Source organism: Mytilus edulis, chromosome 8, assembly GCF_963676685.1.
Source record: "Mytilus edulis chromosome 8, xbMytEdul2.2, whole genome shotgun sequence".
Classification (NCBI taxonomy): domain Eukaryota; kingdom Metazoa; phylum Mollusca; class Bivalvia; order Mytilida; family Mytilidae; genus Mytilus; species Mytilus edulis.
The window spans coordinates 32,285,009-32,407,671 of record NC_092351.1 but is presented as its reverse complement, the minus strand read 5'-3'; the positions used below and the strand labels follow the sequence as shown (position 1 = coordinate 32,407,671).

The following is a 122,663-nucleotide window of genomic DNA, read 5'->3' as shown; positions in this document are numbered from 1 at the left end:
CAATACAGTTTTATTGGCTTTGAATTAGCTTTCAGTAAAAAGTAAAATCACAAGAACTTCGAGGAAAGTACAAATGGAAAGTCCGAAATCAAATGGCAAAATCAAAAGCTCAAACACATGAAACGAATGGACAACAACTGTTATATTCCTGACTTGTTACAGAAAAAACCTGCTTTTATAGTTAGCTAAACCTCTCACTTGTATGACAGTCGCATAAAATTCCATTTCCAGTCATTGCAATTATAGTTTTACTCTAACTTAGATCGATACATTGAGTCTTTTTGAGTGGTTTGTGCCGATCAACTAACTAAAGTAACTTCCAATTGAGTTTAACATGTTGTTCATATGTTGTGCCTTAGTGTATTCTATATTTGCCTAAATTTACTTCTTTTAGGATTCTGTTGTTAATTGTTTATTACATCTTATATATATTTATTAAAAGATGTGGTATGAATGCAAATCAGACAACTCTCAATTTATGTCAAAATTTCTAAAAGTATAGGTCAAAGTACGGTCTTCAACACGGTGCCTTGGCTCACACCGAACAGCAAACTATAGAGAGCCCTCAAAATAACTAGTGTAAAACCATTCAAACGGGAAAACCAACAGTTTAAACTACATTAAAAAAACGAGAAACGAGAAACACTTATTGACTATTTTGATATGAGCGTCAATGATTGGTCTTATGTAGATGAAACGCGCGTCTAGCGTATTATAGATGATAATGCCGACGTCACCTATTGGCGTATAGTATGTCGAAATGCAAAGGTAAACGTTGGCGAACGCTATTACTCCAGGAAATTTTTATGCAGCATAAACATTTTCATCTAGCTCAAGCGTTTGCCAAGCGTATACCTGTACGCCACACACACGTTTTATACTCTTCAAGCTCGTTTGACTTTAACTAAAACGTATGCGGTTGTGTTTCTAACAAACACAATATAATTAAACCTCCCACACACGCCGAAAGCACGGATTATCGTCCCAGATACGCCCGGGACGCGTCTCGAATACTATCAAGAGACTTTTTTTCCTTCGTAGCGTGCATTCCGTCTACGTTAGACAAACGCCAGACCTACACCAACATACTTTATTTGAACGCCCGATAAACGCTAAAGTACGCTTCTCGTACGCCTTGTTCACGCTTTAAGCTCGTTGTGCAAACGACACAGATATGATTGACAGGTTGAATGCATCCACAATTATTAGCGTATTGAAAGAGTACATGATTTTTTATCACGCCCGGCGTACGTCAGAGCTATACGGTGATGTGTGACGCCGGTTTAAGCCTGGTACCTTTATAACTATATCAACCACATCAACAAATAACAACTACTGAACATCAGATTCCGGACAATTGCAGCGATTTTACACGTGTTAATGGTACATAGATTTATCATATCATCGTGTTATTTTAGACTTGTGTGGTTTAAGTTTTGATCTCCAAATCTATGTATGCCTCAATAAATCTATAAATAATAATAACCATTTACCCGATTCGGACTTTTTTAAAATGAATTTTACTGTGCGTATTGATGTGGGTTTCTGTATTCTACATTGGCAAAAGGTATAGGGGAGGTTGGAGATCTAACAAAACATTCTCAACTTCGCTTTATGCTTATGCCTGTCTGAAGTCAGAAGCCTCTGGCATTTGGGTTTTTTTTAAATTTAAGTTCATATGTTTTAGAGTTAAGTATGACGTCCATTTTCACTGAACTAATACAGACTTTTATTCTGGGTACGACTGAGACAATCTCCATGTGCCGGATTTCCTCACTGCGTTGAAGACTCATTGGTTGTCTTCGGCTAGTGTCTGCTCTTTGATCGGGTTGTTGTCTCTTTGGTGTATTCCAAATTTTTATTCCCAATTTTAATATTAATGTTGTACATATTACAATCCTCCAAATGGCTTTCACTGTATTTATCATATACTAAGCATTGATACGATAGCTTTTGCATATGTGTAATGAGCGGAAGTACACAAGCCATAATTTCCCACCCGAGCTGATAACCAATATCAGGGGCATCTCGTGCACAAAACCCATTATTGAGCCTCTCGTGCAAGTTACTTCCGGTATTTCCGGTATCGGTTGTTTACTTTTCCATTGTGACGTCAGTCATTTTTTATGACGACGTCAAAATTTACGGGAACTTTTGGGGGATAGTGTAGCACTTGCTGACAAATGCCATTGACAATTATGAATCATTTTATAGTACAACAAACATGGAGTAATAATGATCATCAAACTCTTCTAATTTTTCAATGTTTCAAAATGCCTCTATAGGAAATAGAAACATAAAATAAATATGGAAGAGATGCTATTTTTGGGCAATTATAGTGTATTTTGTGGATTCATAATTTAACTTTTGTATAAAGATTTTTACTGTTTAAGTTATTTTATTTGTTAATTTGCCATACATAAAACAATTGTCGGAAGTATATGATAAAGAGATTAATACATGGCCTTTTTGATATCGGACCGGATACCATCCCTCGACCCATATCAGCACCTCGACTACGTCTCGGACTGATATGGGGGTCTCAGGATGATACCCGGGCCGATATGGACCAGGCCATGCATTAATCTCTATGTAACTTACACCTGTATACATTTCTACATTGTTCATCATATGAGTTGACCTAGAAACCAGTCAGTATTGGTCGACAATTTAATTAATTCAGCTGCAAATTCAACACTATTCAATAATTTTTGATATGGGTATAGTAAAAGAGAAAGATACCAGAGAGACAGTCAAACTGATAGATGTATACTAAACTGACAACGCCATGGCTAACAATAAAAAGATAAACAGACAAATAAAAGTACACAAGACACAACATAGAAAACTGAAGACTTAGCAACACGAACCCCACCAAAAACTGGGGGGGGGGGGGGTGATATCAGGTGCTCCGGAAGGGTAAGCAAGTTCTGCTCCACATGTGGCACCCGTCGTGTTGCCTATGTTATTGCAAATCCGGTAGGTCACATTCGTGAAAAGAGAAGGGTATTGTAGTTATGACATAAGGAACATATCCGAGATCATCTGTGAAACGGTTTTTCCATAGCGGTGAACCTACTCATGATGGCGTCCGTAAAATTTACGAAGGGATGATTACCACTTCCACATTTGGAACTCTTGGTTTAATAGCTTCCATATGAGCATCAATTCTCTATCAAGGAAATCATGATATGAAATATCAATTGACTTGACAGATATAAACTACGTATGCAGGCGCTGCTGGAATGTTGCTACAAAGAAATAAAGTATTTTAAAGGAAAGAGAAGAAATCTTTTTAATCGCACTTTCTTTGATTACAAGGAATTAACAGCGATCCATGCTATTTTTGTTTTAAAACCCTTCAAGATCCTCTGGTTTCGGTTATAATACTACGGTTAAAATCTTGAAAACAAGAATGTCATTACCTTGAAAAACAATTGACTGAACAGAAAGTAAAACAGTTGTAAGATCCTGGTGTTAGCGAGGCGTGGATACCGGAATTGTATTTTGATTTATTTAACGTTTCTAAGAATGAAAATATCTCATTTACAAATAAAAATGAGAAAAATGCTAGGAATTGTGGACAGGGGAGAAAGCATCGCATGTAAATTGTAAATTAGGTTTTAACATACGACAGTCTGATTTTTATAAAGTAAACGCCAGAAGACAAATGAACATAAAAGCATTACTATATGTGGTCTTGTGTTTAGAATATAAAGCAGGGTAATTCTTCAGAACTGGACGAAAAGTGAACCTCTTTTTTTTTAACTTAAAACTACCCGCACATAAACAAAAAATGTAAATCTCGAATCCTTCGCCAAAACCGTCATGTTGTACCATATTCAAAGATGTGACCGCAAAGACGTGGTTTACTATTCGATGTAACAACTTCAATGGTAACTAAGTTGGAACAGTAGTACCGATGTTGAAATGTAATAAATGCAATAGTTATATACTACTCAAGGTTAAAATAAAATAAAAAAGGCATGAGAAGATAAATTGAAAACTATAACCCCTATATTAACCTATATAGCTACTTGCAAACAGATGAACAGATAAACAGACAGAAAAGTACGGACAAGAAAACATAATGTCTACTACTATTGTAGTTGCGCATAACAACCCAAAGACAGGCTAAATTTACCAATATAAGGAATGTTCGTAAAACCAAACTATTAAGGTAAGTATTAAATGGAAAAAAAGAATACAGGGGTTTCTAAACATACGCAATAAGAATATGAATACAAAAAGACGAGAAAAAACAAATGTACACGAACGAAATTTTACTCAAATCATCACTCTCATCTACATATATCGGTACCAGTTCCATTATACAAAATGTAATGAGCAAATATTATACGAAAGCATGTTTCATTTTAATGACGACAATATAAAGAGATATTTCATATAGGGACTGCTAAATCCGTTTGTCTCTATAAATTCAAGTTGATTGACATTTAGGCAGAAGAAATAAAACCGTTCTTATTATAAAATCGATTTTAATTCCTTTGTTTACGTAAACGCTCAGTCAAGACATTTTACGATTGTACATAAAACAGAAACGCAGAAGTGATGAAAATTACATGTCTGTTAGTAAAACTAATTACAAAATGATAAAATGTTCTAGTTAAATCACAAAGGCCAACTCCATTGGAAACTTTGTTTTATTAGGAAAAATTCTCCTGATATGTAACTTGTTATCTGTGTATATGCATCATTTAGTACGCAACCTTAGTCTTTTGATTAATAAAAATATCGATGAATTAAAGGATTAACACATAATCTGTAATATAGATATATAAAGTAAATATTAATTGACTTGAACACATGATAGTTGTCTCAAGTATTTAGCATATCCTTTTAAAAAAACTACTTATAACTATTTCCTTTTGCGTCTCTTAAAAGTATTATATTTACATTGACAATTTAATATATGAATATGCCCTCTGTTAAAATGAAATTATGCATACACTTTGCATTTCAAAAAGAACTATTGTATGTACAATTTCAGCTATAAGTGTTATTTATATATTTTATACGATTGAAAAGAAAAAAATAACAACTATGCAAACAACATGCAACTGTTGTTTGACGTTGATATACGAAAACACTTTAAACAAATCTTCCGTCCTGCAAAATAATCATAATTCAAGAAAATAATGCTTCATCCCCTTCAGATCTGTACGTTGCTCCATCGCCGAACGTCTTTAAATGATCATAATCAGGTGGTCCTTGGGCATACTGAAATAAAAATTAAACCCATCCTGTCTGATTAAACATATCTACGCTAATTTTCTGTGACACTTCTGTTCCTACGCAAGATCACATCGCACGAACAATCAATAAATGATGACTTAAAAACTGGTTTTTTTCAGATTCATATTTTATGATTTATTCGAATAATTATTAATAAATCGAATAGGAAATATAATGTTGAAACTGCAAACCTTGTATGTTGTGTAAATTATAATATGTGTGAATGTGTACCAATAGAAGTGCTCCAAATACACACAAACAGAGTTTTATTTTTTAAGAGGATTGACCTCTATTATTTTTACATTCTATATATCTACCAATTAATAATATTACCGCATGCTTTTGGTGATGCTTTTGCAAAACTCGAGAATTTCAGGACTGAACGTCAACATCTTTAAGAGACAAATTAAAAAGCCTGATAGGATCAAGGCCAAAATTTATTCACTGTCAAATCAGCCCAACATGTTCAATTTTACAATACCTTAACCTGAGATCGCCCCCAGTTTTTGCTTGAGTTTTTGTTGATTATTCTTTAGTTTTCTATGTTGTATACTATTATTGTCTGTTTATATTTTAGCCTTGGCGTTTTCAGTTTATTTTCGATCTATGAGTTTGACTGTACATAACTGATTAATGAAAGTACCCGGCTTTGATGTTAAAAAATTCAAAACAACATACAAACATTGAAGATCAAATATATATCAAAGGACCAAAAGTAGTGCCATGATGGAGAAGAGTAAAATCAAGAAATCAAACAAAGGATAAGGGTTGCCAGCAGGGGCGGTACTTGTCTAGTCGACAGGACAATCGTCTTTTTTTATGCGGATAATACATTCTGTTAAACAAGTAGTAACGGGGCTCTAATATTCACGTCCTCAATGGGTTACAAGTACAAGCTTACGACAAAATCACTTTAAATTAAGAAATAAAATTGAGAATGGAAATGGGGAATGTGTCAAAGAGACAACAACCCGACCATAGAAAAAACAACAGCAGAAGGTCACTAACAGGTCTTCAATGTAGCGAGACATTCCCGCACCTGGAGGCGTCCTTCAGCTGGCCCCTAAACAAATATATACTAGTTCAGTGATAATGAACGCCATACTAATTTCCGAATTGTACACAAGAAACTAAAATTAAAAAAATACAAGACTAACAAAGGCCAGAGGCTCCTAACTAGGGAAAGGCGCAAAAATGCATTTTTATCATGCATAGAACGGATTCCTTGTTCTTGTTTCGATTTACGCTTGGTCCTTATGTGTTTATCAGCATTACTAGATTTTGAAATTTCAAATATTTTGGCCTTAAGGTGGTATGGGTGTCTTCCCCCATCTTGGATTGTAAAAAACAGAGAACCAAAGGTCCATATTTTCTATCAAGTTAGCAAAATGTTATGCAGGAATGCAGATATTTAATGTGAATTTTCATTTTAAAGAACCAATTTATAAGAATATAACTTACAAATATTAATATTTTTGCAAATGTTGATTAGTTTTGGTTGCTTTTATTTTTTTTTAAATTGGCATTTCAAGGGGAGGTTACTCTAAAACAGTGCATTTTCTGAAGGATTCTACATGAAATTATCCTATTTTGTACATTAGCCGGAAAAAACGAACGGTGACCCTATCTTTTCTTTTGATATTCTCAAAGCATTGTCTGAAATCTATCTTTTCCTTAAGTATCTAACAATTCTATCATTTTGTTTAGGTTCTAATCACAAAATGGTGTTTTTTCCTGTATAATCCATACAAAATATGTCATATTGTCACGTCCTGTAGCTTGAGAAAATGCGCGGTGACCTTTTATTTTTATTATATTTTTTCAACATAAATCAATAGATACTACGTTTTGGCGAAGTATGAACAAATTCTATCATTTTTATTTTAGAATCCCATACCACCTTAAACAACTGAAAATATTTCAACTGCCTAAATGCGCTGCTTTAGCACTAAAATTGCTATTGTGCATGTTTTAGGAAGACGTTTTTGTACTACCTGTGCAATTGTAATCACCATTCATTGGTGTCAAGTCGAAAACACCACATAGGTTAACAACGTTAATTGTATGGGCAACATATACACAAGGTATTTCTCTATCTGTAGTCACTACAAGTCAACAGAGCATCACTGCATGTGCCATTATTTGTTTTATATAAAAAAGAAGATGTGGTATGATTGCCAATGAGACAACTATCCACAAAAGACCAAAATGACACAGACATTTAGTTTTGTCTTTTGATTACGATGGTGTTTAGCTTCTTTTGATTAATTGATCGCCGACTTTGTTTCTTCAAAACCTTTTTACACAATCATTTTGTAAATTTTAATCAATGAATGAATTTAGTTTTTTATTCATTTGAACTTACCCCTGAATTATCAATTTCTGAGTACCCTGCAGCCTTTAAAACTTCCAGTGGATTTTTCTTCTCTATTTTAACTGTCGATTTTACTGTAGATTTGTATCTCTAAAAAAATATCTAAACACATGAAACAGTTATGATATCATTTGAAAATTAAAAAAAAAAATTAAGCATGCATGTACATTGTAATTAGAATGTTTGTTCTAAATACATGCATATTAAACAAAATATACAGAATTTAAAAGTAATGTACATGAAAACTATTCGAAGTTGCTATGGCTATTATGTAAAAGTAAATGCTGTAGAGTTCATCTGTACAAACAGAAGAGAAAAGTCGTGAAATTGTATTTATCAATTGCAACTGCATTGCATGTTAATATAAGAAGCCCACATTCTAGAAGACGGAAATTGTTGACGTATAGATGAGGTAAACTCGTTAAATAATTCAAATAAATGTATTTTCACAATCTAATGTATAAGGTTTTTCAAACAGTCATTATAAAACTTTAATCATACTATTGTGTATTAAAATATGTCAAGAACTCACTTGTTTATGTTTCTTTCTAATGCTGTGAATAATAAACTCAAATAGAGCAACACACATTGATATTACTAATCCACCGATTAGGATATGGAATATACCAGACACATTACTCAAAGTCAATGCGCTTTTCGTCGTATCCTAAAATATATAGGTTTATATACTTCATCAGTTTAAACAGTATTTCTACGCCAAAAAATTCAATTAGATTTGGCAACAAGCGAAACCTATGTTAGCCCTCTCCTTAAAACAAGGCACAAACTACTACAATCAAACAAACAATACATACACAAACAAAATGACAACACAAATTTATTTTTCAAAACTACCTCATAACTGACTGGAGGATGCCTCAAATAGTTAACTCATTATTGATATTCTAAGAATGTTTCAAATAGTTAACTCAGACATTTTTCATTTATAATCTAAGTAATAAACTCCAATATTGATAAAGAGGCCTAACGTTAAATTAATCTGTCTCCAGTTAGCTGTTCAATTTTGTTACTATTTTAACTTCCTTTTTTCAAATTGTATTTTGTGATTGATATCATGCACATGACTGTGTACTTATTTTACTGATTTATTGCGTATGAAGAATAACGACAGTGAGTAAATAAACATATTGATACAATACAGAATCATAAATAATATAAAAAAAGAATTTAGAAGGTAAATAAAATATTTAATAAAAAATCAAAAATAGACAAAGAATATACAAAAGATGATTTGAATGATATAGAAAATAGAAGTGCATTAATATTTTTTTTAGTTTAATAATATCAATTATTGTCATTTTAAAAACAAAAATTGTTTAACTATTTTTCAGCCGTTTTGGGTCTTAAAACTTGGACATGGAATATAATACAGACATGCAAAGTAAAAGTGTATTGACAGTTGTTATCCATTCGTTTGATTTGTTTGAGCTTTGGATTTTGTCATATGATTAGGGACTTTCAGTTTGAATTTCACTCAAAGTTCGGTACTTTTGTGATTTTAATTTTTTCTATACATTGGGAATTTCTCAATTCCGTTACCTCAAAAAGTAAACATCATCATTAATTAAATGCCGTCTTAGTACCGGTAATTCTGAAATGATTCGTTATTCCCCAATATCATAAAGTAAATTGTAATTATCTCCCTTACACATGATTTCATAAATAAATGCAAATCATTACAGCATATTTGGTTATGGAATAATACAAATGGTGACTCGGTCTTACAATTATGGTTGGAAATATTCATTACAAAATTTGAGAAAAGACAGTCTTACAATATCTATTAATGTATTTGTTATGTAGCTCAACTGATACACACAAAAATACAGTCTGATTAGTAGGCCTACAAACGCAAGTGGAAAATAGGGCTGATTTAAATCAGACTGACAAACGGATACACAGTTGTTTAGCAATACGACAAATGGCTGCATATAACCCTATTTTTAAAGATATAAGTACGTTGACCTGAAATTAAACTTCCACTTCTGACATACCTTTGTGTCTGAGCCACATTCACCTTTGTCATACCACCAACGTTGTTCCAATCTGTACATCACGCCTTCTTGATTCAACTTCAATATGACCAAAGTCAGATTCTTTCTGAAGTTAATAATGTGAAGATAATGATATGATGTTTAGTCTTACAACAGTGTGTTTAAATTGCTCGATCTCGATCTCAAACGAGAGAGCGAGAAAAAAAACTTAGATAACCTAACAAAAATAACCTAACAAAATAATTGTATGTTTTTATATAAAACTTATTTTAAATTTCAATAATATGTCTCACTAAAAACAATATTATATAAATACGTGCTTTGGAAGTGCCTATCTGGTTTGATCATAATAGTAACATAAATGACAACAAAGAAATTATAAAAACCTGAGTTCGGAAAGCTCAAATTGTGTAGATATCCCATATCCTTTGTTGACCAAGTTTTCTCCAACCTTCATTGTATTGCACGGTTTCTTCTGGTTTTCATACTGATTTCTTGGTGATTCTAACAGATAGGCATAGTCGTGTTTTGAATCTCTTACTTTTTGAACACCTACTTCATCCTTGTCTACCATTACACTGTCGTAGTTAGCAAGCATGTATTTCCACATATTAGAAAAAGTTGTAACTTTTGATTGCTGAAAAAAATACATAATCACAAATTCGTTTCCATGTATGTTGCATTGTCTGTTGTTTTTTTTTTTGCACTTCAATGTTTCTGTTATTTACCTATTATAGTTGATGTGTTACCCCAGTTTTAGTTTGTGACCCAGTTGTGTTTTCTCTAAATCGATTTATGACTTTTGAACAGCGGTCTACTACTATTGTCCTTATTTTTTATAGTTATCAATTTCAATGAAATTCAGATAAACGAGATTTTTACTTTCACATCTAATACAAGGAGAACATTCGTTCCAACAGAAAATAAACAAGATATTAAACAGATAATAATACAGTGGAAAAAGTCAAAAGATAATAATACAAATTTTTTTTTACCAAAAAATGTAATAAAAGGCAACATTATTAAAGGAACAATCAATATTCACAAGTCGGAGAGCACCAAACAATGTCATGGCAAAATTATGACGAAAAGACCAACAAAGGGCTTCTAATCCATCGACTAATGACCAATGACTAAGCATTACGAAACTTCTACACAAAAAAGATAAGCTGCCTAAGGATGACTCTAACTGGATACTATAAATCTAAGCCCTGGATTATCAAACCAAATGGGACTATATATATAAAGTAAAAATTAACATGGGAAAGCTGAAATCATCTTATTTATCGGAAGGCTCTATTCTAAACCTAATAGAACTGGTAACTTCTAGATGTTAGTCAAAATTTGAGGCCGACTTAACCGTGTATGTAGTAGCTATTATTTGAAAGTCGATGCGATAAATACGTTTAACAAGGTTAGTACAACATGTTATTGATTTAAAACCGATGAAACGTGAACACAAATCCCTTCTTTCGAATATCTATACCATAAGCCTGTACAATTTAAGACAAAACAAAAGTAATATAACTTGGTACAGACACACTATGGTTTATGTAAGCACATACCCTGACCACTTTCCAACAGTTGCCCTCTATACATAAATTATTAACATTATTCATTTTGATATATGCCAAGAAAAATCATAGTTAAAGATTCATACCTCAAAGAATTTCTCAGTAGCACCACCTTTGTATGCACCATACTTTATTTTAGTCTGACCTACTAAATCATCAGCACCTCGAATAGGTGTCAGTAATCGTTCAATAGTTAGAAAAGCTGCTAAATTAGCAGTGTATGAAGATATAAGAATAAGCGTAAAAAACCACCATGCACTTCCAACTACTCGACCGGAAATGGACCTGCAACACAGAAATAGAAAAAGATTAGGCATTTACATACATGTAAAAATTTTCCCTCATAGTACAATGATATAAGTTAAGTTAAAGATGCAAGAATATTCGAAAGAAACTAAAGTCCTTCGGAAATACTTAGTCTATTGAAAAGCATGTATAGTACTTAAAACTAAACCATATCTTTACATTAAACATACATGGTTCAAATGAGGGTACGGATGGGGTTAACAGAATAGAACATAATGGACCAAGAGATAGGAAATAATTATGAAAGAACAGAGTAAAATAGACCAAAAACAAAGAATAAAGAATACAGTGGTACTAAATTATGAAACAATAGAGTATTATGGGCACACAAAAATGAAGAGGAAAAAGGACAGAAATAAATATATAAATGAAGATCATCCCGTGAACCTTTTTACAAACTGTTAAAATAATACTTACCATGTTATTGTGTCGTTTAAACACAAACAGAAATAAGTGTTTGCATTATTCGTTATGATATGCATCCAGACTTTGATATTTGCCCAAGGTTGGTTTTATTTGGCAAAGGCAAGATCCATATCTTAGATACAGTTTTAAAAGGTTCTGGGTGTGTAGTGCTTCCGGGTAATGTATAGCATCACTGATGAGACATTTATTGTAGAAACCCGTTATGAGCAAAATGATCTCATTCAAAATGAGGAAAAAATGTAAATTAGGTTGGTAACAAGAATGATACGTATTTGCTACTTTTCTTTACAATTAGTTTATCTTTAAAGAAAATTTAATAATCATGGATAGGATAAGTTCTCCAAAAAATATTGTTCAAAGTATCTTTGTTGAGTATAATCTCATTTGTTTTTTTAAAACCGAAAGTCAAGATTTCTATTTTAGAAGGGTTTTTAATTTCTTCGTTTTATGCAAACATCACACGTAGAATTGCTTCTTTTAATTAGCTAATAAAATATTTTGCAAAATATGCATTTTGATAAATAAAAAAATCATCACACAGATTCATATTTTATCAGGGAATTTATTATTCTCTTCAAGAATTCGAAGAAGACTTCAAAGGCTTCAAATCTTGGATATCAGATTTTTCATATGAACTTATATTACATGCGTTTTTTGCATAGTTATTGTGTTTGATTAATGGGTCTGTTTGTATACAAATACAATGTCAGTATATTTCTTGAGTTAGTATATTTAGTCATATTTAGTTATTAGTGTTATCCGATTAAAAATGCACTAGGGATAGCATTGGCTTACATGGAAGAAGAGGGGTTAATTGGTGAAAAGAGAGGTACAACCCTGCCTTTTTTGCCTTTAATTATACATCCATGTTGTCTATTAGGATGAGATTGCGGTGTGATTGTTGGGAATTATAAAACTTGATAAACAGTGTATGTGATTAACAGTTAAAATGTGCAATAAAAAGTGCATGGAAATTGTTGGAGGTGATGTAAAAATTTAGAGGTCTACAAAAGATGATTAAATACCACTTGCGCATCTTACCTTATTCTGGAAAATAAAATGTGAAATCAATAACCATTCCTTTTACTGTGTGTAGTAAAAACCAGATTCATACACATGCAACATATGCATACATAATTTAATTAGAAGTAAAGAATTGCAAAACTTTAAATGTAACATGAACATATGTCTGGCACTATATTTCAAATGTATGTACAGTGAGTGTTTTTTTTAATCAAGCTTTAAATATCAAAATGACAAATACATGCAATTTTGGTAAAACGTACGAGATTTAAAAGTGCTTCATTGAACAGCTTATTTAACAAAAATAATTTATACTGAATTCGAAGTGATTTATGCTACATATTACTAAAAACACCTGTAGAAAAATAGTTAAATAACATTATTCAAAAAGTTATTCTTCATCAAGAGCATCAATACATGCATATAAAACGACAATAATCTCAAATATAAAAGATAATGAAATTCATGTCATGCTTTGTTACAACAACAGTATTAAGAGTGATATGTTAAAAAGGGAAGACATATATAAACATATTCATATTTATATGCATCTATTTTATATATACAGACAATATGGAGCTGATTATGTTTATACGCATGTATAACCATCTGATATATCGAGACCAACCTTGGGAATATATCAGATCCCTGCTGCATTAATGCCCCCAAAGCAAACCATAAAGTGTTAGAAAAAGTAAATGCATTTGATTGATCTCTTGAATTTAGGATTTCTCTCCATTCATATGGGCTCCATCGTCCGACAAAGAATAAAACAAGACTGACTGCAAGGAAGCCGACCATTACACATATCCATACTTTAACATCTAATGGATCCATGAAAGAGAAAACGCCTGGCTTTTGTTTATCTGGTTTCTTAATCATTATACTAATGCCCATTTGCATAAAAGGAGTTGTAAAATCAACAACTCTTTGTCTGTCTTCTGTGATTGTGAGTGATGACAATGCTAAGTCTGTTTCCTGAAATGAAAAGAGTTCGTTTTCACTTATGACTCTAGGTTAATGATAACAGGATGTAAACGCTACCTACCTGTAATGTTTGTCAAATGACATTGAAATTAAAAGAAGTGGAAAACAAATCCAAAACTCTTTATTATTGAAAGACAAATTGATTGAACGAAAAATCTGAAAATTTTAATGATGATAATTTTTTACAATGATAAAATTTAACCGCTAATTAAAGACAAGCTGTCTTCAAGAAAGATGTATAAGGGTCACATGCATGTTTAATGTTTTTACATTTTCGTCTTATCTTGATTTACTGGAATGTTATGAACTATTTACTAAATTTAAGGTGTTTGTTAAGTGTTTGATTTTGTTGTCTCTGTCTTGTATTGTGAAGTCTATTGCCACACAGTGACATTGCTACTCTGATATCTAACATAATAAACTGGTTTAAATTGTTTAGATTCGAGATCAACTGATCAGTACTATGATATGAAGACAAAACGATTCTTTAAAACAAATTGTAAGGCTGGTATATTTGATGAGTTGTTTATTGTGTCGATGCCGATGTTTGAAAATTAAAAAAAAAAAAATAGTCATTTTGTTCTATTTTGCATTCTTTTTTGCACTTCAATTACAAAAATATTCCTTAATATATGACAGACTGAATATCATTGAAATACGTTAACATATTGTAAACGTGCACATATTCCAATTGTATTTATCCTACGCTTACTTACATTTCGAATCAATTCACCGACCATACCATTCCATGTAAAATCTTTCTGGCATTTCCCAAATTCGTTGTCTTTCACAAAATGAAACTTAAAGTTAAAGTCCGTTTTGTGTTCTATTAGGTATCGTTCCTTTACTTGTTGTATTAGTTCTATGCAATATCCCTCGTATAATTTACCATCAATCTCTATGACGCCATCTGTACGTTTGTCAGTATGCGGCGAGGTCACATCTTGGACAAATGGTTTTGACTGAAAGAGGATATTTTTTTTTATATTCAGTATTTATATTCTGATAAGAAGACTGGAGTTTGATAGGAAAATTCAAAATGAAAAAAATAAAACAAAATTAATCAATGTTGTCAATATTGTTTTAATTTGATCGTGAAATATAATTTGGGATCTCAAGTATACATGTCACTATGGCGTCAAAAGCGTTCCATATTTTACAAATCTTTTTCTTAAACCAATTTTCTCTTATTCAATATATGTTAACCAAGTATTGTCTTTTCTCTAGACCCCAACCTGACCCTTATATAACTGCAGCAACCAAGCTGTAATCTACTTACATGTAATACATTAGGCATTATATAATTAATTGTACGTACTATCTTGGTTGCAATTCTCCATGTCCTATTTGCATTATTCAAAGATCTGTCCATTGGCATTCGGGAAGGAATATTTGTCTCAAATCTTTTCCCCAAAGGTCTATTAGGTGACCAATCACCAATCTTTAATAAAAATGTGTAAATTGATAAATATGTCTTTCTCACTGCCTTCCGTTTATCAATTTAATTATTTAACATGCAATTATGTATGCAGTAGTTGTTTCTTAACTCGTACAATGTATATGAAATAAACTTTTTTAAAGTACAGTAAATTGAAGACTGATTAATGGTTTTTTTTATTTTAATACTAAATGTTTCATGAGTTTTTTGTTGTTGTAATTTTGTGTCTTATCTTTTTTCTTTACCTTCTACCACCATTTGATGGATTTTTGTAAGACTAGGAAACTTGAGATAATTATTCATTTCGAAATTACTACGCTACTTTCCTTCTCATTTATACACAAATGAAGAGAAATGTCTGCACCTTCGTCAATTTAGACTTGTATCCCATTTGATGAACTTCTAAAGTGTAATCTTTCCGCAGCCCATTTGAATCAAACGCAACTTTCCCCGTTAGGCCTGCCGGTAGTTCAACCTAGAAAATAGTATTAACAGCTGATTGAGTAAAAAAGTAAAATTACAAAAATACTGCTCTCTCAGGAAAATTCAAAAAGGAAAGTCCCTTATCAAGTGGCAAAATCAAAAGCTCAAACACATCAAACGAATGGATATGTAATTTATCTCCTAACTTTAATACAAAAATTAAGTATGATTAACCTATCGAAAATAAACAGACAAGTAACAATTATCTTAAAGGTTAATTATGATATATACAATATTTCGTAAAAAGTACTAAATACTTTGTTCCAGAATTTTGATAAACTCTAATTAATGAATATAACATGCACTTTATAAAATTCGTGCGTATGAAGCGTTTTTTTTCTCTGGATTTCTTCAACAGGAGTGCTCAATCGCAAACATTTAAAAACCATGGATCTTTCTGTGTTGTAATTTTACTGTCACAGGCTAGGATGAAGGTTCGCGCCTGTTAAAACGTTTAAACCGTTGCATATGTATGCATTTGTCCTAGGTCAGGAGCGTGTTGTTCTATAGTTGCCGTTTGTTGGTGTGGTTCATAGGTGTTTCTCGTTTATCCTATTTTAAATAGTACATCAGAAGGTTAGTTTTTCTGTTTTAATTGTTTGTACTAGTCATTTTGGGGCCCTTTATAGCTTCTTGTTCGGTATTAGCCAAAGCTCCGTGTTGAAGGCCGTACTTAGACTTTGATTTTTTATATACCTTATGACTTAGACGCAGATTGTCTCGTTATTCCTCATAACACATCTTCTTATCTATAAGAACTCGTTACGCGAAAAGCTATATGTCCTATATGCCCAAACGGGACCTTCATTGAAACTCATGTAAGGTCAACTTTTACTGACGGAGTTAGAATCTTAGTTTCATAGTATTTTTTTTAATCTATCATTGAAGAATTTAAAAACAGTTTGTTATTGAAGACCTGTTGGTGACCCTCTGCTGTTGTTTTTTATTTGGTCGGGTTGTGGTCTCTTTGACCCATTCCCCATTTCCATTCTTAATTTTATATGTCATTGTCATAATGTCAGTACCCAAGCACTAACATCTGATTTAAATATACCCTCGTGTTTAGTTGTATTGCATCAATTCAAACGTGTATGCACTATAAAACAAATGATTATTACTTGTACATACCTGTTTCATTGATTCGGCAATAAGACTTCCACGAGTAGGTGTATCTTTTAAATCTTTTTTGTAACCTTTATTACACGTCGCTCCTTTAAATGAATGTGACAAAGAATCAGCCAAGTACTTATCTATTCCTTTGCCAATAAATCTCACAGCATCTATCATCATGGCTTTATCAATCTGAATCAAAAATCATTATTCTAAATACATAAGGATTATCAAAATGTTCAGACTAAACAAATGGTAAGTCAAGATAGAGAGAAAGAGTACACAAATTTCTGAAAAAAGATATGCACCAAATTAATTGCACGTAAAAAGCTTTTCTGGACTACCTTAACCGTTCGCCTTATGTTTTTGAATTGATAAGAATAATTTTGTAAATCCATCAAATCTATCGCAAGCAAATAAATAGATAAAAAAAAAACTAAATCAAATGTTTCATACATCTAAAAAGTCCATTTCAGCTAATGAATAGACACATTCAAATGCATGATTCTATTCCAGCAACTACTTTGTATAAGTTCACAAATAAACCATCGTTTTAAATATATCAAATTTGTACTTGTGATCTTAAATGTCAAAGTAAGCAATACATGTATTTTTTTGTCTTTTCTGGTTTAAAAGTTTACAACACATTGTGTAATGATATTCATCCTCAATGTCAGCTAAGTAACAAAGCTGACACAAACTGTCATTTCATGCCATTTTTGTCATCTTTAATTTGGTTGCAACTGGCATTTATTAACGCTTCTATTTTTCTAGTAAGACTTATAATGGTTTACTATAATTATAAATTGTGACTTGGATGGAGAGTTGTCTCATAGGCACTCAAATCACACCTTCCTATATTTATTTAGTATGTGATTGTCTATGTTTTCTTCTCATTCCTTTCTTTATTTAATATTCACTGACTATACACTTACCGTCAGTGGATTAAGGTTTTGGTAAACTTTTCTATTCATGTCTGAATCTATTTCTTTAAAAGTTGCTGAGTGAGCGTTTAGCATCGAAAAGCCAGTGATGTTGACGCCACCATATGCAAAAGCACTAAGGTCAAGTTCTTGTATTCCCTGGGAATATTTAAAATAAAACACATATTATTATATACTTATCTAAGAAAAAGTAAAAACAGAAATATGTTTAATCCCGTCACTTTCCTATTCCAAGGTCTGGAGCCTGTAATGCAGTGTGTCGTTGGTTCATGTCTACCATACTTGTTTTAATTGTATTGTATTAATAAGGCAGTTACTTTACTCGTTAGAATTGTTGCATTTTTTTCATCATGGCGGGGCCTTTTATAGCTGACTGTACTGTATGGGTTTTATTCATTGTAAATGACAGCACGGTGACAAATATAATTGGTTTTTTTTCCACATTTGAACAGTGATAGTATAAACATTGCAATTTATTTTAAAAACAATTGTGTTTCAGAACGTCCAATTCAGTTTAATTGAAAGTAAAAAAAAACATGTAAATATTGATGCTTTTTCATTAAGGAATTCGCTGGGGAGTTTCAATATAGTGGTAACATTTGACATCGGCTATTCGCTGCTTAGTTTATAAAGCAAAAAATTCCAAATTATTCAATAGACCTTGAAGACATTTGCTGAATAATTTTAGCAATAGAATGTCCATAAAATTAATTAAAATATTCTTGATTATTTTTTATGATATTACTTTTTTTTTAATTTGGAAAATAACATTGTTCTCTTCATTTTTAACTACACGTGTATTTGCATGCTTTTCACCTTCACAATATTTTCCAGGAATGTATTTTGTTATATATGGGAAGAAATTTAAAAAAATGTGGCAAAATTTTGTGGTTAGTTTGAAAAAGATGAGGAGGTCAAATACTAAAAGCAAGAGGAACCGTCATGTTGAACTTGTCAGAATAATTACTTGTATAAAGCAACAGATTTGTTATTGACAGAAAAGCTATTTCTTATTAAGATGATGATAATGTTTTGGTATATACTAAACGTCAAGTGACAAATATTACAAGCAGATGAGGACGAGGGCATGTTATCCTTATAAGAAAATTAACCCTACTTTGTATTAATCCTACACACTGAGCCGACATTTGATATCCCAGCACACACGGTTAGGTCCACAGGAGTATAAGACAGGCTCCCCAGACACACTATTACGATACAGAGCAACAGATAAAGGACTTCTTTTGAAAGATTGGGATAACTAAAACAAAGTATATTAGTACAAAACAACAAAACAACAAAACAATTAAACTTACTAGTCCTCCCAGAATGTAGTGATATTCATCTCTGTTCATACCAACATTGATTATCTAGATAAAAAGTAAAATAGAAATGATTGAAATTATGATCTCTGACTGAAATATAACTAGACCGTCTAATTTGTAGAGTGATATTGCGAATAGAAACCGTAAACTTACATACAATCGATGTTAACTCGTTTATCTTTTGAATAAACTTATTTTTGAAGATATCAATTTAGCAAGGTAGTAAAATATTTAAGTATCGTTTTGTCGGTACTAACATTGATTCTCTATTTAAACAAGAATGTGTCCATACTACACGGATGCCCCATCCCCACTATCATTTTCTATGTTCAATGGACCGTGAAAATGGGTGGAAATCTCTATTTTGGCATTGAAATTAGAAAACTTATATCATAGGGAGCATGTGTACTAAGTTTCAAGTTGATTGGACTTCAACTTCATCAAAAACTACCATAACCAAAAACTTTAACATGAAGCGGGACAGATAGACGGACGAACGAACGGACGGACGAACGAACGAACAAACGAACGAACGCACAGACCAGAAAAACAAAATACCCATAAATGGGGCATAAAAATAAGTATGCTATATATGTTTAGTTATGAGTACTCATGATAACACATCCTGTTGATACTGTTTACTTATATTTTGGAATTGTACAAAAAAAACCGTTGTTAAACTGGTAAAGTAACAGCCCTAGAGCAAACCTTAAATTACAGGAATCAGATCTATCATATGCATGAGAAACATACATTCCTAGATTTTCAAAATTTTACAACAGCATTTATCGGTATTTTCTTTCCATAATAGAAGTTCTGGCTACTGGTCTTAGTGATACCATCGGGGACTAACAGGTATCGACCCAGTGATAGTTAAATAATGAAAAGCTCGATTTTAAATGAGTTGAGTCACCTGTTCTAATGTAAGATTGAAAGCTTCCTTAGTAGACAGGTCTAGAATTATTCTCATATTACAGGAAAACTGCATATCGCTGTCACAGTATCTATGTTTGTCAACCGAACGTAAAACTGCATAGGAATCACTGATGTTGACAATCCGTTTAGGTCTGAGGGAAAATGATCTTGTTCCTAAACTTTTCTGTGCTCGGTAGATTTCTTGAATTCTATGTAGACCTACAAGTAAAAAAATGCATTTATATCTTGCTGTTTATTAGCAAACGTAATGAGTTTATTAAAAACTGAATAATTTAGATTCACACTTCAAAGGAACGTTGGCGTACATTCGGACATGTGACCAAATTATATAATGTAATGCCTAATAGTGGCCCAAAACTGCAATGTTGACAGACAAGATTTGGCAAATATCAAGCACTTATTCAATAATTACAAGAGGAGTTGGCCTTTCCTCTTTCAGAGGGACAGAAAACGAATACAAATATAACATAACTCGTAAAGTGAAATGAAAATAGCACTTAGTAAAATATTATTTGATTGTCCCGAACCACTATTGTTAGATTAACATTCATTAAGAATGCTCAAATTAAAAAGAAAATTAAAACTGAAAACTGAAAACTAACTAAAGGATGTATTATATAGATATATATCGATATAAGAAAATTTTGAATGAGTGCCAATGAGACAACTCTCCAACCAAGTCATAATTTGTAAATTGATTACGTTAGAAACTATACAATCAAATCCTTCCCAAAAGGAAAGGTCTAAGCATTACACGAATTGTGTGGAAATTTAAGTATTGGCGAGAGACTGTACGAAGACTTTTAACATTTACATTTTATATGTTTTGTTTTATTTCCTTTCCTTACTCTACTTCTACTGTCTGTGTTTTTTTGTAATTTTAAACACTAGAATTTAATCGGTATATCTTTGCCTGATCTTAGTAAATTCGGCATAAAAAACTGTAAAGTCATCTGCATATAGTTTAAAACTTAACTGCTTAGTTTGTTCAACAGTTTTTATTACTCACTTTCTTCAGAGTCGTAGACATAATACACAACTTTCCAACCAAAATACTGTATATAATCGATAATAGCCCCAATAAATGAAGGCGTCATATCAAAAACATATTCCGAGGTGTGATTGTACCCGGGTCCTCTTGGTAAGACTATCGGAATTTCCAGGTTACTCGACATCGACTCGTAGACTTCCATAGATTGCTGCGATGAATCCGCAATAAACAGTATGATATTCTTTGGTAGTAAATGACATACTGAAAGATATAAGACTGAGTATGAGATAAACTTAAATATCGAAATTATCTCCAACTTATATTTCTTTAAACTGAAGATAGTAATAGTAATACATTGGTTGTAGGGTTTGCACAGACAAAAACAAAGTTGATTAAAGGAAATAGAAAAATAAATGACACATTAGGGATTTTTATCAAAAGTCTCATTTATTTGTGTTCAATTAAAGAAAATGAGCATTTTTCTTCTTACACCAATTTAATTTTGTTTGCACTAAATCATACATGAAGTATAAGAGTATACAATTTTTTTTTTTATTAGTGCCAAATAATTTTTACATGTACATAACATTGTTATATTTATTTAGCAATTTACCTTTCTATATATCTTAGAAACATGTTTTTTCAACTATTCTTTGTGATAGTTGATCTGTGAAGCGCAAGGACGAAAAGCAAAAAGTAAAAAAATGACTGTGTATTTTATATAAGCACACAGAAAGAGAAAGAAGTCATCAAAAAGATGCAGTTCATGATATACATGAACTAACAGGCAAGAGTATACAATTCCAGCTGGTATACATTTATATATTGAATGCATCTTTATATACATAACTTATATTTTTAATAAAAATAAGAACGTCTATCATTACTTTGCCTTGTTAGCTGGTAGCTGTCGTCTATGTCGGTGACATTGTGTCCTTTACTCTTTAAGATCACACTATTGATATCCTGTCTCAAGCTTTGGTCATAGTTGAAGGTTTTAATTGCGTACTTGAAGGCATCGTCCATTCCTAGACGGTCAAGGTAGTGCAGACTGGAATCTTGTATAAGTCCTATGTCTAATGTATAAAAAAGGGCATACATTAATACTATTGTGTACGATCATGAATTGTCTTATGTGTATTTTTTTTTATTGTACATTATTCATTGTATGGGCTGTTAGACGCATGTGTAAGTACCCTGCCTGTAATTGTTCCCGTTGTATAAAGGAGTATTTTTTAATAAATATAAATAGTATTATATTTGTAATAAAGATAACTTAGCCTTTATACACATGAAAGTCAGTTAATATTTGATAGAATTGTCGTTTTTATACATGGAAATTACTGGTAAAGATATTTTGTTTTATTGAAAGCTTTCAGACTACTTTTGATGGATCATTAACTTCAAACTCCGCAACGACCAAATAAAATACAGATACACCAAGTAATTAGGCCACTTAAGCAATAACAAAGCATATATGTGTGAGATAGCATAACCATAGTCCATACAGTCAATCGATTTATAAACACGTTATTAACATACATTTGTATCCCACACCCAGTTTCAACATGTACAATAGTAAGAAAGTAAAGAACATCCGAGAATGCTTACACACGAATAGAAAAAAGAAAAAACTATATATTGTACATTTAAAGACTTCTTTTAACTATTCGTATAGACAAGAGTTTCGAATAAAAAGATATATTACATGTAATAACGAATTAAAGAATTTTTCTGCAATTTAAGTTGTATCGAATAACAAGCAATACTGTTGAACTTTACGAATTTAGCAAGAATATGTTTATATAAAGAGATCCGTGTTCCTAATCGTTTATTTGCTACCTTAATGTATGATACATGTTTTTAAAAATAAAAACAAAAGATTCAAAGCAGATCGAAAATTGGTTTAACTGTCGTTTTGTATATTGGTATGCTGCATGCGGGATTGGTCTATTTTATCGGAATGTCTCAGCAAACAGGAAGGTTTACTGCAGCATTCTATAAAGATGGAGACGTTAAAGGAAATTAAAAAGCAAGTTCTTTTGAATGAAAACGTCGAAACAGAAAGAAACATGTTAAAGTTATTAGAGTAAATGGAATCGTGGCATTAACACTAACAGAGTCGTGGCGACCTTTTTAAATGTAACTAAATTGTACACACCAACGATTTTTTCCAATTTGGTGAATTTACGTGTATTCCATATAGCGTGATTGTAGATTTTTCAAATTCTTTTATAATAAAAAGGTTGATTTGTTTTGAAGGAATTGTGTAACATTGCGTAATGTGAACGCAACATGCCAGTCGATTTGGTCGAAACTGGTAACGCTAGCGCCGATAGATAATAATAAATTCCAAAGAACATTTTATTTTCATTAGCTGACTGTTTACAAATGACAAGAATCAATCAATAGGGGATATAGTTCGAGTGCAAAATAACATTTTACGTAATATATTTCTATCTTTTTAAAAAATCAGTTTCAGATTTCTATAAAAAAAAAGACAAAATTCAATTAGAACATTTCAAAGTAATTTCAAATGATCAATAGCCTAACAAAATCTGATAAATTTGAATTAAATAAATCCATTAGGTATTTGATTTCGAAAATGAAGTACTGAAACAATATAAACGGATAGATTCCATTAAGATTATGCTACACCGAAAATAAAATATGGAGACATTTATTTCCTATATCGAATAAGTTTGAAAAATGGATCTTTTAAAGTAATAAATTTTTTGTAATAAACAATATAGTTTACAACATTTATTACAAAATTTGTACATAAAAATTCTAATACATATGAACTGAACATATGCAAAAGAGTTTAATTAAGCCAAATTCCATTCAATTTTTGTAAAATGCAGATGGAGCATTTTCACTTTAAATTATGAACAGAATTTGTATTTATCATTTCATCATGTTTACGTTTTAACGTTTAAAAGCGGCAATTTTTAAACATTTTGGCAAAAAATGAGATTTTATAAGAGACATTATCTGACCGTAACCATGATATATTTTTTAATCGTATTAAATCTCTTGTAGCAAAAAAGGGGGCTCATACCATTTGGTTATGGACATTCTTCGATGCTTATTTTTTCTAAAACATGTTCTCTTTACAAAAGTGTGTCAAAACACGTATACAGCAACTGTAATATTTATCACTGACTAACAATTTGATTATGTGAACACAGCTTTGCTAGTATACCATTGCTAAATAATGTTCAAATATATCAATTATATAAAGACACTTTAGCTGAAACATTTCAATTCCATCAACCTTCTGATTTTATTCAACAGGACAACATTGTCATAGAACAGAGAATGGAAACGGGGAATGTACCAACGAGACAACTCGACAAAAGGGCAGAACCCGTCAAAGGCCACCAATGAATCTTCCACGCATCGAAAAAATCTAGCACACGGAGACAGATTATGGTGACCCTTTATAGTAATCAAAGATTTGAAAACCTCTCTATACAAATTGCTTCCTTTTGCACTATTATTTTGAAGAAAAAACTTAATCATAAGTGTATTCATATGGATTATTAACTACGATATATTGATTTTATACTGAGTCTTTAACAAAACTTTCTTCTTTAGAAACTTTCCGTTCACAATAAAGATTTTTAATCTGAATGTCTTACAAATAATGCCTAAATGAAGTACAAGTTTAGAGAATTCAATAAAAAATCTTAAAGAATTGTAAATAAAGGCAGAATATCATTACATTTTATTTTGAATAGTCGTTTTTGCTAATAGTGAATAATGATTTTAGGATTATAATGTTATATGTTACATTTGTACAAACAAAGATTTATTGGAAATGAGAAGAAACAACAACAATACTATACAAATAATTAGTCAGAGATTAAGGGTTGAATCACAGGTTTCCAATTTAGAGATTTAATGTACGAAAGGATGAGAAAAAAATAACGATTAGAAATGTTTAATACTTAAAAAAAGAAATACAAAATAATTGGAGGGATTTATTGTTATTTCAAATTAATACAAACAATCTCAAATATAAAACAAATTCTTGCAAATGCAACTTGATTCAAATAATATAAAAAAAGAAGATGTGGTATGATTGCAAATGAGACAACTCTCCACAAGAGACCAAAATAACACAGAAATTAACAACTATAGGTCACCATACGACCTTCAACACTGAGCACAGCCCATACTGCATAGTCAGCGATAAAAGGCCCCGAAATGAAAAGGTAAAACAATGCAAACGAGAAAACTAACGACCTAATTTAGTCTGTAAAATTTGAACAAAAACAATAAGTTGATTGGCATTAAATAACAACATGTATTACGACATTTCTCCACTCGAGACAGTTGAATCTTAATATTTAAAGCGCGAGTCTTGCCGAGCTTTTTAAATAATTTAAATTTAACTGTTGAGAGTGGAGAAACTATTTCTCACATACGACTATCTACAATGAGCAAAACCTTTACTGAATAGTCAGCTTTAGAATACTATTACATAATATAAAGCCGTCGGGAAAATCAACGATTTATTAAAGAAATCATTGGCAAAAAAATAAAATTGTGGTAGTTCAACATATTTGTAAGCGCTCAACCCTTCCCTAACCTGGGACTTTGAGGGTAACAGTCGAATATAAGAACAAACTGAGAGCAAAAATACGAGTAAGAAATTGCTTGTCTCATCAGTTCTTTAAGAAAAATTAACAACAACTAAAATATAGACAACAGGCACATTTAACTGATCCAAGACTACTCGAAGTAACTAAACAAATTTCAGAGCCAACTACAACTGATAAATAAATCATGTTCTCCCAGACTAAAAATATCTTAATAATACAAACTTACTTAATAAGAAACCTTATCACTCACTACCGGTATATTACGTTTAAAATATTTATTATTGTTTCCATGGACAACGGTTTCATACAAATTCTTGAAATTTCAAGTGAATTTTAACTACCAACATAACTTAGGCACATCCGATGTCTCCTTTAATCAAATTATTAAGACATTGTCAACAAAAAAGAAGAAGAGCAGACAACAGCCGAAGTCCACCGATGGATTTTCGACGCACCCAGGTGCCTCAGCTAGCCCCTTAATAAAAACGTGTACAGTTTAGTTCAGTGAATATGGATTTCATACTAAGTTCCAAAACATATAAATGAACTAAAATTTAAAAAAAAACATACACGACTAACAAATACCAGGCTCTTTACTTGGGACAGGCGCAAAAATGCGGCGGGGTTAACCATGTTTAAGTTTAACATAAATGTCGGTCTAGCATCATAAACTATTTGTCGGTCTAGCATCATAAACTATTTGTCGGTCTAGCATCATAATCTATTTGTCGGTCAACATCATAAACTATTTGTCGGTCTAGTTAACACCATGTGTACGTTACCAGACACATGCATGCTGCTTCATATACGAGTTAAATTAAGAAATAAAAAAAAATCTATAAATTCTAGACAATTTTGACATATGCTTGATCTGTGATCGATCACATTAACGACTGATGTTAATGTAAGTTGTCCTGGTGTCCATACTGACCGTCATCATTATAATCTTCATCATCATAACCAGCTTCATCGACGTCGTCATCAAAAGTTACACCCAAATGATGATAATAATAATAACGATAATAATAATAATAATAATAATAATAATAATAATAATAATAATAATAATAAAAATAATAATAATAATAATAATAATAATAATAATAATAATAATAATAATAATAATAATAATAATAATAATAATAATAATAATAATAATAATAATAATAATAATGATAATAATACAAATTGTAATAATAATAATAACAAGTTTAATTATAACAATAATTATACACAGACACAATACTCTAATGTTGCAAGTTGAAAGTGTTGATACCGTTTTCTCTTGTTGGAGCATTGTACTTACTAATGAATTAAAGATTGAAGTCTACCAGTTGTGTCAAAAAAATATGTTTTTGGGTACCATATGGAAGTATTGTTGCTGTTGTATCCGGTATTCTAAGTACAATGAAATTTTCATTTACACAAAGATGTAAGGATTATCGAGTCACAGAAACAATCTTACTGGTCTTCATCAAAATATAAGTTATGTCCCAAGAGTAATGTATAACGATGTACACAAACCATCGGGTATATGCACCAGCATGCTTCCAGGGAAAATGATCAAGGATAACAACAAAATCATCCCCTTCCCCACTTATCCTCCCTCCAAAGCATACCAATAAGATACATGTATATATTAAATGACGAAAGGGACAAATAATTCATCTTATTTTTCAGCCTTTTAACATTTTTCAGCATAAACGTAAAACTTAAATAATGTGTATTTTAGCATAAAATAATCACAAATCTAGAAACATACATACATCAATTTTAATGTTTTATCAATTTAGATTATTGAAATTCTATCATTCATTTATAAAATATTGCAATGTATTTAATAAGTTAAGAGCAGAATCAATGTTAATTACTGGTCAAATTGCCATTAAGACTTGCACAATTATTATATAAAGCGCAAATCGTTGATGTGAAGAATCTATTTCCAAGTACAAGATAATCGATAAGAGAACTTGGAAAAGTATAGTGTAACATAGGATAAGACGTAAATCTCCTCAGGCAGAATAGTCAATAGAAGATTCTGGGAAATGTATCATTTATTTAATAACAGGGGAGTAAGGTTGATACCAGACACCATAATAAAATGATACCTCACATCAGTTAATCATAGCTTGCTGAAAGGATGAAAACAAACATTGAAGTCAATAATTGGGAAAATAGTATCATATGTAAAACACAAGTCATAATTATTTTTGTTGAGTAAAGCTGATCAAATGTTTTCATGTATAACAATGTAGCTTAGTTGAACATTTTATTTCCAGCAAACAGTTAAAGATCAATTCAATTTAAATGTCAAATCCCCAAAAAATAACCAATCAATGGCGATTTCTTTAAAACGCTCAACTAATGATGTTAAGATTTTTAAAATTCATTCTTGTTAACGTTATGTTTAAACGTTCTGAATTTGCATGAATTATTTGGCCACTGGACGTTAGGCAAATTAGAAATAATCTCATTTATTTGGAATAAAAGCGAGTAGATTAATCAGACTATGACACCCGAACTAAACTTGTTCTAGTTTAGGTATTCTATTTGAGCTGTACATCAGCACTGTTAGTATGTAGGCGAATAAAAAATGTGGATAATGATACAGAACCCACCATATATTTTACAAATGGTATCAATAGATCAATATAAAATGTAAGGCATTTAACAATAGATAAGAACATATGTCATATATCAAGTATAGATACAGGAAGATGTTGGGCACACGCCAATGAGACATAAAACTAAAAACACCACGTATACAACATTCTACAGACCAACAGTCTGTGTTCAACAATAGCCGGATGACTATTCGTTATGTTATAAGTTTAACATAGTTCGAGTATAAAAAAGTTGTGCAGTCATATCTTAATGTGGTATTTCTTTTCTTGTTGTTTCTTGTTTAATTTGTTGTTAAAAACATATTTATGGAAGGTTAACTTCTCCACAAAAATAAACAGAAGCGGTATCAATGATTATGCCAATGAGACAGCGATAAATGGTAAACTATTAAAAAATTCAGACGAGAAAAAACTAACGACCTGGTTTATACTTCAACAGTAAACGAAAATAACTTTAACGGACAGCGACCATCGTCAAACACTGCCTTATACAGACTCCTTGCTTGGGACAGTCACAAACATATGACGAATTTAATAATGACTTTTGTGTTTGTGATCAAGCAACTCTCTGGTACAGTGGTGTAATCGTTCAAAATAACAATACACGTAAAGTCGGTTGGAAAGGGCATTAGATCGCTACCAAGAGTACTCGCAGTGTCTTGAAATTATTCCAAAGCCTAATTTCAACAAATAAATAAGCCCTGTTCTCCCAGACAAGAGACCAAAGAGTCAACCAGTATAGTCACAACGGATTAATTGTAAAGATGTATCATAGAATTAATTGATTGATATAATTTTATAGGTACACTTTCAAAAAGGTTTTACGTACATGTATACGTTCTATTGTATTCCCTTATCTAGATCTCACTTGATCTCAATATCCGATTGATAAAATACGTTTTTTGCAACGTAAATGCAAAAGGTACTTCCATATAGACATACGCTATTTGATCTGTTAAGTTTTACCATGCATTTTGCCAATATTTATGTGTGTATTGGAATATTCATTCAAAGAACTGAAAGCTCAATTAAACGTTGATTTTAAATACTTAAAATCATATTTATCTATCTGCTTGTTCAATTACATAACTGACATGAAAAAATAGCCTTCAAATTGGTAACTGTAGAAGCGACCAGATATTAATGATTTCCTAATAGGGAAACAATGTAATGTCAAAGTTTATTATCAAACTAATCTATTCTAAAAGAAATGCAACTATAAAATGAAACATAATTTATCTGTAGAATGGTTAGTGAGACAGGAAAATCGATAATGTTTATTTAACTTTGTATCAAAGGGCATGTGAAATCATATACTGCTCTAAAGCACTACAGACAAAAGATTGACAAGTTTATCAAATAACTGGAGTAATCATCGTTTTCCTTTAAAGTATCTCTAGGAACATAAAACGACATGTTGTTCTTTTTCCGACAATGTAAATGGCGTACAAAATGTATAAGCACACATGCATATAGATAGATTTTAAACTTGTGATTGAAAAGATTTAAAAACAATTTAAAAAAAGCAAATGATTGAATAAAACTGTACAAAGTGAAAGTTCAATTATCACACGAACATGCAACCAAACAGCACCTTTCAATCCATACAAAAACAGGTTAAACCAGACATTTCGGTAATTTGTTATACTATTAACTTGTCCAATATTGTCACAATGTGTATTCTGTTTCATATATCTTGACATCTCGAGGAAAAGTTTACCTCGGTCATTTTTAATGACATGGGCAGCTGTTTTGAAAAATTCGAATCCCTCATGAATTATAACCTAAATTGCGTCACATTAAGTAGATTTTCTTGCACCGAGCAATTGTTTTATTAATCTTAGTGCAAGTAATGCACCTTGCCGTATTACTTATTGTATATAATTATTAATGTAATTTGTTTCTTGAACCGCTGTATGTGATGTATAATTGTTTAAATAGAAATAATACAATTAATGAACTTCCATTATGATCTTTATTATTACTTCCTTCACCAGAGGCCCACAAAAGTAACTACGGGTGTATATCCTGACAAGAAAACCCCGGAACGTTACAATACTTAGAAAACAGTTGATAAACCCTAACTATAGTATCAAGATGGTATATCTAAGTCATATAAGTATGAACCAATTCAATAGTTTAAGCAGAAACTTAAAAGCCTAGCATCCATCATTGTTGGGTTACTTCTTAAAAACATTACTCACGGAATCGAACCTTAAGATTATTATTATATTTTTTTTTTATCTAGAATAGACATATTTAGACAAAAGGTAACAGTTAAGTCTATTTCTAGCCTAATATCTGAATCCTTTCTTCGGATCTCCGTCCGAACTCGGATTTAATATATATGTAATTGAATGAATGTTTTTTTTATTTCTTTGTTTATTGTTGTTCGCTTAACGTCGGCGGCAAGTATCTCATGAATGAGAACAAATAAACAATGAATACAACAGGTAGGCTTACAGATAGAGTTGTACATTGACGACTTACAGATAGAACTGTAAAACGACGACTTATAGATAGAACTGTAAAACGACGACTTATAGATCTAGCTGTTTAGTGATGACTATCAAATCGAGTTGTACAATGATGACTTACAGATTGAGCTGTACAGTGATGACTTACAAATAAAGTCTTACAATGATAACTTACAGATCGAGTTGTACAGTGATGACTGATGACTTACAGATATAGTTGTACAGTGATGACTTACAAATCGAGTTGCACAATGATAACTTGCAGATCAAATTGTACAATGATGATTTACAAATCCAGTTGTACAATAATAACTTTCAGATCAAGTTGTACAATGATGTTTTACAGATCGAGTTGAACAATGATAACTTACAGATCTAGTTGTAAAATGCTAACTTACAGATCGAGTTTGACAATGCTAACTTACGGATCGAGTTGTACAGTGATGACTTACAAATAAAGTTGTACAATGATAACTTACAGATCGAGTTGTACAGTGATGACTGATGACTTACAGATATAGTTGTACAGTGATGACTTACAAATCGAGTTGTACAATGATAACTTTCAGATCAAATTGTACAATGATGATTTACAAATCCAGTTGTACAATAATAACTTGCAGATCAAGTTGTACAATGATGTTTTACAGATCGAGTTGAACAATGATAACTTACAGATCTAGTTGTACAATGATAACTTATAAATCTAGTTGTAAAATGATAACTTACAGATCGAGTTCGACAATGATAACTTTAAGATCGAGTTGTACAGTGATGACTACTAAATCAAGTTGTACAATGATAACTTACAGATCAAGTTGTACAATGATAACTTACAGATCAAGTTGTACAGTGATAACTAACAGATCCAGTTGTATAGTGATAACTAACAAATCAAGTTGTACAATAATGACTTACAGAAAGAGTTGTACAGTGATGACTTACAAATCGAGTTGTATAATGATAACTTGCAGATCAAGTTGTACAATGATGATTTACAAAACGAGTTGTACAATAATTACTTGCAGATCAAGTTGTACAATGATGATTTATAGATCGAGTTATACAATGATAATTTAAAGATTAAGTTGTAAAATAATAACATACAGATCGATTTGGACAATGATAACTTACAGATCCAGTTGCACAGTGATGACTCAAAAATCAAGTTATACAATTGTGATTTACAGACTGAGTTGTACAATTATAACTTACAGATCTAGTTGTACAGTGATAATTAACAAATCGAGTTTTACAATGATAACTTACAGATTGAGTTTTAAAATGATGACTTACATATCGGTTGTACAATAATGACTGACAGATTGAGATGTACAATAATTACTTGCAGATCAATTTGTACAATGATGATTTACAAATCCAGTATTACAATGATAGCTTAGAGATCTAGTTTTAAAATAATAACTTACAGATCGATTTGGACAATGATAACTTTCAGATCGAGTTGTACAGTGATGACTAACAAATAAAGTTGTACAATGATGACTTACAGATAGAGTTGTACAGTGATGACTTACAAATCGATTTATACAATGCTAACTTGCAGATCAAGTTATACAATGATGATTTACAAATCCAGTTGTACAATAATAACTTGCAGATCAAGTTGAACAATGATGTTTTCAGATCGAGTTATACAATGATAACTTACAGATCCAGTTGTACAATGATGACTTACAGACAGAGTTGTACAGTTATGACTTACAAATCGAGATGTACAATGATAACTTGCAGATCAAGTTGTACAATGATGATTTACAAATCCAGTTGTACAATAATTACTTGCAGATCAAGTTGGACAATGATAACTTACAGATCCAGTTGTACAGTGATGACTAATAAATCGAGTTGTACAATTGTGATTTACAGATTGAGTTGTACAATTATAACTTACAAACTAGTTGTACACTGATAATTAACAAATCGAGTTGTACAATGATGACTTACAGATAGAGTTGAACAGTGATAATTAACAAATCGAGTTGTACAATGATAACTTACAGATCCAGTTGTACAGTGGTAAATAGCAAATTGATTTGTACAATAATGACTGACAGATTGAGTTGTACAATAATTACTTGCAAATCAATTTGTACAATGATGATTTACAAATCGAGTTATACAATGATAACTTAGAGATCTAGTTTTAAAATTATAATTTACAGATCGATTTGGACAATGATAACTTACAGATCGAGTAATACCATGATGACTAAAAAATCGAGCTGTACAATGCTAAATTTCAGATGGAGTTGTACAGTGATGACTTACAAATAAAGTTGTACAATGATGACTTACAGATAGAGTTGTACAGTGATGACTTACAAATCGATTTACACAATGATATCTTGCAGATCAAGTTATACAATGATGATTTACAAATCCAGTTGTACAATAATAACTTGCAGATCAAGTTGTACAATGATGTTTTTCAGATCGACTTGTACAATGATAACTTACAGATCCAGTTGTACAATGATGACTTACAGATAGAGTTGTACAGTGATGACTTACAAATCGAGTTGTACAATGATTACTTGCAGATCAAGTTGTTCAATGATGATTTACAAATCCAGTTGTACAATAATTACTTGCAGATCAAGTTGGACAATGATAACTTACATATCCAGTTGTACAGTGATGACTTATAAATCAAGTTGTACAATTGTGATTTACAGATTGAGTTGTACAATTATAACTTACAGATCTAGTTGTACAGTGATAATCAACAAATCGAGTTATACAATGATGACTTACAGATAGAGTTGTACAGGGATAATTAACAAATCGAGTTGTACAATGATAACTTACAGATCCAGTTGTACAGTCGTAACTAACAAATTGAGTTGTACAATGATGACTTACAGATCGAGTTGTACCATGATGACTTTCAAATCGATTGTACAATAATGACTGACAGATTGAGTTGAACAATGATAACTTACAGATCGAGTTGTACAATGATAACTTACAGATCCAGTTGTACTATGATAAACTACAGATCTAGTTGTACAATGATGACTAACAAATTGAGTTGTTTAATAATGACTTGCAGATTGGGTTGGTAAATGCTGAATTACAGATCAAGCTGTACAATGATGACTTACACATTGAGTTGTACAATGATGACTTTCAGATAGAGTTGTACAGTGATCACTTTCAGATTGAGTTGTACAAATATGACTGACGTATTGGGTTACCTACAGATTGAGTTCCACAATGATGACTTACAGATTAAGTTGTACAATGATGACTTACAGATTCGGTTGTACAAGGACGACCTACAGATTGGGTTGTACAATGACTATTTACAGATTGGGTTGTACAATGATGAATTACAGAATGAGTTGATCAATGATAAATTACAGATTGAGTTGTACAATTATGACTTACAGATTCGGTTGTACAATGACGACCTACAGATTGGGTTGTACAATGACTATCTACAGATTGGGTTGAACAATGATGAATTACAGATTGAGTTGTTCAATGGTGCATTACAGATTTAGTTGTACAATTATGACTTTGAATTATGGTGGTATAACATTGACTTGCAGATGGGTGACGTCTTGTATTTGGCGAACGAAACAAGCAAATTCCATTGGTATTTTATAGTGTGTCTTTCTTTGTTGCGATGTTATAGTTCTGTTTCATGTTAGGTTGAACGATGGCGCCTGTTAAAACATTTTAACCCCCAGCATTTGTTTGCACTTGTCCTAGTCTGGAACCTTATGTTCAGTGGTTGTAGTTTGTTAATGCTGTTCATAAGTGTTTCTAATTTTTGTTTTTTACATAGATTAGACAGTTGGTTTTCCTCTTTGAATTGTTTTATAGTTGTTATTTTGGGGCCCGTTCCAGCTTGCTGTTCGGTGTGAGCCAAGGTTCCGTGTTGAAGGCCGTAGCTTTGATTTGTAATGGTTAACTTTTTACAAATTGAGACTTGGATGGAGAATTGTCTCATTGGCACTCATGCTGCATCATCTTATATCTATTTGACAAATCTTTGCATAAATAAACCTACACATGTATATAGTTTTCCAGGATCGTAGACTGCATTATATTATGTAATTGTACAGATACTAAAGTGTTTTGTTATTGTTCATTGAAATATAATATTTTGTATATTTCTTTAAACTAAAAGTTATTATCTATATGCCCAATTTAGTCAACATATAAGCATAAACAGTATCAAAAACGTTTTTGATTAATTAGAAAATTTGAGATCATGAAAAGTTACTACTAGTGAACTCTATATTAACAAATTTATGGTAATTGTTAGTCATTTCTTTATTCAATAATCCTATAAATATTTACATTCTGCATGAAACACGTCGCAAAAGGTACATTTTGTATGAATTAAATATCAACGAGTTTAGAGTCCGCCATCTTGGGCTGTGGGTAACTTAAAGCCGTTTAAGCACAGTGATTATAGGTATGTGCATTTTCTAACATGTATGACTTATTACAATACGCATTTTCTACATAACATATTACATTGTACGCAAAAGAAACAATCAACATTGAAACAAACAAGATCAAACAACACCATGGACAGCAGAGACAAAATGCGTACACATCTAATGGTGTACAAACCAACATTTTTGAACCAAACATATAAAATGAAGCAATGCAGAGCCCACCTAAACTGGGTGATTGCAGATAGAACTTTTTCTTGTTTAAATTATCCAGTCTATGTCATGTAGGTTCGTGATGATTAATCGTTACCCTCCCCCCACACCTTAATCCCCCTAAAGAAAAAATGACTGCACTTGTAATTTGGAAATTCAAGTACAATGTAACTCTTACAAAACTGTGGATTTAAAAAAAAGTCATCCCGTTTGAACGTTAAATAGTCTGAGATTTCAATATAAAGAGTGATGTTTTGTTTACCATGCTATGACGGAAAACATTTTATATCAGGTATTTGATAGACAAGACAAAACTTAAATAATTAAAGTACTTACCCCCATAGATATCTATGCCGTCCGAAGTTCTGCTAAGTACCGAAATAACGAGGAACCAAATCAGCATGGTACCACCCATATTAAAAACTAAACCAGTTCTACGCACCACGAAAACACTATTGTTGTTTTTCTTTAAAATACTCTTCATTGACTTGTTTAAAGATCATATTGTTTTATGCTTCATGCTTAGCATTTTCAACACTTTTGCAAAGCTCTTATAGAAACCCATCATTAAACACTTAAATCACGGTTTCAAATTTCTTGTTCAATACAATCAAAATGTCATTTATTTCACCCAGATTGGGTCTGCTTTTTACAGTGTCTCCGTAATAGATTTACAATCCAATAATTCAGATAAATGAAATTAGTGAAAATAACATGGTACGAACCGGACAAATCGACCAATAAACATGATAAATAAAATTGACATTAACCAATTACACACATTTACCCTTTGCATCCACGACAAAGAGGCTTAGAACTTCACACAGCATCTTTTAGTTAATGTTTTAAATCTATAAGTGTGCTGTCATCATCCCTAGAGAAAGTAATTAGATTGCATACAACGAGCTTACACCATCAATAAAGAAGCAAGGGTGGTATTGACATCAATTTAAACTCCATCTTGAAGAGCCCTCAGTTATAGATAGCCGAAGCTGACATGCGCATACAAATTACTGCGTTATAGAGGAAAAATGAAGCATCTTTTGCCTAATGGAGATTTTTAGTAAAAACTACACAATGAAACAACAAGTGAAGATGAAGATATATCTATTAGTATCTTTTTATTATGTTTTTACAACGATAGATGCGCAAGATTCAAGTAAAAGACGTAAAATTGGTAAGTTAATTTTTTTTAAATAAAATTATATTAGCCTGCATGATCGTTTATATTTAATTGAAATGTACCATTAATATCTTAATCTATTATTACAATTGATTTTTGATCTAAGATTGCCGTCATTTATAAATTTCTAGTCGTTTATCGGAATGAAATGTAGATATGTTTATTCTTAAGTGACTTTGTGTATGTATTTGCGTCATACTCTTTTATTTCAATCATTTCTTAAGAAACAAGATATCGACCATGTAAACTGTATAACTTGTGTACCCCTGGGGAGTTATAAGTGATTATTGGACTGACCAGTATCTCATTCGTTTTATTTAATTATGTCCTTAGACAGAGGATATTCTATTTATGTAATTAACTTTTTGGTTATCACAGCACCTCCTATGGGATAACTTCATCAAATTACTGAATATGATAGCCAATTATTGGAAATCTGAATCTTTCAGATATATTATTTCGACTGCAAAATTTGTTAACAGTTTTGGGGAATCAATTAGTGATTATAAAATATTTTGGTGTATTTCTAAGTTTTATACATCTTGGAATATATATATATAACAGTATATAAGTTTCTATTGATACATGTATCTAATTGGTTGACTAATTTAAAAATATCCTCAATACACTATTAATTAGCATAACAACAACTACAATGTATGCATCTATGTTGTTATCATTTTTAATGTAACATAGATTGAAAAAAAAGCAGTTATGTGTAAAAATTAACAACGATTTAATAGAATGATCTTTGTGAAAAGAAAACACAGTCGTTCAGTTAGCATATCTATTAGACTTTTTCACTAAAATTTACGTACGTGTATGCACCATAGGAATAACACAAATGACTGCAGAGCCTTTTTGTGCGGGATTTTTAACGAAAAGGGAGAGCTAGAATGTTCTCTAAATGATTCTATGTTTTATGTATATTAAATCCAAAAATTTTGAAGGTTATCTCGATACACATTACCAACTGTAGTCAGTGTACAACTTTGGTAGGAAGTGTAAAGGAATATTACAGAATAAGAGAATTGCATACATTATGAAAAAATCTATTGCTAATAAATTAGATTGAAGATTGTATTTTTTTTTTTTTTATCATAACCAAACATTAAAACTGTAGTACAATAGTTTGGTCGGTTGATTCCTATAATAGTGGAACGGTAGACAGCTAGTGTATATCTCCAGAGCCATGTGAATAATAATAGCATGATTAAGGTTTTCACCTCTTTCTAACACTGACCAGAACCTTCATACAAAGTTAACTAAAGTATTCTTCATTATAATAATCAGAAATAAATTTGAATATATATGATAACCGTTTACTTTTTCTTCTATCTTTATACATGTACATCAAAGGTTACGAGTTATTTGATGCCTTTTATCATGCAATGTATAACGTGACACTTTAAAAACAAATCTTCATGCATGCAAAATCATTTTATATTTTCCTTCTCCTTATTTATCCCTCAGCTTGAGAAACTATACTCAGATGATGCTGTACTTTTGGTCCAATCACAGTCTTCCGATCCATTGACCTTATTAGGTTACACAAACAGTGGCCTCGTTCTAGGAAAGTAAATATTACAATTACACGTGCACCTTACTGTGGCTGTAAAAATCAGTGTTGGGGTTTGAAATTAGTTTTCTACTTAATCGTTTTTTTTTTCCATTTCAGGCTATTCAAAAAATAATTTATGCATTTATAGCATTTACTTTAATGTAAATAAAAGAAGTGCAAACGTCAAATTAAAGATATGTCATGTCACTGAACTTGCAACTTCTGTCAATGAGGTACACCATAATATGAAAGAATAATTTACTTGAAGACATGCAGAGTCAGTAAATTAGTCACAAAAGCAAATAATGATTGAATTGTGCAGGGATTAGAATTATATGAAATCGCTCCATTAATAATAATAGAAATACTCCGAATATTATAGGTTTAAAAAACAAATATTTTAACGTTGAGATCCGTTTGTTTTGTTGATTGAAACATTGCACAAAAGTAAACTTGTGGGAGACAATATTAATTGAATTATCAAATGGGATTTATGTTAATTGTAATAGATAATACAATTATTCTGTATGATTTAATCTATTACACTTATCTGAGAAATGTAATATATGAGGGTAGTAATGCCCTTTAACGTCAGGCGTCAAACAGTCATTTTCGGCGTCAAGTTGGTTGAAATTTTACCGTGATTCGTCAAAATATCCTTATCGTGATTCGTCAGAGGTCCCAAATAATTATAGTTACCGTCATTTTTTGCAAATATAAAATAACGTGGTTCGTCAAAATCAGTCGATGTTTTATTGTCTAAAAGAAAGTTTATGTTTTATCGTCATACAACAAAAATTACCGTTATTTGGCAAGAATTTTTACCGTTATTCCCCATTACGACCCTCATGCATGTATCCATAATTTTGATCTAAAACCTGTTTGTCTTAGGAATGCTGATGTTACAATAACGACATTGGACTTTGACCCTGTGTGTCGTAGGACTATTGATGCAATAAACTGGACCCCTGTTGTGTTCACTTATCGCTACACTGACAACAGGTATGGCCTAAATCCCGTGGTCAGAATTCTGACCACGGGATTTGATAATTCGACGAGACTAGTGCATTATGTGCTTTGTTTATTATGTGTTATACTGATAGGAAATCAAACAAGAAATTAGCACATTTATAACCCTACTGAGTTCTTAAGGGAATAAAAGATACCGGCTCAGTTTGTCAAGAACATGTTAACACGCTCGTTGGTCATTTATCTGCGCTACCACCATGGGGTTAATTAACAAATACTTATTTATTTTGCGGCATCACAGTATTAACATTTGTGGTCAATTTCCTATCACTATAATAGGTCAAATTTATTAGCGAATCGTTGAATTTGTAAAAATCGTCCAATTAATGCCAATGTGACAATGGCACCAACCCGTTCCTTCGGTGCGAAGCTATAGATAGAACGGCGGACCAGTTTATTGATGCAACATCAGTGAAATTGGACTGGTTTGCTGTTTGTCGTCTGCACGAATGCGCCTGTTCCAAGTCAGGAGCCTCTGGCCTTTGTTAGTCTTGTATGATTTTTAATTTTAGTTTCTTGTGTATGATTCTGAGTTTAGTATGGCGTCCATTATAACTGAACTAGTATATATATTTGTTTATGGGCCAGTCGAAGGACGCCTCCGGGTGCGGGAGTTTCTCGCTACATGAAAAGACCCAATTGGTGGCCTTCGGCTGTTGTCTGCTCTATGGTTGGGTTGTTGACACATTCCACATTTCCATTCTCAATTTTATCTTGCATTCACTATGCTTTTTTTGCAGGTGCCATATTTGATCGTAAATCAGAACATTTAGCCAAGACATTTGAGTTTGAAGTTCGGAGGTTGTCGAATTCAGACAAGGATATACATTTGGAGCAAACACACGAGATTGTCGAATGTCAAGATAGTTTTCATGTTAGTAATGCAAGTAAGTACAATGCATTCATTACAAAAATGCAATTATAAGATCAATTATACATTAACATGTGCAATGAAGATGTATTTTACCATGGAAGTAAAATATAATACTTTCATGGTTTTACTTACTACATTGTATGTGGGTTTTAACTTATTTCTCAATTTCGTCAGTGTCAGTAGGGATAATAATCTGAATTTCAGGTAAAACCGTTATTAACAAAGTATGATAAGAACTACCAAACTGTTTAGATTACTTAAGGTTGTACTTCTGTAAATAAAGACAATGCAATTTCCCATAGAAACTCCATTTACGGCCAACTGTTTGCCACTTTTTAAAAACAGTTTTGTAAAAAAAATATATCATAGAATGGAAAGTTGTTATGCACTTCAATTTTATTCAAAGGTCGAAAGAAAGGGCTGTGTGGCATATTCCAAAACTTATATGCCCATCACTCCTAAGAGTCTAAACTTATACTTAAAGTATAAACTACCCCTTTTTTAACTTTGGGTCCTCCTCAGATTCAAGTTCTCCTCTATCCATGTGTACTTATAAGGGTCAAACTCCAGTCCAAAGTAATGTCCCTATGAGATGAAACATAGACGTAATATCTGGGAACCAGTATGTAAGAAAAACAAAATATTTATGAATATTATATATCTCACCAAAATAGGCGTGTTTTGTGAAACAGCAGTATTTACAAAGTGCAACCTCTACACACAACCTATTAACGTTTTATTTAGAAATATAATTCGTTAAAAATGCACAAGCATCTCAATACTAAAAGTCTAAATACCGTCTTCCCCCCTCCCCCCCCCCCCCCCCAAACAAAAAAAGAAAAAGAAATGAAAAAGAAAAGACGGCAGTGCTCATTATAGATTTGTTCACGTTGTTTGTATTTTATGTTTCATCTTTCTATTATTGTTCTGTACCATTAACCAGAATATGCAATATTTTAAACTGACAATATCGAACGCCATATTGATTGTACTCGAGAAAAGACAACCATTAGCTGCATTTATCTGTACCATTCACTATTTCCAAAGCTTTATAGTCAAATGTTTTGAGGCATAACAGTTTTTCTCACAGGTTTCAAAGTTAAGGAACTATGATAATAGGAAAATTATTTTACGCAGTATTTTTAAGTAATACGTCACTTTCAAATTAAATTTTTTTGACCTAATTAAACCATAACTGTAATTAAATTGAATATAATTTATTGAAATGAAAAAAAGAAGAAAACTCAGTTTTTCAATTTTTAAGATGTGAATGAGTAATTTTAGTAAATTTTTGTTACGTGAGTTTCGAAAAGCAGCACATTCAAGGAACATAGCCAGATTATACGCTTGGCAGGTCAATATATGATATATAACAAAAAGCTCTTACTATGTGACAAACTCTAATCCGCCATTCATCTTGGCTAGATATGAAGGAGTATATATAACTTTTAGTTGATACGATATTCCAGAGTGTTTCCTATATTGATTTCCTTAATAAAGGGTTTCTGTCTACGTGAAAAATGTTGAACCAACTGAAGGATTCACAAAAGTGAAGTTTTTCTGTTCGTCGTTTGTCGTGTTTTTGCCATCATTTTGTCAGTCTTTTAAATAATAAGCTTTGATTTTCCCTTCGGTATACTCCACGTCTTTTAAATGACAGGCAGACGACGAAAAGTTAAGGTAAACCTGTGATTACAAGACTAGTGATTTACAGTTGCATCAAAATAGATTTTAAAGCATACATGTAGAAGCCAACTTTTCATTTATACACACAAACAAAGTGTCAAAACTTAACGATACCCGTTGATATTTAAAATTGTAAAGTAAAAAAAATATATATATTGTGAAACACATGTATTAAATCACTTCTCAACCTGTTCAGATGATTGAAAAATCTCTAAATGCTATTATATTCCAGCGACTACAAGCATATTTCAGACGAATTGTGCACATCCTGTCTAACTATCGTAAAATTTTATGGCGGACATTAAACAAAAAAAAAGACTATTATTTAGAAAGGGTGATTGGACTGTGTTTTAACGTATGGCTGCTATCCTTATATTGTGAGGAACCTTTTTTTTGTGCTTCTCACGCATACAATTTATAGGAAAAGGTCTTTAAAACACCTACTTCGGGTAATGTCCAATATGGCGGACATAGAAATATAATTTTTTTATTTTGATATTTATGTTTTTTTCAAAATGTAAAATCAAATAAAGTTCCTGCGCAATATACTGATAGTAGCAATACCTTAAAACACATTTCAATTACCCTTCCAAAAAAATACGCTTGTTTAAGTACAATGTTCGCCATGTTGGATTTAACCGGAAGTAGGGTTTTTAAAGTTATATAATCTATAAAATATCAAAAAGTAGCACATAACAAAGGTTTGTGCCGAATATAATGATAGTAGCATGGTTATAACACCTTTTCAAATATCAGCCTTCGATATTGGGCTGATTTAAGTATAATATCCGCCATATTGAATTTTACCGAAAGTGGTGCATTTTTTCAAATGCCTCCCTATCTGAAATCAAAGAGTAATACTAGACGAAGCTTTGTGCCAAATTTCATGCTTGTAGCAGGATGTCTACATTTTTCCCCCGAAGCCGCCGTACACTTTTACACTTTACTCAAAAATTTAACAAAAATACCAAGCTTCAAATTGTCAATATAATACTTCATGAGCTGACACACATGTTCAAAGTTTTGAAGATAGGACACCAAGGGACCAAATTACGCACATGCGTTCAACAATGCCTCTAGCTGTTATTGCAATAGAAGCTAGATAGATGTCGTTATATATTGTTTTTTGTTAACTAATCTACTGTATTTGATTATGATGCCCCCATAAGTATTAAACAGATGCCTTAGAGGGCAAATAATAAAGTAAATTCTCGGGCATGTCAATACCACGATCTGTAAGGTAAGTTTGAAATTACTCAAAATGTTAATACACGAGTACTATCGTATTGCTAGATGATAAACACTTTATCTGATAAATATTTTATACCTATGTTATTTTATCTTCACACATAACTACGTGTACATGTATCAGAAGTAAACGAACGCATCTCGATGTATCTTGATCTGTATGATAGAACCTTATTTAATGCGTAGAGATGACTTTCCCAGCCTGAATTGATTTGTTCTTTTCATGTACATCGAACAATATTTTGACAAAGGGAAATTATCATATAAATTTTTGTACTATAGTATAGGAAACAAAACTATTATCAATCTTAAAATGTCTTGTATTTACATTGCAGCCATATTTTTTTTTTAACTCTTAAGGCCTTTGAAATGTTCTTTGAATATATTAATATTGACATTTCAGCTCTTCTGATTTCTGTTTGTTCTCCGAAAAATGCTTTTTCTCATACAAAATGATCTTTCACGGACAATATTAAAGTATAAACATCACATGTTAAAGGCAAAAATTCTTTAGGACATTATACAACGGACTTTTAATATCAAATGTAAGTTTTCTTGAAATTTCCCATTTGAAGTTAACTTTGACAGACAGTATATGATTGCTTTATTAATAACATCAAATATTTCTTGCACTTTTCCTAATGTTTTACCATTTATCTCGGGATATAAACCTACCGGAGAAAGATTTTCTCTTTGTAACTGATCCGACTATCCATTTTATATCACTGGTAACACACGACATTTTCACTAGGATATAATGGCTTCAGTATAGAATGAGACATGCATATATTTGCATTACTACATGTATAGTTTATAATGGTCAGCTTAAGTCCGCCCCCTGGTGCGAGATTTTTTCGCTGTGTTGAAGAACCATCCCCCTTGGTGGCCTTTGTTTTCTGCCCTTTGATCAGGTTGGTTTCTCTTTGAAACTTTTCCTGTTTCCGTTTTCAATTTCATATAATAGATATTATGTTTCATAAACTGTTCTTATTCCGTTTATACTGTAAATATGGAAATTTTGGAGGGTTGTTCTTTTGCAATTTCAATATACATAAACTCATGCATCTCATATACATCCGTTCTACATATCACTGGGGCTTCTGCCAACACTATTTTTTGCGTGTGGGTAAGTTAGAGCAAATACGGGGTTGTGAACTAATTTAATTAAAGAACTTCTACATGAAAAATTTCCATGTGTATGATTTTTTTTTGTAACATGATTTTTTGTGATATTTTAACGTTTTAACTATTTTAAATTCATATTAAAGGATGATCCATTTTTTTAACAATTATATAGGAAGTGAAATAAAAATGTCGGTGTGGATAAAAAAAGCATATATGACTATACAAAGACAAGGAGGTGAGGAATTATGATTGATAATGAGAAAACTGTCCACCAAAGTTGAAATGCAGTGGATGTTACCAAATATAATAGTCAACCGTACGGCCTTCAACAATGATACGTTATATCATAAATACTGATTCCCTGTAGTTAAATGATATTTACAGGAATCAAAAACAACTTTCTTTCAGTTTATAAATGTTTATTCCTATAACTTATTTGTTACCAAGTAGATACGCATATATAGCTCAATCTATTAATGGTATGGTCAATAACTGACCCCATACATGTATGTCGTCTGTGCCACGGTAAATAGGGTGATCACAACTACTACAGCTGTGAAAAACAATTACAATTACTTGGCGTTTTAACAAATTTTTTGTTATTTATATTGCTCACATAATATAAATATTTCTTCTTTCTTATGATGACTTCTTGTTCCAATCCAACAAGTTAATTAGACTTCAAAAATTATTATCTCATATCTTCTAGTATAATTTTGTAATGAATTAAATGAGACATTTTGTCTGAAAATATTGGTTCATAAAATTATAGATTAACTCGTATCTCCTAGTGTAGGTTTTTTGGTATGAATCAAATTAGACACGTTGTCTGAAATGATCAGGATCATCATGTATTTCTGTTTTTGCTGAGATATTACGCACGTCGCAATACTTCTATAACATTTGTTGAGCAAGACTTCTACACATGAAGCTGTAATAATACCTTGATGTACACCAAACCTTTTTAACGTTCAAGAATATTTAACTTTTTTTTTTAAATATAAAGAGCTCAATACGAAGGAACACTAAAATATGAAAATCTACAAAGGAAAAATTAGAGCATCAAAACATAAGAATATATCCCAATACCTGTTCCACAAGTGGTCACGTCGTGTTATTGATAACATGGAAAATGGTAAATTAACTATCTTTGGTTATCAATTACATGACAATTTTACTATTTACTTTTAAAATGATGATTTATTAATTTTGTTTTGATTTTCGTTAAATAGAAAAAGGACGTAAATGGGGTATGCATATATCAGTACATGCACAACAGAAGCAAATTTCTCTATTTTCATGCAAAATTTAAAAACAAAAGTTAAAGTTGTTTGTTTCCTCTGTCATATACCTATTCTCTTTTCTACGTGTATTCATATCTATTATTGTAAAAAAACAACCCCTATACTGGGATACTGAGTGAAATCATACACATACCTGTGATTGATTACATCCCCTTCATTTGAACTTTTAAATTAGTCTGTTTGTGGATAGTTGGTTCAATGGCAATCATACCACATCTCCTTATTTTAGTATATAATTTCTTGAATACAACAAATATTAAATAAATCAGAGTAATACATTTGAGATGTCATCTTTGAACTAAATATTTCTGGAAGAATCTAATGTCATAAATTGTTTAAATTTTTATTAAAATCCGTACATGCAGCTTCTAAACTTTAAGTAACATTATATTGTAAAATAAATAAATTTGGTGTATTTACTGTCTTTTTATTGGTTAAAATATTAGTTTTATTTTCAATGTTGTCATTTTTTATGGCGACACGCCCACTCTAGATAACGTTGTGTATTCATACGCCAACATGTGTGTACGTACGTTGTTATTGTTAATATAAATAACATAAAAAGTTCTTTGAGCTTTATTTTTGATAGAAATTTATTTATAATGAATGGCAATAATTTATTTTGAATTTATTGACTCATAAAATTAATTTTTGACTCTTCACATTTTAAAGCGGATTATTCAATGTGAAGAGTCAAAAATTCATTTTAATATGGCTTCGCGGATTATTCAATGTGAAGAGTCAAAAATTTATTTTATTGTTCAATAGATTCAAAATATATAATTGCGGATTATGTAAAATGTGAAGAGTCAAAAATTAATTTTATGGGTCAATAAATTCAAAATAAATTATTGCCATGCATTGAATGTATCTACTGGAAATTATTTTTACTCTTCGTGTTGTCTGACTACTTTATTGTCTTGTATTTTCATTCTTCTATTTTGAATACTAACTGCATGCATTAAATGACATATATTCTCAGTCTCCAACATTATTATATCAGATGTTGTTATATCTGTAAATTTATTTGCTGTCAATTCCTTTTCCTCCCGGGATATTTTGACCGGATGTTGATTTGCAGAACGGATAAATGCATGCATAGCAGGAGAAACTTCGACTGTTGACGTACACTGTCACAGGAAGGTCAGCGACTTTCTATAATAATTTGTTAGTAAAGAAAGTCCATGGGAAGGTGTCATGCTAAAATGGAGAATGGAAATGGAGAATGTGTCAAAAAGATAACAACTATACTAAAGGTTAAAAAATAGCCATGTTATCATTGATGTGCTATATATATTACTACTATATAAGTATTCTACCCCCACTGACATTTATAAACAGTAGTTGTGGATTAATCTTGTTGCCATAAAAAAAAAAATGACAGAATGAATTAAAAAAAATTATTAACATTTGAAACTGGAACTATTACCAAATTGCAATTTGTTTTTGTATCATATAACAACTTTTAATTGGCATAACATGGTCAATTATACAACGAATTCCTAACAATTCCAAACTTAACCGCGTTATTTTCCCACTAATTGGGAGAAGTCGATATTTTGATAAATATTTAAGAGAAACCGGTGAATTTGAAGACGCACGACAGAGGATTTACACTTTGCGTGTCAAATCAATTTTGCACATTTCTACTCCTTTTCATTTTAGTTACTATGGAAACGAATTATTTAATTCCCTGAGCGAAAGATTTATTTTGTTTCAGAGGATAATGGATTTGTACAAGTTTGGTGGAAGTCATTTGTCGAATGATGCTTTCAGAAAGTGTTTGTATGTAGTGATATCGACTATATAACAGATATCATATAGATGTATATTTCGTTTTGACAAGTCTAGTTCATATGTCGTAATTGCTTTATGATATTATGGCTTTCCTGATCTTGTTTTGATAGGAGAATCTTTTAAAAGGGAAGAGAGTCTTGCTCCCGTATCAAGTTTTTTTTCGCGCTCATCTATATAAAAAAAATAAAACCTACAAGAAAACATTTAATTTAGTGTTTAAATACCAGTCTGCCTAAGATTCAGACATGAATTTATATCAAAATTATATAATAGTGCACGGATATAACGAATGCGAATGTTACATTAATTCACCATTATACAATTTGAACATAAATTAATGTCAACCTGAGTGGGTTTTTGTTTGTCATGTTTTCACCACTGCCTGAATCTTAGACAGATTGGTAATTATACACTAATGCATCCTTGTAGTTTATATTTTATAATAAAGAATTGAATGCTTCTTTTTGTAACTTCATTGGTGTGTAAAAGCGTTGGCCATAGTCCATTTTGTATAAAGCGCGGAAGCGGAAGCGCTTCATTCTAAAAATGAGCGCACAGTCAACGCTTTAAAAACCTTATGAAGTTACGAAAAGAAGCATTCAATACTTATAATTACATTTTTTAGCTAGGATCATGAAAACACGAATTTTTTCACTCTTCTTTATTCAATTCACCTGTGCACTTTATTGTGGGACTCGTGTTATCATGAATGATATTAAGTGTTATTGTGTTATGCAATTGCTTAAGGAATTTTAACGCATGATGTGCAGTTAGCCAATCAGAAGAACGTAATTCTATTATAATGAAACATACATCTAATGTAATTATATTAATATAATATTGGTGTCCTTTCTAGTTGTTATAATTGGTTGATATGCAATAGAAATAAATAATTTGCTATCATTTTAACCAAAAGTTATCTAGAGATTTCTCGAATTACCAGACACACAGAAACGAAAGACCTAAAATTTTTAACTCATGACGAAGGTGACACCAGAAAAAGATGGTTAGATTAGTGTTTTGTTTGTGTTTTTTAGATGTTTTGGCATTCATAGTCTGATACCTTTTTAGCGTCATCTTTTTGCGTTTTTCGTCCATTGATATTTACTCAAACATAGATAACCAAGTTTATACATATTTCTGTATACATTAAGGTATGAATTTGGTATTAAAATAAACTAATTGAGAAGGGAACAAAGGATGCTTCGATGGTCGTTAAGTTTCATCATAACCCTAATTTTGGATTACATCGCAAAATCTATCCACAAAAAATCAGCGACCTTCCTTCTTCCTGTTTGTTTCAGAGAAAGCTGAAAGAAATCATTTAATTCCTTGTACAAACATGTTTCATTTGGATTATTATGGCAATGCAAATTTCATTTTAATGAACTTAATTCAAAACTGTACACTTAAAGCATAAAACCGTATAACAGTTTTCAAAATTCATGTTTAAATCATCGCAAAAAGTATTGTGTGTTTATACAAAACGGAAAGCAGATAACACTATCTGCTTTGTTTGACCGAGTAACATATCAAAACATTAGGGCCATTTATTTTATAACATCGTTCGATTCTTTATTCTTCTTCTACTGATCGTAGATGCTTGTTTTTTCAAAAGCTACTAAACTAAATGTTGATACCGAACATAAAAAAAAAACACAGTATGTGGTGTTTGGCCTTGTTGTTTTCACAAGGTAATTATCTGAGTTATTTTGATATAGTACTTACAAATATATATATAATAAATATCAAATAAATTTTCGACAGCAAATATGTTTGTTCTTAGGCTGTATAAAAAAATGCTGAAACAAAATGTTAGTAATACCTTTAGTTCTTAAAAGGTGTCACATAACCAATGTACACATTAATATTATTAGAACCTATCCAAACTCTAACAAAGGAGGGAAAAAAATACCAGAGGGAGAGTCAAACTCATAGATAGAAAATAAACTGACAACGCCATGGTTAAAAATAAAAATTATTTATTTTGAGTTTTCACTTCGAAAAAAAAAGAAATCAAGCTCAAAGATTTATAAACAAAAATGTAGTCTAGAGTCTAAATTCTTCAGCAAATAATAATCTATTTGTGTTAAAAGTTAAGTACATATTATTGGAATTGATTTATAATTTATAACAATTAAGAAAACTTGCTGCAATGTATTAACTTCATTTGCTGTTCTCCCTAACAACAAGATTTCGTGCAAAAATGCTTTTTATCATAATTATCTTTAAGCATCGGTTATTTCTTTAGACGGTCATTCTTAATATCTTTCGCAATGCGCCATGTGAAACGAGGTAAAGAAAATTATTAAATTCTCATTTCTCTAGGGACAAATATAACTTAGAAATCGATCTCGTTTCCACCATGCTTTTCGACAATAAAACAGAAATTTGATTATGGAAGAACTACCGTTCATCTTTACCCTACTGTGTACGTTCTAATCGATTGCGGTCGCTGATACTTTTGCTTTCAAATATCTGAAATAAAAACAACGTCAAGTTAGGTTATCAATTATATCAACTTTACTTCTAAAGTACGATTTATTCTGTGGTATCAGTGTTTCCATTCAATGCATTTCGTCGCACAAGTTAAAAGCGATTAGTTTGAATGTTTTTATGGGTATTATTTTCTATAAATCATTATTCCCCAGACGATCTGATAGGTTTGTTATGGGGACATTTCGGTTCTTGAAATCGCGATTTGCAGACTGAAGAGCTTTAACATAAACACATTTCTCGTTATAATATTTGTTTACCCTTTTATCACACTTGAATGATACAATAGTGCTTGCTATGGTTAGTAAATGGTGTTATATTTTCTATGGAGTATTGAAATAAAACTATTGAGATGGTCTATAAACCTGTCTTTCTTACAAGTTATTGTTTGCTTGGTAACTCTTCATTTGAGTCTTATAGTGTTTTAAAAATGTCCATTTTTTATAAAAATGGAGATTCATTTCAATTCTATTCAACTCAAAGTTTTATTTAAAGTCGATATTCAAAAAACTACATAAACACAAGCTCTAATGAGTTGTTCAAATTGACAGAATAACAAAATATTTACATAAATATAAAAAATCATGAAAACAACTCAACATACAGTGCAAAGAAGGATACAATAGATGACATGCAAAATTTAAAAGCAAAGTATGAAAAAAAATATATCGATCAGCGGTATACTACTGTTTGCTCTATTTAAAACATAACACAAGTTAATAATTATAGTCTATTAAGTTCGTATCATTATTTTTAACTGTTTTAATTGTTCATTAATATCAAACTTCCATAATACAATTGTAATGCAAAAGAGCAGAAATATACCAATTGGATAGTAACATTTAAACTCATAAAGAAAACCAAAAGAATAAATAACAGTCAACAAATACAACATAGAAAATTAATGACTTTGCAACACGAACCCCTCCTAAAATACAAATGTAGTGGTGATATCGCGCCCTCCTTTGTCGTGCATTAAATCCTGCATATCTGATATAGGTGATGACGAAAATAAATGTTGTAGGGGAACAATAACAATGCCGAAATCTAATAATGTGTTTAAAAAGAAATTTTGTATAGTTACACAAACAAGGAGGAAAATTAATAACGTTTTTCGTTTTGTCTTGTAGTTTGTAATTTATTGGAACACAATGTCTATGGAATCCTTGGAGCATTTCAGTCATGTGCCTTATCAACAATCCAGTCGTATACGGACACATTTAAAGTTCCGTTTATTTCTCTTAGTATGCCACAGCAGTCATCGTCTCCAGACCCGTACCAGCTTTATATAAGACCTGCCTATATAAAAGGACTACTTGATGTGGTACAGTTAAAAGAGTGGAACAAAATATTTTACATTTATGAAACAGACGATGGTATGTATTTTATGAATTTTGTACTTGGCGCGTTAATATATATATATCTAAAACAACTTTTATGTGAAATTACAATTTGATTTGAAATATCCAACCTAAAAAATCTTAATAACGAATACAATCAAAATTACGATGGTGTAGATTCTATTTACGTTTGCTTCAGTGTAAATTGTTCGCTATTATTTAAGTTACAAATTTTGAATATGATCAACCAATTCAAAACCCGACTTGAAAAGCATTTTAAATAAGTGTTCTAAATTCATTTTGAAGAAGAAATGGTCAGTACCAAATCTTGTATTCCACATATCTCATCTTGACCTCAACTAAAAGAATGCATGATATCACAACAATGTGTATTTATTTTCAGGATTAGTAAGACTACAACAACTATACCAAGACATCAATTTTAGGGAATTAGACTTAGATATAATTGTAAAGCGTATAGTGTCGGTACAAAGCTGCCACCAGATGTTACGGGATATTTATAATGAGATTACAAAAGAACCGTTGAGAGTATTTCTAGACCTTACTTCTGACCAATCACAGGAAGTTATAACAGCCATTGTAGGTATCAAAGATATTTTGTATCGTTTATTCAAATTTCACCTTCAATGTTTCTGAACATTTGTTTAAATCCCATGATGTCTTTCATCATCTAGATTATCTTAATTGCCCCCTTGATGTCTTCTTATACTTTAGTTTAAAATATATGATTTTCCCTGTGCAACAGAAAATAACACATTGACACTTGTTTTGCAGTTAGACATAGCTTATAAAATTAAGTATACCATTGACAGCTTCCTTGTGATTAACGGATATACGTAACATGAAGTATAAAATTAAATACGAAATTTACATCTTTATTGTAGTCAAATTTATTTTTGTATTTTCTTTTTATACTTAAGCAATATATCAACATGAATATCTAAAAAAGTTCCCACGACTATTCTTTTAATTTATATTTTGCTTGCGCGGAATCAATATTAGTTTATAAAATGATAATAAATTAAAAAAAATCGTGTTTTAAATAATGTTAATACTGATGCACCGACTGCTGAGCTGATGGTACCATCGGTGACTAAATTTAACAGGCGGATTTACATGTAAAATGTAGCTACCAAGTATTAGAAAATAATAATACAACTTAATACATTTGTAACATTCAAAGCACTTTTCTGGCTTTAGTCTCTCCGAAAGTTTCCCTATATTTTAGACAGTGCAACTTTTGGTTCTCATGTTTGAACACTTGTTTAATGATTTATAGATTATCGGTGATCATCTCAACGAGATTGCTTTTCTCGCTTGAGCCGGGAAAGGTAATCGAGTTGAGATGAACAATGATAATCTTTTTATCGCTATTTTACCTATGACGACGTCAATTTCGATAGCAACGCCACGTGCATGCTTAGTTTGTAGCGATAGTTTTCCATCTCAAGCGAGTAGAATGATATGAAAATTATCACAAAAAAAGATCAAAGGAAAAAAGCACAAAAAAGCGATAATCCGATTTATTACGATTTAATTCACATCGTCTTGAATTTATATTCCACTGATAATAATTTATCATAGGATCTGTTAAAAAAATTTTGGTTGTAGGCTACACAGGTTTTTCTGTTGATGTGATAATTTGTCTATGTGGGTAACATTGTATTGATTAAATAAAAAAAAAACTGAACAGAGCTGAATTTGTTTTTCAGATCAGATTCAACAACAAATGGTTTCATTTCTGTTATTATGTATTGAAATTATCAATTTTGTTTTTTGCGTTTAATGACTGTTTTAAGATGGTGGGTTTGTGTTATTATGCAACAACATAAAAAAAAAAAAAAAAAAAAAAAAAAACAACATAAAAACAAATACAGGTAGCGTGCAATATAAAATCTTCAATACTAGACGTGTAATATGAATACACAAAAGAGAACTAATGATAAAAAAAAAATGGTTAAAATTAGGACAACAGTAGTTTTCTGTTGTTCAAATATAATAAATCAATAAAGATGAACAATTACAGATAACAAACAAAAACTGAGACAACTGCATCAACTCCAAAACGAACAAGGTAGACCTGTGTGTTGACAGAATTATCTTACCCTGCTATGTGTGCATCATCCATGAGCCATGCGCGATTTTGGTATCTGAGACTACAAAACATGTCGCTAATGAGTTGAGACACATACCATTCGTAATGGTTGTAATGGTTACCGTAACACTTGTGTATTGTCGATTTTATTAGTCCTTACTCACATCTCTGCTGCTTCTGTGCAAAGAGCCAACATCTGTAAATGAAGTCCGTATAATGTTATATGCACAAGCGTAATGTATCAATTAAGATATGTTATCTTCATACGATTGAAACAAATGGGAATTTTACAGCTGAAAAATATTGATGGTTGACAAAAGAAACGTTGAAATCTTAGATTCTAGTCAGTATAAAACACGAGAAAAAGATCAATATAAATCAGACATTCTAGCTTCGATAGTATCCCTCGCCTTTGCCATTTTGCAATAAGTTATAAAGATGGACGTGGTGTATTGTGAAAAGTAATATTGATAAAGAATTTAACAAATGTTTTACTGCGAAAGGTAAAAAAATTCGAGCAGGATCAATTAAAAAAAACAATTCTTGTTATAATGAAGTATTGCAAAAAAAACAAAACCAAAAGGACATCAATAGTGAACTGACATCGAGAAAAATTGGCAATGTTGAACCATTATGAACCGATGTTTTTAAAGACAAATGTAAGCAAGCATGTTTTTGTTTGAATTGTTTACGATGGTGTAAACATGTATCTTCGGAAAGTTTCCAGTTTACGCCAACTGGTATGTGACGTCATGAAAAGTTTGATTTCATAACTCTTCCGGATTGGGATAAAACCAGATACATTCTATTGCAAATGATGTAATTTTGAAGCTATTTAGATCGATCCTTTATGTTTTCATTCTGTTTTCTTTTGACAAACTACTGTTTTAGGCATCAAGAAACTTATGCTTGTAAGCAGCGTATACTATTTGTCCGGAAAAGTGTGTTTCTCGTTGATTTATTAGGTGTTTGCCTAATTGTGTCGTCTGGGTTGGATAGATAACCGACTTAATCGACCGAAATGTTAACATTTAGTATCAGATGTTATGATAATATACAAAGAAACGAGGCACTTGAACCATAGTCAAGGTATTGAAATAAGATATCAGGATTGGACTAATTTGTTTAATAACAACTACTTAGATAAAATTAAAAGTTAACTGCGTGTGTGAAGTAATTACAACTAGGGTTCTTGTCTGATTAAATTTCTGCACTGTAGTGTAAGTATGTTATTGCAATTGAATTTACTATTGTCTTTATTTTTCCAGAAGCATGACCCAGACATAAGCAACAACAGATTTCATTTTCTTCTTGTTGACTTGGTTAGTATTATCAAATATTAACTCTCTATATGTTTATAACAATGGTATCGACGATTAATTATTTGTTGTATTGTAAGGTTTCAAAGTCAAATATACAAATCTTCGATTGTTATATAATATGTCATATATTACATATTTGACTCGTAGCGTATTCGTTCTGGAAGGTTTACTTATCAATATCATTAACCGTACTCGAAAAAGTGTTCTTAATATGTTATGTATAGCCTCGTTCAGACTTACAATTAATGAATCATAGGATTGGTTATGACAGCAAGATATATATTTTTCAGTCCGCATTTAGAATTCTAAGTAAAATATACGACAGTGCACATGATTGGAAGTTATTAAACAGTTTACTTGAATAAGCTCAACGGCCTAGTGTAAATCTACACATTCTTCTGTCAACATACTAGTATTCAGATTGTTATATTTATTTTTACAAATAGACAGTCTCGTCAATATTTTTTAACCTTTTCTAATATATAGAATTTGAAACTAGCTTCCATAGATAAACCTTATATTTCAAACAGGATGAACGCTGTACTATAGAAAAAATATGGAACTATAGATTAACGGTTATGAGGAGTATGATAGGTGACAAATTAGTGTAAACTAGAAGAAAATATAGTGGAAATAAGAAACATTTTGTCAGAAGTGTTTTATTTGTATTGAGTTTTACAAAAAATGGAAGATATAAATTCAGGGTTTCCTGGAAAATTTAAATGCAAAAATGAAGGCAAATGAACCATTAAAAAATATCAGCCTTGTTTTCTGATTGTTTTTAAAAACGAAAATCGTTACAGCATCGACACTGATAAACGGTTTCTCTTTTTCTTAGGACGATGTTAGGTTATGTACAAATGCGTTGAAAATGCACGTAAAACTGCTATAAATTTCACTGGTTTTGAATGTGACTTTTGATAACACGTTTGCTGGTTATTATATTTATGATGTGTCATTCTTAAATATAGTGTGTTTGCTTAACATCATGAATTTGTATTACTCTTTATGTGTGTACATGTGCAATTTCAAGTAAGCATTACTGTAATAATACATAACAAAACTTAAACCAGGAAAATCATTGACGCCACTTACCAATACTTTTTAATGTATTTCAATACACAGAAAAATGAAAATTGTTGAATTTAAGAAATTTTACAAATGATGTTTTAGGGAATCAACGACATGAATGCTACAGTGTTATCTGCTGGGATGAACGTTTCTGGATTCAGTTTAAAAGTCCCTGAAGCAGAACCATGGAATACACAATCACGCAAAAAGAGAACAGTAAGTGCATACAAAATAGCGATTTAACATCGTAAATAAAATTGAGAATATGCTTTAATTTTTACGCTGCAAATATGCTTATTTAAATGAAATACATTACAACATGAACTTTAAAGACATTTATCATCGTTACCCCGAAACTATCGCACACTTACATCAGAAAAAAAGAAAAAGAACACAATTGCATTTTCGGTAGTTAAAGTAAACTGTTTGTATAAATTGGATTTAATTTTTCTTAAACTAACGGAGTTGTCAGTTTTTGTTCATTTCATAATTTGTTCTTGTCTCGCTAATATTCTTTGATTTGTTCACAAATATACTGTAGAAAATCGGTCACGTCATCTAAATCAGATATCTGCCAGTATTTCTATTGTCATATACTCCAAAGTTAATCCGAAATGGGAGTTCACAAAATCTCACAAAATGAAAGGTTATGAACGATCAAATGACATGAACAATAGTAACCCAACTACATGAAAACAATGAACACGTCATTGAATTATTATTTTTTAAATGACGATTCAGAAACGTCATTGGATGTTCTTATCAGTTGATTTCGACAATTAAATTTATTTTTTAGTAAGATTGCATTAAAATTATTATTTAAATTGACAAGTTAATTGTATTTCTTCCAATTGTGAGAAACATTACCGTTGAATAACATGGTAAAAAGTAAAATAACAAAAATACTGAACTCCGAAGAAAATTCAAACGGAAAGTCCTTAATCAAATGGCAAAATCAAATGATAAAACACATCAAACGAATGAACAACATTTGCCATATTCCTGACTTGGTACATGCATTGAATATGATCATATAAATATGTAGAAATTGACGTTATGATTTTAGTATGGGGACGTACTTGTTGAAGATGCAGTCATGGTTTTCCATAGAGCTTTGAAGAAACTAACGGATCCAGTCACCCAGATCCGTAATCCTGACGAAATGATCAAGTGTAGGGACAACGAACGCAGTATTTCATTTAGGCCAGGAAAACGAGTTTTGAATGCTATAAGAGAGGTACAAACCCATTATTTTATCTCCTTTAGTCACCCAGATCCGTAATCCTGACGAAATGATCAAGTGTAGGGACAATGAACGCAGTATTGCATTTAGGCCAGGAAAACGAGTTTTGAATGCTATAAAGAGAGGTACAAACCCATTATTTTATCTCCTTTAGTCACCCAGATCCGTAATCCTGACGAAATGATCAAGTGTAGGGACAATGAACGCAGTATTGCATTTAGGCCAGGAAAACGAGTTTTGAATGCTATAAGAGAGGTACAAACCTATTATTTTATCTCCTTAAAATCGATTTTTTTTTCCAGAATCGTTCATGGTGTTATTTATTTGAATACGTGGTTTTTTTTATGAAATTAGCTTCATTTGTTTCTCTTTCTTGAAGTAGACTATTCTTGTTGCAAGTAACTCATATAACTATGAGTACTGGAATAATTCAAAAACGCGTTTTTGAATGTTGTTATATAGAAACTCCTTTACAAATAAAAGGGAATGAAGAAAAAGTAAATGCACAGCAAACAAACACAGAAAAACGAAATCAAGAGAGGACACCAAACAGTCCCAAAACAATAGACAGATGATTCTTGTAGACTCTTAACTATTCAAAGTGTATCAAAGTTACGAGTAGATTTATTTCTGAACGTACGCATCATGTTAACATACTAACAACTTCAGTCGTAATTTTCATAGTAGAGTTGACATTTCAATAAATAAGTCTTATGGCTTTCGTTAAAAAGTATCTAAATGAGATATGTACTTGACCTCTTAAGTATTACTAGTGATCATAAGAGGTCTTGCTGTCGTCGATTAATGCGCAACACACTGTGCGTACTACTAAAGATTGAATGCATTCTTTTAACATTTTCATGTCTAATAGAATAACATCGCACATTGTGCTGAGTAATACATAAAACAGACGATTTGATTATTTTGTGATCTGTTTCTAGGGAGAGTATGATGGAAAGAGTGATAGTGAAAATCCTATAAAGTTTCAAGAAAATGGCTGGCGAAAGGAGTTCAAACTTCCACTTTTTGAAACTAGAATGAATATGCAAATAGCTAAGGTATGTCAATTTATTGTTACTATTCTCCTCTTTGGTGATTTTGTTCCTATGGGTTCTGCTTTAGCTATGACGTCTCATATTTTAATTACTGTAATACATTTATATGAAACACATTTAAAACAAGAAAAAAAAACCAACATTATACAGTGGTTGAAAATTTGACACAAACTCTGATGAACATCTTTGGAATACGTTTGGATAGTATGATTCGACTTTACAAAGTCAAGTACAATATTATTCCGAATAGTTTTTCAAATCTAAAATGCTAAGAAAGCATTATTTTAAAATCATTCAAGAATTTGCCTTTAAATCTTGTTTTGTTTGTTATAAGGAGATCTAAATTAAGTATGATTGTAATGAGACAACTGTCTGCCAGAGACGAAAATATGTTGATGTAAGCAACTTTATGTCACAAAACATCCTCCAACAATGAGAAGCATACACACTGTTTAAAGACCTACAAACTGCCCCCACATGACAAAATGTCGAACAGCAATATCAACGATTTATACATATTTATAATCATAATGTTGGTATCAAATGACAATTCTACATCCCGTTTGCTATTGATAGTAGTAAGCTGAATTATTAAAGTTTGAATCACAACGTAATATTTGTTCAAATGTTTGTAAGTATTGACAATTTGTAAAAATTCATTTGCATAAGAACGTACGTAATTTAACGTATTAAGACATTGCGCTTAGAAATAAACTCTGTGAATACATATATAAATTTGTCTACAATTTAGAAATACTTTTTTAACAGTTAAGTGGCAAAATGAGCATCTTGATATCGCTACCTGATTCTTCTCCAAATCAATCCTCTCCTTTATTTGCTTTTGGGTTCATTTGTGATTCTTGAAAATTGTGTATGCTTATATTATCTTGGACCGATATTTTGCAGCAGTTTCAAACTCGTTTCATTATCTCTTGAATATATAATATATTTGAGACGACCATGTGTAATCATGTTTTCTTTTTTGAAGGTTGGAGTTTTTAACCCACCAGCACAGCTACAGTTACACGAACCAGAGATACAAACACCTCCCAGATCAAATATAACAAATATACAAATAGTTCGACGGATAACCACAGTCAAGGTGACAATTTATGCGTTTTAACAATAACAATACTATTATATACTCATGCAATCGAACAAGAATAGTCTTTCACTTTTTCGTTCATTCAAAAACTGTTACCGATGCGTCTTGCATTTGTAACTTGTAACAATTTAATAATTTTACTTTTGTGGGTATTTTCAATAGTTGTTGCTTCGTTACCTTCAAAACGTGTAAAAATATACAGGTTTCATTGCAAAGTTAATAATTGAAGTATGCACAATGGATTATGAGAACTATGTATTAACTGTATCTACTTCATTGTGAATTAACTAAATAAATTCCTAAAACAATATATTGTTAATTTCATTCTCCAGTTTGCCAATGTATAAGATGAACGGAAAATGATCAAGATACCGCTTAGTGAAAGTCTTTTTGTGGATTCTTTATAATTTTTAATGGAAATACTTTTAAACCAATTTACATCAAAACGACACATAAAATTTATCAGCATCAACAAGAAATTATGTTTTATATGTTTCAAACGTAAAAACCAAACAATAAGTGCAAAAATAGGAAGACTAAAGACGGATAACAAAATGTCCGACAGACAAAGACAAGCAATACAAACACCATATAGATAGGTTTAGGTTAAGTGTAACAAAAAGTCATGTAAGCATGAATGTCGAAGTTCAAATCAGTTGAAATCATTGCTTGATTCCCGCTTAGAAAGACAAAACAGGAGCTTATTGAAACGCCGGATATTTGTCAATTCCCGTATCATAAACCTTACAATATAAACAGAAATAGCCTGCTTAACCAAACAATTTTCAAATTTTCAGCTTGTTATTTTTATCGAGATACAAAACATAAATTAAATTGGTTGATTGATTGATTGATTGTTCTTAAACGCCACGTTTACCACTCTAAACTGTGAGGTATGTAGAAAAAGTTAACTTACTAGGTAAAAAATATCTCCATGTCCAATAGAAGGTGAAACTCGATTTACGATTAAAGATCAATGGAGTTATTATCTTACGATATTAAAGTTGACACTTAAACAAAAATCAAACAGAAAAGTGGAATTTTCCTTTCAAAAATAAACACTTTTTACAGGAAGATCCTTATGTGATGTGGACAGAGCGAGGAGAACAAATAGGAGCTACATGTGGAAGAGAAAACTTCCAAGGTTATATAATAGATCTGATAGATAAAGTATCTGATTATCTTAAATTTAATTATACACTATGTATCGCTGGGGATGGAACATATGGCAAAAAACTGGAAAATGGCACATGGAATGGTGTGATCGGAGAATTAACCAGAGGGGTGAGTACGAGTCATACATGACTAAAAAAGAAACGCACACATATTCGACATAATGCAATAGCAAGGGAAACAACAAATACATTAAAAAAAATATTAGCAAATCACAGTGTCCATATTAGGGCAAAATGATTGCAGTTTAATTATTGCTACATGATAACATACACAACTTAAAACATGATCTGCATGATTAAGGTGGGTGTAATCATTGCAAACATTTAACAAAACTACATTAATTAAAGAAAACGGCACAAAATATATGAAATGGTTGATAAAAACCAGCACTACGGATTCCTCTAGAAATATAAAAAAATATATACAATACCATTTCTTTCCTTGGACAGTTGTTTTAAACGTGTATGAATTATATAAATTATGTATGGGTCGTCATTAGTTTAAAGCCAGATTACTTTTTTTCATCAGATAGTTAACTAAAATTATTGTTGTTATTATTTAATTGATCAAATAATAGTAGGCGTTCTGTTGTACGGAAATTTAATTGAAAAAAGAAGGTTTTTATCTTCAACAGAAGTTATACCTCAATTACTTTTTCTTTTAATTATATCCAAGTTACACTTCTGAAGGTTGAAGATATGCATGTGAGCTTTCTCTGAATTTTGTTAACAATCTTTTTCATTTTCTTACCACCTCTTTTTTATTTTTTTTCTAATGTGAGAATGTTTTAAAATTCAAGAGATATTTCTCACTTGTTCCCAACTTTGAATATAATGTATTATCTTCAAATAGCCTTTTCAACCAAAATCTGGGAAAACATAGTTGTAGAGAAGTTTTTACTTTTTATTTAAATAAAATTAGATGAACTAGGCATATGGAATAAAAAAATCAGGTTTCAGATTAGACAAAATATTTCTTATCAAGGGTTCCTTATGTTTCAGTATAACTTTTATATTATAAGAGTCTTAAAAATTTGATATATTATACTATTTTTGTCTAAAATATTATATATAGAAAATGATAGTACGGATGGGGCATCCGTGTAATTGAACTACATTTGTGTTGGTTATCATATAAATGAACCGCGAACATATTAACAGAGACATTTATTGTTAAAATGAGAATATGGTACATTGAAGTTGGTATCATTAATGTTTGTAAACTTTATAAACAGTAAATGCTTATCTTTATCTTAATAAAGATTGATCAGCTTTGTCTCTCTTTGAAAGCTAACAGTACACATAACTGTGAAAATTATTCATTATAAATCTTTTAGGAGTTAATACTGGTATACAGGATAATTGTAACCATAGCATAGCTTCTTTTCTTTACAGATTGCTGATATTGCATTTGCAGCAATGACAATATCATCAGAACGGGAAAGAGTTGTTGATTTTACAAAACCTTTTATGAGTTTAGGCATCAGTATCATGATAAAGAAACCAACGAATAAAAAAGCACACACCTTTTCATTTATGGACCCTTTGTCCTATGAAATTTGGATGTGCATTTTGTTTGCTTATGTTGGAGTTAGTGTAGTATTATTCCTTGTCAGTAGATTTAGTCCAACAGAATGGCATATAGAAGACGACAGGACAATACGAAATGACTTTACAATATCAAACAGTTTATGGTATTCGCTTGGTGCTTTCATGCAACAAGGGTGTGATATCAGTCCAAAGTAAGTCATTTTATAAATTGTAAAACTTTATAAAAAATCATAAAAGTTTATAAAACGACATAAATTTAAAAGAACCAGTTAATGAAAAAATATAAGATTATGGATTATTTTACATTTATGAAAATTTATGGTCCAAGATTCTGTCGATATTTGTGTGTATGGATTTAACACAGTCATTCTTTCTCGTACCATTTATGAAGTAATTATTAATTGTTTTTTATTTGTAATCATTGATATGCTCGGAAGACATTGTGCACTCATTATTATTATCTGAAAAGGGGATTATAACTTTCTTTTAGTTACTGTGAGTTCTCTTAAATCGTTACCTTGTGTCATTTGTTTTCATTTTTTTTGTCCATCTTTCGTATCTGATAGTCAACTCGAATTGATTTAACAGCTGTTTTATTATTATGTTGTGTGTCGGATACGAAAAGGGTTTAGCACTCGCACACAGGTTTAACCACGCTACAATAAGTATGTGCCTTTCCTAATTCAAGATCCTGTTATTCAGTAGATATTAAAAAAAACTGATAAGGAAATTCCTTACTTAAAATAGACACAAACGTTGTTGTAAAACAAATCCCCAAAAATGCATTGAACTTTGGTGTTGGTTTAATTACAAATGCTTATTTTCTAATATGATTTCAGATCTGTTTCTGGTAGAATTGTCGGAAGTGTATGGTGGTTTTTCACTTTAATCATTATATCCTCATATACTGCAAACTTAGCTGCGTTCCTTACAGTGGAAAGAATGAACACACCCATTGAATCAGCAGAAGATTTGGCTAAACAGACACAAATTCAGTATGGTGTATATGAGTATGGAACTACAGCTGACTTCTTTAGGGTAAATTGGAATTTGACTGTAGTTGTCTATTTCCTATCTTGTTATGCAATAAGGGGCGCATCGACGTAATATTTTGAGATTAAACAGTTTTCATGAACATGCAAATGCATGATTAATAATACAACGAAATGTTGAGGTCACGGTCATATGATGATTTAAGTAATTTAAAGAATGCAATTATTTGAAATATATCATGCAAAAAAGCAAATAATTGTATTTTATTAAGGTGGTATGGGAGTCTAAACTAAAAATGCTTGAATTTGTTAATACTTTGTCAAAACGTAGTACATATTGATATATGTTCAAAAATATAATAAAAATTATTATAGGTCACCGCGCAAAATGACACATTTCGTATGGAATATACAGGAAAAAACATTATAATGTGATTATTAGCTAAACTATATAATAGAATTATAGAAATACAATATGAGAAGATAGCTTTAAGAAAATGCATTGAGAATATCAAAAGAAAAGACATGGTCACCGTGCCTTTTTTACGGCTAAAATACAAAATAGCTAAATTCCATGTACATTCCTTCAGAAAATGCACTATTGCAGAGTTAACTCCCCTTTAATGCCAATTTAAAAACACTAAAAATTAAGCTAAAATAATCTACACCTGAAAAAATATAATTAATTATAAGTTTTGATATTATAAATTTGTTCGTTTAAATGCAAATTCACATTAGTTATCTTTATTCCTGCATCAATTTTTGCTAATATAAAAAAGAAGATGTGGTATGATTGAGACAACCATCAACAAGAGACCAAAATGACACAGACATTTACTATAGGTCACCGTACGGCCTTCAACAATGAGCAGTGCCCATACCGCATAATCAGGTGTAAAAGGCCCCGATACGACAATGTAAAACAATTCAAACGAGAAAACTAACGGCCTTATTTGTATAAAAAAATGACCGAAAAACAAATATGTAACACTAAAACAAACGAAAATAACTTGATTGAAAATCTCGACCTTAGATTCTATGTTTTGTACAATCAAAGATGGCGAAAGACACCCATACCACCTTAAATTAAGAGTTTTACTCCCCGATTAAAGTTATTTAAGAAACAAAAGATATTTACATTTGCTTCACTCACAACACGATTTATGTAAAAGCAAATACATGGATCTATTAGTCTCTTGTTGTTTAGTAAAAGTTTCGAATACAAGTCCTAAGAAGAAAGTTTCCGTCTCCTTTCTGTTTGAAACAAATCTTCAATCTATGTTCATTGCTTTCACAAACTCGGCAGAAATGAAGTCAACCTCAATTTACATGATTTAGAGAAAGCTACTTTTTATACTCGAAATACCTTAAATAAAAAATCATCAATAGATATATGTGTTTTTATACACATGTCTTGAATGTGTCGATAGTACATTTGTAATGTGATGAACTAATTTGCTTTATAGCTTTCAAAAGTGGCCATTTACGAACGTATGTGGGCCTATATGACTTCTGCACAAGATGTATTTGCAAAGACAACAAGTGAAGGTGTACAACGAGTTCGAGATGAAAATGGCAAATATGCGTATTTGATTGAGTCGTCAACGAACGAATATAAAAATACAAGAAAACCATGCGATACAATGAAAGTAGGAAATAATTTGGATTCAAAGGGTTATGGAATCGCAACACCAATCGGATCCGATTTAAGGTATGTGAATACATTTATTTATTGTTCAGTACTTGTTTGTGATATATTCCAATAGCGTTAAAAAAGAGGGACGAAAGATACCAGAGGGAGAGTCAAACTCATAAATAGAAAATAAACTGACAACGCCATGGCTAAAAATAAAAAGACAAACAGCCAAATGATAGTACAGAAGACACAACATATAAAACTAAAGACTAAGCAAGACGAACCCCACCAAAAGCTTGTGGTGATCTCAGGTGCTCCGGAAGGTTAAATATCATAAGAATGGATTGTTCGACGAGTGCACCAATCAACAAACTTAAACGAATGCATGTCAAAATATTGCAAAACTAAACCTGTTTTAAAAATATTAGACGAGAACTCAAGGTCAGACAAATAAAACGAATGAGATGTTTTCTTGATACACTTCTTTATCTTACAGAGATTCATTAACGCTTGCAGTTCTCCACTTAAGAGAGAAAGGAGTATTACAGTCATTAAAGAAAAAGTGGTGGGATGAGAGATCAGAGTGTGGAAAACCATCAGCAGCTTTGGTAAGCAATTAGGCTTTGCTCATTGTTGAAGACCGTACGGTGACCTTTAGTTATTAATGTCTGTGTCATTTTGGTCTCTTGTGGACAGTTGTCTCTTTGGCAATCATACCACATCTTCTTTTTTATATTTAGTTATAGGAACGTTATATTTAAAAAAAATAAAACAGTGCAACTCAAAATTCGTTTAGCTTAGTTATTATTAGATAATTAAATTAAAGAGCAAAGATTTGATTAACACTTTTTCCATATCAGGGCATTCAATGGCTCGTTGTTGTTTGTCATACGTTAACCAATAGCTGCTAACCTCTCATTCACTTGATGGATAGTTGTCCTATTGCCAATCATACCACAACTCTATATTCATGATATTAAGTTGCAAATAAAACTAAATGTATCTAAAAGATATACAAGTATTTAACTTTAATAAATGTAAAGACGATTTGACTTGTTGGTTAAATTTTACCCGGAATGACTTTATGGGCTTTCATTTTAATCTCATTGATAGGGAAAACATGTTCACACTGGCAAAAATTGAAATGTTAGAATACAGTCGGACATTAATTTCCACTTTTATTATGGATATTCTATGACGCGGAATTAGGGTCATAAACATCGAATTTAGCATAAGCTTAAATCATTTTAGCATATGCTATATTATAATTTAGCATGTGCTTAAATAATTTTAGTATAAGCTAAATTCATTTTTGGATAAGCGGAATTCATTTAAGCAGAAGCTAAAATCATTTTAGCACAAGCTAAATTCATTAAGTATATGCTAAAATAAACTTTAATTTTAATATTTATGTCCTTGATTCCGCGCCAACATTTACGTATAAGCTAAACAATTCAGCATATGCTAAATTGATTTTAGCTTATGCAAAAATGAATTCAGCTTATACTAAAATGAATGTAGCTTAAGCTAAAATGAATTTAGCTTAAGCTAAAATTATTTTAGCATATGCTAAATTATAATATAGCATATGGTAAAATGATTTAAGCTTATGCTAAATCCGATGTTTATGACCCTAATTCCGCGTCATAATATTCACATCTCAGTCAATATACGGGTGCATTGGAGTAAGTGTAACAGTAGAATATATACCAAAGACGCAATTGTGATTGACGTAATAGGAGCGCAAAATATTGGTTTTTAGTACAAATTGAAATGTTTGCTGCAAAGTTGAAACAGAAAAGTACATAGGTATCATTTCAGTTCGTCATTCTGTTTTTCATCACTATGATATTTTATAATACTTTGTAGTACATCCAAACCTGTATTATCTTTTTGTCCATTTTTGCCATATGCTTTATAATATTTTATCAGTGTCTCATAACAAAATCCAATGCTGATGACTATTTTCGTTAACAGGATGGCAGCGAAGCAGAGTTGAAACTAAATAACGTAGCTGGTATTTTCTACATTTTGATTGGGGGTTTAAGCTTGTCGGTTATCATTGCTGGATTCGAATTCCTGTATAGGTCTATCGTGGATTCCAGAAAATCCGAGGTAAACATAAAGCACAACAACTCTTATAATTAACATAAAAACAAAACACGTATATCTTGCATAAATGTTTAAAAGCTGGCGAAATGTTTTTAATGAAAAAATTATGATAGTTATAAATATTTTTTATACCAAGAGTTGTCATTCTTTCGAAATGTCTGAAAAAGTAAGATCACAAAAATACTGAACTTAGAGAAAAATCAATTCGGAAATTCCATAATCACATGGCAAAATCAAATTACAAAACGCATCAAAAACGAATGGACAAGATCTGTCATATTCCTGACTTGGTACAGGCATTTTCAAATATAGAAAATGGTGGATTAATGGTGACTTGTTTGTTCACTTACAATACCGTTTACTTAAATTGTAGTAATGAACCGACGACATTGCATGGCAGAATAATATATAGGGTACACAAACAGTTAGGTTCATTCACCTCATCTCACAGAGTAACACATTTTCATTATATTTCATAGAAATACTAACAAAGAAAAGAAATCATGCTGGTGTATGTGTTTGATAAATCTTTATTTCAATTCTTCCATTGTAAAACATTATTTATAATGTAAAATATAACAAAATTGTCAATTTCTCTCATGTACGCAATCATTTACTTATGTGCAGCAAGGGTTTGGTACCATTGTCAGAAACAAAGCTCGCTTATCTTTCCGAGGATCTATGGATTCGGGTAATCCAGAATCAACAACTCCTTTGAAAAAATCTGGATCGTCAGGAACAGTAAGTATTTATGAATTGCCAGTTATAAATTGCATTTAAATATATTTATACTGCATCGTTTAATTAGTTGTTTGCACTGTTTCAGTTTTTATTTCCTTGTGTGATGCACTTGAAGAGTCATGATACCTTGACCATGTGTTTTTATGCCCTATGTATGGGCATTATGTTTTGTGGTCTTGCGTCCATCCGTCGATTTGTTCGTCCGTCTGTCCCGCTTCATGTTAAAGTTTTTGGTCAAGGAAGTTTTAGATGAAGCGTAAGTCCAATCATCTTGAAACTTGGTACACATGTTCCCTATGATATGATCTTTCTAAGTTTTTCTTGTTATTTCCACGTGTTATACATGTGAAGAGTTGTGATACCTTGACCATGTGTTTTTTTATTGTTGTTTATTGATGAGTTATATGTTTTGTTATTGTCAACGATTCATGTTTCCCATTTTCATGTAAAACATATATTCCACGAGTATTTACATATAGGTCACCAGTTTCTTCTATTTGTGTTTTCTTCTGTATTTTTCTTTCTTTATTGTTTTAATACTTTAAACCTCATTTTTCCTGTTTTGGATTGGATTAGTTTGAATTGTCTCTAATTAGATATAGGAAGATGTGGTGTGAGTGCCAATGAGACAACTCTCCATCCAATTAACAATTTATAAAAGTAAACCATTATAGGTCAATGAACGGCCTTCAACACGGAGCCTTGGCTCTCGCCGAACATCAAGCTATAAAGGGCCCTAAAATTACTAGTGTAAACACATCTTTTTAAATTCAAATAAAAATATGAATATGTGGTACGTTTACAAATGAGACTTATTTCTAGACATATCATATGACGTAACAGGTAGTCACGATAGGTCACCGTACGGTCTTTAACAATTTGCAAAACCAGAACTACTATTACTATAAAGTTTGCACCGTTAGAATCAAACCAACGACGGAACAGAAACAAAACACCTAATAACTAGCATAAACTTTGCCTGTATTATTTTCAACACACACAATTTCATGGTCTTGAATCGAAAATGTAAATACATGTTTTTGAAATGTCATAATGGAAATGATGTTTATCATGTCGACAACCAAGCTGCCTTCCGTTTTGAGCTATTTAATATTGACTGTTAAGGGGGCTCGCGGGCATAAACCTTTTTTTTTCTAACATAGGATTTCCCCATATTTTTCTGTAAATGAACTTAATCTTATATTTCATAGAAAAAAGAATAAAAACATTTAAGTTCATTTAAGCTCACAATCTGTATAAATTACTCTAAATTATAGGTATTTTCTGGTAACTTAACAGAAAACCCTTGCCGTTTTTGGCACAACCTTTTTGATCTTTTGGTCCTCGATGCTGTTCAACTTTGTACTCGTTTCGGCTTTCAAACTTTTGTATCTGTGCGTCACACATAGGTCTTGTGTGGACAAAATACACTTCTGGCGTATTAAAATTTTGAACTTGTTGCCTTTTGTTGGCTGTTGTTCGTGTGATTCTTTGTCAATTGTGTTCTCCAATTTATTTATATTGTAGTCCTGTGTTGTCATTTTGATGTTATATTTCACATGGCCATAAAAGTGCGAGGTTTGGCATGCCACAAAACCAGGTTCAACCCACCATTTTTTCCTTTAAAAATGCCCTGTACCAAGTCAGGAATATGGTCATTGTTATATTATAGTTCGTTTCTGTGTGTATTACATTATAACGTTGTGTCGTTTGTTTTCTCTTATTTTTGAGTGTAAATTCACATTGCGATAAGACGTGTCACGGTACTTGTCTATCCCAAATTCATGTATTTGGTTTTGATGTTATATATATATGTTATATTTGTTATTCTCGTGGGATTTTGTCTATATGTGTTACATTTTAGTGTTATGTCGTTGTTCTCCTCTTATATTTAATGCGTTTCCCTCGGTTTTAGTTTGTTATCCCGATTTTGTTTTTTGTCCATGGATTTATGAGTTTTGAACAGCGGTATACTACTGTTGCCTTTATTTTTCGAGAGAAGCATACATTTTTGTAAAATTACTTTTTTTTCTGTTGAACTAATAGGAAAAATAAAAATAATATCGAAATAAAAAATGTTAATTACAGAAAAAAAGATATTTCAATTTTAATGCAAAAAATGGCATTTTTTAACCAAAGGGAGATAATTTGGAGCTTTTTTAATGATATATGCATTTTGAAAGTCATCTAGGCAAACACGTATTGACTTTTTGGAATGATTTTTGTTCCGTATGATAAAGTAACAACTAATAAAGTAAAAAAAAAATTTGTAATGAAGACAAAAACACAATTTTTTTTTCTGAGCCTCCGTAAGCGTTAAACTGCATGCTACACGATATGGATACGGCAAATGTGCTATTTCAAAAACATCTTGTACAACGTTGATTAAGATATGTGTTCCTTTTCATCCGTGGCCGTCACATTTGACAGATAAGGAAATAAAAAGTGATAATAGGGAAAACATGCCTGTATGATACTCGAAGCAACAAAAAAAAACCCACCAAAAACAATTAAAGTCAACATACAAATAATGCTTTTTTCTTTTACAGTATACATATACAGGACCAACACAGCTTCCAGGATTTGATCCTTATGTTGATACAAACACACATACTCAAGTATGACACCAAGGAATTAAACTGATGATTGTGATATTGAGTTCTTTTTATATATATTTATGATATACGAGTAAAAGATGTTCAACAAATTAAAGAGCACACTTGTGTATGTTCAATCTAAACAGATTTAAAATGATGTTCATTGTGTATCATCATCGACAATTGCACTTACATTTGGTATCTTTAATTACATTTGATTACAATTTTATTTACAACACAGTAATATGTGATTAAAAAGTTGTTAACGATATCATAATGTCGTTATAAGATTTTGATGGTGTCAATGTATTATTTGTTTACCCTTCAACATGTTCAATGTTGAAAATTTAAATTATTATTCTGTATTAAATTTCACCACGAAGAGATATAGGATAGAGTGAAATACTGTAAATTTAAGTAATATGTTGGTAAAATCAACAAATCCTTTGACATTTACATTAATTCCTTACGATTTCTACATTTGCATGGTCCACTATATATGTATATACGTATAGACTTAATAATTGAATATAAACAATAATGTAGAACAAACAAAAACAATTGCAGTCATGATAGCTAGATATAACAGAGAATAGTGTAGACTCTTCTTATTTTGTCGTATTATAGCTACCGATTGTAAATTTAATTTATAACTGTATTTTGCACCTTTGTTTTTTGTTTTGTTGTTGCTTAAAATGGTTAATGCGAAATTGAACCCTTATATGTATGCAATTAATTCGAAATACTTTAACATGTATAATCACTGAATTGGAATATAATTCGTATACACATATTAAGTTATTGTGCTTACTTAAAGATATCATAACACAAAGTACAATGGCTGTCCAAGTGTATATGAGATATGAGAAAGCCACAGATCATTTAACATTATTGCAGTCTTTCTTTATGTACCTTAAACAATCTGAATTGCAAGAAATAACTCTGCTATACTTAATAAATTGATAATTGTTTCATTCCATAGATGGATATTTCTACGTGAAACAACTGATATGTTTGTTTGAAACAAATGTAAAACCAAACAAAATAAACTGATATTTGTATCATTTTTGTGTGGATTTATTTTATATAAGAAAATTGATGTACTTTAATTGACACATATCTAACTGTTGTTATATTTGTTTAGCTTAGACACTAGTAATGAAAGCTTAAGTAATAGAAGGCAATTCAAGATTTAAAAAGAAACATTGACAGTGTCACCTTCCTGAAATCGTCTGCAAAATAGAAACAAAACAACATTATATCATCTGTATCTGCTCATCTTATTAAAAACAATCGGATAACATTACAATGTACAAAAATGTGCTATGATTTGTTAGTGTAATGTTATTATGTGAAATATAATTAGTTGTAATATCCAATTCTTAAGATACTGAACATCTCCTTTTAATTCAAAACGTATCCTTTCGTGACAGGTCTAATGAGCATTCAGAATTAAACAATATACCTAACGAGACCAGTACAAAATTGTAGGCAACATCAAAATGCCGCGTGCAATGTTTATACAAGAGACACAAATCAACGTGTCACGGGTTTATCAAAGTTCATTAAACTGGTTTGTTTGCCAACGGAATTAGGGAAATTGATTGCTACAGCTTCCAGATATCTGGACATACATTGTTAGTGTTAATATTTCACCTTTATTAATTTATTCGTATATTAGTTCCACAACATTCATGTAGTCATTTTGTACATATTTGTTAAATATTCTGCATACAAAAATATTATACACTCATTTTTATTTGTAGTATTCTATTATATAACATAACCTTGTTTGCACCTATTATAATATGTATTTATATAATGAAACGAAAACTATTGTTTTATGTGTAATTTTGTTAAATGATGTCACAACCAGTTCATGAAATTTCAAGTGCAAAAGAAAACATTGTTATAGGAGTTAATTGTACTGTTTATGTCTTTCAATAAAATCGAAATAGTATTGCTTTTTTAAAAGCTTGTTTGTATGCACACATAACGAAATGTTTAACATTATTGTCCATGTCAATTCAATCTTTGCAACACATACTATAAATGTGTATTTTTCAGGATAATTATACAAAATCTCAATATTTACAAATTAAGTTAATCAGTCCATAGCCGATTAAAATATTTGTATTGGATAAATTTTTCAGAATGCATTTTAGAATACTTAATATGCTTTAAATTATTTTCAGATTGTAAGTTTAAAGGCATATGAAAGGAGTTTCATTTAATGTTAATGTTATTTAAATTAGTTAATTAATTTTTTTTTATATACAATACAAATTCTTGTATGCAAGTCTTTTGTTTCAATAATTACGAGTCTATAATGTATTATCGACATATAATATTCATTCTGTAATTGTTGATCGAAAGCTAATTTTCTTTCGAGTTTGTCGTCAAAGTTTACTGGATTATGGCATTGATATACAACCAACAAAGAGTACTTGAATCAAGTGACAAATAAGTGAATTGACAGTGCCATGATGTTGTTTTAATTAACTCTGCGTTTTTGTTTATATTACCAACCTTTCCGAAACATTTTTCCATGATTAGTTATTTTGTATGTGCTCTTTAAGAATCAGTTATAAATCTTAACCTTAGCTAACAGAGCACGTATCTGTACGTTCTTTCATGTCATTACCGTTTGCACTTGGTACTTGCGCTGTGAGGTGGCCGAAGTTCTAACTGCATGCTGTGAAAATATCGGTAAATTAATTAACGGGAAGACACTAACTCCACTAAAATAAAATTCAGCTTTCAAACATTTTGGAGACAAAATTAAATACTTGCCATTTTCATAATACTATTCAAAACAAGGACTTTGATCGATAAGTTTTAGTTTCACAATACTTTTAACCACTTAATCAATTACATCGTAAGAAGGAATATAAACATTTTATAAATAAACACCTATATGTATCAAATTCATGCAAAGGAGACAGCAAACTTATAATAATGCTCATGAAACAAAAAGACAAAACACAAGATATAAACCAACGACAATGCATATACCAACATACATACATGTATCAAACTCATGCAAAGGAGGCAGCGAACTTAATACAAATTAAACGAAAAGACAAAACACAAGATACAAATCAACAACAATGCATATACCAATATACATATATGTATCAAATTCATGCAAAGGAGACAGCAATCTTAATACAAATGAAACGAAAAGACAAAACACAAGATATAAATAAAAACATGGTGTATTTTTAAAAGAAGTTGTTATTCGATGTTAAACTACCTTTTAAAAACTGAAGGGTAACTATGTTCTATCGGTACTTGATGTCTTTAATATTATTGTTTTTGTTGTACTTATATGGATGCAATTAGTAAAGGTCTTTACTACTGCTTTGCTTTATACGGTTTGTCCTGTGTTCTGTAGAAAAACCACTGTTAAATGTAAGTCATATCAAAAACGTTATGTGCCTTTTTTAAGCCAAGGAACCAAACTTTTAATACACCAGTAGTTGTCGATCTTTAATCGTTTTTGGCTTCATTTTGGTAGTAGTTCATTACTGTAATGCTAAAATTAAGCAGTTGGTTTCCTTTTTTGAATTGCTTCACATTTTGTCCATCTCCGGTAGCCAAGGGTTGCGACCCAGTTCCCTCCTCTCCAACTTCGTCAGATTAAGCCAAGATAAGTGATCACAATGCTGCACTATCTAAAGTACGGTAGATAGAAGTCGCGTCCATTTCGACTACATCATTTATGACCAATGGCAGCGCTTGAAGTCTTTTCAGTTCTAAGCTGTACACATTGTAGTGTTTACAAAGCAGGAGCTCAAAATATACGTTGACATTCAAATATTTGCTCGAAAAACGTACCTACAAACTTTAGTTACTTGATTGTCCGATGTTTGGGAGTAAAGACTGTTATACAATCTACACGTGGTCATTGTTTATCTATATCTTCCACATTTACACGTGATCATCTAGAAGGCGTTTTTTGATTAGATGCAACCCGCAACTACTGCGACCTATGTAAATTATTACCGCGTGGTCATTGTTTTTAAACATGTATACATTTATTTGCTATCATAATATTTTTTTTCAAGAGAAGTCTAGATCTTACATGAAGAATTTAAAATCTAAATTCAAATAACATGTCAGATTCAGAAGAATAATAATTACTTAGTTCTTTTTGTAATTGTGTGACAACAAATTCTTGATGTAGACTTTACGAACTTGTAATACTGAGCAGGCTGATGACCTATAAATAAAATAACATTGAGTTTAAATGTTTCCTATACGATATCCCTGTACGACGATTAGTTAGTGTTGCTAGTCTTTATTTTTTGATGTTTTGTCTCCTGTACTATCATTTGTCTGTTTGTCGTTTTATTTTAGCCATAGCGTTGTCAGTATATTTTCAAACTATGAGTTTGACTGTCCCTCTAGTATCTTTCGTCCCTCCTTCGGGAAATACTGTTTGGTTGGTCATTCTAGGTTTTGTTTGGTTTGTTTGTAGCTTCTTTTTTTTTTTTTTTTTTTTTTTTTTTTATCCCAGATGCTTTTCACGGTTCACCTCAAAGTAATTATGAAGGAACAGATGTTGAATTAACCCATTATTTATCGAATAAAAGTTGCTAAAACCTAATGACACTGAATACGGGAGAATTATAGTATTTCTATGTTGAAGTTTGTTATACAGGTTTTTGCGTTTTAAACATTTTCCTCGTGTAGTTTTATGTTCTGTTTCAAAGAGTGGACATACTTCGTTAATATTTATGTTGTATTGTGATGCCCTTAACTTTAAACATATCTGTTACATTTGTACAAGTGGGATGTTTAGATAGCTAGGAAACTATGTGTTTCTACTTTTTATTGAAACCAACAAAGTTATCAACAAACCTTTTTTTATGAAATGAATAATTATAGTACAATTATTTACCGCTGATGGTAAGACACATTGTAAGAAATGTTTGCCTTACATTTATATGGACGTTGTGCTGAATATTTTCGCAGCAGATTCTTCAATTACTACATGAAGCTGGTTACTCTTAACTAATTTCATAGCGTAATATGTCAGATGGGCTTTTGTAGCAAGTGCCCTTTTTTGGACGACATACACTGTTACAGTATGATTAACTGTACACCATTTAGAGAAGCATTAGGATTCCCGTAAAAAGAACAAACAAGAAAAAACACTATCACTACTACATATTTCCTTAAGCTTAAAATGGTTTGAGGTCAAAAGTATTCCACATTAAAGAAAGAAACAGGATGACAACAACCTTAAGTGTTGTTCTTTACTAAGTTGAATTACTAAATAGATAATCACATTATCTTTGGCAAGGCTAGACCCTATAAGCCTGCTTAATATATAAAACAAATTAGTGCTGATATTGTTGAGAATTAAATAGCTTTTACAGGTTTAACAAAAAACACCACAAGAGTCAAATAAATTTTCAACTTTTGTTTAATGATCTCCTTAAATTATTGAATATCAAAATATGTTACGAGTGAATGATTGTATGATCGATATATCTTCGTGGTAGCACGTCAAGTCAACGGTTTTAAACGATACATGTGTTTTATACAATACTGTATCTCTAAATTAACTTGTGTGAGAATATTAAGAATACATTTGACAGAAAGTATCTAAAATATCTGGAAACGATGGATATTGATAAAACTTTTTTTTAAATTAAAATCTTGATTAGGTAATATTCAGATGTGGTTTTTTTTTGTGTGTAATGTTTACAGTGGAGATCACATCTAACCTTCCATTAGAACTTGTAGAATAATAGAACTGTTCTAGGTAGAACTGTCAGGGTCAGTTCTAGGGTAGAACTGTCAGGATCAGTACTAGGGTAGAACTGACAAAATTTGTTATAAATAGAACTGTCAGGATCAGTTCTAGGGTAGAACTGTATAAAACTGTTCTATGGTAGAACCGTATAAAACTGTTCTAGTTTGAACTGCCCAAATCAGTTCTAGTCGTAGAACTGTCAGCGGAATTGAACAAATCAGTTCTAACCGTAGAACTGTCAACAGAACTGTCTAAAACTGTTCTAGTCGTAGAACTGACCAAACCTGTCAGGATTGTAGAGCAGTTCTACATGATTTTTTTCATATATATACTATTCTTTTAACTTATTTATATTTAAGACAAATAGTTCCTAAAACTGTTCTATGGATAGAACTGACTTAATCAATTCTTGCCGTATAACTTACCAAATCAGTTCTAATCTTAGAGTCTTTCTAGACTTAAAACTGTTCTAATCGTATAACTGTTTAAAGGTTTTGTCAGTTTTAGGACCGGTAGAACTGTCTAAAACTGTTCTAGGTTAGAACCGTCTAAATCAGTGTTAGGTAGAACTGATCAAATCAGCTCTAGCTAGAACTATCTAGAAGGTGTCAGTGTGACAGATCTACATACTGTCCTTGAACAGTCATCCTGACAAATTCTGACTATTGGAGGAGAGGTTAGAAATGATCTCCATACTTATAATTGCATGTAATTTGAAAATAGACAAATTAATGTGGTATGAATTGTAATGACAGATAAGCATTAGGAACAATGGAAAAGATGTTAACAAAGGCAAGTCATCATAGAACCTTTTACATATACAATAAGTAGAACCTACATCGTACAATAAGCTATTAAGCGTACCGATATGACAAAATGGGAAATCAAAAGTGACAGTCATCAACCTGATTGAATGCATGAAAGAAAGGTAGCGACCTGCTACATGTAAAAACCTTCGATTTTAGTTATCTGACTTGGATCATGATTGTACCAATAAAATGCGAAGGGTATAATATTTCTGTGAGCGCACAGTCCTTTGAATTTGACTTTAATAAAATCGTAAAATTGTATGCACATGACAGACGGTAAAAGAGAAACTTCAAACTTTTTTAATTTTTTTTTTATATATATTGGTTGTGTGCTCATTGGAGATGAGAAATTTATTTGCTAGTTATGCCTAAACTAATTCGTTAAGGCTTAATCCGAATTACACCTGATATAAGGTTTTTATTAAAAGTTGACGTTATTCGATAGATAGGTCACAGTAATGCAATAAATTAAATTTCAACTTTTTCTTACTTTGTACATAATTTTATGGTTTTTTTTCTCATGGGTCAATTATATTAAGTGTTGATGTATTTTCCCTGTTAAAAACTTTCGTTCGGATGTGTAAATACAAAAAGGTGCAGTCTTGTTTGGAACATTAATTCAAATACTTATGGTTGTGTACAACAATGTAGCTCTAGACCCTCGACAGGTAAAGGAATCCGGGCAGTATCGCTTCATCAGGAGTCCTGTACGTCAAAAATCCAATGAGACAAAATATCCGCAATCCTTAGACTCAGAAGATAAACATGACTGTACAGAACAACAAGTAAACGTACGTTAATTACCAATAATTACAATCATTATCATCCATCGAACACATGCATTTTTTTTTTTTGTATTTGAATAAACGTGAATTTTCATATGAATAAATCTACAAATGTTCTCCATGAATAAATCTACAAATGTTCTCCATGAATAAATCTACAAATGTTCTCCATGAATAAATCTACAAATGTTCTCCAGGAACTTAACATACAATGTCGTTGTCCCTATTTAATATTTTTGCGTTTCTTACTGTAACATTGTTAGTGCGCCAATATCAATTTTTTGCAACCATAACCATGCCATACTTGATCTAATCAGGTACCAGACACTAAACGGTTTGTATTGATTTTCAATGCACTGAAAATGTAAGCAAGTATGTAATGATTGTGTATGTATTGTACAATGTTAAAGTAATCGACGTAGAACCACATGATGTAGATATAAAAGAAATCATAGACAAAGAAAATAAAACTACAATGTTGATTATATCTGAGGTAAAGGTTCTCATAGAAAAAGATCGTCAACTTCACGACAGACATTAACCATCAACACTTATTGATATTTTACACCCAAATGTGATTTTCATAGAATTGTTGACTTAATGAGATAATCTATAAGCGTACCGATGTTGTCTCTTTGAGAAAATAAATGCGTAATACATAATGTCTTAAGCTTTTAGTACGAAAGCAACATTTATACATCAATTTAAACTCCATCATGAAGCATTCAGTTGTAAATACTGACTTCTGACATGCGCAGCACAATTAATGATTAGATACGATTTTTGGCTAATAAGGACAGTTCGCAACATATGTATTTGGATAGTATTGTTTTAAAGATGAAAATACATTCGTTTGTTTCTTATTATTATTTTATGTTTACAATGATTAATGGACAGGACTCAAGCAAGAGACGTAAAATCGGTAAGTCAGTTCCAATTCTTATCAGGACAATATGAGAAATTGGTTTATCTATATTTTAATCCAAAACAGCTGATTTTGTAGATGCTGTTTTGACGGTCAATAATCGATTAATATAATGTATAAAGAAATACATCATATCCATTCAAACATAAATTATTCACCATTTCATGCAAGGTTTATGTATATGGGTATATGCTTGATTTACATCGCGTTTTAAAATATTTTTAAAAGTATGAAATCTTACATAAATAAGGCTGTTAGTTTTCTCGTTTGAATTGTTTTACATTGTCATTTCGGGGCCTTTTATAGCTGACGAAACGTTATGGGCTTTGCTCATTGTTGATGGCCGTACGGTGACCTATAGTTGTTATTTTCCTTGTCATTTTGGTCTCTTGTGGAGAGTTGTCTTATTGGCAATCATACCACGTGTTCTTTTTTTTAAATATTTTTTACACTGGTTATCAAAGGGTCAGAATTGATTGAATGTAAAAATGTCAAATTAATCCTTTAAATAAACTTATTCTCAAAGATAACCAATTTAACACAGTAGTATAACATTTAAATGCTGTTTTTGGTACTAATATCAATTTCGTTTATAAAAAAATAAATATACTAATAATATATTTTTCTGCATTTGTAAAGTTTTGAGAACTCATTTTCATACATCATCGCTTCTCAGACTGTTTATGCCGTGTTTACTCCAAATCTGTCGGAAGTGTACTGATTGAAAACATGCAATTTTTCATGAAAGACTAAAATGGATGTTAAAGTTGTGATTTGCTTTGAACTATCCTTCAGGTACTACGTGTACTCTATGCCAGTGCTTTGTTTCTATTGCTTTTATGCTAACTGTGTGTGCGTCGTAACGATCTCAAAAATTTTGCAAATGCTACTTATTTAAAGTTTGTTCTCATATTGTGCTGTAACACCACTGTCCCAGTTAGGGGGAAGGTTGAGCGCACATAAACATGCTTAACCCCACAACATTATTTATGTGCCTGCCATTTTTTTTTTTAATTTGTTTTTTCGTCTGAATTGCTTTTCCTTTTTTAATTGCGAGACCTTTAATACCTGACTTAACTGTACACTGTATGTGTTTTTATCTTATTGTTTAATGTCGTACAATTGCCTTGTCTATCTAGATCTACTTCATTTGATATATGCTGGTTAGTTGTCCCATTGGTATATATACCTCATTTCTTTTTTCTGATTATAACAATAATAATCTAACATTGTAAAGGGGAATGATACTAAGGGACGACATCAAAAGATCAATGTAAGATAAAAAAAAAAAAAAAAACTTAATTCAAATAGTTAGGGGGTGGGGGGTTGAACTGTTTCAAGATGTGGTTATCCGACATTGATTTTTCCATATATCTATATGGGTAAATCAATTTTTCCCAAATTCAGTTAAGAAGGGGGTGGGGTCAGAGAAAAAACTATGTGAATTAAGTTTTTTATCCTTCATTGAACTTTTGATGTCGTCTCTAAGGTGTAATCTAAACCAACAATGTAACACTACAACATGTTTGTTGGAGGTAAACCACACGACATGTTCCTTAGCAGAAAGATCTCAAACCTTAAAATCTTAATTTTACGTACAGTTTAACTCTGTACGTTGTATGGCCTTGAAATGTAAATATATAAGAACCGTTTGCAAGGGAGATAATTGATTGATACTCGATATTCACTGTTAAGATTTGCTTTAAACTAAAGCAGTTATGACCAGGTGTTTTATCGAAAAATAATTGAAAGCAAATTTTGACTTTTGTTCACTGGGTGTGTCGATGTTTGGTGTCAAGAGTTCGAATCTAGGTCATGTTGAGGTGTGTTCGACTCAGAAGTTATTTGATCAGAATTGCTATGTTTCCTGTCAAAAATTAGTGGTTCTCTCCTGAGCATTATATAAAGCAAAATCATTGTCAAGTCTGTTAAGAACGTCGTTAATCAGCAAACAAAAACACGATTCTGTCGATCTATTATAACAGTTTAAAAGGGTTAGATACAAAAGATAATAATTTTATCATTTTGAATTCATATTTGTCTATTAAACTTTTTTAGGTGCTATATTTGACCACAGATCACGACATTTAGCAAAGACGTTTGAGTTGGAAGTAGGTCGTCTATCAACCATGGATAAAGATATCACACTGGAACAGATTCATGAGATTGTGGATTGCCGAGATAGTTATTATGTTACTAATGCAAGTATGTATACCGTAGCAAACCACAAAAAAATAGTGAGAGAGATTGTATAGGAGTCTGTTGCAGTCATGGCCCGTCAATTGGCAGCAATTGATTGGTTCAGACATTTAACGAAATAAATTGATTTTTATGCAGGAATACAGACATTTAATCTATAGTAAAACAATTCATATTTTTTCTTGGTAAATAAATCTACAAAGGAAATACTAATCTATTCGGAAATTTAACAATTCAGAAATATGATCCCAGAAAATAACAGGGGCGCACAATAAAGTCTTTCAGTCAGTGCCCTCACTTTGTGTTTGTGTTCGCTCCTCGGTCAGACAAATTAAAACCTTATAAAGATTATTGATGTGATGAATATACTGGACATCTTTAAATCAAACAAAAAATGTTTGGTTATAAGGGCTAAAGTCAGCGCTCCTGAGTCGACATGAAATATACATTATACTTTTATTTTTAATTATTCAAAACGATTTGGGTTTTCAGAAAATTGTCAGAGCAACAACAGACAATTCTTATATCAAAAATGATTTGCGAAACAAGATATAAAAAAATTATGCACAAATGTTAAGTGAATGAAACAATCCATGGTAGCATTTTTGATCAACCATACTGTTCATGTTTCTGGAAAAACACCTATTATGAACATCATGAAACTGAGAATTGAAACGTGGAATATGTCTAAAGCCTCGGTCACACCTTACCGGATAGCACGAACGGACGGCTAACGGATGAAAATAAAAGTTGTCCGTTGACAAAATTGTTATCCGTTGAGAGTCCGTTGATGCACTGAACGAATAAAACGGACGTGTAACGGATGCATAACAGATACACACCGGATATGCAATGTACGAGAAACGGAAACGTACCGGACAGAACGGATGTCAAACGTACATCCAACATACGAGTACCGAATAAAACGGACACCTAACGGAACCGTACCGGATAAAACAGATGAACAAGATTTACGGAAAAATCAAAGGCGACAATAATAATACATGTAAATCGCTAAATATTTAAAATGTTTCAGTGTAACTGGTTTTGGTTTGTTCTTCAAAACTCCGCCAAAGGGCAGTGTCTGGCCTGAATAAGAACTGCTTGATTGTGAAGACGTGCCTATACTCTAAGATCGATTATGAGTAATAAGAATTCTTGAACCTTAAGAAATCTGACATACCAATAATTGACATTTCTGACGCGAAATTTTGAATGGGCATTTATCCGTTTCAGATCCGTTCATCATCTGTTTTATCCGTTATACGTCCGGTAGAAGTCCGTTTCTCATCCGTTCAGCATCCGTGTTATCCGTTAAACGTCCGGTAGAAGTCCGTTGGTGAATTTATCTTCCAGACCTCCAACGGATGTATAACAGACACGTAACGGATACAAAACGGAACTGAAACGGACGAGTACCGTACAAAACGGACGAGTACCGTACAAAACGGACGCCTAACGGACGTTCAACGGACAATTTATCCATTGGACGTCCGTTCAAAGTTTTGAACATGCTCAAATTTCCACCGGACAGCACGGACGTCGACGGATAAAACGTACGCTTTACGGACATGCAACGGATATGGACGGACGTCTAACGGACATAAACGGATTGAAAAAAAATTATCCGTTATGCGTCCGTTCGAGCTATCCGGTAAGGTGTGACCGAGGCTTAAGAGACAACAACCGACCAAAGAGAATAAAACAGGCAAAGGCAGGCAAGTAAGAAAAAATGTGTACTAGTTCAGAGAAAATACATGTAGATCACATTAAATATTAACATTGTGTAAACCATCAGTCAAATGATCTTTATCCTTCCTGTCTATCATTGTGAAAACTGTGTACACTTTATGGAAAAACAGACTCCATAAATCCAACAATCATTATCAGCAATACAAAATCTATAATCCTGATTTGATGATGAAAACCATACATTTATTGACTCGTTGTTGTTTAAGCACTTGCATAACTCCTTTTTTTCTGTTTACCAATTCAGCATTATACTGGTTAAAATCTACACTACATGTATATAGACAGAAACAATAAACAGCATCAATGACCATCAACGCACGATATACTTTGAGTAATTTTTAGTTTGTTACTATAAAGAAATTATGTCTACATTACATGTATCTGAATGTTTGTCAAAAAAAATAATCTTTAACTCTTAAACTAATGAATAAATTCAAACATCATTTGACAAGCATGATACATATAATTTTTATGTGTCTAATATGTTTCATTTTAATAATTATACTTCGATAAACATGTCAATTAACATGAAAGCTATGGTAAAAAAAGTACATAGGATGCAATCCGAATAATGGATGTTTATCTTATTATAACCTGATGTACTTATGGAAATCAGACAGTGAAACAAATACCTGGAACATGCTTTATCATAAGTGACTTTTAATGATGCTTTTAATTACCGGTCTTTTAATTCATGAAATTGAGCAGAAAATAACCGAAGACCACCAATGTGTCCTCATCACAGCGAGAAAATCCCGCGCCGGAGACGGGTCTCAGCTGACCCCTAAATAAAAATGTGTACTAGTTACTAGAAAATAGACGTCATACTAATCTCAAAAACATATAAATAAACTAAAATTAAAAATCCTTCGAGACTAACAAAGTCCAGGGTTTCCTGACTGGACAAGCGCAAACATGCGGCGTAGTTAAACCTGATTATTGACATCTCAACAATTCCTTTTACCTCTTAGACTATCCTTTCTTTACATTAATAATTATACCGCCGCTTTAAAAAAAAAGGGGGGGTATATTGTTTTACATCTGTCTGTCCATCCATTCATCCGTCCGTCCGTCAGTCCGTCCGTCCGTCCGTCCGTCCGTCCCATGAATATTTTTCGTTGCATTTTTCTCAGGAACTACAATCCAAGGATTTCTGAAAGGTTTCAGGGTTTATATTAGTCAGCTATACCGTGTGATGCGTTTTCAGATTCATCACTCGACAGCTTTATGTTTACCGAACTCTTGTATGATTTTACACATGATAGCCAAGTTGAAAATTTTCGTCACATTTTTCTCAGAACTACAATACAAGGATTTCTGAAATTTGGTTTCATTGTTTATACAAGTGAGCTACACCGTGTGATGCGTTGTCAGATTCATCACTCAACAACTTCCTTTTTACCGAACACTTGTATGATTTTATACATGATAGCCAAGTTGAAAGTTTTCGTCAATTTTTCTCAGGAACTACATGTACAATACAAGGATTTCTGAAATTTGGTTTCATTTTGATTCAAGTCAGCTATACCGTGTGATACGTTTTCAGATGCATCACTCAACAACTTCCTGTTTACTGAACATGCACTTGCATATTTTTACATATTTTTACACTAATAATATTATCCACTTGCGGCGGAGGTTTCATTAGTGAGCAGTAAGAAGCTCGCAGTTTCACTTGTTGTTTCCTGCGAGGGCTTTAATAATTATAGCTTATTGTAAGAAATTGGTTTAGTTCATGGTTGAAGGTCGTTTGGTTATATGTTTCTGTTTATAATATATTTATCCCTATCTTTTGGTTTCTGGTGGGATGTTGGTTGGATTGTACAAGTATTTGTTTATATCCCTATACTTTGGTTTCTGGTGGGATGTTGGTTGGATTGTAAAAGTATTTGTTTATATCCCTATACTTTGGTTTCTGGTGGGATGTTGGTTGGATTGTACAAGTATTTGTTTATATCCCTATACTTTGGTTTCTGGTGGGATGTTGGTTGGATTGTACAAGTATTTGTTTGTATCCCTATACTTTGGTTTCTGGTGGGATGTTGGTTGGATTGTACAAGTATTTGTTTGTATCCCTATACTTTGGTTTCTGGTGGGATGTTGGTTGGATTGTACAAGTATTTGTTTATATCCCTATACTTTGGTTTCTGGTGGGATGTTGGTTGGATTGTACAAGTATTTGTTTATATCCCTATCTTTTGGTTTCTGGTGAGATGTTGGTTGGATTGTACAAGTATTTGTTTATATCCCTATACTTTGGTTTCTGGTTAGATGTTGGTTGGATTGTACAAATATTTGTTTATATCCCTATCTTTTGGCTTCTGGTGGGATGTTGGTTGAATTGTACAAGTATTTGTTTATATCCCTATACTTTGGTTTCTGGTGGGATGTTGGTTGGATTGTACAAGTATTTGTTTATATCCCTATACTTTGGTTTCTGGTGGGATGTTGGTTGGATTGTACAAGTATTTGTTTATATCCCTATCTTTTGGTTTCTGGTGAGATGTTGGTTGGATTGTACAAATATTTGTTTATATCCCTATCTTTTGGTTTCTGGTGGGATGTTGGTTGGATTGTACAAGTATTTGTTTATATTCCTATACTTTGGTTTCTGGTGGGATGTTGGTTGGATTGTACAAGTATTTGTTTATATCCCTATACTTTGGTTTCTGTTGGGATGTTGGTTGGATTGTACAAGTATTTGTTTATATCCCTATACTTTGGTTTCTGGTGGGATGTTGGTTGACTTGTACAAGTATTTGTTTATATCCCTATCTTTTGGTTTCTGGTGGGATGTTGGTTGGATTGTACAAATATTTGTTTATATCCCTATCTTTTGGTTTCTGGTGGGATGTTGGTTGGATTGTACAAGTATTTGTTTATATCCCTATACTTTGGTTTCTGGTGGGATGTTGTTTGGATTGTACAAGTATTTGTTTATATCCCTATACGTTGGTTTCTGGTGGGATGTTGGTTGGATTGTACAAGTATTTGTTTATATCCCTATTCGTTGGTTTCTGGTGGGATGTTGGTTGGTTTGTACAAGTATTTGTTTATATCCCTATACTTTGGTTTCTGGTGGGATGTTGGTTGGATTGTACAAGTATTTGTTTATATCCCTATACTTTGGTTTCTGGTGGGATGTTGGTTGGATTGTACAAGTACTTGTTTTTATCCCTATACTTTGGTTTCTGATAGAGAGTTGGTTGTCTCATAGGTAATCATGATGCATCGCTTTCTTTTCATCTATTTCGTTTCGGTTTTTTTTTTTTATATATATAATCCTGTGGTATCCTAGAAATATACCCAATTCTTGTGTTATTCAATTGATCATATTAGAATAAGATTTGTAACAAACATGATAAACGGAGACTTTATATAGGTATACATTCGACAAATGATAAGTGTGTTAATTATTGCAGCGCATTTTGGAAAAAAAATCATTTAAATTGAAGTGAGAAATTAGTATTATTATAATATCTAATGTCTTACAAAAAGGAAACATTGTTGTAGTTGTCTGTCTTTTTGGTCTCTTGTGGAGAGTTGTCTCTCATTTTATTTTTATAATATATATAGATTTGATAGGTAACATCGTAAAAGTAAAATAATGTATATGCACTATATTATTATTAAGTCATAGCTTTCGCTTGTCATGTTTAATGATGCTTATTTTATCAGTTTGAAATGTCATACCAATACTAGATTCCCTGTAGGATCAAGATTGTAATTTAAACTATTCATGCATTAACAGTGACTAAAGTTTCCCATTTAATGAAAAATGATTTAATGATGGCTATTACAAATTATATTTTTATCTAAAACGAGGCAAACTTACATTTTCTCTGTGTTATATCTAAGGATAAAAGTGTGCTTGGAATCGTATTTCACCTATCAAATTAAATGCAATTCTAAATCGTATAATGGTGCACTTCAGATACCAAAAAACTGACTGAAAATGTCAAGCAGCATCTGCTTACTCTTCTTGAGCACCTGAAATCGTCCTGTGTTTTAGGTAGGGTCCGTGCTGCTTGGTCTTTAGTTTTCTATGTTGTGTATTACTTCCTTGTTTTAATTACGTATTTTAGAACTCACGCTCAACCATGAACGTTTATAAATTAAGAATGCACAATGAATATGAATTCGACATTAGGTACACAAAAAATGTATGTATATAAAAAAGAAGATGTGGTATATTTGCCGTGAAAAGAAACAACTCTCCACAAGAGACCAAATGACAAAGAAATTAACACCTAAAGGTCACCGTACGGCCTTCAACTATGAGCAACGCCCATACCTCATATATATAGTGAGCTATAAAAGGCCCAAAAATGACAATGTAAAACAATTTAACCGAGAAAACTAACGGCCTTATTTATGTACAAAAATGAACGAAAAACATTAATGTAACACATAAATAAACGACAACCACTGATTTACAGGCTCCCGACTTCGGACAGGCACATACATACAGAATGAGGCGGGGTGTTGTAATTCCACCTCACAGCAGGTAAAGTTTGCACGAAGGTGTATACTGAGCCCTAATTTCCTCAGGATTTTTCAAACAGACTGAATATTAAATGAGTGCATTTCATAAGTAATGCCAGTAATGCAACAATGGCTATTGGAATGTGTAAACCCCCTGAAGTAGCAGTTTAACAGTAATGGAAATTATCATGATGAACCAGTACTAGAATACTTGCAAGAACAAGTTTTTCTGCATTATCGTTCATATATACTGTACCGGTATTACAAAATCTTTGTGATACTTAAGCCGGAAGAAAACATTTTTGTTTTTGTTAATCCATAACTGGCCCATGACCAGATTAAAAAAGGAGCTTGTACGAGATTATACATCAATGCCATTACACACTAAAAAGTATTTTTTTAGCAAAAGTAAACAATGTCACACATGAGCTAAATAGAAATGTCAGTGGAGTACAAACTTTTCATTAAAATGGCAAGAACGTGATTTACAATTGAGATATATTTATGTGCAATATTTCTACATATATTGACAATCTGCTCTCGTGTTAATGTGAAATCCATTTTGATATTCTTAAATTACATGTTATTTATTCAGCTGAAATAACTAACTATCTTTAGAAGTCAGCATTGTAAAATGAAGTTAAGGATAGTATTAAATTCTCGTTTCTCCTGGGACAAGTATTAACCCTGCAATCGATTTTGTCTCCACCATATTTTCGACAATAAAAGCTTTTTCAGTAAAATTGGATTAGGGAAATGCCCTCTTATATCGATCGCAGACATCCGGGTGACTCCTGATAAAGATATTATTAGTCATATCTAATGTGTACCAATATATACATAAGATAGTTCATCTGTACATTCCCATGCAAGGCAATTCACTTCTACGGTTAAATGTCATTGCCGATAAACATTTCATGACGTACTTTTTTTTCTGAAAGTCATTATTACAAATCTGACACAACATTGTACTAATTGTTTCTATCACTAAAAATGCTTTTACATTAACTATCCTCTATCGGTCTTTAATTCCTTTTTATGTATTTGTTGCAATTAGTGAAAATCAATGTTGGTTGTTAAAATAAAGTATCATCCTTCATGCTATTTCAGATAACTATCTTTTAGAAATGCTTTTGTCAAGCTTGTTCAAATATTTTTATTTGTCAAGAACAAAAATAGTCAATAGAATTTAAAAGAGAAAACTATTTTCCGTAAACTAGTTATCATAGTTTAAGCTTTCGTAGTTTACTTTTTCGTTAATACATGTTAAGTTTTTATAAGGTTCATGTTGATCAAACTTTAGTATTCTGTGTACTATCTATTTTTTTGTTTTATTCTACGTTATGATTTACAACTGCTCGTCTAAGTATTTACCTACTATTTCTGGAATGCTTTTTATGCCCCATTTATGGGCATTATGTTTTCTGGTCTGTGCGTCCGTTCGTCAGTCCGTCCGTCCGTCTGTAAGTCCAGTCGTATGTCCCGATGCCGGTAAATTTTTTTGGTCAAGGTAGTTTTTGATGAAGTTGAAGTTCAAGTTCAATCAACTTGAAACTTAGTACACATGTCCCCTATGATATGATCTTTCTAAATGCCAAATTAGAAATTTTACCCCATTTCACGGTCCACTGAACATAGAAAATGATAGTGCGAATGGGACACATTCTTGTTTTTGATATGCAATTGGCTTATTTGTCCTTCCTCTGTATCTTCCAAATTTTCTATTGATTCAATGGAAATGGAGAATATGTCAAAGAGACAACAACCCAACCAAATAACAAATAACAGCTGAAGGCCACCAACGTGTCTTCGATGCAGACAGAAAATCCCGCATTCAGAGGTGGGCCTCAACTGACCCCTAAATAAAAATGTGTACAGTCTACTTCAGTAAAAATGGACGTTAATTATAATATTATACTTAACTCCAAAAAATATATATGAACTAAAATCAAAAAGCATACATGTACATGACTATCAGTTTATGGAGTATTTGGAAATATATCAAAGAGAACCACGTGTCCATGTAATTAAAAGCAAGTAAGAAAGTGATATTTACGGCAATATGTCTTTGTATTGTCTGTCAATAAAATTCATAGTACATACACTCAGTATGTAACTTCATCTGTTAACTTTACAGGGAAGACATCAAAAAATCAATGAAGGATAACAAAAAATTGATTCAACTGATAGTTTGGGGCTTGGAGGGGGATTTTAAAATTGCTGCAAGTTTTGTTTTATTGACATCGATTTTTAATATATATCCTTATTGGTCAATCAATTTTTCCCAAATTAAGTTAAGAGGAGGGTAGGGGGTCAGTAAAAAAACTATATGAATTAAGTTTTTTATCCTACATTCGTTTAACATATGATACCAAATTTTGTTCATGACTCTCATTTCTTGGGTAGCATTGTGTTAGCACGTTCAACATGTTCAATACTTACAGTGTAGACAGTGAAATATATAAAAGTGTTGTTACAAAATAAATCTGTATAAGAAACTGGCTGAAATAAAAGTTTAGCTTGAAGGAATCATGCTTTGTAAATTTGGGGTTTTATATATTAATTGATCAACTGCAAGTAGAACGAATTTATTTTGACGTATAAGCTGGTTAAGTACGAATAATATTTATTTATAGAAGTTGACACTTGTTTTAGAAACCTCCTTATGGCCCGTTTTATAATTCTGGATGTGCTTTACCCGTCCAGTTAGGTTGTACATAGTGTGTGGACCTTTATACTCGTAGTTCTCCTGGTTGTATGCCATTTATAATATTAATATAAAAATAATATCTACACACATTCATACATGCAACATTACAAAGTATCATGGCCTTTTAGCTTTAAGTGTTTTAATAAGACAGATATATAGGTAACAACGAGTGGGCTTATAAATGTAACAACCATGCCGGATACGTGCTGTTTTTCTGCACTTAAAGTCTATGAAAGGTCCTATCATTATTCGAAGACCTTGGCTATACGACGAATGCAAAAAAGAAAAATAACACACTAAAAAACTACTTTTGGTTATTACCATCCCGTTTCTTTGTAACTTTTGTTTTGTATCCTACTTGCTTTCAACGACTAACTATTGTATTATTAAAGTGATTTTTTTTTAGAAAACAGTGTTAATACAGTATATGTTCTACAATGATTTTGATGTTTAATCTTTAATAAATCAAATTGAACTACTGTTTTCTATACCCTTAATATTGGAAAGTTTTATAAGAAAACACATTTTAAAATAACAGCATTTATAATTCGTTTGCTATTGTTGCATATCATGTTTAGAAGCAAAATTTTCGATTAGAAAAACAAAACTAATAATATAAATGTCTATTTGTATTTTTTCAGTTTGTGATTTGTTAGAACAGAATGTATACGGGATCCTTGGAGCATTTCATTCCTGTGCTTTATCAACCATACAGTCTTATACTGACACTTTCAAAGTTCCCTTTATATCGTTGAGTATGCCACAACAGTCCCTGTCTTCAGATCCATACCAGCTTTACATTAGACCATCATATATTACAGGGCTTCTTGATGTTGTTCAGCTTAAAGAATGGAACAAAATATTCTATATATATGAAACAGATGATGGTAGGTAAAAGTTATTGATTCCTTGTCGTTAGTACCATTGTACTTCCCGGTGAAGGTAAAGGCAGAGGGAAAGAAAATGATGAGGATGATAGGAGTTTTTAACAACCTTGCCTTACTATACAGGCTGGGCCCTCTCAAGGTCGGAAAAGCGAGTCGGACGCATGGAATTTATAAAGTGTAGTTTGCATTTCTTATGTACCTGGCTATTATTTTAAAAAGCGATGTGTTTCAATGATGTTTGTTTAAGGATTTAAATATTGATAACATGTCTGGTTAAATGAATAAAAAAGGCTATCAAGGAAAAACCTTGCTGACTTTTGTTCTTATATATTTTTTAATTTGCAATGTAATATGAAAGATTATGATATCGACTTTGAGTTCTATTCGTTTGGTTCTAGAATTTACAGCTGTTCATTTTACTATGATTAACCGGTTTGCTAAGTACTCAATATTATACTTTAAGCAATATGAATACAAGAAAAGTTTAAAATTCTACCAAATTAATTTTCATATTTTGTTCCTTCAAATTACTCTCAAGAAACCAACAGCGGAGTTTTTACTTTGTAGCTTAATAATGTAGATCAATTTTAGGCAAAATATCATATTCCGAATATAAAGTTATGCTTTACATTATGAGTTTTAACTACTTCGTGTAGGTTTTAATATTCAATCCAATGGCTACAATTGTAACCCGCTATGATGTTTTCTCGTTTTTCCATTTTTCCGTCCGTCCGTCAGAACATGTAGACATGCAACCATACTAATATTATTTACATGTATTTGTTTTTATGTTTGTAGGATTAGTACGGTTACAACAACTTTTTCAAGACATCAATAAAAGAGAAATGAGTATTGACATTGATGTTAAAAGAGTTGTATCTGTGAGTCATTGTCACCAAGAGCTGAGGAGTGTATACAATACAAACACAAAAGATGATTTACGAGTATTCCTAGATCTGACAACCGAACAGTCGGAGGAATTAATTTCATTAGTAGTGAGTATTTTAGACATTTGTACTTCATGTTTTGTTGTTTGTTCCTTTTCATACGACGTTCCAATCTGTACTAAATAGTTAAGAAATGATCTGTTTATAAACATTTGTTGTTGTACCAGTAATAAGTTTTGCAGGTGTTAATAGAAAGAGAAATAAAATACAATATATGTCTTCAAGGAATAATATCATGATAGAAAATAATACGAGTACTGGAAATAACATCGAGAGAAATAAGATCAACCTTTAATTTGTTTGCACTTCTAAATCATTCATATAGCACACACGAGCGGACACACAATAACATAAATAAACACCAACCCTTAAACACATCAATCAATGAACCCTTGCCTACGTTTGTTATTTATGGAATGACTGTAATATTTTTTCTGTCTATGAAGAAATAACATAAAAAAGTTGGTGCACACTGAATAACGCGCGTAGCAGTTTTAACAGTGTGCACCACATTTGTTATTTCGAATAGACAGAAAAAAATATTACAGTCATTTCTTATAATTTAATTCTAAATTCCATTTTAAACCGTAGAAAACCATGAAAAAACGTTGATGACTTCACGGTCACATGACTAAATTATGTCTATGGGCTCATAACAAAATAACGTCAGCCAATCAGAAGACGCATTACATCCAAAATTAAATTATATCGTATTATCTTTGATTAAAATTGGACGATTACATACATTTGTACCATGTACATGTAGTCACATTTATACATTAATTCTTATACATTAAAATATGACTTGTGACAACTATACGACTCTATGTTAAAACCGAAATTTTCTTTTTATTTACAGAAAAAAGATCCGGATGTTAGCAATACCAGATTCCATTTTCTAATTATAGACTTGGTAAGCATTTTGTTTCATGGTGAAAATTGTATAAATGAAAGAGTATTGATAAAAATAAACAGATGTGGTATGATTTCGAATGAGACAACTCTGTAAAAGAGCCCAAATGACACAGAAACTAACAACTGTAGGTCACCGTACAACCTTCAACAATTAGTAAAATCCATACCACAAAGTCAGCCATAAACGGCCCCGAAATGACAAACTATGGTCAACAGGTATAAAATCATACTAGATCAAGATATCAAAATCAGTTTTATGTGATAATTTAAAATATAAACAGAAGAAAAAAAACCAAACGTAGTGTGTCGGTCAAAATTATTTGATAATGTCATGCCAAACTGTGACGTTTTGTTATACATTTCTTTTTTTTTCTCGTTTGTTTTCTAGGGGATGACTGATATGAATGAAACAGTACTTTCAGCAGGACTGAATGTGTCGGGTTTCAGCTTACCAGAAACCAAAGGCTGGGAATCACATCCAACCAGAACGGAAACAGTGAGTGTTTAATCCTTTTATATACTAGTAGTTTGAAGAAGATTAATTCCACTGTATTCATTATAATGTCAATATTGATATATAAATCGATAGTTACGGGTTGAGACTATTACATGTGATAGCAAAACATTTTTATATCCCCTCTGAACATAGGAACTACCTCATGCGACATTACTTTAAAAGGTTACTGTACCAAAACAATGCGTTTTGAATAGCGAAAATATAGTCATTATGGTGTTAAAAATTATTTCGTTTTAAAAACAAAATATAAAAGAAAAATTGTCATAAAATAAATTTGCTTTAATTTGATCAGTCATGATTACGTAATATTAAGTTAAAAAGCAAGAGGCTATGCAATATTGTCATCGGTATGATTGTCGATAGGCAAGTCCCGTCAATAAAATTTGTATGTACTAGCCCTAACTCATGGAAAATTATGTATATTTCATATTTCAGCTAAAATTTAATGCTGTGAAATCGGCTAGGGCAGATACGTCACAAGTTTGTCAATAAAAATAGGGTGCACACAGTCAAATAGAATAAAAATAAAATGAAAAAACCCACATCGAATCATTGGTTATTTGCAGACTGCAACCACTGGGTCTAAGATTACGTTTCTATTTGATATGTTTTATAACACCATTTACTAGACTTTGTGTAAAATACTAAATGCATTCTTATAGTTTGGTGATGATCTTGTTAAAGATGCAGTAAAGGTTTTCCATCGAGCATTAAAGCAAATTGAACAAGTAACTCCTATCCATAGAGTTGACGAAATGATGAAATGTAGAGATAATGAACGTAGAATAACATTCAGTCCAGGAAAAAAAGTTCTTAATCAGATAAGAAAGGTAACTACAATAAATCCTTGAGATCCTTAGTTTTATATGTTGTGTTGCAAATCTATGTGACATATAATTTAATTTGGATGTAACGCGTCTTCTGATTGGCTGACGTTATTTTATTATGAGCCCATAGACATAATTTAGTCATGTGACCGTGACGTGATCAACGTTTTTTCATGGTTTTCTACGGTTTAAAGTGGAATTTAGAATTAAATTATAAGAAATGACTGTAATATTTTTTCTGTCTATTCGAAATAACATAAAAAAAATGTGGTGCACACTGTTAAATAACCTGCTACGCGCGTTATTCAGTGTGCACCAAATTTTTTATGTTATTTCTCCATAGACAGAAAAAATATTACAGTCATTCCTTAAATAAAATTTTCTGACGTCAGACACCCAAATCAATGAATGTGTTAACTTTGTAGATAGATGTTTTTGTGTTCTTTTAAATTGTTTCTTTTAAAATTGTTATACGAAGATGACTGATGTACCCATATTTTGACTATTTTATTTATTGTGTCTGTTTAGTTAAAGCAACAATGTAAATATAACGGAATTTGATGAGACTGTCATCAAAGTGAGAGGGTTAGCGCTATAAAACCAGGTTTAATACACCATTTTCTACATTTGAAAAAGCCTGTACCAAGTCAGGAATATGTTATTTGATTTTTCCATGTGATTATGGACTTTCCGAATTGATTTTCCTCTAAGTTCAGTATTTTTGTGAATTTACTTTTTGTATACCGTAGTTTTTTCTTTTGGTCTTGTTTTTTTTTGCCATTGCATTGTCAGTTTGTTTTTCTATTTTTGAGTGTGCATGTCTCTTTGGTATCTTTCGTCTTTCTTTTATATATTCCAAATAAACTGCAGTGGTCGTCTTAAGCTTTCAATGATATGATAGTTTTCTCTTTTCCTTTTCTTTAAATTTACTTTTGTATTGAAGGTCACATTGGGAAATTAACAACAGCGCTGTTCCCCTTGGAATTTGTGTTATTTGTTTATGTGCGTATGGTCATGACATAGTGGTATAAACTATTTTTGGAGTGTAAAAAATTCTTTGGATGTTTTAGATAAATTACGTGCTTTTGATGGTCCTTTGATTCTGTTAATAGTTTTGATTTTTCTACTCTTTACACTATACTTCCACACTATCTTATTAAACAAAAGTTTTCCTATTTAATTACATGGTCGTTTGGTAAAGCTGAATGTAGATATATTTGCTGCAACTCATTTAAAACTTCTTCTCTAATGAGAAAGGTAAATATGCTAGATACACTTACTGGAGGTGTGATGAGATGATTGAAGCTGTTAATTTTCTCCTTGATAATATTTATGTACGTTTCGGCAACAAAGTTTATCGATAGGTGGTAGGTATCCCCATTGGCACTAATTGTGCCCCTTTAATAGCAGACTTGTTTTTGTACTGTTACGAATCACAGTTTATGACTAAACTCAGTAAAGACCCGTCGAAATTGCATTTAATTGATAAATTCAACAACACTTACCGTTATCTTGAGGTGTTGGGAAACTAATTTCCCTCATCATGAGATTGTTGCTTTTCTCTGGCTGTTTATGACGCCTTTACACTAAATCCATTGGATGTTGGATGTGTACGGATTGATAGTTTAGTCTTAGAAGCATGAGTTTTTTATTAGGTGTTAGTGCCTTTGAACTAGCTGTCAGATAACTGCGAGTACTCTCAGATATGTTCATTGTGTCTTTTTTGTGTCGGGATGTATAAGTACCTGGCCACGTCCACTTGTATTTTATGTCTATCTGATGAGTTAAGCCTTTTTCAACTAATTTTTATGGTTCGTTCTTATGTTGTACTGTTATACCACTGTCCCAGGTTAGGGGAGGGTTGGGATCCCGCTAACATGTTTAACCCCGCCACATTATTTATGTATGTGCCTGTCCCAATTCAGGAGCCTGTAATTCAGTGGTTGTCGTTTGTTTATGTGTTACATATTTGTTTTTCGTTCATTTTTGTACATAAATAAGGCCGTTAGTTTTCTTGTTTGAATTGTTTTACATTGTCTTATCGGGACATTTTATAGCTGACTATGCGGTATGGGCTTTGCTCATTGTTGAAGGCCGTACGGTGACCTATAATTGTTTATGTCTGTGTTGTACTGTCATTTTGGTCTTTTGTGGATAGTTGTCTCATTGGCAATCATACCACATTTTTTTATTTATGTTACCTGTAAATGGGGACGAAGTCTGTATAAATTATTTTTTTGTAACTTAAATGTATTTGTTAAAAAAAAGAAACAGAAATACCGTAACGTTTCTGATTTTGGTTCTGTTGTTAGAGATTTTAGTTGTGACGTTATTTAAGTTATGACATAATATGCAATGTAAACAAAGAAACGCTATCACTAGGTAACGTTTTTTCATATCAAGGAATTATTAAAATTGAAATTGGTATTGCGTTCCTTTCTATTTATACTAGACTGATAAATATATATTTTACTCATAGATTTCTGCGCAGATGCGGGAATTCAAAACATGACATCCAAAAAATTGAACGATTTTGAGTTCATTAGTACAATGAAAATTTCGGGAAAATTTTCCCGATTATTTTTCTTTTTTTATTGATTTTTCGACTGTTATTGGGGACTTAGTCCCCATTATATTTTCATTTTAATGTAGATCATTTTTCTCTGAACAATAGATTTAATTTTAACTGTTTTGGTATCTTGTAAAATAAAATTTAATCGGCAATCATACCACATCTACTTATAATTTTATATTTTCTACATGACGTTTTTTTCAAGGCCAATTCATATTACTGTTTCATAAACTTGTTTTGTATAACTATTGGCAATTCAAACTAATTGATTGTGATATGAAACAAAGAACAACGTGTCATGCAAATACAATCTTGTTACTACGATTTGTTATTACCATACACCTACATAAACCTTATTTTGAAGCAGACTGAGAAAAATGAAACTTAGTTATTTTGTCAGAAGATAAATGTGTTTATTAGAAAACAAAGTTTACAATCATATTACTCTTTAAAAGTAGTAAACATTCTGCCAAGAACAACTGTGGGTTGGTGTTTGATTGATGTTATATTTATCCCACTTCTCGGTTTTTTTAAATACGTTTCATGAGTAGAAGACACTGCCAAGCGTATTATTTGATGCATTTACTTGTTGTATTTTAGGAAGAATATAATGGTAACAGTGGTAAAATAAAATTTAAAAATAATGGATGGCGGAAAGATTTTGTATTGCCACTGTATGAAACAAGAATGGATATGGGAATAGCTAAAGTGAGTATACCTACAAGAAAAATTAATATAAAGTCCATGCTTCTTTTCTGGATTGACCTTCATCAACAATGCCCAAAAATAAACATTTGAAATCCATGCCTGTATAAATACGTAAAAACATTTGGAGTAATATGAATGAAAGGGGGCAAAACAATAGCCAAATATATACATATTATGTAAATTTTTCCGGAATGGAGTTGAACCATAAAGTCAGACGTAGCGGTAAAGTTTAAGAAATGTTTGTTACATATAACATCAAGTCAGTGCAGTACAATTTTTTGTCGTATAGTATTGGCCTGTTATCTAGTTTCCACTTTTAGACATGTTTTTTGTATCATCTGAATGGACTGATTTTTCAATTGATATTGACATTTGACTATTCGTTACGGCAACGATAAATTTAGTAGGTCACAAAAGACTGTACTTTATCTTCTTGTCAATCGCAGTTTGTGATGTTTCAAATCATTTACAAAACACACTCCTGCAAAATTTCATTTTGGCTAATTTGAGTGCATTCTGAAGATGATAAAACGTGAAACGTCTTATGTAAACTATATACATATATTTTCAAAGTATTGTTAGTGGACGAAAACTTGAAGCTTATAAAATCGAAAATTTTCACCAATTGTGTTTTAAATAAGAACACGCTTAAGTGTATTGAAATTATCATATGTTTTTGATAAAATAATCAGCGTTCCTTCTTGTATATACAGATATAGAAAGATGTGGTATGAGTGCCAATAAGACAATTCTCCATCCAAGTCACAATTTATGAACGAATAGGTCAAAGTACGGTCTTTAACACGGAGCTTGGCTCACACCGAACATCTAAGCTATAAAGGTCCCCAAAAATTACAAGTGTAAAACAAATCAAACGGGAAAACCAACGGTCTAACATACATTGTATATAAAAACGAGAAACGAGAACATGTATTAGTAATGGCAAATAATCATACAACACGTAATTCTTTTTTTTTTATAGGTTGGAAGTTTTAATCCACCAAACCGGCTTAACTTACATAAACCAGATCTGGTTAAAAAAAAATACCAGAATTATACAAATGAGAACATAATTTGGCGGATAACCACAGTCAAGGTGACAAGTAACGTTTCTCTTACACTGTATATATATGTATATAAAAATTTCTCATAATATGACTGTCAATCGTATAATACACAACATTTAAGTTGTCCCTAGTACAGTCACGAAGAACAATTTATCCAAGCATCTGAGTAAATGCCTTCCTCGTGTCTCTTAAACGCATACATTTATTTTGGTCATAGTTACAACTACTTACTAATAGTTTATTCTTCTTCTTATTATATATGTCTTTGTTTTTTTTCTTCTTTATTTACAGTTTAGACAGATTTAGACTTCATCATTTATACATTGAATAGCGTATTAGTGATAGCTGCTTACATGTATAAAGAAGCTTTTGTCGTAGCTTAAATTTAGTCAGGTTTTCTTCTATAGTGACAATTATCTCCTATATCTAATTGTCATGTTTAACATAACTATTGAATTAGTTTATAACGTACTTCTTATCCGTTGTAATACCAGAGATTCCCCTGTTGACGGCGTTAATTGTATTGCACACAGCCACATTTTTTGTTGAACGTTTCCCCTATTTTGTCCAAGTCATATTTCAAATGAATATGAAAGATTTAATTAGTTATCAAAGGTACCAGGATTATAATTTAGTACGCCAGACGCGCGTTTTTTCTACACAAGACTCATCAGTGACGCTCATATCAAAATATTTAAAAATCCAAACAATCACAAAGTTGAAGAGCAATGAGGATCGAAACATTATAATTGATAATAGCTGTTGTTTATTCTTTAACAGGAAGAACCTTATGTAATGCATAATGAACTTGGACAACAAACTAACGCCATGTGTGGTAGGGAAAATTTTACAGGATATATTATAGATCTAATAGATGCTGTTGCTGCACATATGCAAATCAAATATAAATTATGCATTGCCAAAGATGAACAGTATGGAAAGGAACTAGAAAATGGTACATGGAATGGAGTGATTGGAGAATTAGTGAGAGGGGTGAGTACATTTATCAATCATTAGATGGTACATGGAATGGAGTGATTGGAGAATTAGTGAGAGGGGTGAGTACATTTAACAATCATTAGATCTCTTAGTCCAAAGCGTTATAAACGGTACAAATATTACTGCATTGTCCGTGATACTCGAGGGCAAATGGGACATTGAAGAGCTGATGCAACCTTGAAGGACCATATGGTATAGCAAAATTATTATAATATTAATTTGAAACGATTTACGAAAAAAAATAAATTTGAAAACTAAATTTTTAATAAAGATTTCTAATTATAAAATACAACCTTACTCTTGGAATAATCAATGAAATAGATATGAAAAAAAAATCATTAACGGTTATATGTCATGCCATAACAACAGGGATTACAGGCTGCTTGAGATATATTTGATATTCGTAAAGACTTGTACTGATAATAATTTGAAACAAAACAAAATAGTTGAACTAGATATTAGTAGTAGTAGTATAAGTTGTAGTGTCACCCGTAGAAGTATCACTGTATTACCATCTTTATAAACTGGAAGAAGCTGCAGGAATTAAAATACATTAACAATTAATAAATTATATATTGTAGACTAACCGTTCTTCACAAAAACTGCAGATGTGCGAATTTTCACCTAACATGCATCGCAAAGTCTTGTTAAATGATAATGTAAACCAAGCAGTCTGATCTTTAAGAAGTACACTATCAGTATGCTATATAAAGTTGTTTATGTTCTTTTTTTCATATTTAGGAAGCTGATATAGCATTTGGGGCAATGACAATATCATCAGAACGGGAACGAGTCGTCGATTTTACGAAACCTTTTATGAGTTTAGGCATCAGTATAATGATAAAGAAACCAGCCAACAAGAAAGCACACACCTTTTCATTTATGGACCCTTTGTCCTATGAAATTTGGATGTGCATTTTGTTTGCCTACGTCGGAGTTAGTGTAGTATTATTCCTTGTCAGTAGATTTAGTCCAACAGAATGGCATATAGAAGACAACAGCACAATAAAAAATGCCTTTACAATATCTAATAGTTTATGGTATTCCTTGGGTGCATTTATGCAACAGGGGTGTGATATAAGTCCTAAGTAAGTTTAATAATATTAAATTTTAATAAATTGTAAAATAAGTCATCTGAATCATGATAAAATACTGTGGACACATTATTATTAGTTGGATACCAATTTTTGTTGGTTTGTGGATACAGGTAAACCACGAATTTAAAGGTTCAACGAGTGTCAAATTTTATATAGGTCTGTATGCAGACTTTGGCAAAACCACGAAATCAAATATCCACGAAAATGCAAGTTTCCTTAAACCATGAAATGAAATATCCACGAAAATGCAAGTTTCCCTTAAACCACGAAAATAAGTACCCACGAAAATAAATGAATCCACAGTTCAAAACATTTTTTGTTGTACGTCAACATTTGTTTTACATTTAAACACATAATAAGATTTTCGAATTACTCTGTCAGTTTATTGTCGAAATGTTGTCTTTGCTACATAAAGTTTGTAAGTGGTACATGTATAATAAGTAGCCACAATTTTTAAACAAACTTGGTTTCTAGTATTTTTTATCAACTTAAGGTAAATTGAATTTGAAGGAAAACACATATTTCATTGTTTTATCGAATACATATCTTATTACTGATGGAGAGACGCTAAGTATGGAATTTCTATTAGACGAATGACAAAATCATTTCTTTCACAAAAGCGTTTATGGATTGCTTTATTACAATTCAATGTTTACAAAATGAACAGAGAAACTGATATTTTGAGATAAGACCGATATAAGATGTTAAATCGACGAATGAATTAGAATATTTTGATATGAGCGTCACTGATGAGTTTTATGTAGACGAAACGCGCGTCTGGCGTACTAAATTATAATCCTGGTACCTTTGATAAATATTAGAAAAAAACCATCATTTTTTTTTTATAAATTTCGAGTTTTATTGATTGATTGTTGGTTTGCTAACATCCTGTGGCTAACCTTTCATGCATGTTCAGGACGATTCGAGTATGAGGGTACGAGTATAAAGATTTGACATTGTACCAATAACAAGAACATTAGATAAACGAAACAGAATACAATATATTGTACATTTGAATTTAGAGTTTAATAGATTTCTAAGAAACTAAAAGATTCATTTTAACTGAGATAATTTTTGTAGATCGGTTTCTGGTCGAATTGTTGGTAGTGTATGGTGGTTTTTCACTTTGATTATTATATCATCTTATACTGCAAATTTAGCGGCTTTCCTCACAGTTGAGCGAATGAACACACCTATTGATTCTGCAGAGGATTTAGCAAAACAAACACGTATTCAGTATGGAGTGTATGAAGGCGGAACCACCTATAATTTCTTCAAGGTAACTTATGCATCTTGATTTAAAAATGTAATGTCTTCTGTTAAATTTGTTGAACCTTTATTAAGAATAAAGGTATATTTAAAGCATTTACCAGAAGCTACTATTATAAAGACACTGTGTAATCCTGTAATTAAAATATGCATATTGTTGACTATTAATATGTAGCAATCCATTTTATAAATAATCTTACAATATTACAATAATATTCACTGCTTAAATTTAAGTATTAAATCTAAGCAACAATTCCTAAGGTCTTCAAAAGTGTCATACGCGATTTGCTTCACTATATAAAAGAAGATGTGGGATGCTTGTCGCATTCATCGATTGTTGGTTTTTGTTATTCATTTAGGAACAGTTGTCCCAGAGTCACCTACTTAGTACATGAAAATACAATTATGATGAGTCAAACAGATTCTTTAAACAAGAAATTTGTCTTTCAGAAATCAAAAGTAGCAATTTATGAACGAATGTGGGCTTACATGTCATCTGCCCAAGATGTGTTTGCAAAGACAACACGAGAAGGGGTGAAAAGGGTCCGGGATGAAAATGGGAAATATGCATATTTAATAGAATCGTCAACAAACGAATATATTAACACCAGAAAACCATGTGATACAATGAAGGTCGGAAGTAATCTAGATTCAAAGGGTTACGGCATTGCAACTCCGATTGGATCAAATTTAAGGTATAACTATATGTTGATAAAATATCATTCTCCGTCTGTCTCAATTTGTACCATTTTGTTTATGCTAAATAACTTTGTCAACCACATTTCTAATACAATGTAGCAGATTTATATAGATCAACAAGGTTTACATTAAAAAAAATCTGTTTCTGTTTTAGTTTGTATTGTCTTTTGTAATAAGTTGCAGTTATATATTGTAATTTGTTGTATGTTTGTTTAATTGTCTTTTTTTATTTGTTTTTTTTTTATTTTAAAATAAATTGATTGTTTTGTTCTAATATATATTATACCTTATCTTAAACATGTAATAGTCGTATTGATTTTGAGGGTCGCAAAATTATGAATGATATATATATATTAACTGACTTCATCAGACAAGCGCCTACATATATACCGTTCATCATTTATGCTTTCAACAAAACAATTGAAAAAAGGTGCATAGCATTGAAACCAGAAAGATAGGAAAAGAACGCATGCGTTCCGTCGAAAATAGAAATAACAATGTGAAATATGTATAAAACAAGACCGAAAAGCAAACTATATAAGCAGCGATATATGTCCATGGTATGAAATAACGAATTTATTATATGACCACTCAAATGCCTTTGTGTCCTTTTACCAACTACAGCTTTGGTTGAAATATGTGAAATGATCGGTACTGTATAATAATATTATTACTATGTGTGTTGTCGTTTATATTTGACTGTCTTATTACATATAATTTCGCCAACAGATTTTTGTATTCAATACTTTTTGTTCTTTGATTTAAAATATATTCAATGCCTTTCAATGATACAAGCAATGTTAGTATGATTATCATGTCATCTTGTAGAGACAGACTAACGCTTGCAGTTCTTAACTTGAGGGAAAGAGGACGTTTACAGTCATTAAAGAAAAAGTGGTGGGACGAGCGATCAGAATGTGGAGATGATGCCACTGTCTTGGTAAGCCACATACGATTTTACTAAGACATTAGTTAATGTAAACCAAAATTCATGCAGGTGCTCTCGTTGTGTTGAAGCCCCATTGTTGAACTTCGGTTGTTTTCTTCTTTGGACGGGTTGTTAGCACTTTGATATCTTTCCAATTTCCATTCTCAATTTACTGTAGTTAATTATATATATCGATTAATAGACCAAGTCAGTAGGCACTTTGCGTAGACAATGTTCGATTCATGAAGAATGTGAAAATTATCTGCTCCTTGTTGGGGTTGTTGTCTCTTTGACGTATTCCCCATTGCCATTCTCGATTTTACTGTACACATTACTAATGCATTTTAATAGACTATTGATAATGATAATAACAAAAATAATACTAGTTAATAATAATAATAATCATAATTCACTTCTGTTTTATTAAGGATGGTAGCAATGCTGAGTTAAAATTGAATAATGTTGCTGGAATTTTCTACATTTTAATCGGTGGATTAGGTTTGTCAGTAATCATTGCTGGATTCGAATTCCTATACAGGTCAATAGCTGAATCCAGAAAATCTCAGGTATGAGAAAATTATAGACCTTTTATCCTTTAATAAAGAAAAGTGTATATGAACAACTACAAGCACAAACTGACAGTTATCATCATCATCAAACAATCTACTTTTTGTTTCAGTTGTAGCTTATCTTAAGAAGCTTAAGGTATTGGATATGACGATAGTGCACATAAGAATTTCTAATTTAATAACAGATTTATGTAATTATCATCTGACAAAAGTTTGTTATGAGCGTTATGTTGCCAGTGAGCTTTGTTTCATTCATGAATTTGTTGTTTACTTTTAAGATGCTACTTAATAACTTTCAACATATCGACAATGTATATGCAATATGTATAGCAGGTAATCGATCTTTGAATCAATCGATTATTGACTTATGAAAGTCCGCCATCAACACAATGTACTTTATTGGATCGACAAATGCAAATAAAACTGACGAAGTTGCTGAAAAAGTGGCACAATAATATTACATCTGTGAAGATGCTAGTGTAGCTAATTTGTAATCTAAACATTCCACAGCGTTCGGCATTTTGGGTGCTCAATGCTCTTCAACTTTGTACTTTCGGCTGTCATGTTTTAGTTAAGCGTCCCTAATAAGTCTTTTCTAGACGAAACGCGAGACTGGAGTATAAAATTATAAATAATGGCAACAGCAGTATACCGCTGTTCAAAAGTCATAAATCGATTGAAAGAGAAAATCCGTGTTACAAAACCGAAGGAAACACAGGAAACACATCTGCATCAAAAGGAAAACAACAGAACAACAGAAACATTAAAATGCATCAAAAACAAGCGCCAACATACATAGAAATGATCTATTTGATAACAAATTACCTAATTTCTGACTGGGTACAGGACATATCAAGAAGACAATGGTGGGTTAAACCTGGTTTTATGGATAGTTAAACCTCCTGCAATGTTAAACGATATCGCTAAAATGAAAACACTGCGTAAGCCTATATGTACATGTATATACGACCTTAGTAATATACAAGTAAGGCAGTATCTATAATGGCAAACACGAACCGTACTGAATTGAAGTGCCGACAAAAAGATTGAGTGATTTTGAGGTGGACACACTATAATATCTAAGAACTACATGAGTTGTTTATACATATTATATTGTATAGATATCCTTACCCATTGTTCAAAAATATAAACCAAGCGATATTTTGTTGTGTCTTTATATTTGTTACAACAGTAATTTGGTTTTCATTACGATAAAAGAATATTTCTGCACTATCATGAGCAATGTACGTACATGTATGTTGCTCATGCTAGTGCAGAACCCGTTGTTGGCATGACACGGGTTATGTTCTTCTCATATATGTTATGATGGTATGATACTAAACCCCTAACGGGAAGGATTGTGCCTGATATTCATATGATGAAGATCTTTCAATCAGTGTAATTGAAGTCTGGATCTGGCATGTCAGTTAACTGTTAGTAGTCTGTTGTTATTTGTGTATTATTGTCATTTTGTTTATTTTCTTTGGTTAAATTTTCTGACATCAGACTCGGGCTTCTCTTGGACTGAATGTTAATGTGCGCATTGTTATGCGTTTACTTTTCTACATTGGCTAGAGGTACAGGGGGAGGGTTGAGATCTCATAAACATGTTTAACCCCGCCGCATTTTTGCGCCTGTCCCAAGTCAGGAGCATCTGGCCTTTGTTAGTCATGTATTATTTTTAATTTTAGTTTCTTGTGTACAATTTGGAGTTTAGTATAGCGTTCATTATCACTGAACTAGCATATATATTTGTTTAGGGGCTAGCTGAATGACGACGCCGGGTGCGGGAGTTTTTCGCTACATTGAAGACCTGTTGGTGACCTTCTGCTGTTGTCTGTTCCATGCATGGTCGGGTTGTTGTCTCTTTGACACATTCCCCATTTTCATTCTCAATTTTATTAAGGTGATTATATTTGTTTTATTTGTTTATTTTCAGAAAACTTTTGGTACAATCGTTAGACAAAAAGCTCGACTTTCCTTCAGAGGATCTATAGATTCAACCAACCCTGAAGCTTCAACTCCTTTAAAAAGTTCAGGATCATTCGGAACAGTAAGTCTGCCTTTCTGATCGTGTATTTTTATCTCAATTAAAAATATGTATTAATGCTGTAAACTTGAACTGATTTTTTAAACAAGGCTTAATACATGTATCAGTCATTAATTTGTTGAGATAAAATGTCCGCCTGTAGAATTTAATCTTTTACCAGAAAATAAAAAAAAAACTTGTTTGTGAAAGTAAAACACAGCATTCAAATCACCTCATTATGTGATCGTCCTGATATTCATGTGATATTTGTAATAAACTATTAATATACTGTATTCATCAACAATATCACTTAATTCCAACTAATTAACATTGAAATACAAAGCGGAAATGCCTTTACAAACATGGTACAGTAAGAATATACTGCAACGTTATTACACACAAGAAGAAAGTTTATTTAAATGATCTTTATTTTATAATTTCACCACAAACAAAAAGCAAAAATACTCACTGAATTGTTTGCAAAAAAACTGAATACAACGTAATGGAACGATTTAATTTCTTTTTTATGTAAACAAAACCACGTTGTATCATTTTCTGTATGGAAGGTTATGTAAAAGTCTATAAACTTGAACGAATTACAAATTTATGATGGTTTTCTCTCATTTTTATCTTTTAATTTGGTAAATAACTTATTACCTCATAACTAGCATAGGGAAAATACATGTATCACTTTGAAGTTGATTGTTCCTTATTTTAAAACAAAACCATAAGTAATTTGTGGTTGTACCTAAAGCATGTCAAAATCAAAATGCAGGAAAATTCTTTGCATAATTTGAATAGGAATTTCATGATTTATCTTATACATAATGTTTAGAAAAAAAACAACATAACATGTTTCTGTAACGTTTACTATAGAGACATACTTAACCATGTATCCCCTGTGTATCTAAGGCAAAAGTACACTTTCCATTGATATCAATTCGATTATTTATGATTACTTTTTTGTAGTATAAATATAATGGACCAACACAATTACCTGGTTTTGACCCTTATGTCGACACAAATACTCATACAGAAGTATAACGTCAGATAAACAACTGGTGTGGAGTTAGAGGCACTCGTGTTGATGTTACTTGTGATACATTTTACATATGTACAGTTTAAAGACATTCTTTATTTACATGCTTTTGTATTTTGCAAATTGTTTCTATTGTATAAATGGATAAAACATGACTTTGTATATTCGATGTAACCTATAAAGTGGTGATTTTTCTAAGTCATTTGTATATACTCCCTATATGTGTTTTAAGTGCAAAGCAATTATGTAATGTTCAAATTTCAAAACCTTTTAACAACCCAACTGCAATTGAAATGGAAAAAAACTCATACTAGGAAGACAGTTCTTTCAATGCACTTTTCGTTACTTTTATTACAATTATGATTTAGTTTAATATAAGAATATATAAGAACGAATGTATACACAAAGCAAGGGCATTTGAAGTAGGAAATATGCAACACTCAAGATCCTTAAGTTTTATATCTTGTTCTTTTCATTGAACAGACTAACTATTCAATACTTATAACTACATTTTTTTCCAAGGACTATGCGAACACGATTTCTATCATTTGTTGTCTTTTATGTACCTGTGCAATTTTTTTTTGAAGAAGCTCGTGTCAGCATGAATGTTACGTTACATTTTAAATTGAAGGTTTCTTTAAGAATAACGGCAGATTGATGTTAGCCAACAAAAATAACGTATTGAAACTTACATATAATGTTATTATATTGTGTTGTGCTTGGTTTCGTTTTTAAAGCATACTTGAATAAAACAAATCTCAATATTATTACAAAACATAACAAAAATATACCGTCGTCTACGATCTTAAAAACAATTGTTTTATTTGTATTTTATATTGAGGGTTTGTTTTATATCTAGACTGGTATTGTAGTTATGTGTATATTGTTGTCATCTTTAATTATTGGTTCAATCATTATAATTATATTTTATAATTCACACGTATCTCTCGTATAAATTCTAACAACTCAGGCCTGGTACAGTATGAATTAACTTGATACACAAAAAGAAATTACATATATTTATCACATTCAAAACTAATTTGAAGTAATCATTTTCTAGGTTGAAATATGCTGTTAAGTCTTTATATTTTATTGAATAATTGAAAGATATGCAGACATAATATGTTGTATAGAACAAAACAAAAGGTACTTGAAAAAGTATGCCATTCTAGTAGACATGTTACGAAAAGGTATATTTACGATTCTGGGGTTGACAAATGTGGGGACTGTGTCAAAACGCATAAAAGATTACCTGTATATACATTGGATTTTATTTAAAAACTGCATTTCACAGGCAATTCCGTATGGAACGAATATTCAATAACATTTATACCATAAAAAATATAAGAAATATATATTAATAATTTCCATTATATTTTTAAGAAAATATACAGCAAAAATGGGGGGACGATCATGTTAATGCAGTAGATGTGCGGTACAACGGTGACACGGGGTACATACCTGTGACCGAGGCCTTAATGGATCTTGCAAATAATCTTAAGTATTATATTCTGTTTTATACCTTCTCTTAAATATATTTGTAACGGTAATTTTTATATAGTTTAAAAAAAGCAAACGGTGTATGTATTTTGATCCAGTTGTTTGCCACCTAAATTTGTATCTAACGGGGTCTATTTTTAAACAACTAAAACACGATTTTTATACAATTTAAACTTGAGTCATGTTGCATTATATAGTTTTAGAAAATTTACGCCTTGTCATATTTAGATTCGAAGGCATGTATTTTCTTTCTTAATTTCCTTCCAACTTTGTCTCAATTTAAAAAGTTTCAGCTCATTTTGTATTGTCTTTATAAAGGGTTTGTGATTAATTGATTGTTGGTTGCTTAACGTTCATTGGCAAATATTTCATGTATGTTGGATGGGTACTTATTACTACTCTGCGGAAGTACCAGTTGTTGTTTCAGGGAGAATGGGGGATAGGATAAAATTTTTAAAAGACAGGACAGGCGTTTTGAGTTAAGAAAAGGCAGAATGAGCAACTTGGCAAAAGAACCTCTAATATTTAACTTGCGTACTATGTATATATTATCAATCTAGAATCGAATGAACTGGTATAACCCTCAGCCCCCTTTTTGTAGACCACCCACTCCTGCGCGCTTACACCTTTTATGTCTTATGACAAGTTTTAGCCAGCAATAATATCACACAAGCAATTGTCGTATAGGATGTTACATAATGATGTTCTAGATAAATGTAATTTAAATTAACCAAGACGCACAAGATTTAAATTTTACATATTTAAATCTATAATCAATGTTTTGACACCATCCCCAAATTTAAAGTCTATTTGTCAACCTCATCGTCGAGAATATATATACCTTTTCGTAACATGTCTAATATTACCGTGATATACTTTCACATTGAATTAATTTATTTTATACACACTGTGATCATAGTCATTAAAGGATTTTGTTCTGCATCAAATACATTTCGAGTTATGACAATCGTGCAAATGTTGTTGCTGTTTTTAATTTCAAAATGACGAAGTACTCATGCACAATGATTAATTATTAAGTGCCGGTCTTGGTAAGAATGTGCATGGCTATTACATCACACAATTTATATACATGATACTTCCATCATTCGACAATTTCATAATATTTTCAATTTTATCATGCCATAAAATTCAGTCAATGCTTTTCGAATAAAAGATTCTGCAGTGGAGTTGATTTAGTATATCAAAGTTTTGTTCTTGCCTTAATTGTGTTAATAAAGAATGTATATAAAATTGATATAAAATTGATTCAGATATACATGTTAAACAGTTCGCTTTAGATCTCAAATATCTATCCAACTTTTCATTAATCTATCAAAAAGATTTCTCTAATAATGTGATACAACGTTGGCAAAATTGTTTTACTGAATTCTATTTTAACAATAGAGTGTGCTAGCTGAAAAATTATAAAGGAAAGCTTCCATGTCAGGGAATCAAATCAGCAAGACAGAGAACATTAAAATTAACATCGTCTTTCTAGTTGCAGGAGAATAGTATGACTATTCCATGTCCGTTTCCCCAGGAGTTTTAAATTTAAATCCGTATTTAACGATCTTATATGAATACAAGACAAAAATCAGTGAATACAAATGAGTAGAAATGAAATGAAAATAGTTAACTTTACAAGAAAATCTTGAGTCAAAACATATATCAAAAGACAGACGAATAAAAAGAATATGTTGCTCTGAATCTCTCCCTCATTGGCCACCACACATATTAAATGCAAATATGATCAAAAGTCGATGGTGGTCATGCTCTGAACGAAGATAGACAGGCATGAATGTGAATAGGATTTGAAGGGAAAATCTTTGCAGATCTTGATATATACACCAAAATTCCAAAATGGCTAATCAAACGAGTCTATAGGGCGGCTGTTTAAATATTCGTCAAAAGTGAATAACGGAGATTCGATGGAAGTTACGATTCTTTTTTCGTTAAGAAATTAAATTCTGTCCAGGTTCTGCTAAATTTTTAAACTATAAACATCACTTTATAAATTTGGCGCATCTGAATAGCTTTTCTAGATTTACAATCATTAAGAACGCTTTTACCGTAAAAGCCAGGTTTATATATATATAGTTCGAATCCCGGCGAGGGAAGAACAAATAATTTGCGAAAGCAAATTTATAGTTCTAACATTGTTGGGCTGATGTTTAGACGAATTATTCCCTCCCGTTTATATAATCCGTTCATCCTTTTTTGACTCTTTAAAATTCAAGAGTCTATCCTAAATTGAGGTAAGTTAAATGGCACTCAAAATACTTTTCAATCCCTAACATCACTGAAGAGACATTAAATATCGAATTTCGGATATGGTGTACACAAAATATATTGACACCTTATGTTTGTGGCATAACATCTTGTTATTGTTTTCTACTTGGTCCTAAATCAATATAGAGATCCATGTTTTTACACCATGTGATCAATTTATTTGGCAATCACCAATGGCAGTCAGCAGGGTTTAAGAACAGCAATTGTTCGACCTGTTAGTCAAATGAGTTTTGTTAAAATATATTTTTTCACTCTTTGGTCTTTTGAAAAATGTTGTTTGTGCTGTATTTACACCCTTCTACAACGAAATTTGTAAGATGCACATTTATAAAAATTGCGGTTTTTATCCAACGAAATCATAGGTTTGAACGTTGTTTTCAATTTAGACCTGTTTATATTTATTACGTTTGGGCTTGTATTATATTTTCCCTCCGGTTTACATAATTCGTTCATCCTAGTTTGACTCTTTAAAATTCAAGTCTTTCTTAATTGAGGTTAGTTATATGGCCTTCCAAATACTTTTCGATTCCTGACATCACTAAAGAGACATTAATTGTCGAAATCCGCATATGGTGTAAACATTTTAGCACCTCATGTTGTGGTTTACCATCTTTGCTGCAAGTATATTGTTTTCTACTTGGTATAAAAATAATATAGAGATCCATTTCGTTACACCATGTGATCAATTTATTTGGCAACCGTCAATGGCAGTCAGCAGGGTTTAAGAACATCAGTTGTTCGACCTGTTAGTCAAATGCGTTTTGTTAAAATACATTTTTTCACTATTTTAGTCTTTTTGAAAATGTTGTTTGTGCTGTATTTAGACTATTCAATAGTCATAATTCGATTAAACAAAAGTAAATCATGATAAGTAATTAAATCTGTAAACACAACGGAGCAACAGATCCATCGAACTAAAATAAAAGCAAACACCAGCCTACATGGAAACCGACAACTTCCAAGCAAGGACTAAAACTCATAAACTCGGCAATCAAATGTTAAACTCAGGACTTCGGGAATGTGCGGAGAGCCGACAACCTTGCTTCGGAAATTGGGATACCGACTGTAGATTATAGCTGTCATGTTTCTGACTCGATGCATAACAAAATGTTGGGTTGACCTGGTTTGATGGCCGAAACCTCTACTTGTAAAAATGAAGTCACTAAAGTGGCGTTACGCGTATTATGTAGAGTTCTTTTTTGACTTAGTAAGAGATGAAAGTTTACTTATGAAACATATCTGCCTTTATGTTTGGTAACTTTTATGTTAAGATATATTTTGTAGATAAAAGGAACAAAGTTACCAAGATGTTAAATTTCTGAAAAAAGGGGCATACTATACATAGCTGACAAGTAGACAAAAAAAAACATTGGCCACTATCTTTTTTACAAAAATCCTGAAGAAATGGCTTATTAAAGTATATGGAACGAAAAATATGAAGAGAAAAAGTGAGTAAATGGGCACTTTGATGGATAAAACCACAGGATTCCCAAAATCTGACAAATGCAATAAGTACTGAGTAGCAAACCTCATTAAGCTTGTTGTCAATGTGATAGCCTGTTAGACAAAACTTTATGGTCTGGTGTACATGTAATGTGATACATATAAGTCTTCTTTTAAACTGAGTTTTACTGTTCGTATTGCTCTGTGTTTGTTTTTCTACATTGGTTAAAGATACATGCATAGGGGAGGGTTGAGATCTCTCAAAACAGGTTTGACCCCGTCGCATTTTTGCGCCTGTTCAAAGTCAGGAGCCTCTGACCTTTGTTAATTCATTTATAAATTTCGGAGTTTATATAACAAAAGAAGATGTGGTATATAAAAAAAAAGATGTGGTATGATTGCCAATGAGACAAATGTCCAAAAGAGACCAAAATGACACAAACATTAACAAATATAGGTAACCGTACGGTCTTCAACATTGAGCAAAGCCCATACCGCATAGTCAGCTATAAAAGGCCCCGATAAGACAATGTAAAACAATTCAAACGAGAATACTAACGGCCTTATTTATATAAAAAAAAATGAACGAAAAACAAGTATGTAACACATACACAAACGAAAACAACAAAATTACCGGCTCCTGACTTGGTACGGGCACATACTTAAACAATGTGGTGGGGTTTTATTGCTACAAAGACAACTCTTCATAAGAGACCAAATGACACAAAAAATATCAACTATAGGTCACCGTACGGTGTCTTCCCGATTGCCCCACTTTTTGAAATGACAGGTAAAAAAGTAATGAAATTTTGTGGAACAATCGGGAATATGTTTGTGGGACAAAAGGGAAATTTAAATGTGGGACAATTGGGAAATGTTTTGATAGTGATCGTTTTGTTATTATACTGTATAGCAGTTAATTACAGGATACTAATCCATGTAACTTATAAAATATTGAGAGAAAAAAAATAAAAATATTTACATATTTTAGTCTTAGATGCATAATTTAAAAAACATAGTTATTATTGGCTTTGAACAAGCTAGCTGTCAGAAAATGCGAGTATTCTCAGATCTGTACTTAGTGTCTTTGTTGTATTAGTAGCCGTCCACGTCCACTCTGTATTTTGGTTACATGCATTACTGTGTGTACCCATCTGAAGAGATGTGCACTTTTCAACTGAGTTTTATAGTTAATTCTTATTTTGTACTGGTTTAACACTGTTGCGGTTTTTTGGGAGGGTCGGGGCCTTCAAATAAGTTTAACATCGCTACAACCTGTATTTGCTTGTCCTAAGTCAGATGTCTGTAATCTGGTAGTTGTATTTTGTTGCTGTGTAACATTTTTGTTTTTCGTTCATTATTTAGTACATAATTTAGGTCGTTAGTATGTTCTCGTTTGAATAGTTTTACATTTTTCATATCAGTGCCTTTTAAAGCTTACAATGCGGTATGGGCTCTACTCATTATTAGCCCCGTACGGTGGCCTATAATTGGTAATTTCTGTGTCATTTGGTCTCTAATGGAGAGTTGTCTCATTCGAAATCATACCACATCTTCTTATTTTTGATTGTAGTCTGGTTCTTCTTTATATAGTTGGTGATGAGTCTTGTTGATTGCACTTTATGGCAAAGACAATAGGAACATTGGTATAAATCAATCTCTAATATAATGATTATTTGAAAGACAAATCTTGTACAAATTTAGACGACAGCTTCGTTATCAATAAAGAAAGTTGTTGCATTGTTCATGTGAATCTAACATTGGGTATTAGCAGTCTTCAATAGCGCAGAGAATGTTGTAAAAATATCCTCTGACTTCTCTATTAAAATTGAAAAGGTACTAGTGGAAACATTTCTCCATCAACAATTTCGCATAGAGGCAGGGACATATACATTGACTGTTAGGTATACTGTTCCCAGATAGAGAGTAGAGTGTAAGTGAGTGTATACCTTTTTAAATTGCACGCATTATTTCTATATTTATTTGAAAATACTGGTATTGGCATTCCTTTTATAAATAACGTTTCTAGTTTTGTAAAAAGAATATTTTATATCTTATAAAATTCACATTTAATGTGCAATTATTAATTTTTGTTTATTTAGCAAAACAAACAACAGTTACCTTGTTTATCTAAGAACATTTTTCTAAATAAAATAATGTGGGACAATCAGAACTTTTTATGTGGGCAATCAGAACTCCAAAATTTTAAAAATTGGGACAATCGGGAATACACCCACCGTACGGCCTTCAACAATGAAAAAAGCCAATAACGCATAGTGAATTATGAAAGGCCCCGAAACGACATTGTAAAACAATTCAAATCTAACGGCCTAATTTTAGTACACACAATGACGAAAAACAAATATGTTACACATAAACAAACGACAACCACTGAATTACAGGCTCCTGACTTGGGACAGGCACAAACATACAGAATGTGGCGGGGTTAAACATGTTAGCGGGATCTCAACCCTCATCTCACCTGGGTCAGTGGTGTAAAAATACAACATAAGAACGAACTTTAAAAATCTTTAAAAAAAAAAATGAAAAAGGCTTCACTCAACAGATGAATAAAAATATAGTATGACGTCCGTTATCACTAAGCTAGTACATAATTTGTATAGGGGCCAGCTGTAGCACGCCTTCGAGTGCGGTATGTTCTCGCTGAGTTGAAGACCCGTTGGTGGACTTTGGTTTTCTGCTCTTTGGTCGGGTTGTTGTCTGTTTTACACTTTCCCCATTTCCATTTAATTTTAGACAATACCTCTGCAGCAATGAAAATACTTTCCTTCATTTGTTGTTTTTTGCTATTCTATTTCATTTCTCATCAGCTTTTACATATCTTAAGTACAGTTACTAAAGGACAGAATCACTTCATGGTTCGTGCAGAAAATATAGGTATACGTTTAAATACGTATTTATGATATTAATTTTGCAGTCCATTTATGTTTGTTTTCATGATTTTGTATGTCGAATCTATATGCTCATCCGAATTTACCATGATAAAGTGCATGCATACTTGTTAACATACTAGCTATACATGAGTTACTTTTATTGAAATCTCAAAGTCAATTTTGGAATTTTGGCTTAAACATATAACTATAATTGTGTTATTCGTGCATTTCATTGGTTTCAATACATTGTAGCTTGTTCGATAAGAGGTTGGATAAGTGCAAATGTAAATTCTGAGATGGTGTTTATTGATAATTTGTGTGCTTACAATTCTAAACAAGATGGAGTTTGATTTTCGTAGTAAATTAGTTATATAAAGATGTCTGCATTTATCTCAAACACGATATCCTTTATCCTGGTGATGTATGTATTATTTTAATATTATATAAAATGTCTTAGCTCAAACGTTAACTACATACAAACACGCATAACCTATTGCTTCATCCATCATGTTGGGTTTGTAATACAACTAGGGTAACATATTTATACATCTAAACACTTCTGTTGTGGCACGATATCCCTTTAAAAAAATAACTATAATTCATAAGAAAACAAATGAAATGTACAAACTATGGCAAGAACTACAAACTATGTTATTGATTATATCACTCGTATTTCCAACTGTAACTATATAGCTTGGTACAAAAGCTTTAACACGATTAATGCTATTTGGCCAGTTGTGCGATGTTCCGGATATGCTGGTGTGAAGTAGAATAAATTTGCACCACTCGAGCAATTGGTAATGGTGTTTCGTGGGTTTTTTTACTTGTAAGAAGAAAGAAAGCTAAGTTTTTTAAAAGTAACAATTACAAATGGAAGTCTTGTACAACTACTTTTTGAGTGCATTATTATTATCCATTAATAAATTAATGTGAAATTAATGTGCGGATGAATTCCATCTATTTAAACGAAACATTAATATCTTACTGTAATACATAAAATATTCCCTGAACTAGTTAATAAAACAAATATGACTTCCCCACTGTCACGGTACAGTAAAAAGCAGCGATAAAAGATGATAGATGTAAACAATGACCACATAGTTTGCAGATTGGATGATAATATACACACATTATATTGGAAAGATTCAGGAATCAACAACTTAATATACTAAGACGTTAACAATAACAAAGCTTCGTCATTATAAGCAAACCACAATCTAAAATAAATCCTTGAATTGCTCTAGTTGCGCGACATATCAGATAAAGGCAACAGTAGTATATTGTTGTTCGAAATTCATAAATAGATGGAGAAAAAAAAAATCCGGGTTAAAACTAAAACTAAGGGAAACACATCAAATATATCAAGAATAAGAGAAGTTCAAGGATTGAATTTTAATTAGATTGAACCAACCTCAAAATCGATTTAGTTATAAGTGGGTTCAAAATAGATGTTCTGTTATCATAGTGGTTATTTACAAAAATATTTATTAGAGGGAAAGCTATCAAATTTTATTTGGGACAGGTACTGAGTATTCATTTATTGTCGTGGGTATTTATTTTCGTGGATTGACGAAAAATTGCATTTTCGTGGATATTTGGTTTCATGATTTTGCCAATCTCTGCATGCATTACAAATAGTAAATTCATAATTCGATGAACATTCATATTCGTCGTTAAGCTGTAACCTCGAAATTGACGAAAATTTGTATCCATCGAATATTAATGAGTCCACAGTATGTAAAAGGATTACAAGTGCAACACTTTGTTGAAAGACTGCAAAGAAACATACTAACTAGATAACAAATGTCTCAAACATTTGATTTTTAATGTTTTGTTTAATCCTCATGATAACCAAAAGCAAAACTTAACGTTCGGGTGATTAATTACAAAACATTCATTTTATAAACAAGTAATACTGAGGTTTTAAACTCGTTTTTAGAATTTCAAATTTTGAATTTCCTATTTATTTACTTCTGATCGTGAATTTTTCAATCACTGAACCTGTCTTAATCACAAAAGACGCGCTGAATATACGCATTTCTCTAATAATATTGGAATTTTAATTTCCTTTTAATATCCTTCCAATGTGAAAATTAGTTTTGAAATCATTTAACTTTAGATACTATTGCAATGACCGAATCATTAACTTAACATTTACTGTACCGTTACTAGATATATATAACTATTGAATTAATCAGATTTTAATCATTTTCATTATAAACAACCCGTGATACTGTGACAAATACTTCATACTTTAAATAACATATATAAATAGATTGCATGTTAGAATTGCAGCTTTCTCATCCGAACTTACATGTATTTATTAAACAGTTTCTGCATTCTATTGATATCAAATGAGGTTTTTAAAGATTAATTTCAGCTGAAAAGAAATTTATTTTACATGTTACATAACATCAATTATTCACTGTTCCATTCGAAAGTACATTTTAAAAAGCAATCATCTTCACCTAGTATAAAAATGTGTAATACATCAATTCTGTTTACAACGATAATAAGACATTGTCAAACACCATTTTTTTTTCAAATTCTTCTAAAATCTAATCAAAGTACAAGATCCATTAACTATTGATGTAAAGCTATTAAAACTACTTCTTATTTATTATTATCATTTTTTTTCCACAAACAGTTTTTCTGAAGGAATTTAAAATGGGATAATAATGATAGACGAGAGAAAATCCCTTCTTTTATCGAATATTCATCAGAAAGAACGCTCTTGATTAAAAAATAACGATGTGTAAAAACCTATTCAGTTATGAGCATAGATGCATAAAAAGGCCTAAAAGAATGACTAATTTCTGTTAAATCTAATTTTGTTTTTTCATTTGTCTTTGTACATTATTACTTTTAATGTATAATCTTTTTTGTTTGTTGATAATATTCATTAGACGTGTCTTGGTACTTACATATCCCGTCATTTGGGTTACTGTCTGTGTACGGATCCTTCAGTTGGCTCACATCAAACAGCAAGCTATAAAAGAACCCAAAAATGACTAGCGTAAAACCATTCAATGCAGAAAGCCAAACGTCAAATCTATATAAAAGACGAGAAACGAGTAACACTTATGAATCACATGAAACAAACGTCAATCACGTGCACAGAACATCATATTCCTGGCTACGGACATGTCAATCAAATGCAGCGGGTTTAAACGTTTTGATACGTACCAACCTTGTAGTTAATCCTTACCTGAAACAATAGTTTAATATCACAACATAGACAGACACACTATAAAATATCAATTGAAATGGCTTAGCTCAATCAAAAGACATATTAGCACATGCTATCTTGCTTTGTTCAGATGATGTTGTCAATATAAATAATTTTCTTGCGACTAACATACTAGTGAGAGGTTAAGGCAGCTATAAAATAAAGTTTAGTCCTCCATTTTCTACATAAGAAATTGCATGTACCTAGTGAGAAATATGACAGTTGTTATTTATTCGTTTTATGTGTTTGAGCTTTTAATTTAGCTGCTAGTTTCTGTATTTGTAAGATTCTTTTTTTGTTCCGATGGAGTTGAAATTAATTTTCTGCAATACCAACACTCTGAATGCTGAGCTGTTGGTATCAAACGAGACTTACAATTAATCAGCTATAGTAACCACAATATGGTTGTAAATGAACATAACGTTAATTATCTACTAATTCCATATGTTCGAAGCTTTTTTCTAGATTGATTTTCACCAGGAACGCCCAAATTTAAACATCTGAAAAATGTATATATACCTGATGCCGTCAGAATATAGATCACAAAGAGTGATCCAAAAAATAGCCAAATTCCACCATCATCCGTTTTGCTTTGGAAATTTTCTTTTTTTAGTAACACATTTTTTAATTTATTTTTAAATATTAAATGCTAGGTAAATAAATTATAGTAAACCATGTAAGTACCGAAGCACTGACTACTTAAATATTTGTAAATGATTAAACATCGGGACTTACAATCCACAAGCACGTACATCGATAGGTGCCAGGAAATTAAAAATAAACTTTATAAATTCTATTTATATGAGGTGTTTTTATAAAATATTTCAATAGGAATCAGCGTTTACATTGCCACCGATTAGTTGGTAATTATACAAAAGATGGTGCACAATATTTTGGGTGCATTTTGATTAAAATTCACATCAGAGGATCTTGTTAGATCTGTACGGTAATATGACATCATATCAAATGAGCAATTAAAAATTTAAAGTCTTAACGAAGAGAATATATACATATTAAAAGAAAAAAAACGAAAACACAATATCCAACACGAATCACTGTAAAATATGTGGTACATTTGTTTCTCGAAAGTGTAAGCAAATCCTGCTACACAAAGCAATGGTGTGTGTAGCTCGTGGTACATTTTATGACTATGTTGAAGGTCGTACCTTGACCTATAATGGTTTACTTTTTATGAACTGTTACTTTGGTGGAGAGTTGTCTCATTTGCACTAATACCAAATTTTCCTATATCTATCTAGTAACTACCACACGTTACTAAAACTTTTCATTTGCGATAATGCTTCAGTACCAATCATCATAACAAAAAATTATGAATATATAATTGTCGAATCAAATATTATAAGAAATCGCGATTCAAATACTCATGCAGTCAAACTACTTCCAGAAATGTTATTTAGCAATGTGAAACCAGATAGAAAATAATTATAGTTTGTATACGTCAAAATCATATAAATTTCTTTCCCAAAGTTTGCTTATTCCCAATGAAGCTTCATTTCGTGAAATGTAATTAGTTACAGCTTGTCGATTAGCAGTAAAAATAACCAAGCAGAAAAAACTTCTTACAACTAAATGGTTTCCATTCCCAAAAGAGAACGATTGTTTGGAATGATAACGTCTCCCATTTATCTATATAGCTTTGTCCGTGTAAATATCATACAACAGAACAGTTCTAAAAGATCAAGTAAAACTATTTATTTATATGAATAGATCACCGCAGACAATCAAACACAATAACCACATTTGTGTACTTCTTGCTAGCTTTGATATCAAAATATAGATATCAAAATATAGAGTAACAAAAATACTCTCAGTCACTGACATAAACCCCTTCCATCACATTTATCCTACAAAAAAATCTCACAGAAAAACATTGTTCTATCTCGTATGTGTTGATTGATTATGTCTTCTCATCATTTATTTTGGTAAATGATACTTAATTATGAAATAATATTATTCTTATACAATAATATGTATTTAGGGAACTAGGATTCAGAAACAAATGACGCGTGTTTACAGCATTAATTTTTTGTATTATCGATATGCTTTCCTCACGCCCTTTTTCACTCCTCCACCCGACTGCGCTTATGACTTAAGCAGCACCCATTTTGAATTTGAAAAGTTACAGCTTTTATCCTCCATGATATAAGTTTTTTTTAATAGGAAATGTTTAAAGTCATAAATTAAAGTGTATATAAAGATGTTGTAAGTTTTACATTTTCATTTTGGGGCCTTTTATAGCTGACGATGTATTATCTGTGTAGAGAATACAAGGTACCTAAGTGAACGGGAGGATAGTATTTTATATTACTGGGCAAATAACAGGCGACAAGACAAAAACCAGTTCAGCAATTTAAGTGTTGAGGGAGACGGACAGAAGAAACGTAAGTCTGTGTTTTACTTCAATGCAGAGAAAAGACCATGTCAGTAGTAATTAATCATTAGGGACAGATACTTTAATTCAAATTGTTGGTTATTCATCGTTTCGAATGAATCAAAATATTATTCATTTCGTACCATTACAATTCCGTATTATAAACAGTTCGTATTATAAAGAAGACTTTATAAAAAAGGTTTAATTTATGCTATTTCAAAAGATATGAATGATCTATTTGTTTGCCATTTTGTTTCTTATGAAAGACTGATATTATGTTTCATTACTTATCATAAAATAAATAAAAATGGTTTTGTTCACGGTACGAAGTGGTTGGTTTCTAGAACAAAATAGTACTTTTGGGTGCGAAATGATGAGGGTACTAGTCTGTCATATATGTTTTTCGTAATTTGTTTTGTTTGAATAGGCTTTTAGGTTTCTCATTGAATTGTTTCAAATTTTACATTTTGGGTCCTGTGCTAGCCTACTATACGGTATATATTTTTACTCATTGTCTGAGGTCAAACGTTTGCCTATAATTCCTCACATCCATTTCATTTGATATTCTTGGATAGTTGTCTTATTGGCATTCATACTACATCTCCATATTTTATATGCCGAAACAGAATAATTGGTTGTAGACTTCATGATATATTGCCACCTGTACCAAAATTCAAAAAGAAGATCACGTATTCCATGTGTTCTAACATGGTTCTGTATGTTATGTACTATAACACAATATGGATATCGAAGCTCCCATAAAAAAAAGACCATTAATTATACCGTTTGTCTCCAGCACTGTTTGCGACGCCATTTATATAAGGACTAATTATTCATCAATTGTTTTTAAACCAAAAGTCTAGTCATAATATCAGTAGGAATTACACTGATTGAATGCATTTTCAAGCTTTTAATTTCTCCTGAGTCTACAAAAGTTATGAATAAATTTAGATAATAATTAACATGATTAAAGCTCGGTAACCAATCCAATATTTTCAAGAACAAATACATGTATATATCACATGCAAAAGTTCAATCAATGCAAAAGTTCCTTGCTCGTGAAAGGCATATCAATAAGTTTTGAGATACTCTTGATTCATGAGATTTCAACCTCAAAGCTCAGTCAGTTACTTGATATTATTTTTATCATTGCGTCAATCGTTGCGGGGAAATTCTACTAGATAGAAAAGTCTCTAAAAAGGAAAAACAAATGAAACATAGCCACGCAATACAATATAAACAGATAAACCATCCCTAATGTGTCCACCTTGATGTTTCGGCAGTCGATGCAAGCAAGACATGGCATGTTCACCATGTCGTCGAACCAAGTCTGGCACTGTTAAAAGTTAAATAATTTTCTTTAGGTGTTTTCTTTTTGTTTGTATATTCAAAATGAATTTACTTGTAGACTACAAAGTCGTAACGGTTATTATATGCTATACTTACAACTTCGGTATATGAACATTTTCCCCCATGGACAATGATACTAGTAAATGTATATTGAAAGACGTTTGAAAAAATAGTAGTACAAAATGTTTTAAAAATCTAACTGGGTTAGGTAATGATAAAAAATACAATGATAAGTAAAATTGCACCCGGTAGTGTAGCATGCATGGCTTAAATTATTTGTCTTCCAGTATGAATACATTATCAAATTACTCTGTTATACATATAAATTATTGGCAGTGCAATGTATATAACTGCGGTTACTACAAAAAATGTATGCTTCTTAAACAAACATCAATTAAAAAGTCATTTTGAAATCACCTAGAAGTTATATTTTTATATCTGTTGTAAATCCTCGACAATTTTCGTTGATAGCTGCAATAATAGTGCCTTGAAAAGCTGCAGTATTAATGGATACAAATGTTTAGCTTTTTATAACTTACACAATCAATCTACTCTCCCGATAAACGACACTCCAAAATCATCAATGGCGATTTACACGATACCGAGTTATTATTATCCCTGAGAACACAGTTGTACCCTGACCTCAATGTACAATGCCATTCATCATTTTTGATGTTTGATTGCAATCAGTGGAAAATTGTTGTTTCAAATTGAGAGCCAACTCGGAGAATGTCAGGGAAAATGAGATTTGTACTTTATAAACGGTTTAATCAGGACATAATGTATAGGGAACTGTCAGTCTGATATTTAAGATGCAGATGAATTGGAGAATGTTATCCCCTGCAGCTTTAATTGAAAAAAAATCTGAAGAAGGAGCGAGTAATAACTGTATTTCAACATAAACGAACAGTAGAAATTATCTTCTTGGTTCAATCATGAAAATAACATTTAAACTGTCTTTGTTCATATCCTTTCCTCAACACAAAATACAAAAAATTGTTTGTGTAAATAATGCAATATTCATGATATATTAACAAGAAGGAAATGGAGTTTTTGTTTGAATCATATGATTTATATCGCGTTTTATTTTAAAGAGAAACAAGATTTGAAATGTAAGTTAAAACCGTCTGGTTTAAATCTCTCAATGTGAATGTTCTC

At 31.5% G+C, this 122,663-nt stretch overlaps 3 protein-coding genes across 3 annotated transcripts; 2 read left to right on the top strand and 1 right to left on the bottom strand.

Moving 5' to 3' along the window:
* Positions 1 to 4,949: 4,949 nt before the first annotated feature.
* On the bottom strand, positions 4,950 to 36,365 carry LOC139485384 (glutamate receptor-like). Its single transcript, XM_071269832.1, has 17 exons — positions 35,885 to 36,365; positions 22,076 to 22,264; positions 21,207 to 21,449; positions 20,175 to 20,395; positions 19,253 to 19,306; positions 17,928 to 18,074; positions 17,011 to 17,184; positions 15,764 to 15,874; positions 15,280 to 15,402; positions 14,678 to 14,923; positions 13,603 to 13,952; positions 11,306 to 11,504; positions 10,032 to 10,282; positions 9,646 to 9,751; positions 8,163 to 8,297; positions 7,622 to 7,720; positions 4,950 to 5,241 (listed from the first exon to the last, which is right to left on the bottom strand). The coding sequence occupies exons 1-17, from the start codon at positions 36,030 to 36,032 to the stop codon at positions 5,149 to 5,151; spliced, it is 2,889 nt and encodes a 962-aa protein (XP_071125933.1). The 5' UTR covers positions 36,033 to 36,365; the 3' UTR covers positions 4,950 to 5,148.
* Positions 36,366 to 36,521: 156 nt separating this feature from the next.
* Positions 36,522 to 71,874, top strand: LOC139485385 (glutamate receptor-like). The gene is made up of 17 exons (XM_071269833.1): positions 36,522 to 36,725; positions 40,062 to 40,208; positions 50,982 to 51,227; positions 51,595 to 51,791; positions 54,576 to 54,629; positions 55,803 to 55,916; positions 56,767 to 56,937; positions 57,885 to 58,001; positions 58,987 to 59,100; positions 60,175 to 60,387; positions 61,674 to 62,020; positions 62,669 to 62,867; positions 64,288 to 64,532; positions 64,954 to 65,065; positions 66,435 to 66,572; positions 67,197 to 67,310; positions 69,860 to 71,874. The coding sequence occupies exons 1-17, from the start codon at positions 36,599 to 36,601 to the stop codon at positions 69,932 to 69,934; spliced, it is 2,730 nt and encodes a 909-aa protein (XP_071125934.1). The 5' UTR covers positions 36,522 to 36,598; the 3' UTR covers positions 69,935 to 71,874.
* Positions 71,875 to 78,033: 6,159 nt separating this feature from the next.
* LOC139485382 (glutamate receptor-like) lies at positions 78,034 to 107,509 on the top strand. Its single transcript, XM_071269831.1, has 17 exons — positions 78,034 to 78,190; positions 80,252 to 80,398; positions 89,981 to 90,226; positions 91,025 to 91,221; positions 92,033 to 92,086; positions 92,477 to 92,584; positions 93,268 to 93,435; positions 96,605 to 96,712; positions 97,695 to 97,808; positions 98,560 to 98,772; positions 99,520 to 99,866; positions 100,956 to 101,154; positions 101,595 to 101,839; positions 102,672 to 102,783; positions 103,200 to 103,337; positions 105,280 to 105,393; positions 106,339 to 107,509. The coding sequence occupies exons 1-17, from the start codon at positions 78,079 to 78,081 to the stop codon at positions 106,411 to 106,413; spliced, it is 2,697 nt and encodes an 898-aa protein (XP_071125932.1). The 5' UTR covers positions 78,034 to 78,078; the 3' UTR covers positions 106,414 to 107,509.
* The last annotated feature ends 15,154 nt before the right edge of the window (positions 107,510 to 122,663 follow it).

What these genes read in the sequence shown, in the direction of transcription:
- LOC139485384 (XM_071269832.1), bottom strand. Translation starts at nt 36,032, where the DNA reads ATGAAGAGTATTTTAAAGAAAAACAACAATAGTGTTTTCGTGGTGCGT. An exon ending in TGTCTACGACTCTGAAGAAA is followed by an intron (nt 20,396 to 21,206) that starts GTGAGTAATAAA and finishes TTTTACTTGTAG; the next exon opens with GTCTACATAGAATTCAAGAA. An exon ending in ACTACATTCTGGGAGGACTA is followed by an intron (nt 18,075 to 19,252) that starts GTAAGTTTAATT and finishes AAATATTCCCAG; the next exon opens with GGAATACAAGAACTTGACCT.
- LOC139485385 (XM_071269833.1), top strand. Translation starts at nt 36,599, where the DNA reads ATGGAGATTTTTAGTAAAAACTACACAATGAAACAACAAGTGAAGATG. An exon ending in GGGTGTGATATCAGTCCAAA is followed by an intron (nt 62,021 to 62,668) that starts GTAAGTCATTTT and finishes ATATGATTTCAG; the next exon opens with ATCTGTTTCTGGTAGAATTG. An exon ending in GAAAACCATCAGCAGCTTTG is followed by an intron (nt 65,066 to 66,434) that starts GTAAGCAATTAG and finishes TTTCGTTAACAG; the next exon opens with GATGGCAGCGAAGCAGAGTT.
- LOC139485382 (XM_071269831.1), top strand. Translation starts at nt 78,079, where the DNA reads ATGTATTTGGATAGTATTGTTTTAAAGATGAAAATACATTCGTTTGTT. An exon ending in ATTTTCTAATTATAGACTTG is followed by an intron (nt 92,087 to 92,476) that starts GTAAGCATTTTG and finishes TTTGTTTTCTAG; the next exon opens with GGGATGACTGATATGAATGA. An exon ending in GAGATGATGCCACTGTCTTG is followed by an intron (nt 102,784 to 103,199) that starts GTAAGCCACATA and finishes TGTTTTATTAAG; the next exon opens with GATGGTAGCAATGCTGAGTT.